The following is a 138967-nucleotide window of genomic DNA, read 5'->3' as shown; positions in this document are numbered from 1 at the left end:
ACGAGAGCCGCCTCTCCCAGAAGGTGACGGGTCTTTTCCACCTGGACGAAAGATGGGGGCGAATGTGAGGTGGGGAGAAGAGGGGAGGTTAGTCATGTAAAGTCTGTACTCTAAGAAAAAACTTTTTAGAATAGCACTTTGGTCTTTGAGTTGAAAAGTCATTTTTCCCTCAATGATATTAAACAGATTTATTTCTTTATGAATCTTTTAAGGCCCCACCTCCTGCAGCTGCTCCATCTTCTCCAGCTCCCACTGGTGCTCTAGGATGAGGCTATCTCCTCTGGGCCTCCAGCCGGCCAGGTTCTCCTCTCCACGCACATAAGCCACTGATGTGTCCAGGACCTTCCTCCTCCTCCTCTGCATCCCTGCTCAGGACATGAGCCCTCATTAGGATGAAGCTCTCCACAGAATTATGATAAAACAGCTGCCGTTCTTTAAACATGTTTCATGGCCGCTCACCTGGGCTTCCAGTGTCAGACATCTTACACAAGCTCAGCTCGTAGATCCCAGTCACTCGGTTGCTATAATGAAGCAGAAGTTTTGAACAAGGAAACTTTGTAACAGGGCAGATATCTTTGATTGTGAAACAGAGATGGCCACAGTGCAGCAGCCCAGATTTACCAGTCAGCAGTTTTGGAGTATCCAGTCCCAAAGAGGTTCTTGAGAGAACGGGGTGGGGAAATCTTGACACGATGACATCAAGAGACTTAAAAACACGTACAAACAGGTACAACACGGCGGAGCAGCGGCTGACCTCCAGATACGCAGATAAGGTCATGTAGATCTTCTCTCCGTAGGGAGTGACGCGGTTGAGCAGGAGGGAACCTTTTAAGGGTGTTTTTATTTGTGCTCCCTGGCCTGGAAATAAACGGTTTCCGATCAGACCTGCTTCATCTTTGTGCCCTTGGTATCTGACTCGCTTGCTCCCCCATGCATTTTAAAAGAATCCTTCTCTTCAGCATGAAGTTCTGGCTCAGCTTTAGTGTCTGCATTACATGTACACAAAGACAGAAACATTCAATGATAAAAACACACAGTGGAATAAAATTGTAAGACGTCATCAGTTGATGCAGTTTAAGGACACTTGTTGTTCTGTGCAGTCTCACCTGGAGCTCACGCTTCTAGTTCATGCCATCATGACCAAAGATTCTTCAATTAATAGTTTAAAGATGTCCATGAATGCACTGCTAACTGCTCTTCACCCTGATAAAAATCAACATGCATTTAGAATAAGAAACACTTTTACAAAACCAAAAGCTTCACTGTACTTAGTGATTTATACGTCTACAAAACAGGTTCAGTTTGTAACTGAGAGAGCGGCTCAGTGGCGCTGAATTATATTTCCAATAGAAACACAATTTCATATGTTGTAGTAACAACACACTGCCACAAGATGGCAGCCTAGGCCTACTTTACCATGCTGTTCCAGTACAAAAGAAAAAGTGACAGAGCCTTGAAAGAGTGACAGAGACACTTTTTATGAACTCATCTGTAATGTGTCACCTTTTCTGTAGGATGAAGAAGTGCTTCCCTTCTTTTAAAGTAAATACAGGCTTACAAAGATCCTCTAAACATGTTTCTGAAATAATCCTAAACACAATCATTAAATCAAAAATGCAAGAAACTATTTATTTAATCACTCTTCTTAACTTAATTCCTTAACTTAGTAAAAAAAAAAAAAAAATAGACAAGAACTTTTCTTCTGTCTCACCTCTGTCAGTTTTCATGCTGTTGCAAGAACAGGTGGAGGTGCAGGTGGAACTTTGACTTCAGTGTGGTTTGTATGTGCAGGCAGGAGTCTGACATCTCAGGACAGCAGAGGGTTGTCGAGCACGGTGACTCCTGCTGCGACGCCCCCGTCTGACTGTCCTGAGCTCTTGGTCCTCAGCAGATGGCCCACACACTCATTCATCACCATGTCTTTACCCTGCCTGTAAGAAAACCAAGAAAAGGCTAACATTAGAAACAGCCACCAACCAATCCCTTTTACTCCACCACCCAAAAACCAGTGAGAAACACTAGTTAGTATTAACTTGGAATCAAAGTGCACTAATCCCCAGGCTCCCAGCATAACATACAGTCCAACACAAACTCCACAAACTGTCTTGCTTCAGCTGACTTTCCTTCACCTTCTCTCCAAACAATCTGTTGTGCTCTTTTCAGCACAAAGCCACACTCCTGCTCACTGATCCTCACCTCTTTTTAACCTAGTCTCAGCAACTTTGTCCCATAGCTCGCACATCCTTTCCACCTCCATCTTTCTTCCCAGCCAACTGATACATACCTTTTCTCCTTCCTTAAAAGCCAGCCTAAGAAATACGAGTTCATAAACGCCACAGAGAAATAAATCAGAGGAATAAAATGCAAATGATATTGCTTACACTGAACAGCAACACCCAGGTGAGGATTATCTAATGCCAAATTTTCCAAACAATGAACAAACCGTGCCCTTTTTCTCACCATGTCTAGAGTGTAGAGGTCAGCCAATGTCGCTCGGATCTGCTGCACAGCTTGAGGCTGGTCTGGGAAGAATCTGTCCAGGACTCCAGGTCTGGGGAGCACTTGCTGAACCTTCTTGGTACCAGCCAGGTGAGCGCTGATATCTGGACACAAAGCCATAGAAAAAAAAAAGAAAAAAAATGCATCTATTAATCACCTGGATCACCTGTTGAGAAAGAAAAAAGAAAACAAGCAGAAGAGAACAAGAGTAATAGAATAAACAACATCACAATGATATATGGGAATATGACAGTAAATACTAAATATTAAACATTATTGTGCAGCACATAAGATCAACAGAACACAGTGTGCTTTGAGGTAGAGCTGAGAGCTGAGGAGAGTCCCAGATGAGGGCTCACTCAGCAGCCGCGGAGCAGAAGCCAGGGGGAGTTGCAGTGACGCGCCCGTGAGCTCCGCCGGCAGCCAGCCGTGCCTGAGTGACCGAGCCCCAGGCCGAGAGGCCGGGGGCACCCCCACCTCCGAAGTGGCCCGAGCGAGCCCCAGGCTCCAGGCCCCGATAAGCGGCCGCCAAGGAGTGAACCGGTGTGTACCTGGACGCGCATCCCCGGACACAAAGAACCACCAATGCACCGATGTCTGAGGGAGTCCGCCACTGGCAGGGGAAGTGGTGGTAGGGGGAGATAGGCCTCCAAACCTTGGAGGGCCTGAGATGTCCCCAGAGAGGTGGTGTCTGATACCCAACCTGACATATAGACACAGACATACAGGCACACACAGACACAAACATCCATTCCCACCCTCATGCTCTCATATGTACTTACTCCACACTCAACCAACGTGGAGACAGACATAAAGAGACGCTGTACACACGATCACACTCCCCAAGCGTACTCTACAAACCGGGTCTAGGTACCCTTGCCCCTGGAAGGGGGAACTGCACCCAGACCCAGGTAGTGTTACCCTTTTCCCTGCGGTGGGGAGAGGCAGACCACCCCAACTCCGCAGCAGCAGGGAGGCCCCACACTCCAGACCGCAGTCGGACGGCCAACTCCTCCTCCTAGCCCCCCCGCTCCAGCAGGCCGCAGAGAATGGGGGTGAGAGAAGACTCCAAACCTCCCTCAACCCGCTCATTGTAGTGTTGATGCATGTGTGTTCTAAGGTGCATTTAAAACCCAGGAGGGCATGGAGCTACCTGCCAGAGAGCAGCAGGTAAGCGCATAGTCCCTCCTGATAGCCCTCAATGTCTACGTGTATTTAAAATTGAGAGGTGGGCAACGACACCAGGGGTGGGGTGTACATGTATCGTGTATCCATGTATCCATGTATTGTGCCCACCCCCAAGATCCTATATGTATGTGTAATGAGAGTGTGAGTAATGTGAATGTCTAAGTTGTGGGATAAAATTGAGGCAGAGGCAGCCAGAAGGGGACAGAGGGGGGGTAGCCTCCTCTGCACCCTGGTGACACCCCCATACTCCGCGCCCCGCCAGGGAAAGGGGGCCCAGGCCCATCCAGACCGGGGCCCAGTGCAGCAGCGCCTCCCGGCCCCACAGAGCCCGGGACAGTCCACCCAACCCCACCACAGAGAAAACTGCACCCACCCCACCATCCACTCATCTTCCAGACTACATAAGACAATAGACGCCCAGGCTGAGATCTTCCTCCACCTCTCCTGTATCTCCCCCTCCTGCAGAGAGAGTTCCTGAAGAGCGGAAAGCTCCAGAGAGTTGCAGCATGGCCTGGAGGTGTCACTATCACAATCTGCGGGGAGTATGATCATTTGTTATGAAAAAAGAAGACCCAAATGCAGACTCACAGGCTGGCAAGGATAAACTAAAGGCAGCCTGTTTATTTTGGACGGAGAGAATGATATGAAATATCTGACAGGGAACTGAGAAACTCAGAAACCTATACTGGGGGATAACACTAGGAAACATGACCAGTGAAGCTGGGTGACGAAAGGAGAAGATTAAACAATAAACACACAGGACGGTCATTAGGGAAGAGGAGACGGCAGGGACAAATCAGGAGTAATGAGACAGTTACAGCAAAACTCAACATAACCAACAAAATAAAATAGGAAGCACGTGTTTTGATCGCTGGCTCCAGTCTGCATGCTGAAGCTTCCTTTGGTTACAAGATACAGAACCAACGTTAGTGTGAATGAGACTATGAGAATGTTATATAGCATTTGCTCCACTTTGAATTCAGTTTGAAGAAGTAAAGAGACAAACAAACTTAAAAGAGACCATAGGATTAAAAAAACACAGACACCGCAAAAGGACGAAACACGGGCAAGAAGCAAAGTAAACAGAAAAGGAAGCAAGGAAATAGAAAGATAAGATCCACATGAATAGAATAGACAAAATATGAGTGCTTCAAGCAAACTGTGCAGGAATAAAATATAAATAGCAAACAGCAGAAATAAATAACAAATGGGGGAAAATATGTAGGATGAACAGGAACAAAGACACTGGAGAACAAAGTGGTGAGGGTTACTCAGACCACCATTAACTGATTAAATACATGGGAACTGGCAAAGTGAGACGCGGTCACAGAGAGTGACAAGGTACAAGGCGCACAAAAAGAGGGACTGGCAAAATTAGACGTCTATCAGAAGTACAGAATACAGAGACAGACAGGCAGACAGTGAAACAAACATGGAGACAAAACCTGCTACACACAGAGACAACACTAACACGGCCTGAACATGAAAGGAAACAAATTTAGACCAGCAACTAAGAGGAAGCACTAATTTGGAAGGGAAATAATACCAGACATATGGTGCACTCTGAATATCACCAGTCTGTTGCAAAGCTAACAGAGAGACAGACAAGCATTCACACCTACAGCTAATTTAAAGATACCACTTCAGCGTCACAGCTGGGTCCTTCTCTGTGTTATAAACGACACAGAGAAGGCCCCAGCTGTGACGCCACAGTAGTTCATTTGTTGACTGATACATCGATGTAGTCTCTCAGGAACGAGGGCGAAATGCCAACGACCGCCTGTCTGTTTTCAGGGCTGTATTTGAAGCCATGCTCCAATCAGGCAAAGTTTTAAGTGTTGCACATTTCGATGGGTTTCTTTCAGCTGACATAGTTTCCATTTGGGTCATGTGGTGTTAGATACCCCAGCGTGTGGTCATAGGGTGAAGAGCCCGGACGATTAGTGGGATTTTAGGTGTGGTGTAAAAATGACGCTGCAACTTTAAAAACGTTGTTGCTTTAAGGATTAACGTACAACCATACTTGGGCTGAGTTTGACACTGGTTCTCTTCAGTAATTAAAATAGCTTTAACACATGATAAGATCAAATGTCAGCTACACTGTGACAGTCAAGGGGCCACACTCAGATATATTTATTCGCTTGTTCTCTTTGTGTGATAAGAGTTTCCATCTGAATTTAACCCCTGTGTGGGGCTGATCTTTCATTTCATTTTATTTCAAGCTCAGATTCTTTGCCTTTGGCACATTTTCTGTGACGAGACTTCAAACCATTCCCACCGTCCTTATTAATCAACATGGTGAAGTGATTCTTCGCAAGGTGATGGGATAGGAAGAGTTTCAGAAAATGAGGCCTTTTGTCTTTATTGGAGAGGTCAGTGCAGACAGGACGGATGGGGGGAAGGCGAGGGGGGAATGACACACAGGAAACGGTGTTGGTCAGACCCAAAGACAGGCGTGGGCAGTGAGGACTCTCACCTTCAGACTCACTGTCTAATCAGTCTGACAGTGAGTCTGAAGACAGAGCAACCCAACACACGTTACTATGTTCATCATCATCATCATTGTTTATTTATATAGCACTTTAAAAACACACAAGGCTGACCAAACTGCTGAACAATAGAAACATAATAGATACCATAAGAATAATAAATACGATACAATAATAAACATAGCGAAAAACAATAAAATACAAGTCAGTCAACCACTGAGTCAAAAGCCAGTGAATAAAAATGCTTTTTCAATCTGGATTTAAAAACCAGCACTGATGTCGATTGCCTAATGTGAAGAGGAAGATTATTCCAAAGCTTAGGAGCCACGATAGAGAACGCTCGGTCTCCTCTCAGTTTCAGCCGTGATTTGGGGACTGAGAGCAACAGCTGCTCAGCTGACCGGAGCGAACGAGTGGGGACATAGGGCTTCAGCAGGTGCCAGACCATTTAAAGATTTAAAAACCAATAAAAGAACTTGAAAATGAATCCTAAATTCAATTGGAAGCCAGTGCAGGGAGGCCAAGAGTGATGTTATCACTAAGCAGGACATTAAATCAAATTAATGAGACACCAAAACAAGAGCTGGAGCCCAAGACAGCCATGAAGTCACAGTGTACACAAATACACAAGAAACACAGAAACCAGCTGGGTGGATGTGGCTCGGGAACCTTCTGTTACCTTGAACGTCGGTGTTTTGAACGCTGGCTGCTCCAGTCTGCTTGTATTTGTCCAAGATTTCCCCTCATATCTTGGTTATGGTTATTTTTTCTTTTATTAAACTGATCACACTCCTGTTCATGAATAGAAAAAAACCCCATCAGTGTATTTTCACTTAAACAAGCAGCTGTTTTTTTTGCATTAAAGTTATATAAAAATGTAACAGTGCAAATTCCTCGCTGACAGTTTAACCAAAAGGCATTTCCAGTGGAAAGTAGCCGACATATCCTCAGCATAACCATGTATAATATCCACAAAACCTGAGAAGGTTGGAGAGAAGGTAGGCGAACTCTGCTGGGATCTGCGTTTAACAAAGTGTCTAAAGACGAAACAAAGAAATCTTTCTGTAAATGTTCAGATGCACAGACTGGACTGAAAAAGAGTGAAAAAGCAGCTAACGTCCAAAAATAAGAAAACTTTGAAAGAACTCCAAAAAAACCTGGAGAACTTTTGCTCAAAAAACAGTTTTGTTTTTTTTAAATTACAAGGCAATCTGACAAAATGTCATCAAATGAGACTCAAGACTTCTGCAGGTCTCTGCCATGACTCAATTTTTTTTTCTTAACGGCAGAAACAATTGTTCCTTTTTTACTTTGTTTCTATTTTCTCTTCTTGTTTTTATCTGTTGAACAACAAACAACATTCATGCTGATTCACATAATATCCTGTCTCTAATCTCTGGGATTTCCTCGTAGCTCTTTGATGCAAAGAACATCCATCAAACGCTCCAGCTTGTGCTCAACATCATCGTGAACGGTGAAGGTACTCTGACGAGAAAATACTCAGTCGACCTTTTGGTTGATTTGTTAAAGAACCCCAAAATAGCTGATTACCTAACAAGGTATGCAGATAATTCACAGCTCTTTTCCTGAATAGCTGCTTTAAAACTCTGCTGAAAGCCTTTGTCCATTTCCAGGTATCCCCACTTCTCGGCATGTGTGTCTCAAGTGTTAGGACTGCTGCATTGGAAAGACCCAGACCCTGCAGCCAAGGTGAGAGACGACAAATATGATAACCCACACCAGCTGTGCTTAACTCTGTAAGTTCCCAGTATTCCCTGAAACCATCACGTGTGACACAGTTTACATCAGACGTGATGCAGCTGACCTCAACACTGACCTTCTTGTGGTAACAGAGACTTAAAAAAATAATAATAAAGCAACAAAGTGGGTCGCTCTTTGACAGTAAATTCCAGTGCGGTCCGCTCCAATCTCCTCAGGCTGACTCTCTTCTAGGCTCTCCTGACTGTTCCCTTTACATGCTGATGATGTGTCTTGTAAATCTGGATCCCTTTCCAGCAGGACGCTCCTCTTTTTCAGACAGTACCTCAGCTGCTCTCTCTCCTGACAGTCAGCTGTCCACCTCTGCATGGCCAGTCGAGCCAGCGCCGGCATTTGAGGCAGAGCTCGGAGCAGAGCGGGCAGCCAGGCTGAGCACGGAGCAGAGGTTGAAGGTCGCAAACTGACATCCACGTCTTCCAGAGAGCCCAGACCTCCTGCTGCAAACAGACTGCACCAACCGTTGTCTCCCACCAAGCTGTTGTAGGATAGATCCAGTGCACGGAGTGAGGAGAGACAGCCCCGTCTGCACACGGCAGCTGCACAGAGGAAGAGGACCCATTGATAACTGATCACTTCACTTTACTGTTTTGTTCACAATGTTTCTGATGGAGACAAAAATAACACCGAATAGTTTCATTGTTTTGTTTTATACGACAGCTACAGATGCTGGCAGCATGAAATAAATGAAAGAAATATCAATTTCCTTCAGGCTTTACTTGTCTTAATATACATTTATGCAGCCTAATGATCCACTACAGACCAAAAAAGAAAAAGTATAATGTCATTGTGTGTTAGTTACCCAGATGTTGCATGTCATCAGTGGTGAGCTCGCAGCTGCAAAGACGGAGCTCGCTGACGACTGATGGCTGCAGAGCATCCAGCAGGAGCGCCAAGTGACCGCCAACCACTTTACACCAGGAAATATCCACCGTGCGCAGATAGGACACCGCCAGGGCTGATGCATAAACACAAAGTTTTCACCATTTCAGGCTAGAGGGTGGAAGAGGTATTCAGGGAGAATGACTTGAAGGAAAACTTCTATAAATAAACAAGTGTGTGTGTGTGTGTGTGTGTGTGTGTGTGTGTGTGTTACCCAGAGCAGTGAAGGACTCGTTGCTCATGTAGCAGCTGTTGAATGGCAGCCTCCTCATTTGTGTCGCAGGGAGGGCGGAGACCAGCAGGTGGACCACACCTCCCACTTCCTTATTGGATGACACATCAAGCTCGGTCAGTGCAGTGAGAGAGGGCAGCACCTGGACTGAAAAACAACGAGTCACATGACTGCTGCAGCGAGCATGCGATTAGTGTCCGGCGTGTGAGATTGGTAGCAACTGACTCAGAGCCTCTAGATCATCTCGCGTGAGGCAACACAGGTGGAGGTCGAGTCTCTCCAGGTGTGTGACGTGAGCCAGGTGAAAGGTGAGGCGGCTCAGTCCACCAGCTAGAAGCAGCTTTACAGTATATTAATCAGAACAATGCTGCTCTCTAATGTATCTTGGTAAAGCGCAGAAAAATCTAATGTTTTATATGATACAGTGTGATTTCAGTAACATATCATAATGGAGGCTTCAGCAAGTACTTACGAAGGAAATCTTTCCTCTGCTCTTCAGTTAGTTCATCAAATACCTCCCAAAACATCTGTATGGTGGGGTGGCGGTCATGATATCTCCAACCATAACTTGTGTTCTGAAAACAGTGAAAATGACTGTTATAATCATAGAGTTTGTAAGGTCAGGCATACACTATGTTGCCAAAAGTATTCCCTAACACATCCAAATCATTCAATTAATGTGTTCCAATCACTTCCATGGACACAGGTGTATTAAATCAAGCACCTAGGCATGCAGACTACTTCTACAAACATGTGTGAAAGGACGAGTCGCTCTCAGGAACTGAATGAATTCCAGCATGGTAATGTGATAGGATGCACCAGTGCAACAAGTCCAGTCATGAAATTTCCTCGCTATTAAATATTCCATAGTCAGCTGTTAGTGATATTATAACAAAGTGGAAGTAATTGGAAATGACAGCTAGTCAGCTGATGCTAAGGCTCATAGTGCACTTAAGTCACCAATATCTGCAGTCTGCTGTTGTTACAGATGTCCAAACTTCATTGGTTTCCATGGCTGAGCAGCTGCATCCCAGCCTTACACTGACAAACACAATGCAAAGCGTCAGATGGAGTGATTTAAGCATCTCAACACTGGACTCTAAAGCAGTGGAGATGTGTTTACTGGAGTGACGAATCACACTTCTCTGACTGGCAATCCGATGGATATGTCAAACATATTGATCCACAATTCTCTAACTCCTGTTTTAAGTATACCGGATCTCTCTTTAAAACACGAGTTTAAAACAACTGCAGGAACAACGTTTAAATATTTTAGTAGCTTTAAGCCTGTTCATTTTTCAGAGAAACTGCAGGTACCTTTAATACATATACTAATCTATACTAACGAAATACACTGATGAGTGTAGGGAGTGTGCTGAGGAGGTAGGAGTATTTGAGGGGCTGACGAATAAAGAAAATGAGATGAAGAGCAGGACTGTTATTGAATGAAGAAGATATGAACTGTCTCTAAGTTTTCTTGCAGTTTAATTTTAAAGGAGAGAGACAGAAAAAACACATCATTATTATTATTATTATTATTTTAAAAAGTCATAAAGGGATTGGCAAGTTACTTTCAGTGAGTCCCCAAGCAAAACATGGCTTAGTATTTGGGGTAGAGACCTTTGTTGCCAGTGGTAAGACTTTTCTTGGTATCAAGTGGAGTAGTCAGAGAGTGACGATGGGGAGAAAGAGTTTCCTGAGGCAGATGGACATCTGCGTCTAAAGGTCAAAGGTCACTCTTTCGAGGATGCCAATGTTCACATTTTGGACAGAGAGGACAGATGGTTTGAAAGAGGAGTGAAAGAAGCCATCTATGTCCACTGTGAGCGACCATCTTTGAACAGAGGCGGGGCTTACGACACCAACTCTCTGCCATCTATAATCCAGTTTTGAGATCCTTCCCAGACGCCTTAACGCCCACTCACATCCTGGGCCATCTGACCTCAGGAATTCGCATGATAAGGTGGGGCCAGGTTTCACAATGAACACACCCGAAACTCTGGCTGATTGGGACCCACACCCAGTTTCACACCTTGGCTCAGGCGATTAGAGGATCATCAGGGGGTCCTTTTGTCCCTCTGTGGGGGGATACTCCCTCTAGGTTTATATCTGGGACTCTCCACCATTTGACCTTAGAACTGAAGAAGCTTCTCGGATGAGAGGTGAAACGTCTTCAAGCAACTTAAAGAAGTCCAGACGCTTTTCTTTGCAAGCTCCTTTGACTACGATGACCTGGATGACTGAGAACCTTCACAGACAGTTTTTGGTTGATATTCTATCGCTCTCCATTAAATGAAACTAACATTAAAGAAATAACATGAATAATTGTTCTTTCTTTGTAACTGAGGAAACCTACAAATTCAGCAGTGATAATTATTTCCCCAACTGTACCTGAGCAGGTATGGAGATGTCACAAAGAGAAGGCAGTGGAGTTTTTCACCAGATTGTTTAACACAACCTCAGTGGCAGAAGAGTAAATGTCTTGTTTCATTCCTTTTTACTAGGGTACACTGAATGTTAACAAGCATCGGGCACAGAACGAGGCTTTCGTCAGGCCGAAGAACTTCTCAACCAAGAGCACAGGTGAAAACGCCTTACATTTTCAAAACAGGTGGAACAGACACATTAAACTTATATTTGCTAGACGTTTCTGATCTCTTCTCCCGACTTTGACCCCCCCCTATCCATCTTAGATCTGACTTGGGATGTGCTTGTGTATGGTCGAAAAAATCGAAACAGAGCGGTGCATGGGGACGAGGTTGTGGTGGAGTTGTTGCCCAAGAACGAGTGGAGAGGGAGGGACACAGCCCTGACTGATGGGGATGAAAAAACTGGAGAGGACAATGAGAGTACACCTCTGCCAACAGGTGGGAATGTTTGTACTCCATTCATTCACATTTGATTTATTTTTGTATTTAATGATATTTTGTGTATTATATTTTCTGTCTGATTTGCCTAAAATATGTTCAGGATATCTCACAAATAAGTAATGAAAACAATGAAGCATCTTGATCGAACCACATGAATGGTTCGATCCGTGGCTCCCCGAGTCTGCAAGCCGAGTATCTTTGGGAAAGATACTAACCCCAAGTTGCTCTCCGATGCATCCATTGGAGTATAGTGAGTGTGAATGTTGCTTAGTAAGCACTTAAACGCATAGAAGGAAGTGCTTGTGTGAATGGGGTGATTGGGTGAGAGTAGAAAAGAGCTGTATAAGAATTAGTCCATTCACCATTCTTGTTTATATCACCTGCATGAAGCAACATTATAAGAACATATTTGGGTGAAATAACATTTGGAAGCTATTTTCTGGACAGGCATTCACAATTAAACTTTTTTTAAAGTTGCTACTGATTTTTATTACAGTTCTGGTGTAATTTGGCACAACTGAACCTCTTCTCCATGGTTCCATTCGTCAGGGAATAGCTTCTTGACAGCCACATTTCCAGAGATTCAAATAACGATGAAGTTTCGTCGAACAACTCAAGGGCCAAATGCATCTCTCAGGTTCTGTGTCACGTCTTTGCTGGTTTTTCCTGCTTTTTAATGACATGGCAGATATTGTTCATCTTCTGTAGAATTTTTTTTACGTCTGACACCTTTTCTTTCGTCCAATACAAAAGAAAGTTTTAAGTCTAGGAGACACAAATGGCAGGGAACGCATCCTGAGCTTCCACTAACATACAGTTCCCTTTACCAAACACAACAGAACAGAGACAGACGGGGCCCCGTAAGTTTGCCAGTGTAACCTCGCAAATGACAAAAGAGAGAAAGAAAGAAAAACACTAATTAATTAAGCACACAACTCAGGGCCCAGTATTCAAAAGGCGAGGAACACTCCTGCAACTATACACGTGGACTCGCACAAATAATCAATAATCTTTTCAGCTGTGGCAGACCTAGAACAGGGAGGGATAGTTCAGGTGCAAAAATACTGTTTTAGCTTGTCACACTTTTAATTTGGCTAATGGGAACACCCTGTGTTTTTACATAAAAAATATGCAACACATAAAATACATTTTAATCTAACTGGAGGCAATTGACCATTGTTAACCCTTCTTATTGTTATTATTTTTACACACGAGGTCCTAAGGACAAAAAACTTCCCCCCCCTGCGGGCGGTCAATCCTTCAAGCTCAGGTCCTCTACCAGAGGCCTGGGAGCTTGAGGGTCCTGCGCAGCATCTCTGCTGTTCCCAGGACTGCGCTCTTCTGGACAGAGATCTCAGATGTTGTTCCCGGGATCTGCTGGAACCACTCGCCTAGCTTGGGAGTCACCGCACCGAGTGCTCAGGTTACCACGGGGACCACTGTTACTGTCACCTCCACATCTTCTCAAGCTCTTCTCTGAGCCCTTGGTACTCTAGCTTCTCATGTTCCTTCGTCCTGATGTTCCTGATGATTGCTAAATCTGTCACTACAGCCGTCTTCCTCTGCTTGTTCACCACCACTATGTCCGATTAGCCATCACCATTTTGTCCGTCTGTATCTGGAAGCCCCGAAGCATCTTAGCTCGGTCATTCTCCATCACACTAAGGGGCGTCTCCCGTTTTGACCTCGGGACTTCCAGGCCATACTCGGCACAGATATTCCCTTTATACTATGCCGGCCACTTGGTTATGGCGTTCCATGTATGTCTGCTAGCATCTTGCACCCTGTTGTTATGTGCTGGATTGTCTCAGGGGCATCTTTACGCTTGTATCTGGGGTCTTGACTGACTGGTCTGGTAGACCCCAGCCTCTATGGATCTTGTACTTATGGCTTCATGTGCTGCCATTATTAGTGCCTCTGTGCTCTATTTCAGTCCAGTCCAGCCACTGGTAGGATTTCTGGATGTGAGCTAGTTCTTTTATCTGTTGGTGGTACTGTGCAGGATCCTGTCCTTCCATGATGGTTCCTCTTCTTGCTCCTCTTTCTTGGGTTTCTGGTGCCTGAGGTATTCACTAAGCACACCTGAAGCCCCTACCAGTCAAAAGTGTGGACACGCCTTTTTTTTAGTGGTTTTTCTGTCATGGCCTGGTACTTCTACATAGTAGATTCTCACTGAAGGCATCAAAACTATGAATGAACACATATGTAATTATGTAGTACATATGTATATACCGGCTCCCCCCCAGTGCTGCGTTCTTTCTCCTCTGCTCTTCTCCCTGTACACCAACTGCTGCACCTCCACCCACCAGTCTGTCAAGCTAATCAAGTTTGCAGATGACACCACCGCTATTGGACTCATCTCGGACGGGGATGAGTCTGCCTACAGGAGGGAGGTTGAACGTCTGGTGTCCTGGTGCAGCCACAACAACCTGGTGCTGAATGCCCAGAAGACAGTGGAGATTATTGTGGGCTTCAGGAAGCACACAGCCCCACTCCCCCCCATCATCCTGACTGACACCCCCATCACCTCTGTGGACTCATTCCGCTTCCTGGGTACCACCATCACCCAGGACCTGAAGTGGGAGCCTCCGTCACCTCCGTCATAAAGAAGGCTCAGCAGAGGATGTGCTTCCTGAGGCAGCTGAAGAAATTCAACCTGCCAACACGGACGATGATGCAATTCTACATCGCAATCATCGAGTCCATCCTCACTTACTCCATAAATGTCTCTCTGTACTGATGTCTGACATTTAACCCCACAGGTCGTATTGTAGGGATCCTGCAGAGGAACTGGAGAGACTACGTGGTAACTTTCCCCACTAGGGATGGGATTCAGTCCCAGAGCAGGAATTCCCAGCGGATACTGACCATACCTTGGGACCAGCGTATTCCTAAAATCCGCATCAGTACTCAACAGGCTGAAGCTCTGCAGGTCTGACTTGACTTACATCTATAGGTTGATTTTATTTTCATGATGTACATTATGGCTTAGTCACATGAGTAAAAATAGGACGGCACCTGCCTTGTAACAAAGAAAAAACGCTGCTTTTCCAGTGATTGCAGTGAATATTTTGCATTCAGCGTTCAATTACAAGTAGTTACGGCAACCAACTGGTCGATCAAAGGTTGAGAATACAACACTGTCAACCTCTGGATGAACGCTTTCAAGGTGATTGCCTTGAAAAGCAGGACTCTATCTCCAGACCATCTTATCACCATTTGATTGGTGTTTTGCACCCTTTAAATAAAAGTAACTGACTGAGAGTAGTTGCAGAATTAGTCCCCGTCTTCCAAAGAAGCATTTCAAAGCCAACAATATTGCAAATTCATTGCACATAGCAACACCGATCTTGTTTGCGCTCCAGTCTCTAGTGTTACTATAGCATTATGCTTTTGTCTCATAGTGTGACCAGTGTTTACTAAGTGCTGTCTCATTTCTATCCCTGTCTTCTCATCCTCACCTAGGACCACAGAGTTGTGGTGCGCATTGATTCATGGGAAAGCACGTCATTCTATCCCAACGGCCATAGTGTACGGGTTTTGGGTCGAGCTGGAGAGCTTGAGACTGAGGTCCAGACCATCCTCCTAGAGAACTGCATCCATATTCTTCCTTTCTCAGACGCACAGGTGAGAGCACCTACGTTAGAGATAAATTCAAGTTTTTACATCTCTAAAAGGCAAATTCCACAAGCCTATATAGTATGTTTCACCTTTCGTATTTAGCTGTTGTGAACCCATCAGCAATTATTGTGAATATAAATATTATGATAAAATGTGATTTTTTTTGATGTCTATAAATTGCAATTAAACAGTTAAATTCAACCATAATTGACGCAAATGGTGGCAAATACCCATCTACACAGTTTGGAAATACTTTGGTGAGTAATTTGCTTCATCCTGTGTGATAAAACTTGCAGGATTCTAGTAAGTTAAGTAATTTCAGAAAATATGTTTTTGTTACTAATTCCCAGCTCTGGTTGTACTTTGGATGTAGGTTTTTGATTGTTAAGGATTAATAAGCTTCAGAATTGTCCAAAAACAGCTGGACATTATTAAAACATTATTACCAAATCACCAAGCAGTGAAAGAACCCTAGCAGCTCCATATACCAAAAGCTTGGGGAAAAAAAGAGTCTGGACTTTTTCTTGAAGATGTTTCACCTCTCATCTGAGAGGTTTCTTCAGTTCTAGGAGAAACTGGTGCAGAGTCCCAGATTTTAAGCCCTATGGGAGTGTCCCCCAGGAGAGATGGACCCCCTAATGATCCTCTACCTAATCACACGAGCCAAGGTGTGAAAATGGGTGTGGGTCACAATCAGCCAAGTATTCGGGTGAACCCACTGTGAATCCTAGCCCCAGCCTATCATGTGATTTCCTGAGGTCAGATGGCCCAGGATGTGAGTGGAAGCGTCTGGGAAGGGATCTCAAAACTGGATTATAGATGGCAGACAGTTGGTGTCGTAAGCCGCTGCCTCTGTTCAAAGATGGTCGCTCACAGTGGACATAGATGCCTCTTTTACTTCTCTTTCAAACTATGTCTTCTGACAGCTGAGTCTTGTCTCATTTTAAGAGCTTCCTTTACATGTGTGTGTTCCCTCTTTTTTCCTTCAGGCTTAGAGGGAACATGTTCTGCCCGGTGGTGTAGGGTCCTGATTACTCAAAGTTTGTGTTCCAGAGGGTGATGGGAGTCAAACAGGAGGTACTGGTCCGTGTGTGTGGGCTTCCAGTAAACTTCATGTTGAGGTTTCCGTTCTCTTTAATGCGCACGGCAAAGTCCAGGAATGGCATACTGTTATCCTTTGTGTCTTCCCTGGTGAACTTTGTTTTTATCCACAGCGTTGATGTAAACAGTGAAGGATTCTACTTCCTGGGTTTTGATTTTGACCCATGTGTCATCAACATATCTGTACCAGTGGTTAGGTACTGTCCCTTTAAAAGAGCCAACAGCCTTTCTTTCCACCAGTTACTCCTAGACCTGAAGAAGCTTCTGACAGGTGAAACGTCTTCAAGGAACTTATAGAAGTTTGGACGCTTTTCTTTCCAAGCTCCTTAGACTACGATGACCTGGATGACTGAGAACCTTCACAGACTTATATGACCAAAAGGTTTGCAAGTTGACAGCTCGGTCCATAATAACCCTTAATGTGGTCACCCTACTGTCAGCTTACTTGGCTAAGCTCTTTCAGGACATTGGCCACCTGCTTGATAAGGGCACCTGTATGCATTTTCCCCTTCTCAACCTCATACCAGTGATACTGAGTGGGGTGAGGGAGGAGTAGCTGTCTCTCATTTTTATAGATCCCATACTGGCCCATCAGGCCATTGATGGCAGAACTAGCTTTTCTGTTCCACTACTGGCCATGACCATTGCCTTTGAACATTGACTTGGCGTGATTTTTTTCTTCCACATCCCAAATGGTCAGCACTCTGGGCGTGGCACACGAGTGGCTGATTTAAAATGAAGCAGGTCTCTCTCTGAGAGTCATTGTGAACATTCAGAATGCTAGATCACTTTCTACATGCTCATTTTATGAAGTATTTGAGAGATTCCTTATCTATACTCTGTTTAGGGATGGGTATCGTTTAGGTTTTATCCGATACCGGTACTTTTGAAACTGTGCGGGTGCTTAAATGGTGCTCTAACCGTTGCTTCCTTCTCTCACCCCAACCGGTCGCAGCAGATGGCCCCGCCCCTCCCTGAGCCTGGTTCTGCTGGAGGTTTCTTCCTGTTAAACAGGAGTTTTTCCTTCCCACTGTTGCCAAAGTGCTGCTCATAGGGGGTCATATGATTGTTGGGTTTTTCTCTGTATCTATGAAGCGCCTTGAGGCGACTTTTGTTGTGATTTGGTGCTATATAAATAAAATTGAATTGAATTGCTTAAAGAATGGAGAACACAAACTTTGTCCAAAAACCTCTTATGTTTTTATTTTTAGCAGTCTCTTTTTTCTGCAAAATGATAACCAAGTTAGCCTTTTCTTTTGATACAACATACCTACTTTGTTTGGAACCGGTGAATAATGGAAAACATGTTTAGCTGTTTGTTTTTTTTGTAAAAAGATAACGGTGTTAGCTTTTTCTGCAGCCCTATCAAACAAGAAGACAGTCGCATGTAACTACGACGGTGTTTGCTAGTTCACCTTACATGCATTAATGTAATAACGTGGTTAGCCTACTCAACGTAAATTACACACGAACAACATTAAGCTCCTCATGCAGAGAAGAACGGTTGCTGCTGCATCATCATCCGTCTGCTACACTGGCAGGGCTAGGGGCCAGGACTCTCCTCTTCGGGTTTTTGGGGGATGTTGCTAACTCCAGGTCCAATAACAGGCAACCCACCCGCAGCAGATGTGCTCGGTGTGAAGTCTCGCAGCAAGCTATCAAATACGATGCATTTCTCTGCTTTTAAAAAAACGCCATTGCGTTGCCAGGTGTTTCATTGGATTCGAGGTGTTACTTCCTTTGCACAGTATCACAGTATCACCTTAAAGCACTTGTTGCTGCTGAGTTTGCATATTTTGCTGTGAAGTACAGCCAGACTTTTGACCGCTTTGCCTTGGACATTTAATCTGTAGCTCTGCTCTCAAAGAACATACGTACCTGGACCCGCCTACTATCCTCGGAAACGTAAAATGATTGGCTAGAATCCAAAGTGTATGACATCTCAAGAAAAAAAAAAGCCACCCGTATCCGGTATACCCGCACCCAATGTTCCCTCTAATTTTTCATGTGTCTGAGCGAACACAGAAACTCCCTGAGCGATCCCTTGGACCACTGTGAGCAACAGCAGACGTGTGCACTGTGGTGACGCCAGCATTGAATCCATGCAAGTTACATGGTTTATTAAAATAATAAAATTACAGCATTTACATTTATGTTAGACTACTTTTAATTAACTATTTTAGCCCACTTACAATGAAAATTTAAAAAAACAAAACAAAAAAATCTTGTTCATGACCTGTGTAGCATGTTAACACTATTGGAAGTAAAAATAACTTGAACTCCAATTTTGAAAACACAAGTTTCTTTTGTTTTTTTTTCATAAAGCTCTGACTTGTATTATGAGTCTGTGGTCTGGGAGAGAGTCTGTAACTCTGTCTGCAAAATACAGTAAATAATGACCAATGTTGGGTAATTAATTATATAGTTACTTCTTCAAAAAAGTAACTGAGTTATGCAAACAACAAAGTTTTTTGCAGCTGTTTACCTAAAAATGCAGCCAAGGCGTTTTTTTAAATAAACATTTTAAATTATTTAGAGAACAATCATCAAATTGCATCAAATCTGATGCCACACAAATTATTTGTGCCACTCCAAAAATAATTTCTGTCAACTATGAGATGAAGGAGAACAACAGCCTGATACCTGCAGGCCTGACAGCAGCAGATGTGTCACTGCTGTAACACCTGTAACACTCAGCAGTCGCCTCATTGTTCTGACACACACTAAACGTCGCCACGCCGCTTTGCTCGCTAAAACACCGGTGTCGGCACATAAGGACGCTGTCAGAGCCTGTCAACGACATTGATTAGCTGCGTATATACGAATGTGAATCGCATTACTGGCTGGATCCCATACGGGAGCAGCCAGTCACTGACTAACACTGCAAAACAGACTTGTTAAAGTATTGATTTTAATTTCAATTCAGGTTAGATTTTTTTTTTTTGTGCGCAACGCAGATTTTCTGTGCGCAGAGACCGTGCCAGCAGTGCGCAATTGTGCACACACACAGCTTCGAGGGAACATTGCCGGTACCCATTCCTAACTCTGTTCCACATGTTATGTTTCCTTCAGGATTAGCTAAATAAGAGAGGATTATTTTCCATTTATTAAACTGCATTTAGCTACTCTTTCGTATCACATTTACTTTGGGAATGCACCAATTGGTCCACATCCTGTTTATGCAGGGCCCACTTTTAAACGGTAAATTGCTGAAAATGTAGCCATATATAGCGCTTTTCTGTGTCTTGCACTCCTTTGCATAGATTGAAGCATCTGTGTGTTCCTGTTTTGTTGAGTGTATCTGTCTGTGTGGCTGTTGAAGGCTACTGAGAGTGTGACCTTCACAGTTCACCAGAGGACCATCTATTACATTTGTTAGGTTATGCGTTTTTGATATTATTGCATCCTCACTGGCACACTCAGTCCTTAGTGTGGGCTTACCCTGCTCCATACCTTGTTAAGGATAAAGAACTTACAACCTGGAAGTAGATTATATCTCCCATAGTGAGATACAGAGAATGGTTGCTTACCAGGGTAACTCTGGTTTTCTGAAACCCAGGTGATGTTTGGTTTTCACCTCCAAACAATCGCAGTCAGAGATCAGGTGAAAGAGGAAAGAGCAGAGAGCGTCAAAATAAAAGGGAAATTATGGGAGCAAACACCAGAGTTTAACAATTGTTCATCACTAAATACAGTACAGATATTTTAATAAGGAGAGGTTATTTGAAAGAATGAAATTGATTTACTGATGAACAGAATTTAAACAGGTGATTTGCCGTTAGACTCAGATGGCCTATCTCAGCGGAACAGAACCCCGTCTGTGAAAAGGATTAGAGCAGGAGCCCCGAGAGCCTGGAAGCTGGTGGTGGAATGGTTGAATGGAGCATGAGTGATGAGATGAGGCGTGTACAAGGAAGAATAACCGAGGACACAGCATGAATGCTGATTGGCCTGGAGAAGGTGATTGGACTAGACCACTTCAGGAACGCCTTTAGCCACACCTCACCAGGTGTAGACAATCGGCAGTTAAACCTAGGCAACACCTGAAGACAACTGCATTTCCACTGTAAGGAGTGTAAGGGTTGCAATGGGCTGTAACAAAGGACAAGCACAGATGAGTCCACTATCATAGACTGGAACATCATTCATAACTTTTTATGTTATAAAGGGGGTGGCAGTAGAGCTTCTGTGATTGGTCACATCAGAGAGTGCTTGGTTATCAGAGAGTTACCATAGTAACCAAAGGTTTTAAAGATTGCAATATAGCTATTGTTGTCCAGAGGGGCCGATGGTGCGATATGGCAGCCTCGCTTCTGTCAGTCTGCCCCAGGGCAGCTGTGGCTACAACTGTAGCTGCCTCCACCAGTGTGTGAATGTGAGAGTGAATGAATAGTGGCATTGTAAAGCGCTTTGGGTGCCTTGGAAAGCGCTATATAAATCCAATCCATTATTATTATTATTATTATTATCAAATCAACAAAATATTAAAGAATCATTAAATATGTGGAATAGTTCATTCTTTCCTTTTTTCATCAGTGGTTTACACACTGGCTTGCAGGCAAAATGTCACTGGTTCGATTGCAACCGGAGATACAAATCAGGGTTGTGCCTGGAAGGGCATCTGGTATAAAACTCTGCCGTATCAAAAGATGCTGAGCTATCAGGTGTGGTGACCCCTTGTGACAAGGGAGCAACTGAAAGTGAAACACTGTTTTGCTTTGTCTTTGTGTAAAGTGTCCTTGAGTGTTTTGAAAGGCGCTTAATAAAATGTATTATTATTATTATTATTATTAATGTTTTGTATAGAATCATAACAAAATGTGAAAAGTTCAAAAGACTATGCGGCTGTTTAGCTGTGCCTGTCCGTCTGCCATCAGCTGAGAGAGATGCCGGTCAACTCTCTGGAGAAGCCGTGGACGGTAGACCCCTCTGAGGTGGCAGAGCGGCGGGATCTTAGGGACAGTCGCCTGGTGTTCAGCATCGATCCACGCGGCTGTGAAGATGTAGACGACACGCTGTCTGTACACAAGCTCCCCAACAGAAGGCTGGAGCTGGGAGTTCACATTGCTGATGTCACTCACTTTGTCAAAGAGGGTTCGCTCACAGACTTGGAGGCACGTTCAAGGTGAGGAACTGGTTGGAGTGGTTGGGTAGAGTAGGTGGGATATAAAAGGATAAAAGAAAATTACAGCATCTTGCATAAGTGTTCAGAGGAACTTTCAGAAGTACAAAGAGGCAAGAAAGTTGTTGCCTGAATTAATGTTGCATCAGCAGCATGCCTTGTAGCGCAATTATAAATAACACAGAGGGCCACCTTAAATAAGGCTCGTGTCTGATGTGAAGCATTAAGCCTTAAATGTCTATCATTTAATCACATGTAGAAGGACTTCACAGGGTCCATGATGGCTTTGAAAGTATCACTGGCACCAGGAATTGAACCAATGGTCAGCACGTTGTTGGTTCAATCCCTGGTGCCTTCGGGCTTCATGTTAAAGTCACCTTGCACAAAATACTTAACCCCCAAATTTCCCTGGATGCATCCGTTAGTGTGAGTGTGCATGTGAGAGAAAATGCTTAAAGGTATAGACTAACGCGCTGTATGAATATGTGTGCGAATGGACGAATGCTGGTCGTGCTAAAAGGTGGTTGGGGTTCTCACAGTAGAGAACTGCTACACACAGAACACAGTGGTCCATGTTGTTACGAAGAACTTGTGCTCATTTTGAGTACGATGCCATTAACAGGACAGGGGAATGTTTCCGCTGTGGGAAAGCCTGAGTGATTTTCACTGTGGCCTTCATAAACATATATTACTACGGGACATGGCAGCCATACTTGTACACAACATTCAACCAGAAGGTCATGCAGCAAAAAAAGGAAAAATGAGTCCGCTTCCAACTAAATTAGTTTTATTCTACTGAGTGGTAGAAGTAAAGAACAGTGTGTCACACATCATTTGTTTTCAGATCCCCTTTGTACAGTTACGGGTGTCAGGAAAACACCGGAGGTCACATGATGGCATGTGACCTTGAGTACCTGATGTTAATGGTTTGTCTATAATTGGCTTTCAGTGCATCTTATTAATAAAGAGGATGATGATACAAGACAGTTGAACCACAGTAATAGAACAAGAAGATATTCATCTGTGTTTATGTCCAGATATATGCACATGTTCTGATTTATTTATTTATTTTGTGCTGTATTGTACAAATGAATAAAACTGAGTTTAAAATATCTGCAGTAAATGAAGTGAAGGTCGGGGCTGCAAAAGTAATGCTTGCACTTGATCTCCACAAATTTTCCTTCCTGGGAACATGCAGCGATGACACCATGTGACAGGGAAGCAGCCCAAAAAAATTTGTGTCACAGCTGAACGGCCGACAAATCTGCAGCAAATGCATTCTGCTGTCATCTCGGTGTAATCTCGCTATAATCCAAAATCTCTACGGAATTCTTTCAGCACCTTGTTGAGTCTTGGAAGTGAAGAAAGGAGTGTTCAGAAGGCAGAAGTGTCTAACCCAGTGCTAATAAAATGTATCTGATAAAGTGTAGTCTGCAGATAAATTAGTAAGAAGGTCCATGAAGTGCATGTCGTTTTTTAAAGGCAGCAGCAGCAGCAGCAGCAGCATGTACAGAAGATGATTGAGAGCCGAGTGAGGAGAGAAACTCCGTGTAGACTGTTAACAACGTGCACTTATAAAATAATACTGAAATCTTACTATATATTTTTTATGTTGTGATTTTTAATGTAGTTTTGGTCCTCTGCTTTCTCTCTGACTTACTCTAAAATTCCATTTTACATTTCATAGCTGTCCACAAAGCAGCGTGCAGATCACCCACCTGTCCAGCTCGCCTCCACACTTTAAAGAAGTAAATTAAAATCTCATGATTGTGGTTTGAAGCCTTAAATTCTATTTCAGAAAATGGGGAATATTTATTAAATCATAAGAAAAACATTTTGCTTATTTATTTCATCCTTCCTGACTTATTAATAAACAGAAGGATGAAAATGACAAAGGTGGAACAAACTCTGAATATTTAGTACTTATTTTCGAATTATGTCTCACTTTTGATTAGAAAGAAGATGATAAAGCTGCTGCTTTGATCTCATTGCCTTTTTATATTTATTATGTCACTTCTTAAGGGCTACAACCTACTACCTGGCAGACCGCAGGTACGACATGCTGCCTGCTATTCTCAGCGCAGACCTTTGCTCACTGCTGGGAGGTGCTGACAGGTTAGTAGACTTCCCATCACACGTTTCATTTTCATATGCTTAAAATGCATGCTAGTTGTGTAACTGACACTTTCAAATTCAGGTATGCAATGAGCGTGCTTTGGGAGCTTGACGCAGAATCCCTTGAAGTCCAAGAGGTCTGGTATGGTCGTACACTCATCCGCTCCTCCTATCAGCTCCACTACGAGCTGGCTCAGGCGCTCCTCAACGGAGAACAGGTTGAGGTAGCGGAACTGGCCAACCTGGGTCCTCAGGAAAAGGGTTCTAAGCTAGCTCAACTCACTGAGGCACTTGAGATGCTCACACATGTAGCCAGACATCTTCGGGCAAAGAGGGACAGAGGAGGAGCGCTGGAGCTGGAAGGAGTGGAGGTATGATTGGTTTCTTGTATCTTCATAGAGTATTTTGTGTGTTTTGGTAATGTGTGTACTTAACAGTAAGACTATATAAATAAAGACTGCAAACATTTAAGGTTCATGTTCTTAATTGAAAGCGTAAGCATGTTATAGCTGAGTGTCTAACCCTAACACATCGTCACTACTGACGTCTAACATACGACACAAAATGATTCAATGAATCTGAAGTGAATCAAACAAAGTAAACCGTGCACATAGCTTCAGTGGAGAGAAATCCATTCTGCACATTAAAAACTGGAACCACTATCTTTCTCGCACATTTCAGCTGCAGAAGATTCTCCCTTCTAAGCTTCTGTCTAAGTGAAAGTTTGACTTAACCTCTGTGTTTGGTCATTTTGTCAGATGACATCATGGTTAGAAAATTCAGTATCAGTCACCCCGAAACACTTCATACAGCCGAGGGGAGGAAATCAGGTCAAAAGACACCTGTGGAAAAGGGCCAGGGATTAATGATAACTAATGATTAAATGGAGATTGGTCTATAAACATGTAGTCAGTGATAATGATGACAAAGAGGTGATGATGATGTTCGGCGTCATCATGAGAATCCCCCAGCTGCCACGGTCTATTGCAGCATAACTAAGGGAGGATTCAGGGTCACCTGGTCCAGCCCTAACTATATGCTTTAGCAAAAAGGAAAGTTTGAAGCCTAATCTTAAAAGTAGAGATAGTGTCTGTCTCCTGAATCCAAACTGGAAGCTGGTTCCACAGAAGAGGGGCCTGAAAACTGAAGGCTCTGCCTCCCATTCTACTTTTAAATACTCTAGGAACAACAAGTAGGCCTGCAGAGCGAGAGCGAAGTGCTCTAATAGGGTGATATGGTACTACAAGGTCATTAAGATAAGATGGGGCCTGATTATTTAAGACCTTGTATGTGAGGAGCAGGATTTTGAATTCAATTCTGGATTTAACAGGAGAAATCTGCTCTCTCTTTCTAGTCCCTGTCAGGACTCTTGCTGCAGCATTTTGGATCAGCTGAAGGCTTTTCAGTGAGTTTTTTGGACATCCTGATAATAATGAATTACAGTCGTCCAGCCTGGAAGTAATAAATGGTAAATGCCCTGTATTTATATAGCGCTTTACTAGTCCCTAAGGACCCCAAAGCGCTTTACATATCCAGTCATCCACCCATTCACACACACATTCACACAATAAATGCATGAACTAGTTTTTCAGCGTCACTCTGAGACAGGATATTTCTAATTTTAGAGATGTTGCGCAAATGGAAGAACGCAGTCTTACATATTTGTTTAATATGTGCGTTGAAGGACATGTCCTGGTCAAAAATGACTCCAAGGTTCCTCACAGCGTTACTGGAGGCCAAGGTAATGCCATCCAGAGTAAGAATCTGGTTAGATACCATATTTCTAAACTTTTCAGGGACGAGTACAATAACCTCAGTTTGATCTGAATTAAGAAGCAGAAAGTTAGCGGCCATCCAGGTCTTTAAGTCTTTAAGACATTCCTGCAGTGTAACTCATTGGTGTGTGTTATCTGGCTTCATGGACAGATAGAGCTGGGTGTCATCTGCATAGCAGTGAAAAGTTATGCTATGTCTTCTAATGATGCTGCCTAGGGGAAACATGTATAATGTAAACAGAATTGGTCCTAGCACTGAACCCTGTGGAACTCTATAATTAACCTCAGTGTGTGAAGAGGACTCTCCATTTACATGCACAAATTGGAGTCTATTAGATAGATATGTCACAAACCAAACTGTACACTGGTAAACTGTTACAATAAAAAAGACCGTAATTTTCTTTACTCTTCTTTATTTATGTAACTTTTGTTTTCACTGGCAATTTAGTATTAGGTTAGGACAAAAAACAAATTAGGAAGGTTAAAGACAGAACATTACTAGATTGTGGTTTTAATTAAAATGTAGCCTTTGACAATGCTGAACACATGAGAAGCTACTTTAAGGCATATCACCCAATTTGTAATATTGCTAAACATTTCTTAAGGCAGACGAGTCATGCTGGCTGGGTCAGTGTCATTTTTGTTGTAATTGATGTCTGGTTTGTTCTGTTCCCTAGTGATGGGTAGGGATGGGTACCAGTATCCGGTGTTCTGACATAATCCTTGAAATAGTAATAACACAGTATCCTCAGCAAAGATGAATTAAACAAGTTTTATTTTAATGGAAGTTTACTTCAAGTCTTCAGATTTTTACTGTCTTTTATTTGATTACTTTAAAGTATATGATTACATTAGAGTAATTAAATAAAGACAGTTTTGATGGAGCTCCTGAGCCAGCCCAAGCTCTCTATGAAGACGAGGAAAAACTCCCCTGGGGGGGCCAGACTGACGGGAAGAAACCTCGGGAAAGCCCATTCAAAGAGAGATCCCCTTTCCTGGGATGGCTGGGGGGGGTTACAGGAATTCCAAAACACTGAAATTTAAAGTGGGCCAATTAAAAAAAATTATTTCCTGAAAAAAAGAAAGGTAATTCATACATCACACATAAATGATAACGTCTGAATTGTGTGTGTGTGTGTTTGTGTGTGTGTGTGATAGGCTTATCTCAGCCAAGTGTGATGCTGTAGCTCCTCCAGCGTCGGCCGCGTCTCCGGGACTTTGGTTAAACACGCGTCCAAGAAATCCCGGCAGTCTGGAAAGAAAGGAAAGAGAAAAAACATGAAGATGATAGTTCCAGTGGTCCAAGCCATCAGTCAGTCTTGAAGTGTGACGTTTTCTTACTTTTGGACAGATGTCTTTTGAATTTCAGGCGCTTTTTGAGGAAGCTCGTGGTGTTAAAGTCCCCGGCATGAAGCGCTTCGTACAGAACCACTCCCATTTGCCATACCGTGGTGGGTCCACACCTGTAGCAACTGCGCCCGTACCACTCGGGAGGGGAGTAAATTTCTGTACCTAATAAACAGACACAATTGCAATTTCTTCTAAAACAAAAGGCGAAAATTGTGACATCTGTGAAGAGCAAGAGCAGAATATGTTACCATAGAAGACGCGGTACTGCGACTGCTCCTTAACAAAGCAGCTCAGTCCAAAGTCGATGATACGAACACGCGGTACATCTGAGCCGGTCTCAATTAGAATGTTCTCACTCTTGATGTCCCGGTGAAAGATGTGTTTATCCTCCAGGTGCTTCGCAGCATCAACCAGCTGCTTCAGAATGACCTGGAAATAGAGCAGGGCGATATGACCAAAAATATTTATCACGATATACATTTGAAAAGTTGTGATAACGATATAACTGACGATATAACTGACACTAGACAAAATACTTTACAACGCCACAACTTTATTAGTGCAAAAAACCCCATAAATGTATTTTCACTTAAACAAGCAGCTGTTTTTTTATGTGCATTAAAGTTATATAAAAATGTAACAGTGCAAATGCAAATTCCTCGCTGACAGTTTAACCAAAAGGCATTTCCAGTGGAAATTGGCCGACATATCCTCAGCATAACCATGTAAAATATCCACAAAGCTTAAAAAGAGGTTATACACACACAATACGGTAATATCACGTTGAGGTGCAGTACGTATCACTCCGCGAGGCGCCTGCCTACGATAGCCGTAATGCTCCGACAATCCATCGAGCGGTGCGGCTTTGTAGCTTAGCAAAGTCGCCGTGTACATAAAATCGTTTTGAGGTCAGTAAACACAACCAGAATTCATACATAAGGCACACGGGATTATAAGGGGCACTGTCGAGTTTCAGAAAAATCAAAGGATTGATTTTAAGTGTGCCGTATTTTCCAAACAACACGGTAATAACGGCGGCCCGCTAGCATGCGCTACCAAAAATCGTGCTTTGTTGTGTATCTGACGGACGAAAGCTAAACCAGTTCCACACCACTAAAGTTGCAGCATTTTTACAAACCAGTTCTGGTTCATCCGTTTCATTCAACGATCCACTTTTGCTCTTCTCTTTCTGCGTCACCGCCATCTGCGTATGTAAACATAGGCACTGCGCATGCGCGTTTTACCTATTCTAGCGCGATATTTCATTTTCCTATCGTTGCCCAAAATTACACCGGTATTACCGTGAATGGTATGATATAGCCCAGCCCTACCTGGAAACGATGAAAAAGACAATAATCAATCAATGGGTTAATGTTTCTCTAATACTCTGTGCTTTGATTGAATGATGTACAGTCTAAGACTCTTCTAAGGCAAGTCAACTTGCCTTGGCCTTGTCCTCTGGCAAAAATCCTCCATTTTCTTCTATGTATTTATCCAGGTCCACAGCGGGGACAGGTCTCTCCATCACCAGGATCAGCTCTCTGCCAAAGTCAAACCACTCCAACAGAGACACTGGGGCTGATGTTTCCACTGATCCATCTGCTTCAGCTGCAAGCTTCAGCATGATGGCAACTTCCACTGACACATTCTTCCCGTTATCATCCTGAAATATTTCAACAAAGTGGATGATGAGGCACAGACGTTCCACAGGTGAACGCTGCATGCAATCCACTAATGTAAAAACAATTCAAGTCTTGCACATTTACCTTCACTTTGCAGTACACTTTCCCCTTTGGGATGTGTTTGATGGCCACCTAAAAGACACAGGGCATTGATGAGCATTTCCTCAGTATGACATCATTAAAGGTGTAAAACAGCATACATCTCAGCTTACGATATTATCCCTTATCTGCATTACTGCCTGTCTTACTACCACCATCTGAACACTTACTGGTAAATGATCCTTTATGCGGTAGCCAGCAAACACTGCTCCACAGCCTCCTTCTCCAAGCCGGTGCTCCTCCACGTATCTTGCTTGGAAGTCACCTAAACAGACAAACACAAATTGGGTTTTACTACAGCTGTCACACAAATTACTCTCTGCTGTACCCTAAATGTTCATTTTGCTCTTCACCTGAATATAAAAGCTAAGCTGCTTGCTACTTACGTTTCTGTTCAGCCACTGACTTTTTGGCAACGGTTTTGGTTTTGTCCTGGTCCACGTTCTTTTTCTTAGGTGGGTCCCTGGTGTCTCCCGCAGCTTTCCTTTTGCCAGCCTTTTTGTTTTTACTGCAGCTCTCTGAAATCTCTATGCTGCAGTCTGCAGATGTGGAAAACACCAAAAGCACATCAGCTTATTAGATAATAGACACAAATATCTCCCAAACACTAATATCTTCAAACTAGCAACCAGATGTACACTTAATCTACCCCTCACTCAACTAATTAGCCTACCTTTACCAGTGTCCAACCAGGAAGATGCCTGCCCCTTGTCACCGCTCACATGCTCAAGAAGTTTACGCTTTTTTGCTGTATTGGTTGTCCCCGCTTCATCTTGTTGGACCTTTCGCTTGACTCCCCCGACCACATGAGCATCTGAGCTGGTGGAAGGACCAGCCTGCTCAGTGACCCTCCTTCTTTTTATGGGGGTCGTTTTTTCAGGACTGGCCTTTCTTTTAGCCATCCTGCTCTTACAATCTATAAACAACAACAACACATTAGTGAAAAAGAGCGCTCGACATCAGGACTAGAAGGATTTTGATGTCATTGAATTTTAAATTAGTATTGCTTACAATATAATAACAAGTTTATCCTTTTGATAAAAAACACCAACACGAGTCCATATTAGGTCTACTAAGTCTAGATACTGATGACACTTGTTGCTCTGTTTTCACTGCTCAGTCCAAGAATAAACTTGTCACATTATTTTACCAAAAGACAAAGTGCCCCAGTAACCTTTCTTTGATTAGACATGTTGCACTCAGGTTAGTTTCAATCAAAACCAGGATTTAAATCCTCTAAAAATGAATCATTTTATACACAGAGCCTCAACATTGTTAGAAATGTACATTCTGTTATTTAGGGGATTTTATTTTTTACTTACTTTGATCTCCTGGATCTTTCTTATCTGCCTCAGTCGTAACTTTTCTTGTTTCCTTTTTCATCTTAATTTTTAAAATAGAAAATGTCACCTTAATGAGTGAATAGTCCTTCAAATGTCTGGATGCTTGACTTTTCTAACTAAGCTGTATAAGTCAGTTCTGTAAGTGAGCTTTAAAAGTAAACTCCGGAGTCTATGGCAACACAACATTAGAACCTTGCCTTTTAGTGACATCACTAAAAGGCAAGTAGTTTAAAGAAAAACACTCTGGCATTTCATATAATTCAGTAATTTCACATTAAACTTTCTTTCATTATCCTTTCATTATTTGTTTAAAGACTTGATGTGTGGATGCTACTATGAAGACTTCTAGTTGAGCAAACACTAATAAACACTGACTAGTTTATCTGAGATAAAATATAACACTTTTTTATTAAGTCAGTGTTAACTCTGTTTTTTTCTGTTAGGATCATTCAATAGTATCAGAAGAGAAAAGAAAAGTATGTTTTGTTTTGTTTTTTTTCTTCAAGATCTGTTCACATGTACTTAGCAAGAGTGAGTACACAGCGTTAAAAAATGGTACTTAGTGTAGTGAGGAAGGCGAAAAGCAAAGCGAGCATATGAAGGTAATATTGAAGAAGGCGCAGTTTTGAAGTGGTGAAAGGCAAAGGCATGAGTGCAAGCGTAATAAAAGGTAATAGGAGAGATGTCGAGCAGGCGGAGGACTTGGCTGGAGCAGGAAAAGGCAAAAGGGGAAACGCGAGTGCACGTCTGAAACTTCTTCACTGTCAGTGAATCCTAATTCTTAAGACTAACTAAGAAGAATAAATCTATGTATGAATGTCGTTTTGAGCACATCTCTTTCTACTGATCAATTCTTCCACCTAGTGGATAGATGATAGTATTGCAGCTTGTCTCGTCACCTGTTGTGTGTTTTGTGTGCTCCAGAACCTGCGTCCTGTTGGAGTACTGTACGTAAAACACACAAACACTGGAGTGAACACAGCTGCTGAACATCTCTATATTCATAACTTCTTCCTGTTATCTCATATCTGTCTCCCTTCATCTGTGTAGGAACGGTGTACAGATGTATGATTATGTCACTCCTGCTCCTCCACCTAACACCTCCACTCCAAACTAAGTTTGCTCTGCTGCTTTGGTTCACTGATCTGCAAGTATCTGTCATTTGTTTGCAGATGTCTGCAGGAATTATTGTAATGATCCATTAATGGTGCCTGATTTCATTCAGTTTTACAGCTTGTCTCGTGTTTTTGAACTGCTTCCCTCACAGTTGTACACAGTGCTAACATGTGCTCTTACTCTGTGTTTTATTCCTGAAGAAAAAGAAAGTGCCCAGCCCAGCAGGATGAAGATGGGCCATACGTCAAGAAGCCTCCAAATGCCTTCATGCTCTATCTCAAAGAGCAGAGGCCAAAGGTCATTGCTGAACTCAACATCCCTGGAAATGCAGCCGTAAATGCAGTGGTGGGACAGAGAGTAAGTGTGTAACTCTGCATACATTTATGCATCTGTTAATGTTGTCTGCTCATGTTTTTGCATGTGTCCCAGCTGTCCTGTAGTTATGTGTAGTAGCAGTGCTCACAGTGTGTTCTTATGATCTTCTGTCCACAGTGGAAGTCGCTTTCAAACGACCAGAAAGCCAGATATTTCAAGCAGGCTGAAACAGAAAGACAGAATCATGCCAAAGAGCATCCAGCCTGGTCGACCAAAGAAAACTATGTATGTCCAACAATAATTTCATTATAGACGATTGGACTGATTTCAATTGAATTAAACTGTTACTCCTGTTATTTCAACATCTGTCTTTGTGTAAATAAATGAAAAAACAAACAAAAGATGCTTCTGTCATAAGTTACAGCAGGATGAAACAACCTTCATGTAGTTCTTGTTTTTAACACTGCAAACCTTCTTTAGTTCTTTTGTTTCCTTTCATATTCAGCACACATCTGTCAGTGTCCACTAACTGTCAGGGAAAAGCCAGATAAAAACACTGTGGGGTCTTTTGGGACACGTGCTCGTTGGGTTTACTCATAGATATCAGAAATGATCTGTTCTGTATTCAAAGGATACACGAAGGACGTTTGTATTAAATGCAATATAGCGACTGATCATATGCTGCTTTCTTTGGGGGCTTTTCACCACCATGTTACACAAATCCAGTTTCTAACTGAAAAGAAAATCCTTCACCATTTTCTAATCAAATTCCCTGGTTTCCCATGTCAGAGATGTCATGGCTGAAAGGATCATCGCATATTGAGCTCAAAGCTAAACTCTTGTGTAGGGCCTCTTTCCATGTTGCACCATTCATTTTAAAAAGTCCTGGTAACAAGAGACAGAGGTGACTTGATGTATTACAGTTACTTCCCAATTTACAGAAATGATGTGACTTCTGACATTTTCCTAGCAGGAAATGTGCTACTGTGGGACACTGAAAGAATAAACAGCAAGGCACGTTTTGTTTTAATAACTTTTCTTTACTTCATTTGTATGAACTAGGTTTACCTTACAAAATCTTATACTGTATATAATGTTTTATGTTTAATTCATGTCAATGTCAGCTCGTGTTTACTCGGGTGAGCAGTACCGGCCCACAAAGAGAATGCTCTTGGTGGGTTTATGTCGGATGAAGAAGATGAAGTGATGGTCGGCAACAAACTCAGCGGGAATCGTTATAGAGCGGACTTCCATGTCAACCCCAGTGGCAGCAGCAGCCTCAGTTCCTTCTTCATTTACATCCACGAAAGCCTTGTGGACAACTTTGGACACTATCAGGTCATTTGCTGGAGACATTCCTAGTAGATGAAGAGCCCAGAAATCAGTTGTGTTTTTTTCTTTACCAGATGATGTTTTGCAGTTTTTGTGCTCTCAATATAACTGTATAATTGATTCAGTGTGTCTCATTGGTGCAATATTTCTCACCAGAGAAGTCTCTCTTGTAGATGTCAAAAGCGTTCTCCATTCCCATGTTGGTCAGGATTTTCTCCAAGTCATACTTCTCCTCCATCTTAAATTGAGGGAGCTTGACATCAACCTCGTTGGGGCTCATCATGTCTGGGCGAGTCCAGTCCACAAAGTTCTGATAGGTCAGCTCCTTCTCCAGCTGTGTGGATACAGTGTCACTAGCTTGTCTGATTGAAACTGGACATTAAAGTACTGGTAAGTGCATCTTACCTTTTCCAAGCCTGTGGTATCATCTTCTATGTCATTAGGCAGGAATATGAGCATGCTGAGGTCATTTCCTTTATACGGCATCTCAAGAATCTGTCCAGAAACATTGTTTTTATTTATTACTCCATCAAAGATGATCTGACTTCCTAATCTAGAAATTTAGGCTGATATTTGTAAAAGACAAGTTTTAGATCATGCTGGTGAAATCCTGTAATAAGCTGAAAGTGATGGATGTTACCTTGCAGTTGGCCTCAGGAATGGTCGCAAAAGGAAATTTACTTTTCTGCTGCATCATCTTCACCGGCTTAGTGTCGTTCTGAAAAATAGGGGAGACAAGAGAAATGTTTTTTGTGTTTAGTCTCAAAATGATCTCAAAAAGTTCTGTCATGGTTTTATTCCAGCCATTGAGTGGATTTGGATGTAGAGCACACGTCACAACACAATTTGTTCTTGTTAGCCGAAGTTTGTGTTGTGCTGTTGTTTGAGATTTATTTGAGAACTTATTGGATATTACATGAATAATAAACTGCATTGCATAACTGCATAAAGTTGGAAAGTGATCGTCCTAAAAGCACGATTTTATCCCCTCAGAGCTCCAGGCTTTATGTTCTCATTCAGCAAAGTCCACAGCTCGTTTGTAGTATGACAGATCAAAGTATAACTGCACCATCCTATGCTGCCTTTCTGCACTGTTACCTTGTTCAGTCGAAAATGCACATCAGCAGTCTTCTCCTCCTTAAACTGCGTGTTCCAGCTGCCCTTGAAGTAAATGGCATTCACGAGAACCAGCTTCGTCAGGCTACCCACTGCATCCTGGCTTAGCAAGTCCTTGATTTTATCTGGTAAAAAGAATTTATGAAAACTATTAACTATTACCAAAGATGCACTAGTTACTGTACAACATCTTCAGCTATAAAATCAGAAAACAGGGCAACAGCAAGATGGTTTTTATTTTAAAAAAAGGTGAAAAAGCTTTATGATCAGTATAACAGGGAACAAAAAACAAAAATTCAAGCGTAGGCTTGAAGCCACTGAGGTGGTTGTTAGCGGGGGTGACGCGATGCTTCTGGTATGCATGAATTAATTAAACAGTCCAATAACTCCAGCAGTACTTATCTTGTCCTTTTTGGTCTTTGTTCCAAACATTTTAAGATAAAAGCGCAGCGGTCACAAACGTTTTGCCTTCTTATGATTAACAACACACCTGACGCTGATTACGTGCGTCCACCTTAAATACCTTACATAAACCTACCATACAGGAACTTAAAAAGGTGGAATCCTCAGTGGTGCTTGGTGCCACACCCTCAGGGACTTTAATGTTATATAAAAACACTGACAGCTCAATATCTGCCTCAGTCACTCTCCCCGATCCAGCTGAGTCACCAATAGGAAAAATCTGCTTTTCACAGGAACTTGGTAACAGCAATAAGAGAATACGTAGTTTATTCCAAGAAGATATCGTCTCTCTCCCATATATAACATCTTATTGGAACCGATATGTTCCAGATATCAAGTGGAAGACAGTCTGGATGGTCCCCCATAAATATTTGATTGTAAATAAGGTGAAAGAAGTCTCATTTAAAATTCTACATAAATGTTATCCAGCCAGTCACTACATGGTCAAATTTAAAAGGGACATAAATACTAATTGTACTTTCTGTGGGGATCATCCAGAAACTGTGACGCATCTTTTTTGGTACTGTTCTTTTACACAGAGATTCTGGAAGGAATTTAGCAGGTTTGTTATTGTCCATATTTTAAGGGAGTTTTCTTTACGATGGGAAAATGTTTTATTCTGTTTGTTTAAGTTCCCCAAGAAGTATGAGAAATGTTTTTTATGATGAATTTGTTCATACTTTTAGCTACATTTTTTATCCATAAATGTAAGTTTACTAACAAAACACCATATTTCTGTCATTATTTTAAGGATGTGGAAATGTACATACAATCAATATCAGACTCCACCAACACAAAGGCTCTCAAAACAATACATGTATGTGTATTCTTATAATTGTTACCTTTTTCTTTTACTCTTGGCTTTTTGTGTTCATGTTCTGTTGTTTTGTATACTTCATCTGTTCGTATGTTGTATACTCATTGTTTGTTAAATAAAGTTTAAAAAAAAAAGAAAAAACTTAAAAAGGTTACCTCTAGCGGCAACATGAGGTATCAACCCAAAAATGGCTCCTACAAAAATAATGGGATTAAGATGTCTCATTTCCAGCAGGTGGCACCACAGTCCTATAACCCTCATAGAAAGTCCTTGTATCCTATTATTATAGATGGTAGATTTATAAATGGCCTGTATTTGTATCGCGCTTTTATAAAAACAATGAATGAATTTCCTGCTGCACTTAAGATAATATAAAGATATAGAATCAATAGCAGCCAATCCTAAATGGGCCTGAAAAATAAAAATATGTTAAAGACACAAGTGATCAAAGTAGAAGTACCCATCACATAATATAATAAGAATAGAAGAATTGGCCTGCTATTTACAGCAACATACTGCTGTGATGGTTTTATTAATAGCATGAAACCAAACAGTAAAACCCAGAGATAATGCTGCTTAATACTGAATAGAAATTAGACTGGAAGAACTGGAAACAGAAAATAATGTGGACGGTGGACAATCCGGTAATAATGTCTCAACTGAACACAACACAACTGATCCCCAAGGATTTACAGTGGAGATCATTTAAAGTTACATTATGCTTACCTTGTGTCTGCTTCTCCACCCAGCTGTTGATGTGGACCCTGGCCTCCTCTGCATTTCCTTTGAAGTCCACAGACTCGAGCTCAGCGTTGTAATGCTTTTTGGTGCCTTTTAAAAATTCCTGGAATTGTGAAAATAAGTCACTCGAAACAGATTCAACAAACTACGGAGACTTCAATCAAGTTCAGTCACTGTGTTAAAACATTTTCAGTCCTTTGGATGCAGTTGAAGCTTGAACTAACCAGTCAGCCTTTGTCTAATAAAAGATTAAAGCAAATAGCTTGTTGGATGCCAATTTAAGTAGCCAGCATAGAAAAATACACAGATTGTGGGTAAGCTGGTTTGTAACGTTTCGGTTCAGATGGCAGCAGTTTTTGCTGACAAATGTAAGTTTTAGTATTTCTAAGTATTAATAAATTACTGTTTTACTTCTTTATATATTTCTTTATACTATTTGCAAATATTTTAAAAGTTTAATCTGCTGTGATGACTGGAACACAAAGGAGAGAAATGGTGCCTTGTCTCTTGTTATGAACTGTAAATAGCTAAGTGCTTAGAGCAGCTGGTCCTAGCACACTTCAAATCCTGTCTCCCCCCCACCCTGGACCCCCACCAATTTGCATACCGCCAGAACAGGAGCACAGAGGATGCAGTCTCCATCGCACTGCACTCTGTCCTCTCACACCTGGACAACAACAACACCTACGCCAGAATGCTGTTTATAGACTTCAGTTCAGCATTCAATACAATCCACCCCTCACAACTCATCAGGAAACTGACAGACCTGGGCATCAGTTCCCTCATCTGCAAATGGTTACTGGACTTCCTGACCAACCGCCCCCAACATGTCCGGCTGGATAACCGCTGCTCATCTACCATCACAATGAACACCGGTGTACCACAAGGTTGTGTGATGAGCCCTTTCCTCTACTCCCTCTTCACCCACGACTGCAGACCTGCTGATGGTTCCAACACCATCATTAAGTTTGCAGATGACACCACGGTGATTGGCCTCATCAGTGACAACGATGAGGCCGCCTACAGGGAGGAGGTGGATCGTCTGGCTGAGTGGTGCGACACAAACAACCTGCTGCTTAACACCGAGAAGACCAAGGAGCTCATCGTGGACTACAGGAGGAATGCTGACCCACATCCACCCATCCACATTAAGGGGACGGCTGTGGAGCGTGTGAGCAGCTTCAAGTTCCTGGGAGTCCACATCTCCGAGGATCTCACCTGGACGACCAACTGCTCCAAGCTGGTCAAGAAGGCTCACCAGCGCCTCTTCTTCTTGAGGACTCTGAGGAAGAACCACCTGTCCTCAGACATCCTGGTGAACTTCTATCGCTGCACCATCGAGAGCATCCTGACCAACTGTATAACAGTCTGGTACGGGAACTGCTCTGCCTCGGACCGGAAGGCGTTGCAGAGGGTCGTGAAAACTGCCCAGCGCATCGCCGGAGCACCACTTCCTGCCATAAAGGACATCTACAGGAAGCGGTGTCTGAAAAGGGCTGGGAAAATCATCAAAGACCCCAGTCACCCATCACATGGACTCTTCACCCTCCTGCCCTCTGGGAGGCGCCACAGGAGCCTCCGGACTAAGACCACCAGGTACCGGAACAGCTACTTCCCCACAGCTGTCAGACTCCTGAACTCTGCCTCCTGACATCTGACCCACGTTAAACTCATGCACTGAACATACACACCCCCACAATGGACAACTGTACCCTCAAACACACAATAATAACATGGAGTGAACCACCACTCACAACCACTAGCACTTTATATAGCCTCTGTAGAAACTATCTACACCCTCACTTATCTTAACTGCACTACTGTATAGCTCTGTGTAAATAATCATTCTGTACATTCAATAATCTTTAATCCTACAACTGTTTACAACTTGCATAGTTGCCGGGGATTCCCATGATGCATTGAGTTTTTCCTTTCCAGTCACCTTTCTCACTCACTATGCATTAATAGACCTCTCTGCATTGAATCATATCTGTTATTAACCTCTGTCTCTCTTCCACAGCATGTCTTTATCCTGTTTTCCTTCTCTCACCCCAACTGGTCGCAGCAGATGGTCCCGCCCCTCCCTGAGCCTGGTTCTGCTGGAGGTTTCTTCCTGTTAAAGGGGAGTTTTTACTTCCCACTGTCGCCAAAGTGCTTGCTCATAGGGGGTCATATGATTGTTGGGTTTTTCTCTGTATCTATGAAGCGCCTTGAGGTGACTTTTGTTGTGATTTGGCGCTATATAAATAAAATTGAATTGAATTGAATTATCTGAAGAAGAAGCAGAGTTGGTTTGTTTCCAGCTGAAATCATCCAGGCTCAGGAATTTGAATCGATCCACATCATTTCTGCTTGAACTAGAGAACATGAGTGTCGACTTACATTTGGTCTGTGAGACACATGTCATAGTGACAGTATTTGGGTTAATATGGCATTACTCACCCTGGTCGCATTTCTTCAATATCAGGCACCAAGTTCAGGAACTCGTTCTTTTGCAGCCCGCGCAAGGTAGGAGGTCTCCAGAGTGGGAACCATCGGGAAGTTTTCACAGTCTGAGCAGGAGGGACTGGAGGCACGTGAGCTGTTCTCAGGGGTCCTTTAACACAAATCACACCAAGTTAGAATCAAATAGATAACCTGTCAATAACCGTTTGCAGATCGAGGTCAATGTTCCTAAAAATATGTTTACTTCTGGCCCATGGAGCCACAGCGCGAGTCCGAGAGAGAGGGGCAGGTAGAGGAAGGGGTGAGGGTGGCACTGCTGAAGCTCGTCACGGATGGATCACGTCCGATCGGTGAGATGAGAGAAAGCTGAAGTGAAACAACAGCAGGATGAGGTAGACGTCAATATAGGAACTCCCTGATGTGACACAGAAAGGCTATTTTTTTATTTCTTTGTATTATTTCTCACCTTGCAGTCACTGATGCTGTTCACCAGCTGCTTGTATTCAGTATTGAAGGTGTGTGTCAGACGGCGCAGGCACTACAACACAACAGGAACAAGACCGAGCAGAGAAGGAAGAAGGCAGCAACAAGAACGCCCACTAAGCCCACGTTTTTCTCACCTTGGTGGCCAGCTCCTTCTCACGCTTTCAAAGGTGGTGCTGGAGATCTGCGAGGAGACGGAGGTGGATGTGGACAGAGTGCCGGAGCTCACGCTGGGGGACAGAGACTCACTCAGGGACTTGGTGGTGGGAGCTGTTCCCACGGGAGCCGCCTCTCCCAGAAGGTGACGGGTCTTTTCCACCTGGACGAAAGATGGGGGCGAATGTGAGGTGGGGAGAAGAGGGGAGGTTAGTCATGTAAAGTCTGTACTCTAAGAAAAAACTTTTTAGAATAGCACTTTGGTCTTTGAGCTGAAAAGTCATTTTTCCCTCTACGATATTAAACAGATTTATTTCTTTATGAATCTTTTAAGGCCCCACCTCCTGCAGCTGCTCCATCTTCTCCAGCTCCCACTGGTGCTCTAGGATGAGGCTATCTCCTCTGGGCCTCCAGCCGGCCAGGTTCTCCTCTCCACGCACATAAGCCACTGATGTGTCCAGGACCTTCCTCCTCCTCCTCTGCATCCCTGCTCAGGACATGAGCCCTCATTAGGATGAAGCTCTCCACAGAATTATGATAAAACAGCTGCCGTTCTTTAAACATGTTTCATGGCCGCTCACCTGAGCTTCCAGTGTCAGACATCTTACACAAGCTCAGCTCGTAGATCCCAGTCACTCGGTTGTTATAATGAAGCAGAAGTTTTGAACAAGGAAACTTTGTAACGAAATGCCAACGACCGCCTGTCTGTTTTCAGGGCTGTATTTGAAGCCATGCTCCAATCAGGCAAAGTTTTAAGTGTTGCACATTTCGATGGGTTTCTTTCAGCTGACATAGTTTCCATTTGGGTCATGTGGTGTTAGATACCCCAGCGTGTGGTCATAGGGTGAAGAGCCCGGACGATTAGTGGGATTTTAGGTGTGGTGTAAAAATGACGCTGCAACTTTAAAAACGTTGTTGCTTTAAGGATTAACGTACAACCATACTTGGGCTGAGTTTGACACTGGTTCTCTTCAGTAATTAAAATAGCTTTAACACATGATAAGATCAAATGTCAGCTACACTGTGACAGTCGAGGGGCCACACTCAGATATATTTATTTGCTTGTTCTCTTTGTGTGATAAGAGTTTCCATCTGAATTTAACCCCTGTGTGGGGCTGATCTTTCATTTCATTTTATTTCAAGCTCAGATTCTTTGCCTTTGGCACATTTTCTGTGACGAGACTTCAAACCATTCCCACCGTCCTTATTAATCAACATGGTGAAGTGATTCTTCGCAAGGTGATGGGATAGGAAGAGTTTCAGAAAATGAGGCCTTTTGTCTTTATTGGAGAGGTCAGTGCAGACAGGACGGATGGGGGGAAGGCGAGGGGGGAATGACACACAGGAAACGGTGTTGGTCAGACCCAAAGACAGGCGTGGGCAGTGAGGACTCTCACCTTCAGACTCACTGTCTAATCAGTCTGACAGTGAGTCTGAAGACAGAGCAACCCAACACACGTTACTATGTTCATCATCATCATCATTGTTTATTTATATAGCACTTTAAAAACACACAAGGCTGACCAAACTGCTGAACAATAGAAACATAATAGATACCATAAGAATAATAAATACGATACAATAATAAACATAGCGAAAAACAATAAAATACAAGTCAGTCAACCACTGAGTCAAAAGCCAGTGAATAAAAATGCTTTTTCAATCTGGATTTAAAAACCAGCACTGATGTCGATTGCCTAATGTGAAGAGGAAGATTATTCCAAAGCTTAGGAGCCACGATAGAGAACGCTCGGTCTCCTCTCAGTTTCAGCCGTGATTTGGGGACTGAGAGCAACAGCTGCTCAGCTGACCGGAGCGAACGAGTGGGGACATAGGGCTTCAGCAGGTGCCAGACCATTTAAAGATTTAAAAACCAATAAAAGAACTTGAAAATGAATCCTAAATTCAATTGGAAGCCAGTGCAGGGAGGCCAAGAGTGATGTTATCACTAAGCAGGACATTAAATCAAATTAATGAGACACCAAAACAAGAGCTGGAGCCCAAGACAGCCATGAAGTCACAGTGTACACAAATACACAAGAAACACAGAAACCAGCTGGGTGGATGTGGCTCGGGAACCTTCTGTTACCTTGAACGTCGGTGTTTTGAACGCTGGCTGCTCCAGTCTGCTTGTATTTGTCCAAGATTTCCCCTCATATCTTGGTTATGGTTATTTTTTCTTTTATTAAACTGATCACACTCCTGTTCATGAATAGAAAAAAACCCCATCAGTGTATTTTCACTTAAACAAGCAGCTGTTTTTTTTGCATTAAAGTTATATAAAAATGTAACAGTGCAAATTCCTCGCTGACAGTTTAACCAAAAGGCATTTCCAGTGGAAAGTAGCCGACATATCCTCAGCATAACCATGTATAATATCCACAAAACCTGAGAAGGTTGGAGAGAAGGTAGGCGAACTCTGCTGGGATCTGCGTTTAACAAAGTGTCTAAAGACGAAACAAAGAAATCTTTCTGTAAATGTTCAGATGCACAGACTGGACTGAAAAAGAGTGAAAAAGCAGCTAACGTCCAAAAATAAGAAAACTTTGAAAGAACTCCAAAAAAACCTGGAGAACTTTTGCTCAAAAAACAGTTTTGTTTTTTTTAAATTACAAGGCAATCTGACAAAATGTCATCAAATGAGACTCAAGACTTCTGCAGGTCTCTGCCATGACTCAATTTTTTTTTCTTAACGGCAGAAACAATTGTTCCTTTTTTACTTTGTTTCTATTTTCTCTTCTTGTTTTTATCTGTTGAACAACAAACAACATTCATGCTGATTCACATAATATCCTGTCTCTAATCTCTGGGATTTCCTCGTAGCTCTTTGATGCAAAGAACATCCATCAAACGCTCCAGCTTGTGCTCAACATCATCGTGAACGGTGAAGGTACTCTGACGAGAAAATACTCAGTCGACCTTTTGGTTGATTTGTTAAAGAACCCCAAAATAGCTGATTACCTAACAAGGTATGCAGATAATTCACAGCTCTTTTCCTGAATAGCTGCTTTAAAACTCTGCTGAAAGCCTTTGTCCATTTCCAGGTATCCCCACTTCTCGGCATGTGTGTCTCAAGTGTTAGGAGTGCTGCATTGGAAAGACCCAGACCCTGCAGCCAAGGTGAGAGACGACAAATATGATAACCCACACCAGCTGTGCTTAACTCTGTAAGTTCCCAGTATTCCCTGAAACCATCACGTGTGACACAGTTTACATCAGACGTGATGCAGCTGACGTCAACACTGACCTTCTTGTGGTAACAGAGACTTAAAAAAATAATAATAAAGCAACAAAGTGGGTCGCTCTTTGACAGTAAATTCCAGTGCGGTCCGCTCCAATCTCCTCAGGCTGACTCTCTTCTAGGCTCTCCTGACTGTTCCCTTTACATGCTGATGATGTGTCTTGTAAATCTGGATCCCTTTCCAGCAGGACGCTCCTCTTTTTCAGACAGTACCTGAGCTGCTCTCTCTCCTGACAGTCAGCTGTCCACCTCTGCATGGCCAGTCGAGCCAGCGCCGGCATTTGAGGCAGAGCTCGGAGCAGAGCGGGCAGCCAGGCTGAGCACGGAGCAGAGGTTGAAGGTCGCAAACTGACATCCACGTCTTCCAGAGAGCCCAGACCTCCTGCTGCAAACAGACTGCACCAACCGTTGTCTCCCACCAAGCTGTTGTAGGACAGATCCAGTGCACGGAGTGAGGAGAGACAGCCCCGTCTGCACACGGCAGCTGCACAGAGGAAGAGGACCCATTGATAACTGATCACTTTATGCCTGTTCACTTTACTGTTTTGTTCACAATGTTTCTGATGGAGACAAAAATAACACCGAATACTTTCATTGTTTTGTTTTATACGACAGCTACAGATGCTGGCAGCATGAAATAAATGAAAGAAATATCAATTTCCTTCAGGCTTTACTTGTCTTAATATACATTTATGCAGCCTAATGATCCACTACAGACCAAAAAAGAAAAAGTATAATGTCATTGTGTGTTAGTTACCCAGATGTTGCATGTCATCAGTGGTGAGCTCGCAGCTGCAAAGACGGAGCTCGCTGACGACTGATGGCTGCAGAGCATCCAGCAGGAGCGCCAAGTGACCGCCAACCACTTTACACCAGGAAATATCCACCGTGCGCAGATAGGACACCGCCAGGGCTGATGCATAAACACAAAGTTTTCACCATTTCAGGCTAGAGGGTGGAAGAGGTATTCGGGGAGAATGACTTGAAGGAAAACTTCTATAAATAAACAAGTGTGTGTGTGTGTGTGTGTGTGTGTGTGTGTGTTACCCAGAGCAGTGAAGGACTCGTTGCTCATGTAGCAGCTGTTGAATGGCAGCCTCCTCATTTGTGTCGCAGGGAGGGCGGAGACCAGCAGGTGGACCACACCTCCCACTTCCTTATTGGATGACACATCAAGCTCGGTCAGTGCAGTGAGAGAGGGCAGCACCTGGACTGAAAAACAACGAGTCACATGACTGCTGCAGCGAGCATGCGATTAGTGTCCGGCGTGTGAGATTGGTAGCAACTGACTCAGAGCCTCTAGATCATCTCGCGTGAGGCAACACAGGTGGAGGTCGAGTCTCTCCAGGTGTGTGACGTGAGCCAGGTGAAAGGTGAGGCGGCTCAGTCCACCAGCTAGAAGCAGCTTTACAGTATATTAATCAGAACAATGCTGCTCTCTAATGTATCTTGGTAAAGCGCAGAAAAATCTAATGTTTTATATGATACAGTGTGATTTCAGTAACATATCATAATGGAGGCTTCAGCAAGTACTTACGAAGGAAATCTTTCCTCTGCTCTTCAGTTAGTTCATCAAATACCTCCCAAAACATCTGTATGGTGGGGTGGCGGTCATGATATCTCCAACCATAACTTGTGTTCTGAAAACAGTGAAAATGACTGTTATAATCATAGAGTTTGTAAGGTCAGGCATACACTATGTTGCCAAAAGTATTCCCTAACACATCCAAATCATTCAATTAATGTGTTCCAATCACTTCCATGGACACAGGTGTATTAAATCAAGCACCTAGGCATGCAGACTACTTCTACAAACATGTGTGAAAGGACGAGTCGCTCTCAGGAACTGAATGAATTCCAGCATGGTAATGTGATAGGATGCACCAGTGCAACAAGTCCAGTCATGAAATTTCCTCGCTATTAAATATTCCATAGTCAGCTGTTAGTGATATTATAACAAAGTGGAAGTAATTGGAAATGACAGCTAGTCAGCTGATGCTAAGGCTCATAGTGCACTTAAGTCACCAATATCTGCAGTCTGCTGTTGTTACAGATGTCCAAACTTCATTGGTTTCCATGGCTGAGCAGCTGCATCCCAGCCTTACACTGACAAACACAATGCAAAGCGTCAGATGGAGTGATTTAAGCATCTCAACACTGGACTCTAAAGCAGTGGAGATGTGTTTACTGGAGTGACGAATCACACTTCTCTGACTGGCAATCCGATGGATGTGTCAGGGTTTGGTGGTTGCCAGAAGTACTTGTCTGACTGCACTGTGCCAAGTGTAAAGTGTGGGCATGTGTGCACATGGCTGGGCACCAGTGCACAATACAAGGTCCATAAAGACATGGATGAGTGAGTTTGGTGTAGAAGAACTGGACTAGCCTGCACAGAGTCCTGACCTCAACCTGATAGAACATCTTTGGGATGAATTAGAGCAGCAACTGTGAGCCAGGCCTTCTCCTCCAACGTCAGTGTCTGACACCATAAATGCACCTCTGGAAGAATAGTCAAAAAATTCCCATAAACACACCTAAACCTTGTGGAAAGCTTTCCCAGAAGAGTGGAAGCAGTTATAGCTGCGAAGGGTGGGCTGACTATTATATTATACTATCATACAAAAGTCTGGATTAAGACTGAGATGTGACTCAAGGTCATATTTGTGTTAAAGCAGCCGACTGAATGCTTTTGACAGTATGCAGTACACAGTTATTGTGCTACAGGACAGCTGTGAAACTACAGCCTGTGTCTGTTTGGCTGACTCTACCTGTTTGAACTTTTCCCAGTCATGCACGTCCTGGCCGACCAGCACTCCCTGCAGCTCCTCTGGTCGAAACAGCCTCACCAAATCCTGCTCACACACCAGGAAGAAGCCTCGCTTGAACTCCTGGAACAGATTCTCCACTGATGTGTTGAAGGCATGATTCACATAGGCCTCCACAAACTCCTTCCTGTTTAGGAGGGAAAATGTTAAATTAGCAAACATTTCACAGAGACAAAGGTGCTGCAGATGAACCTCACAAACACTTCATGTTTTATATTTACCTCATATTAAGACCTACTAAGGACCTGATTGTTTTTAATTATGTCCTGATACATAAAACCTGAGAGCTCACATAACTGCATATGCTCAGAATAGACAGCACACATGGATACAAATTACTGCCTTGCAGCAGCAATCTTCAGACCATCACTATGAGCTCCATACAAGGTTACACTGTTCCTGTTATTAACAGCAGGGGGCACTATCAGCCACAGACTGGGAGCCAGATATGCTCTGCTGGTGCCTCATTGTTACAGAGGAAAGACTCTATAGTGAGAAACAGCTGAGGGGGAAACACTGATCTGGAAACGTCTGAGTGTTACAGAGGATATACATAGCACTGTGGTTCAGTGTCACACAATCACAAACAAATACAGCAAAGTACTAAAAAGGGTGTTGCCTCCAAAGATTGCTTTTACTGGTTTGGAGCTTAGGAGGCTTAATAACAACAGGCATGAATGAAGACAGATCAGAACAGCTGTTTGATCACAGCATCCAGTACCAACACAATCATCCACACTCAAGAGCCTGTTGGCTTCAGAGTCAGCAGCTGAATGTCTAAAATATCAAATGTCATTTTTGGTCCATCAGCTACAGCATGAACTGCTTAAAGTGAGAAGCAGCCTGAAGCCCGACAGATTCATCTTTCCAGACTGAAAATATCTCAGAGTGAACCGAGTGGTGCGTTTTCAGGGTGATCTCACAAAGTCAAATCCCTTTAATGATGTTCTGTCCTGTCTTCCTCTATCAAAAGCACACAAACACTATAAAACATTGTTTCGGTGCTTTGGGGTTTTGTTTTCTACACAGAGGTATAGCACGACTAGACCCTAAAGGCAGGCTGCTCACCTACAACCAGCTCACGAACATCTTTCCAATGGAGCTCGCTGCCTTTCTCGTGGATGAGGGTCACTGTGATCCTCCGCTGGATCCCCTGCAGCAAACATAACAGGAGCTCAGGATCACAGTGAGCACAGCTAGAGCAACATTACGCTTTAAAAGAAGATATTCAACTGTGTACAAAGGAAGCAGTTACCACTGTGTGAGTAATAAGGAAACAACATGTGCACCAATCCTGTACCTGGTGCAGCAGGTAGGTACCATGACAGGGCAGGCCTCCACTGTGATCCACGATGGCTGGGATGTACCTGTGCATGGAGGGAGGAGGTGACACAACATCCCAACTTATAATATTCTTCCTGGAGATCATTTTTATGGTTCCTTTAAAGCTTGTGCGTGAATATAACACTCCAGATGGATACTCACTCTCCAGTGGGCTCCAGCTCGCTGATCTCAAACCAGACCAGCAGGTCGTACTTGCTGACACACTGACCCAGGTTGGATTTGGTGATGGTGTTCAACTTGGAGGCTGCAACTGGCACACACACACACACACACGCACACACACACACACACACACACACACACACACACTCAACGTTAACAAGTGGGAATTTTTCTGGATTTAAGAGAAGATGAATAAAAGTGAGCAGTATTTACTACATGCTTTGGGTGACTAAATGGAGGATGGATAGGTGACATGAAAACACTACTGACCCTTTATACTGAGCCAATAGCTCACACACTTCTATTAAATCTGTCTAAAGAGCCAGTAATCACAGAGGATAGATACTGGAAGAAAACTGAAATGTTAGGAGGAACTAAATCACACATTACAACACCAGTGGCAGCACCCTGCTGTCTCACACATCGGGATCACGGTCCTGTTGAAGCGGGATAATTGCTAAAGCTCACAGTTGCATTCCTCTATACTCAATATGATGGAAAAAACTATTTTAACAAACAATTAAAAAATGAACAAGTAAAAGATCTACTATAGCCAAAAGAAGACCATTTACAGACTATAGCCCTGTGAACAAGTATTTGCCTCCTTTCTCATTTCCTATCTTATTCCATATTTGTCACACTTACACCTTTCACATCAATACATTTATAACATTAGACAACAATGTCTAATATTCAACGGCAGTTTTCAAGGGCAAAACGCTATCCAAACATACTTGGTCCTATATGAAAAAGTAATCACACAGAAAACCTGATACCTTGTGTGTCACCTCTGACACCAACAACTGCAGCAAGCGTTTGGTGCTAGAGGTCACATTTGGACTCTGGACCTCTGTGGAGTGTGCACATGATCTCATTACTGTCTAAAAATCCAAGGAGTGCTGAATCATTGAAAAATACACAGTAACAGGTGTGTAGCATCGCTAACTAGGTAGCAACAAGCCTCTAACACAGTGTGTATGCTAGCGGCTAATCTAGCAAACAAATGAACAGAGTGCTTTTAGCTGTTGCACAAGGATAAGATGATAAACTGTGTGTCTTTTTTATAATGACCTGCTTCAATTTACCTTAATCCAAGGAGTGCTCAGTGTGGGTAAATCTGCCATGAGCAGATAAAGTGGATGAGTGGGACTAGGTAGGTGTGCCGAAAACAGGCAACAAAGCTGACGCTGAAGAGTGTGCTGAGAACATAGTGGCGCCGCCAGCAGGTTTCCGGCTAGCAGGAAGACTTTGCAGTAACACCTCCAACATTGGCAGTCCCATTTTGTGAAAGCCAATAAAAAAATAGCTAGGTTTCCATGTGTCATTTGTGTGGAACAATGCTGCACAACAAGCTAAATAGATTTAAAAAAACGAAAAAAATTGTTGAACAACAGAAGATAAATGTCCTTTTTTTCTATTTCCAACTGGCCGGCTGTGTGGTGCGCAGCCTTAAGAGGCCAGCATTCAGACCCCAGAGTTTAACGGCCAAGTTCGAGTCTCTGACGGTCGGTCTGCTATAGCGGGGTAGGCCGAGCGAAAGACGAAGCTCCGGGCTCCTCCTTTTTTTCGTTTCTCTTTTTTTCATTCACATTTATTTACATTTATTTACATTTATTTAGATATCAAGCTGCAAGTAAAAGCTCAGGGAAACACTTTTAAGGCGCCCTTTAAGGTACCCTATATATGTCCTTTCACATCTTATCACTTCATACAGTGCTATGGACCAGTCTACACCTGCTACTTTCTGCACAAGCTTTTATCACACAAGACCCGCTGTTTACAGGTAAGAAACACAGTGTCAGTAATGTTAAAGTGGCTGTGTGGAGTAGCACAACCACTCCTAATATAACACTTTTCACATGCATTTCTACATATTACAGTGTCTTTTACCGTCTTTATGGTGCTAGCTTAAAGTCATGCTGTAAATGTTAGCTTGTAGTCAAACATATTCCGACCATGTTAGGACAGAAATATTGGCTTCTATCATGACTAGTTAACAGAGATGTTAACAGCCCACGCGTTACTGTAATCCGATTACTTTTTTCAAGTAACGTGACACACTGTTTACAGCAACACTGTTTACAGCAACAATACTGCACAACAAGCTAAATAGATTTAAAAAAAACGAAAAAAATTGTTGAACAACAGAAGATAAATGTCCTTTTTTTCTATTTTCTTCTGGCCGGCTGTGTGGTGCGCAGCGTTAAGAGGCCAGCATTCAGACCCCAGAGTTTAACGGCCAAGTTCGAGTCTCTGACGGTCCGTCTGCTATAGCGGGGTAGGCCGAGCGAAAGACGAAGCTCCGGGCTCCTCCTTTTTCCAGCTTTTTTTTTTTTTTTTCATTCACATTTACACTGAAGCTGTGTTCACATTCATCCTTTAATCATGACAAAACGTGAGGAATCACACTGAGGTGAGACCTTGACAACAGACAAATCAGAAGCCGACACCAATGATAAGAAAGAAATTCATTTACAGACACGTGAAAAAGCAGTTTAAGGTTCTAGATCTGGATGATTACAACACATCATTATTTATTTAAAGCAACCCAAAATGCACAAATGACTATAACCAAGTACATCCTGTGATTCAGCAGCTGATGGAACCAACTTTAGCAGCAAAAACTTGAGTTAATCATTTTTCATTAGTGTTTCACAGCCAGAGATGGGCAGTAATGCGGGGTAAAGCGTTACTGTAATCCAATTACTTTTTTCAATTAACGAGTAATGTAAGGGGATTACTATTGCAAAAAAGGTAATTAGATTACTGTTACTTTCCCGTAAGCACGCTGCGTTACTGCGTTACTGAAAAATTTTTGGCCAGAGTGCCTCATGACAATAACAGCTGTGTGCAGATCAAGAATGGATAATCTATGGAGGAGTGCAGAGAGAGTATGACCGTGCAGCGTTTAAAGCGTGGAAGTACTGAGCTTACTTTGAGTTTGATTCCGTAAAAAGTGACAAAAACTTTTAGAAACTTCTTTTTACAGCGAAAAAACCCTTAACTTCAGAGCAAGCACCGAGTACGCTACTACGGGATTGGAAATTCACAGAGAGACTCGCGGATTCTTCCACAAATTTCTTCTAGTCAGGATGTTGCATATAATTTAATTTTTGCTTGATGCATAAAGTAAAAAGATTCAAACTAATAAAACAAGTTTTAAAAACAGACTTTTCCATTTGATTACATTTTGTATGATGGATGATGCAGAAAAAGTAGAATTGGGCTGAAAGATCTATTGCTTTATTACCTATTCAGGTCATAAATCATGTTTTTAAAAAGTAACTAAGTAATTAATTACTTTTGAAAATAAGTAATCAGTAAAGTAAGGGGATTACTTTTTAGGGGAAGTAATCAGTAATTAGTTACTGATTACTTTTATTCAAGTAACTTGGCCAACACTGCTAGTTAAGTTAGTACCATAGTTAATACAGTTACGGGTAACATGATAGTGCTAACCCATAACCCTGAACTCTGTAATACTGTAAATGATGAGTGATTTAAGTTAACACTAAACATTCAACAGTGTCTCCTGAACATTTATAATCAGGTGTGAGTCTGGCTGCATTGACTTTTGAAGATGCAAATTTAGCATGATGGCTGATGGTGCTGTGTAAGCTTCTACTTACCTTCTACACTGTGTTTAACACACATTTCAGAATAGCAAAGAGGAGCACTGTTGCTTCATCCTTAATACTTTAGAGGAGAACTGGACTGCAGATCAAAAGGTCCTTAATAGCTTTTTGTCCTCCCCGACCCTCAAAGCCAAACCAGCCATGAGAGCTGATGGGACAGGATTTGTAAAAGTGACATTATCAGAAAGAAAGGGGAGCAAGAATACTTGATATTTGCATTCTTTAGAGAAAAGTATTTGAAAAGGCTGTCTGCTGTTTTGGATTGATGTCGTTCTCCGGAGGCTCAAAGAAGTAGGGCAGTGTCACGGTCCTTTTGGCAGCAGAAAGCTGCTGAGTGCTGGAAAGAAGCACGGCCACACCAGCTGAAATGTCTCACTGACACAGAAGCTGTTGGCCATCCTCTGTGTTGCCACTGTCTTCACCCTGCTGTTATTAAGTGTCAATAACATACATTTCTATGGAGCTAAGCTTGATGAGCGATGCCTTGTTGGCTGACATTTATGTCTTTGAGCGTGTGAGAAGTTTAATAATTATAAAACCACATGAGTTTGACAAATGTCCTTTTAACCGTCAGCTCATAGTGAAGCACACTGAGCCACCCGGAGCTATAATATCAAAATAGAAGCTGCTACCTTTGTCAAGAGTGGCTGGATCTGAGTGCATACTACTTTCAGTTATTCAAATTTTGCTGAATTTGTTCAAAGTCCTGTCTATGTGCAGAGAGTGTCTTCCAGAGGAATGGTTCTGTGGGGATTGTGATGTTCTACATCACGAACATCAGCCACTCCACAGCAGAGAAAGTGTTATTGATGTTTTTAAAGCCATTCCTCCAACCACATGTATTATTAGAGTGGACGGTCAAAATTGCACAAGATATTTCCTCATGAGATTTACTCAATTTTGGTTTTCATATGTGTCTACAGCCAGTTAGAAAGAATCTATTTAAGTGGTTTTCTCTTTCTTGGTAGCTCGCATTCTGCCAACAGTAAAGCTTTGAAACTGCTCCTGTGGGTTGCGTAAACTTCACAGTATCAGCAGGAAAAATCGTGATTTTAATCGACATTAATAGTAAACAGCAACCTGCTATTTAGGTTTCTGTGATGGATTTGAACATAGTGTGATGGAGCATGTTTTCTGCCCTTGCTGTACAATCAGAACATGGTATTGCTTTAACAGAAGTCATCTGTGAAGGCAGTGGTGTATTATTCATGTTGTTTCTTTTTCTTTTTGGTCCAAGGACGTTATGATGTGCACCAGGCGATACACAGATGTCAAACATGGCAGCAGCAGTGCAGCCCTGATTTAAAGGACCTGGTTAGGAGTGGATATTGGCCAGCATCTGTCAACATGTCTACTCTTTACACTTTAGACCTCTTGAGCTCCTTCCTGGAACTAAAAGTATTTTCTCCATGATTCTCCAGGGAAGCTTTTGCAAAACTGTTGGAGCGTGGTACTACAGTGGCTTGCAAAAGTATTCGGCCCCCTTGAACTTTTCCACATTTTGTCACATTACAGCCACAAACATGAATCAATTTTATTGGACTTCCACGTGAAAGACCAACACAAAGTGGTGCACACGTGAGAAGTGGAAGGAAAATCATACATGATTCCAAACATTTTTTACAAATAAATAACTGCAAAGTGGGGTGTGCGTAATTATTCAGCCCCCTGACTCAATACTTTGTAGAAGCACCTTTTGCTGCAGTTACAGCTGCCAGTCTTTTAGGGTCTGTCTCTACCAGCTTTGCACATCTAGAGACTGAAATCTTTGCCCATTCTTCTTTTCAAAACAGCTCCAGCTCAGTCAGATTAGATGGACAGCGTTTGTGAACAGCAGTTTCAGATCTTGCCACAGATCTGAGGGGGCGAATACTTTTGCAAGCAACTGCAAGTGTGGGGGAAGGCTGAGTGAAGTATTTCTTTGATATTGTTTTTCAATAAGCAGATGCAAATATTTACTCCTCTGTTATGTTTCTGTACATACAGACTGGGCGTGCCAAAAGCGATGCACTGCAGCACAGCTTTCTGGATGAGGAAGAGCAGCTGTGCTGTGATGTCAGCTTCAGCTGCCCAGCATGCACACCTGAAATGTTGGCGGTTTCAGTTGATGGTAACAGAAAGCTATATCACTTTCAGCAAAAAGAAAGGTGCTCATTGTTGATGTTCTTTGTGTTTGTGTTTTTATGCACATACTTAAAAAAGCCTTCCATGGTTAGACTTTATTGTTTCTCTGATGTTGCTCTGATGACCGTGACTTTTTTGATGCCGTTTTTTTGTTGAAACCAACTGTTGTCACCCTCTGCTGCTCAGTGTGCTGGCTGTTTTCTCGGGAATCTCAACCACAAGAAAGTTTATACGAACGAAGCTAAAAAACCTGTGACAGTTTGTGAAACGTCATTAGCAGCAGTGAAATAAGTTAGTTAGTGAAATGATAGAGGCTATTTTATGCTGGAAAAATTCTTCCAGCACAAAGTGGCCCAATAAACGGAATTTTTTAATACAGAAATACATCTAATGATAAAAAGCAGAGAATTCATTGTCTGTTTTCCATTGCAGAGCTGGGATGCTCGTCTCCTCATGGAGCGCTCTCGAGCTGTGAAGTGTCCAGATATCAGCGCTCACCTGGCTGGTACCAAGAAGGTTCAGCAAGTGCTCCCCAGACCTGGAGTCCTGGACAGATTCTTCCCAGACCAGCCTCAAGCTGTGCAGCAGATCCGAGCGACATTGGCTGACCTCTACACTCTAGACATGGTGAGACAAAGGGCACGGTTTGTTCATTGTTTGGAAAATTTGGCATTAGATAATCCTCACCTGGGTGTTGCTGTTCAGTGTGAGCAATATCATTTGCATTTTATTCCTCTGATTTATTTCTCTGTGGTTGCGCTGGTCTACAGGGTCCAGAGAGGGACAAAACAGTATCAGTGGCCTTGTCAGCAGCAGAACGGTTTGTCTTGAAGTCTCAGCGAGAAGGAGGAGGTACAGCGGGCGGGGGGATAGAAGCGTCTTTAAAAATGTTGAAAACTTCTGTTTGTTGCTCACCATTTGTTAAACTAGGGAAGTTTAAGCAGTGCATGTGTGGATCTGCACACATACATGACTGCCTGCTGTTTTGCATTACTGTGTATCTACTGTGATTCATGCATGCTGTACTGTGACTGAGATAATAGTGTATATGAGACACACTTGACAACAACATTGATCAGGATGTGAAAAAGCTACCAGATACAAGTTGTCAGCAGGTTATGGCTGACTAACCACCCTGCCTTACATCACTCTGGGCTAATACTGTAAAAAGCAATCATTAGTTTTCTTTGTAATATCAGATCATTTGTTTTGATAAATACAAAGTCCAGTATCAGGGTTCATATGAGCTATTTTAGCAGTAATTTTACACTCCACTATGATAGTGTTTAGCTGTTACTCATGTTAGCAAGGAAGCTCGGGTTTGTAATTCATTCTTAATTTAGCCACGCTGCATGAATTTGGATGATACGATTTTTGAAAATGGCAGTTTCATTTATGGGGCGTTTATAAAATGGTATTTCTTAGGCTGGCTTTTAAGGAAGGAGAAAAGGTATGTATCAGTTGGCTGGGAAGAAAGATGGAGGTGGAAAGGATGTGCGAGCTATGGGACAAAGTTGCTGAGACTAGGTTAAAAAGAGGTGAGGATCAGTGAGCAGGAGTGTGGCTTTGTGCTGAAAAGAGCACAACAGATTGTTTGGAGAGAAGGTGAAGGAAAGTCAGCTGAAGCAAGACAGTTTGTGGAGTTTGTGTTGGACTGTATGTTATGCTGGGAGCCTGGGGATTAGTGCACTTTGATTCCAAGTTAATACTAGCTAGTGTTTCTCACTGGTTTTTGGGTGGTGGAGTAAAAGGGATTGGTTGGTGGCTGTTTCTAATGTTAGCCTTTTCTTGGTTTTCTTACAGGCAGGGTAAAGACATGGTGATGAATGAGTGTGTGGGCCGTCTGCTGAGGACCAAGAGCTCAGGACAGTCAGACGGGGGCGTCGCAGCAGGAGTCACCGTGCTCGACAACCCTCTGCTGTCCTGAGATGTCAGACTCCTGCCTGCACATACAAACCACACTGAAGTCAAAGTTCCACCTGCACCTCCACCTGTTCTTGCAACAGCATGAAAACTGACAGAGGTGAGACAGCAGAAAAGTTCTTGTCTATTTTATTATTTTTTTTACTAAGTTAAGGAATTAAGTTAAGAAGAGTGATTAAATAAATAGTTTCTTGCATTTTTGATTTAGTGATTGTGTTTAGGATTATTTCAGAAACATGTTTAGAGGATCTTTGTAAGCCTGTATTTACTTTAAAAGAAGGGAAGCACTTCTTCATCCTACAGAAAAGGTGACACATTACAGATGAGTTCATAAAAAGTGTCTCTGTCACTCTTTCAAGGCTCTGTCACTTTTTCTTTTGTACTGGAACAGCATGGTAAAGTAGGCCTAGGCTGCCATCTTGTGGCAGTGTGTTGTTACTACAACATATGAAATTGTGTTTCTATTGGAAATATAATTCAGCACCACTGAGCCGCTCTCTCAGTTACAAACTGAACCTGTTTTGTAGACGTATAAATCACTAAGTACAGTGAAGCTTTTGGTTTTGTAAAAGTGTTTCTTATTCTAAATGCATGTTGATTTTTATCAGGGTGAAGAGCAGTTAGCAGTGCATTCATGGACATCTTAAACTATTATTTGAAGAATCTTTGGTCATGATGGCATGAACTAGAAGCGTGAGCTCCAGGTGAGACTGCACAGAACAACAAGTGTCCTTAAACTGCATCAACTGATGACGTCTTACAATTTTATTCCACTGTGTGTTTTTATCATTGAATGTTTCTGTCTTTGTGTACATGTAACGCAGACACTAAAGCTGAGCCAGAACTTCATGCTGAAGAGAAGGATTCTTTTAAAATGCATGGGGGAGCAAGCGAGTCAGATACCAAGGGCACAAAGATGAAGCAGGTCTGATCGGAAACCGTTTATTTCCAGGCCAGGGAGCACAAATAAAAACACCCTTAAAAGGTTCCCTCCTGCTCAACGGCGTCACTCCCTACGGAGAGAAGATCTACATGACCTTATCTGCGTATCTGGAGGTCAGCCGCTGCTCCGCCGTGTTGTACCTGTTTGTACGTGTTTTTAAGTCTCTTGATGTCATCGTGTCTAACACACACCCTTTATCTCCTCTCTGCAGCTGGACCATTGCATCCAGCCTGCCATTATCACCAAAGACATCTGCACGGTCTTTTACTCCCGAGACGCCAAGATTTCCCCACCCCATTCTCTCAAGAACCTCTTTGGGACTGGATACTCCAAAACTCCTGACTGGTAAATCTGGGCTGCTGCACTGTGGCCATCTCTGTTTCACAATCAAAGATATCTGCCCTGTTACAAAGTTTCCTTGTTCAAAACTTCTGCTTCATTATAGCAACCGAGTGACTGGGATCTACGAGCTGAGCTTGTGTAAGATGTCTGACACTGGAAGCTCAGGTGAGCGGCCATGAAACATGTTTAAAGAACGGCAGCTGTTTTATCATAATTCTGTGGAGAGCTTCATCCTAATGAGGGCTCATGTCCTGAGCAGGGATGCAGAGGAGGAGGAGGAAGGTGCTGGACACATCAGTGGCTTATGTGCGTGGAGAGGAGAACCTGGCCGGCTGGAGGCCCAGAGGAGATAGCCTCATCCTAGAGCACCAGTGGGAGCTGGAGAAGATGGAGCAGCTGCAGGAGGTGGGGCCTTAAAAGATTCATAAAGAAATAAATCTGTTTAATATCGTAGAGGGAAAAATGACTTTTCAACTCAAAGACCAAAGTGCTATTCTAAAAAGTTTTTTCTTAGAGTACAGACTTTACATGACTAACCTCCCCTCTTCTCCCCACCTCACATTCGCCCCCATCTTTCGTCCAGGTGGAAAAGACCCGTCACCTTCTGGGAGTGGCGGCTCCCGTGGGAACAGCTCCCACCACCAAGTCCCTGAGTGAGTCTCTGTCCCCCAGCGTGAGCTCCGGCACTCTGTCCACGTCCACCTCCGTCTCCTCGCAGATCTCCAGCACCACCTTTGAAAGCGTGAGAAGGAGCTGGCCACCAAGGTGAGAAAAACGTGGGCTTAGTGGGCGTTCTTGTTGCTGCCTTCTTCCTTCTCTGCTCGGAGCTGATCGGTCTTGTTCCTGTTGTGTTGTAGTGCCTGCGCCTTCTGACACACACCTTCAATACTGAATACAAGCAGCTGGTGAACAGCATCAGTGACTGCAAGGTGAGAAATAATACAAAGAAATTAAAAAATAGCCTTTCTGTGTCACATCAGGGAGTTCCTATATTGACGTCTACCTCATCCTGCTGTTGTTTCACTTCAGCTTTCTCTCATCTCACCGATCGGACGTGATCCATCCGTGACGAGCTTCAGCAGTGCCACCCTCACCCCTTCCTCTACCTGCCCCTCTCTCTCGGACTCGCGCTGTGGCTCCATGGGCCAGAAGTAAACATATTTTTAGGAACATTGACCTCGATCTGCAAACGGTTATTGACAGGTTATCTATTTGATTCTAACTTGGTGTGATTTGTGTTAAAGGACCCCTGAGAACAGCTCACGTGCCTCCAGTCCCTCCTGCTCAGACTGTGAAAACTTCCCGATGGTTCCCACTCTGGAGACCTCCTACCTTGCGCGGGCTGCAAAGAACGAGTTCCTGAACTTGGTGCCTGATATTGAAGAAATGCGACCAGGGTGAGTAATGCCATATTAACCCAAATACTGTCACTATGACATGTGTCTCACAGACCAAATGTAAGTCGACACTCATGTTCTCTAGTTCAAGCAGAAGTGATGTGGATCGATTCAAATTCCTGAGCCTGGATGATTTCAGCTGGAAACAAACCAACTCTGCTTCTTCCTCAGATAATTCAATTCAATTCAATTTTATTTATATAGCGCCAAATCACAACAAAAGTCACCTCAAGGCGCTTCATAGATACAGAGAAAAACCCAACAATCATATGACCCCCTATGAGCAAGCACTTTGGCGACAGTGGGAAGGAAAAACTCCCTTTTAACAGGAAGAAACCTCCAGCAGAACCAGGCTCAGGGAGGGGCGGGGCCATCTTCTGTGACCGGTTGGGGTGAGAGAAGGAAGACAGGATAAAAGACCTGCTGTGCAAGAGAGACAGAGGTTAATAACAGATATGATTCAATGCAGAGACGTCTATTAACTCATACTGAGTGAGAAAGGAGACTGGAAAGGAAAAACTCAATGCATCATGGGAATCCCCGGCAGGCTACATCTATTGCAGCATAACTAAGGGAGGATTCAGGGTCACCTGGTCCAGCCCTAAATATATACTTTACCAAAGAGGAAAGTTTTAAGCCTAATCTTGAAATCTTGTCTTCTGAATCCAAACTGGAAGCTGGTTCCACAGAAGAGGGGCCTGAAAACTGAATGTGTTCACTGACCGGTGTTGCCAGCTTTGGTGGCTCGTCTCCCGCTCGAAGAGGACCAAAAAGAGAACAATACAGTGTTCAGCTGCCTGGCTGTGCTCTACACACACAGCCCTGCTCTGGTACAGTAAAAACCACATTTACATTTGTTTACATTTCCAATGTAGAGGATGAGTTTAGATCACTGTGGTCCAAGCTTGTCGTCAGTTATAGAAACTGGATGTTGCACAGGAAAGTGTGTTTCCTTACATTTATTTTGTGTTGACAGAAGTCTTTGATTCATATTGATTATTAAAGCGGGCTTTAACCTGTGGAGAAACACGTGTGCTCTTGCTCCTTCAAACGGTTTTCTTCAGAGATTTCTCACTGTTTGTACACATGCTGAGTGGCTAGTTTTGAAAACACTTACTTTACCTTTACTACTCTGCTCAGAAATGCAACCTGTGACCTTACACAGCCCAAAAACTTATCCTAAAACATAAATTAACAAGGACAGAAGCTTTTTACAAATGCTTCAACAGTGTAATTCTAACAAGGTATGCAATACATCTAATGTCAGTTCAGAGGTATGAAGTGATGACACTTTGACATCACTGAATAAAAGCAGTCTTGTCATAATAAGCTTTGCTGTGGACAGTTGGCGCGTTAAACTTTTTCTTATAAATAAAAAAGGTAATCAGATGTTAAGTTTGTTCAGTTTTAGTTGTTCTCATCGTGTTGCTCCTCAGATCTCCCGTTGTCCCTGAGCCTGACTAAAGCTCGGCAGCTTGTTTTCAGGGCATGGCAATGCAGATATGAGCTAAATGTGACACAGCAAAGAAAAATCAGAATCAAGAAACCCTGAGCTGACTTTCATGGCTGCAGACGTGACATTAAGAGCCTCACAGATCAAAAAAGTATGGGATTTAAACTGCTTCTAGACCTGCACACGTCTGTTTCCAGGGCAGGATACCCATATGGAAAAGATATATATAAATCTTATAAAGTTTGTATCTGTCTTGTGTGAAACTTGTATGAAAAGCATATAAGTGTGAAAACAGATATAAGATCCCTTGAAAAATTATATAATGAAACTTGTATGTTTTGGATACTTACTAAAACAATGTATGAAAGTAATGCGAAAGTGGCCACTTTCATGAGTAAATCATGTAAGCCTTATATGATTTACTCATGAAAGTGGCCACTTTCATGCCCAGTAATCAGTAATTACAAGTTTTTACTATTTCTTTTCCGTATGGGTATCCATTCCAGTGCAGCAGAAGGAGCGGTCAGTGTGGACCTCGGTGCTGTACAGGACCTCCTGGAGCTGCTTGTCTCCTGGCATCTGGGCTTTCACTCGTATCTGAAGGACAAAATAGGAAAATCAAGTTGCTCTCACTGTCACCTGATTTCCACAGACTGCCATCTGACCACATCCCTGCAGTTGGATCCCACCGCCGTACCTCTAGGATGGGTCTTCTTGGTGTCAACCCAAACCACCCTCTCCTTCAGCTCTGAGCTGAATATATACACATGATTGCTTCTTAAAAAACAAACAAAAACAAAAAAACGTCCCCACACGGAGTGAGACTCAGTCTTGGATGCCCAGATCAGCCAGTGTGGTGTCCAAGAAAGGGAAGGGTTGGTTTGCCAAGTTGGGCTGTACCTCGATGGGCAGTGTCACCAACATGGGAATATCCTGCTCCGGTCTGACGCGCAACATCTTGTTGTGGGACCCCGGGAGCTTCCTGTCTGCCGATCCGCCTCTTCGTCGGCCTGCTCCACAGTCGCCGCCTCCTCCAGAGAGCGTTTTGTGTCGTCTGCTGCCAGCTTGACTTGCTGATCTTTATCTCAGGAGGCAGTGGGTTTTTACCCTCTCCCCCTTTGATCCTGTGCGTTATCGTTTAAAACTCGCTATCTGCATCTTTTGGCTCCAGCACGTCTTTATTGTTAGAGTTGTTGCTTGCTGTGTTCTTCTGCGGGGTGCTGATGATTCATTGTTCTGCTTCTTCTGATGGTAAACGCCTCTGGAAAGCCTGAATATGTGAGCGCGTCTGATTCATACAGAGTTCTGCTCTGCCCCCCCGGACTGATATATGCAGCCAGTGTGAATGTGTGTTATGTATCACTCACATGTTAGGTTCATTAGACTGACACAAGGGTGATGCACGGATGTTGGTGTTTTTAGGGCCAAGTGTGAAAGTGGAAGAAAGACAAATTCTTTTGAAATGTTAAAAGAATGTTGGAAATTTGATCAGAATACAGTAAAAATGAAAGAAACAGATATTTTTCTCAGATCATTGTGTTAAATTGTCATAATCGCCGTGTTCTCTTTAAGACTATCAGCTCTACTCTAAACAACCCTGAAAGCCTCTGCTGACACATGTCATCAGTTCCTTTCTTTCTTTGTAAACAAGGTCGAGTCTGTCAGGTCAGCAATAGTACTTCCTACAGATGACCCATCAGTGTTTATTCCATGACTGTAAACATGTTTCCATTTGTCACTTCAGTCTTTACTCTGAAATACAGGAAATGACATCATGGCTCAAAATCTTTGTCGTTCAAACAATTCTTTATTTAACAATATTTTAACTTTATTTAACAAAATACATTCAATAAAAACTTAAACAACAGAAAACTGATTTTTAATCCAACCACTGAAAAAAAAAGGTAACGACTGAACACAAACAGAAGAACAATTTATAAAGATTAAAATGGAACTACAGGAAGTTTGATTCACAGCCTCATTTGAACTTTAACTTAAACTTAAGGAGAGCCGACCTGAGCTCTGTGGAGCCTGATCTCCAGGGTTTTAAGTTGGACTCTGAAACCAGAGGATGTTTCTCTCTCTTCAGATTCACTCTGATCCTGTGATGGGAACGATTTCAGCCCTGCGTGATCGCGCTGATGTTTGCACAGAGCAGATGATGAAGTGAATGTTTTGGCACAGTGGTAACAGTGAAACAGTTTATTAGTAACGTGGGATCGTTTGTGTGCAGAGTATGAACTGAGATTACTGAAGCTCTTGTCACACTGCTCACAGCTGTAGTTTCCTTCCATGTGTGTACGTTCATGCTCGTTACGATTACTTGAACGTGAGAAGCTTTTGTCACAGTGTCTGCACTTGTATGGTTTCGCTCCTGTGTGGACTCGTTTGTGTGTTTTAAGCTGACCTGCAGTGGTGAAGGATGACCCACACTGATCACAGAGGTGCTTTTTGACCCCACTGTGAAAGAGTTCATGTCGTTTTAACTTAGCTGATGTGGGGAAGCTTCTCCCACATTCTTTGCAGTATTTCAGTTTGTCTCCAGTGTGTTTACGTTGATGTATTTTTAGGCTGGCTTGCAGACTGAAAGTTTTTCCACAGATGTCACAACGAAAGTCTTTCCCACCACCACAGCGATGACAGGGTTGAGAAGTGGATCCATCTGTGTCGCTCTGCTTCTAAACAAAGACACAAAGACAGTGTAAGTCAGTCCTTCAACACTTTTATCCTGAAAGTCGCCTGAAATAAAGAGCATCTCTGCAGACGTCCAATTACATTTTACTGTTTCAATTAACACACTCAGTTTACTGGGCTACAATAACTACAATACTACCACCATAATACTACAGCAATACTTATTTAATATTACAGTAACATCTGACTTACACTTAAATGAAATGAAAACCTGAATAATGGCTCAGAGCTACTCTTCGGTGCAGTAGAAGTGCTAACATGCTAACACAATTTAATGAGCAGACTTGTTCCAAACAGTCAGACTGAACTTACAAGAATAAAATAAAAATACAAACCTCACAGTAACTGCACTTGTAGAGTCTCTTTCTGGTGTGGATCTGTTGGTGTTGTCTCAGGTACTGTGGAGTTTTAAAAGTCTTCTCACACAGGTCACATTGATAAGGTCTCTCCTCAGTGTGGGTAAACATGTGGCGTTGTAACTGTGCGTCTGTTGTAAAGTATTTACCACACTGATCACACCAGTACACATCTTCTCCGGAGTGAATGCGTAGGTGTATATTTCGGTACCCTAGCCGGCTGAAGGTTTTTCCACAGATGTCACAGCTGTATGCCTTAACTCCAGAGTGGGTAACTAGATGACTCTGTAAGTGGCTACTGTGAGTAAAAGCTCTGCCACACTGATCACAGCTGTAAGCTTTAACTCCACTGTGGACGACTTGGTGTGTTTTCAGGGAATTCTTCCAGGAAAACGACTTTCCACACAAGTCACAGCTGAACGGTCTCTCTCCAGTGTGGATGAGCTGATGTTGTTTTAGTTTAAACTTCCAGGTAAAATCCTTCCCACACTCGTCACAGGTGTTTTTTTTCTCTCTCTTTCTTCTGTGAGGTTTGTCGGCCTCCTGAGAGCGCTGACTTCTCGGTCCACGTTGGTCCTGCAGTGACAGAGATACAAACAGAGGCAGTGAGTGAAATGCAGTCATTAAACAAACTGAAGCTTCAAACTCCCTCCATTAACACTAGTTTTAAACCTGAAGGTGGAGTGTGGCACCAAACACCACCAGAACCTGAACGACTGCAGGTGCTGATAAGTTGCGGTCGCGGTATTTCAACATCTAGTTAGCAATACAGAAGACGAGCGAGAATAAATGGAGTAATATTTTTTATGTGGCAGGTAATTTCAAATGCAGCGATTCTATCAGCCCAACAAACATCAGTAAACACACAAACTGTTTGTGTGCAGTTTGTCTCACAATGTGATGTAAAGACTGCAGTAAAATCCTCTGCAGGTTAGTGCAGGATAAGCAGGCAAGTTTACTGTAATGTGATGGATTTAAGTAAAGAACAGTGTGTGACTGGTGCACAGTGACTGTGGTGCTCATGTCAGAGTTAGATTACATCAAGTGTAGCAGAGATTAACTTAAACTTAAGCTCATGATGCTGACATTCATTCACTGAGCTCCACCCACATACCAACAGTTTAGTGTCTAATATAAAGACAGTGTACTGTCAGTGTAGAGAAAGGAAATCAGCCAGGACAACTCGTGAAACATCTGCTGACATCTGGTTGAATTCACAGAGAGCAGCAGGTCAGCTGATCACAGCCTGCACATTAAAAAAATCTACTGGAGCTCTCAATAGAAATGATTGTGAGCTGTGACCCTTTTCCCCACACTGAGCCACTACAGCTGATTTTAGGGTTGAATCCTGCTGAATCCCACTTTAACATCTTCCTGCTCATTTTGATGTTTAGAGGCAACGTCACCGTCTAAGATGTAGGCATTGTATACATTGTATACATTATTTCTACATTACATTAATATTGCACAAGGTTCATTTAGTTTAGCATAAAATATATATATCAGTACTTCAGCTTTTAATGGAGTATTTCTTAACACTAGTATCTGTCACCTTCTGTGTTGAGCTCATTGTTTTCTCTGCAGTGGCTGAGCTGAGTCCAAGTAGCTGAAATTTCCTCTGCTGCTCCGTCAGACTCTTCTCCTCCTCCTGATCAGCTGGGACACAAAACAGAACTTTGTTAAGCTCCACACTGCACTGAAGAGTCAAAGTGTCTCATATGTTCATCTGAGAACACACAGAACACATTTTAGCTTCCCTGGGTGGACAACTTGTTTGAAACAAACACAAAAGGTTTGAGCACCGATACCAAATTCAGCAGTATGGCACACCAGTACCAGGAGAGCAATTCCTCTTTAAAATATGCCCTGGCCAAGAAAAAACCCGACAATATACGTGTGCCGTGAGAAATGATAGATAGATAGATAGATAGATAGATAGATAGATAAATTTTATCTATCTATCTATCTATTTCAAACATGCAAATATAATTGAAATAACAACAGAAAAAAATAAAAATAACAAAACTTAAAAATCATCAAGTTTTCATGTAAATATCTATGTCTACAGAATGTGTGTGCTCGAAAAGGAGTAGGATGAAGTTTTCTTGTTCCTACCCCCTTATTTCAAATTTCATTGCTTACAAATCCATATCCAGGATTCAACATTATTTGATCATATATTTAACTATGTACAAGTCTAACACATTGAACATACACAAATAAAACCATTTTCAGCACATAAACCAGAACAACAACAAACTACATTTTTTACATAAACTAATCACTCTGTTTATAACAGCCGCTTAATCTCTGAGTTTATTTTCTATCTATGTGACAAAAACCTTAATGAAGACTTAAGGTTGGGTTACTCCGGCCTTGATTTATAAAAAATGAGGACACAATGAGACAACTCAGTCACTGAGAGGAAGATTTCCTATATTCATGCAATTTATTATTTTTGAACAATCCTGTGAATTTTTGTATTGATGTACTTGTCTTGATTTCATCTGTATATCCGAGTGGGTGTAGAAATCTGAGCCATCATCTGAGTAAGCCTCATCACAACTTTGCGCTGATAAAGGCAGCTGTGTTTTAGCCTGGAACACATTTATTTTTACATTTCTCATAAATGTATTTCATTATAGCACTTTTACCGCCAACATGTTGGGTCTTTTGGAGCCGGAAGTGACCTTATATGGAAGAAGGGTGGCGCTAGCTAGCTTAGTTAGCAAGCTGCATTCATAAGCTGTGCAGGTGCCACAGAGATGCTAAGTAGCCTTAATAACAGGCTAATAAAACAACAGAAACTCTGATTACAATGAGCTCATTTAAAAGCTTTCTTCTAATAAATTCTTTTCTTCTCTGTGTTTCACAACCTTTTGCTGATATCTTTCTGTAAATTAGTTTAAAGCAGCTTGAGTCAATTTAGTCAGATTTTTTTTTCCAACTTGTTCACAAAAACTTGAGAAGAGACACCGAGGAGAGCAACAGAAAGCCTCATTCAGGAGCTAAACTCAAGATTAACTAGACTCGGATTAATATTAGCTCGGTGCTTACCTTTAAATCAGTCTTGACAATAATCGGAGGGAAAAACGCCATAAAGCGGGAACTCGGCTTCTTCTTCTTCTGCTCTTGTATTTTTTGGCGGTTAAAGCTTTAAGGCGCATTACCGCCACCTGCTGGACTGGACTTTTCATGTCCCAAACATTATCAATTGGGCACAAATTTGTTGGAGTTTCTGTTAATAAAAAAGATGGAATTCAAGGATCTTGTTATTTGGTTTGTTTGTTTTCACCATTTACTCTACAATTTTCTGCCAGTGTATAGCAAACCCCACAGCTCAAATCAATGAAGAATTTAGTATTTTTAACATATTGCTTAAACTGGAACCAGCAGCTATATAGGCCTAATTTTTAATCCAAACATGTGATAGAGGTTTACCACCAGGAGAAGCAGACTGTAAATAAAAGACTGTGCTACTGAAAACTGTTAGTCTGACTTTGGATTGTAAATATGTTTCCATTTGTCACTTCTGTATTTGTATATGGCTCAAACTATTTGTTATGAAAGCAAAACAAACAAACTGATGTTGTATAAATTGATTCAGGATTATTTACTTCGAGTCCAGAAATCATAGCTGTCTCATCAGATCCAGTTGTGACATTAGCTATAGTTTCCGCGGAGGGTACTTGGTTCTGTATGACAGCACAGCTTTTAGGTTGAATTCAAGCGCTTGAGTACAGCCTGATAATTAGAGGCCTGCAAACTGTTTGCTGATGAACTTTGGAAGTAAAAGTACAGACAGCTATAGAAGACACAGGACACGAGATGGGTTCATTATTTCTTTTGAGTTCCATGTAACAATCCGTAACTCTGTAATTAATGAATGTGCCATTTAATCTTGGCTGCAGCCAAGATTAAATGGCACATTCATTAAATGGCTAAAATGGGTTGGCTGCCGTTCAGCATTTAGCACAAGTCAGCTTTTGATCAGAAAGTTTTCTGGTTTGATCCCTGGCTGCTCCAGTCTGCAGGCGAAATATCCTTGGACAAGATTGTAATCCCAAGCTGCTTTCTGATGCATCCATTGGAGTGTGAATGCTTTATAGAGTTTGTGAAACAGTTGTACGTGTGGTCAGATTGTTTTGTATTTGTGTGTGGATTGAAGCACATGTCTGAGAGCACATCAATCACTGCACATATTTTTTAAAATCTTAGTTTAAATAAAGTTTTTGATTATTTATTATAAAAAAGAGATGATATATATATAATGCAGTGGGCACTCCACCAGCTAACATGTCAGTTAATTTGACACATTGATTTATTTATCATTTCTTTTTCTCTCTCAGCTTTTCAGCTCCATATTTTTTGCCATTTCTTCCACACTCAACTCTGTTCTACAAGGTGAGCCCACAGTTAATGTAGGAGAGGGCAGGTGGCATTAAGAGATTTGATTGGGCAATCTAGGGCCCAGTTAGTTCTTCCTTTTGGTGAAAGCTGGGCTCTTCAGTTCAGCATGGCACAGCTCCAAAGATTCTGCAACATCAAACCCTCTGTCTGCTAATGTTACATCACCTGGGCTGAGGCAGTCCAGGTAATTGCAACAGTTTCTTGAAATTAGTTAATTCAGATATAAACAGAGTGACAGTTTACAGATTCAAACATGTCTCAGAGAAAACAGAAAAAAAACAGTAAAGCCCAACTCTCCTCTTTGTGATCAGGAAGACAAAATTCAACTTCCTGATCAAGTAGACAAATCATTCAACCAGCTTCTAGAAAAGGAAGATATTCAAAAGTTGAAAGAAATGGAACTCCTAGACAGGGAAGAAACTTTGAGCTCCAAGCAAAGCTTGATAAAGCACTAGAAAAACTAGTGCTGAAGGACAAAAAGAATCAGGAGCTGCAAGTAAAGCTTGATGAAAGACCGCACACAAATGAAGAGTTTCTTCAAGAAAAAAGGCTACAGGAGATAAAACAGAAGGAAATGGATTTCAAGCTCCAGGACCTGGAGAAACACAACAAAGGCTTGCAAATCAAGCTTAATGAAGCTCTGCAAAAAATGAAAGAACTCCTCCAAGAAAAACAACAACAGGACATGAAGCAGTGCAAACTCCAAGGCATGGAGGAAAAATACAAAGCGCTTCAGGTAAAGCTTGATAAAACACTGAACAAAAATAAAGAGTTGCTTCAAGAACAAAAGCAACAAGAAATTAAACAGAAACAAACGGACTGCAAGCTTGAAGACGTGCAGGAAAAATACACAGCGCTGAAAATGAAACTTGATAAAGCACTGCAAAGAAATAAAGATTTCCTTCAAGAGAAAGAACAGCAAGACATGAAACAGAAACATCTGGATTGCAAACTTCAGAACATCGAGAAACACAACGAAGGCTCGCAAGTAATGCTTGATGAAGCTCTGCAAAAGAATAAAGAAATCCTTGAAGAGAAAGAAAAACTGGACCAGAGAGACACGCAGTGCCAACTCCAAGGTGTGCAGGAACAATACGGAGCGCTGCAGGTAAAGCTTGATGAAACACTGCACAAATATCAAGAGCTGCTTCAAGACCAAGAACAACAGGAAATAAAGCAGAAAGAAGACAAAGAAATTCTCCAGGACTTTGAGAGGAAAAACCAAAACCTGCAAGAACTTTATAACAAACTGAACTACAAAACACCTGAACTGGAAGAGGAAAAGGAAAAACTGCAAAACCAATGCTCAGAGATGCAGAGTAAGCTCAATGACATGCTGAGAAAAAACACAGAAGTCGAGGAACTTTCAGACAACGTGAAGTGCAAAAACACTGAGATACAGGTGCTAAAGCAACAACTAGAGAAAACAAACGAAGACCTGCAGTGTTCACTTCAAGAAATCGAGAGCAGAAGTCAGCAGTTGGAAGACACACACAACAAATTACAACAGAGTTATACAGAGCTGCACGAGGCAAAGCTAATGCAGGAGGCAACATCTAAAGAAATGAAAGAAAGGCTCGAAGACAAACAAGCCAAATTAGAAGAAGTGGAGAAAACATGCAAGAGACTTGAGCAGGAGAATGCAGAAACAATCGATCAGTTGAGAACCCTCATCCTAGAGAAAAAAGTGCTCGTGGAAAAGCTCATGGAAAAGAAGAAAAAACGCTTCTGCTTCTTCTGGAGGAGGGACACTCCTGCTTTTTCTACTTTTTCTACTGCTAATGTCACCTCGTCTTCCTCCACCTCTGTTCCATCTTAATTTTCACCTCTCCTCTCTCTTTCTCTCCCTTTCTCTCCTGACACCTCTCCCTCCCCTGTCTCCCTTTAACTCCTATCACCTGTCCCATCTCCCCCCCCCCCCCCCCCCCTCTCTCTTTTCACCCTCACCCACCAACCAGTCCCGACAGTTGACTGCCCCCTCTAGAGCCTGGTTCTGTCATAGGTTTCTTCCTTTAAAGGGAGTTTTTCCTATCCACTGTCGCACCTAGTGCTTGCTCAGAGGGGATTGTTGGGGTTTTCTCTCCTCTATCTCTTTCCTCCTTTCTATCCCTTTCCTTTACCTTCTTCTTTAAAACCCCTCCCCCCTTTCTATTTCCTCAATAATTTAATAATAAACACAATTGGCAAAATTTTAAAAAGTCAGATCAATGTCTTCATTCAAGAATGAATTGTCTTTGTCACGGGGTCATGTGTATTTTGTGTTTTCCTCGGGCTGGTGATCCTTGCAGTTGTTGAGCCCAAGAGTCCAGATTTTTAGTGTTTTAATCACATTTAGTGTTACATTTTAGATCACAACAAAAGGATATCCACAATTTAGGATTCAGGCATTTGTCTTTTTCAATATCATAATCATTCTATGATTGAGTCGGTTACAGAAGCAGCAGTTAGCAGCAATAACTTCAATTCATCAACATTTGCAAGCATTTCTTTATACACAGCATTTCTGTCAGGTTGAGGTCTGGACTTCCATGCAGTAGATTTGCTGCTGTGCTTGGGCTCATTATCCTGTTGCATGGCCTAATTTAGGAGAAGCTTTAGCTGTTGGACAGACGGCCTCACATTTGACTCTAGAAAACTTTGGCATACAGAGGAGTTCGTGGACTGCAAGGTGCTTATTGCTTGTGTCTGCAGAACAAGCTCAAATCACCACAATTGAACCAGCGTACTTGACAGTGGATTTGAGGTGTTTGTGCTGTGTTTGATTTTTGCTGAAGTTACTGCTGTGCATTATGACCAAACCTCCACTTTAGTCTCATCTTTTAAAAATATGTTGCTCCAGAAGCTTTCAAGGGCAAATTTGCAAACCTCAACTGAGTTGTTGTGTTCTCTTTAGAGACAAGAAGCTTTCTCCTGGCGGCCCTTCCAGACCAACCATACTTGTTTTGTCTTTTTCTAATTAAACTGTCTTGAACATTAACATGCTGTTTAAGGCCTGTAGAGGCTCAGATGCAGCTCTTGGGTATTGTGCAGTTTCTGTGAGCACTGAACAGTCTTTGTGGTGGATCTGAATGCTCCAGACTAGCAAACTTGCTCATGGTCAGTTAATCAAGTGCATAGAGCCCTGTGATGAATTTTCACATTTACTCTGTGAATCTTCATTCTTCTAGCTAGTCTTTACTCTTCTAGAAGCTTTCTTTGCTCAGACGTCTGCAGCATTGAATCTATGTCTTCTCCACTGCTATTCCAAACAAGGTGCTGATGCAGGGGTCATTAGCACAGTAAGATTTAAGTGCACAAAATGTTCACATCATAATAGTAATAATAATTAGAGGAGAGTATTATGTAGTCCAAGAAGTGTGTGGCGAAGTTTTCAGTGCGGAGGAGGGAACCATGGTGTTCAGGAGCCAAACTGCTTTGGGGGAAAATGCTATTGCACAATCTTGCCGACCTGCTCCTGATGACGCAGTCGTCTTCTGGAGGGAAGTGTGGTAAACAGTTGATGGGAAGGGTGATGCGGGTCAGCCATGATGCTAGTGGCTTTCCCAGTGAGGTGTAAATATCCTGTAGACTGGGTAGAGAGCTGCCAATAACACGCTGTGCGGTCCACACAATCCTCTGGAGGGCTCTGCGATTGGACGCATGACAGTTTTCATACCAGACTGTGATGCAGCGGGTTAGGATGCTCTGCATGGTACCTCTGTAGAAAGTATTAAAGATGGGTTTGGGGATGTGCACCTTCTTCAGTCGTCTCTTAAAATGCAGTCGCTGCTGAGCTCTTTTAGTCACTGATTTGATGTTGCTGGTCCAGGACAGGTCCGGGGGCGGATCTAGAGAAATTTTTCCAGGCTGGCATGGAAATCAAATGGGGTGGCAAAATCAAAGCCTTGTTTTAAAGACATATGCAGGTGTTACATATGATTAATATACATTAAGCATATGTTTCATATAAATATGGTCTATAACTTAATTATTTTCTATAGCCCACATAATTAAACATTTCAGTTACATAAAATGTGTGTACTGTATAGCCTGTATAATAAATAAATATGTAACCAATAAGTATAAAATCCAGAAAGCTACACAACACTGGGCGGGGGCTCATTTCCAAACACAAGTCTAACTTAAGTTTCATACTGTTTTTGTTAGAAAAAAATCAAATTGTACTGACTGCTACTACTGCCAGAAAGCTGCACTGTCACAAACAATTATTGAAACCTCATTTTTCATGATTTGTTGGGTCAATATTCTGAGGTCCAAAATATAATTGGCCATTTTTGGCTGCTTTTGATTGTTGTTGTTTTTTTTACCTTGTCTTTCTTGGTATCATTCTTTTCAGCACAACCTCACACGTCCAAATTTACAGTTATTAAAACAACTGGTCTGAAATCACACAAACACATAAAACCCTAGTAGTAGTTATATTTTCTCTTTACTATAAAAACCACAGACATGTTTAGTAAATTATTTTCATAACTTGAAATGCAAATATAAGTGGTAATTTTTTTTAAAATTAATATTAAACAAAAATTTTGTAAATAATAAAGTTATATACAACTATTCATCTAAAAATGCAGGCAATGCATCTGGGGTTCTTATTTTTATTTTTTTGCACAGCCATTTTAAAAATACTACAACAATCAGGTGTCACAATAAGACGCCCCACAAATTATTTGTGCCAGTAAAAAAAAAAAATGTCAACCACAAGACAGAGAAGAACATCACAGGGAGAAACCCTGCAGGCCTGACAGCAGGTGTATCGCTCATTCTGTTTTCCACCTGGAGACAGTGTTCACACGGCATTCTGCCTGTGTAACTTGTGTAACTACACAAGTTAACACAATTCAATTCAATTCAATTTTATTTATATAGCGCCAAATCACAACAAAAGTCGCCTCAAGGCGCTTCATAGATACAGAGAAAAACCCAACAATCATATGACCCCCTATGAGCAAGCACTTGGGCGACAGTGGGAAGGAAAAACTCCCTTTTAACAGGAAGAAACCTCCAGCTGAACCAGGCTCAGGGAGGGGCGGGGCCATCTGCTGCGACCGGTTGGGGTGAGAGAAGGAAAACAGGATAAAAGACATGCTGTGGAAGAGAGACAGAGGTTAATAACAGATATGATTCAATGCAGAGAGGTCTATTAACTCATACTGAGTGAGAAAGGTGACTGGAAAGGAAAAACTCAATGCATCATGGGAATCCCCGGCAGCCTACATCTATTGCAGCATAACTAAGGGAGGATTCAAGGTCACCTGGTCCAGCCCTAAATATATACTTTACCAAAGAGGAAAGTTTTAAGCCTAATCTTGAAAGTAGAGATAGTGTCTGTCTCCCGAATCCAAACTGGAAGCTGGTTCCACAGAAGAGGGGCTGTAGTCGCAAATTTTGAAGCCATCCTGATAATCTTCTTCCACCAACGATGTGGAGATCCAACCCTTTTAGATCCAATTAAAATCAAGACACTCAAAAAGATGCTCTGTAAAAGAGTAGAAAAAATAGATACAGACATGTGCTGCATGAAAGACGTTAGGGAAGGTTAGTTAGCTGGAGAGCGAGTTAGGCAGGAGAACTCTCAGCAGCATTAACTGCCCTGTTACTGCACCACCTTAATAAACCATGGTGAAGCAAAATGTCTTGTGCTTAAGACTCTACATGAAAGTTAAAATATATATGTTCAGTGCACATAGATATATAGTGTATAGTTATACATATCACACAAAAATCCACCACATTTCCCCTTGTGGTACCTGGAGGTACCACCTAAAAAGACCCAATGACTAAAGAAGAACAAAAATCGTGAAAACGAATGCGTGCGCTGTTTTTTTGCTAACATACTTTAAAGCAAGCTCTAAATAGAATATAAGAATTTGTATAAAGATCCCACACAGTTGTTGCTCTATTGAATAAACCCCAGAAACCTCATAGTCATCAACATAACATTCTTCCAACGCTTCATTTCTCTTAGTCAATTAATTTAAGACTAATTGATTCCTCTTCATTTGCAAATCATACTACACAGTATCCTTATCAGAATACTCAAGAAACTTAAAACTAGCCTAATTACAGTAAAATGAAAGTGAGGCATGAAACACATCAGCAGAGACACATAATACATACACGGATTACACAGCACCATATGTGACATTAAAAATAATACAATAAAACAATTAATTCCCAATTTTGGATTTCATCTTGGTCAGGTTCAACTTCTTTTTCTGAACAACTTCTCAGTGTGGGCTTTGAAATGTTCTTTGACCATCACTTCATCTTCTTCATCTGACATAAACCCACCAAGAGCATTCTCTTTGTGGGCCGGTACTGCTCACCCGAGTAAACACGAGCTGACATTGACATGAATTAAACATAAAACATTATATACAGTATAAGATTTTGTAAGGTAAACCTAGTTCATACAAATGAAGTAAAGAAAAGTTATTAAAACAAAACGTGCCTTGCTGTTTATTCTTTCAGTGTCCCACAGTAGCACATTTCCTGCTAGGAAAATGTCAGAAGTCACATCATTTCTGTAAATTGGGAAGTAACTGTAATACATCAAGTCACCTCTGTCTCTTGTTACCAGGACTTTTTAAAATGAATGGTGCAACATGGAAAGAGGCCCTACACAAAAGTTTAGCTTTGAGCTCAATATGCGATGATCCTTTCAGCCATGACATCTCTGACATGGGAAACCAGGGAATTTGATTAGAAAATGGTGAAGGATTTTCTTTTCAGTTAGAAACTGGATTTGTGTAACATGTTGGTGAAAAGCCCCCAAAGAAAGCAGCATATGATCAGTCGCTATATTGCATTTAATACAAACGTCCTTCGTGTATCCTTTGAATACAGAACAGATCATTTCTGATATCTATGAGTAAACCCAACGAGCACGTGTCCCAAAAGACCCCACAGTGTTTTTATCTGGCTTTTCCCTGACAGTTAGTGGACACTGACAGATGTGTGCTGAATATGAAAGGAAACAAAAGAACTAAAGAAGGTTTGCAGTGTTAAAAACAAGAACTACATGAAGGTTGTTTCATCCTGCTGTAACTTATGACAGAAGCATCTTTTGTTTGTTTTTTCATTTATTTACACAAAGACAGATGTTGAAATAACAGGAGTAACAGTTTAATTCAATTGAAATCAGTCCAATCGTCTATAATGAAATTATTGTTGGACATACATAGTTTTCTTTGGTCGACCAGGCTGGATGCTCTTTGGCATGATTCTGTCTTTCTGTTTCAGCCTGCTTGAAATATCTGGCTTTCTGGTCGTTTGAAAGCGACTTCCACTGTGGACAGAAGATCATAAGAACACACTGTGAGCACTGCTACTACACATAACTACAGGACAGCTGGGACACATGCAAAAACATGAGCAGACAACATTAACAGATGCATAAATGTATGCAGAGTTACACACTTACTCTCTGTCCCACCACTGCATTTACGGCTGCATTTTCAGGGATGTTGAGTTCAGCAATGACCTTTGGCCTCTGCTCTTTGAGATAGAGCATGAAGGCATTTGGAGGCTTCTTGACGTATGGCCCATCTTCATCCTGCTGGGCTGGGCACTTTCTTTTTCTTCAGGAATAAAACACAGAGTAAGAGCACATGTTAGCACTGTGTACAACTGTGAGGGAAGCAGTTCAAAAACACGAGACAAGCTGTAAAACTGAATGAAATCAGGCACCATTAATGGATCATTACAATAATTCCTGCAGACATCTGCAAACAAATGACAGATACTTGCAGATCAGTGAACCAAAGCAGCAGAGCAAACTTAGTTTGGAGTGGAGGTGTTAGGTGGAGGAGCAGGAGTGACATACTCATACATCTGTACACCGTTCCTACACAGATGAAGGGAGACAGATATGAGATAACAGGAAGAAGTTATGAATATAGAGATGTTCAGCAGCTGTGTTCACTCCAGTGTTTGTGTGTTTTACGTACAGTACTCCAACAGGACGCAGGTTCTGGAGCACACAAAACACACAACAGGTGACGAGACAAGCTGCAATACTATCATCTATCCACTAGGTGGAAGAATTGATCAGTAGAAAGAGGAGATGTGCTCAAAACGACATTCATACATAGATTTATTCTTCTTAGTTAGTCTTAAGAATTAGGATTCACTGACAGTGAAGAAGTTTCAGACGTGCACTCGCGTTTCCCCTTTTGCCTTTTCCTGCTCCAGCCAAGTCCTCCGCCTGCTCGACATCTCTCCTATTACCTTTTATTACGCTTGCACTCATGCCTTTGCCTTTCACCACTTCAAAACTGCGCCTTCTTCAATATTACCTTCATATGCTCGCTTTGCTTTTCGCCTTCCTCACTACACTAAGTACCATTTTTTAACGCTGTGTACTCACTCTTGCTAAGTACATGTGAACAGATCTTGAAGAAAAAAAACAAAACAAAACATACTTTTCTTTTCTCTTCTGATACTATTGAATGATCCTAACAGAAAAAAACAGAGTTAACACTGACTTAATAAAAAAGTGTTATATTTTATCTCAGATAAACTAGTCAGTGTTTATTAGTGTTTGCTCAACTAGAAGTCTTCATAGTAGCATCCACACATCAAGTCTTTAAACAAATAATGAAAGGATAATGAAAGAAAGTTTAATGTGAAATTACTGAATTATATGAAATGCCAGAGTGTTTTTCTTTAAACTACTTGCCTTTTAGTGATGTCACTAAAAGGCAAGGTTCTAATGTTGTGTTGCCATAGACTCCGGAGTTTACTTTTAAAGCTCACTTACAGAACTGACTTATACAGCTTAGTTAGAAAAGTCAAGCATCCAGACATTTGAAGGACTATTCACTCATTAAGGTGACATTTTCTATTTTAAAAATTAAGATGAAAAAGGAAACAAGAAAAGTTACGACTGAGGCAGATAAGAAAGATCCAGGAGATCAAAGTAAGTAAAAAATAAAATCCCCTAAATAACAGAATGTACATTTCTAACAATGTTGAGGCTCTGTGTATAAAATGATTCATTTTTAGAGGATTTAAATCCTGGTTTTGATTGAAACTAACCTGAGTGCAACATGTCTAATCAAAGAAAGGTTACTGGGGCACTTTGTCTTTTGGTAAAATAATGTGACAAGTTTATTCTTGGACTGAGCAGTGAAAACAGAGCAACAAGTGTCATCAGTATCTAGACTTAGTAGACCTAGTATGGTGTTGGTGTGTTTTTTATCAAAAGGATAAACTTGTTATTATATTGTAAGCAATACTAATTTAAAATTCAATGACATCAAAATCCTTCTAGTCCTGATGTCGAGCGCTCTTTTTCACTAATGTGTTGTTGTTGTTTATAGATTGTAAGAGCAGGATGGCTAAAAGAAAGGCCAGTCCTGAAAAAACGACCCCCATAAAAAGAAGGAGGGTCACTGAGCAGGCTGGTCCTTCCACCAGCTCAGATGCTCATGTGGTCGGGGGAGTCAAGCGAAAGGTCCAACAAGATGAAGCGGGGACAACCAATACAGCAAAAAAGCGTAAACTTCTTGAGCATGTGAGCGGTGACAAGGGGCAGGCATCTTCCTGGTTGGACACTGGTAAAGGTAGGCTAATTAGTTGAGTGAGGGGTAGATTAAGTGTACATCTGGTTGCTAGTTTGAAGATATTAGTGTTTGGGAGATATTTGTGTCTATTATCTAATAAGCTGATGTGCTTTTGGTGTTTTCCACATCTGCAGACTGCAGCATAGAGATTTCAGAGAGCTGCAGTAAAAACAAAAAGGCTGGCAAAAGGAAAGCTGCGGGAGACACCAGGGACCCACCTAAGAAAAAGAACGTGGACCAGGACAAAACCAAAACCGTTGCCAAAAAGTCAGTGGCTGAACAGAAACGTAAGTAGCAAGCAGCTTAGCTTTTATATTCAGGTGAAGAGCAAAATGAACATTTAGGGTACAGCAGAGAGTAATTTGTGTGACAGCTGTAGTAAAACCCAATTTGTGTTTGTCTGTTTAGGTGACTTCCAAGCAAGATACGTGGAGGAGCACCGGCTTGGAGAAGGAGGCTGTGGAGCAGTGTTTGCTGGCTACCGCATAAAGGATCATTTACCAGTAAGTGTTCAGATGGTGGTAGTAAGACAGGCAGTAATGCAGATAAGGGATAATATCGTAAGCTGAGATGTATGCTGTTTTACACCTTTAATGATGTCATACTGAGGAAATGCTCATCAATGCCCTGTGTCTTTTAGGTGGCCATCAAACACATCCCAAAGGGGAAAGTGTACTGCAAAGTGAAGGTAAATGTGCAAGACTTGAATTGTTTTTACATTAGTGGATTGCATGCAGCGTTCACCTGTGGAACGTCTGTGCCTCATCATCCACTTTGTTGAAATATTTCAGGATGATAACGGGAAGAATGTGTCAGTGGAAGTTGCCATCATGCTGAAGCTTGCAGCTGAAGCAGATGGATCAGTGGAAACATCAGCCCCAGTGTCTCTGTTGGAGTGGTTTGACTTTGGCAGAGAGCTGATCCTGGTGATGGAGAGACCTGTCCCCGCTGTGGACCTGGATAAATACATAGAAGAAAATGGAGGATTTTTGCCAGAGGACAAGGCCAAGGCAAGTTGACTTGCCTTAGAAGAGTCTTAGACTGTACATCATTCAATCAAAGCACAGAGTATTAGAGAAACATTAACCCATTGATTGATTATTGTCTTTTTCATCGTTTCCAGGTAGGGCTGGGCTATATCATACCATTCACGGTAATACCGGTGTAATTTTGGGCAACGATAGGAAAATGAAATATCGCGCTAGAATAGGTAAAACGCGCATGCGCAGTGCCTATGTTTACATACGCAGATGGCGGTGACGCAGAAAGAGAAGAGCAAAAGTGGATCGTTGAATGAAACGGATGAACCAGAACTGGTTTGTAAAAATGCTGCAACTTTAGTGGTGTGGAACTGGTTTAGCTTTCGTCCGTCAGATACACAACAAAGCACGATTTTTGGTAGCGCATGCTAGCGGGCCGCCGTTATTACCGTGTTGTTTGGAAAATACGGCACACTTAAAATCAATCCTTTGATTTTTCTGAAACTCGACAGTGCCCCTTATAATCCCGTGTGCCTTATGTATGAATTCTGGTTGTGTTTACTGACCTCAAAACGATTTTATGTACACGGCGACTTTGCTAAGCTACAAAGCCGCACCGCTCGATGGATTGTCGGAGCATTACGGCTATCGTAGGCAGGCGCCTCGCGGAGTGATACGTACTGCACCTCAACGTGATATTACCGTATTGTGTGTGTATAACCTCTTTTTAAGCTTTGTGGATATTTTACATGGTTATGCTGAGGATATGTCGGCCAATTTCCACTGGAAATGCCTTTTGGTTAAACTGTCAGCGAGGAATTTGCATTTGCACTGTTACATTTTTATATAACTTTAATGCACATAAAAAAACAGCTGCTTGTTTAAGTGAAAATACATTTATGGGGTTTTTTGCACTAATAAAGTTGTGGCGTTGTAAAGTATTTTGTCTAGTGTCAGTTATATCGTCAGTTATATCGTTATCACAACTTTTCAAATGTATATCGTGATAAATATTTTTGGTCATATCGCCCTGCTCTATTTCCAGGTCATTCTGAAGCAGCTGGTTGATGCTGCGAAGCACCTGGAGGATAAACACATCTTTCACCGGGACATCAAGAGTGAGAACATTCTAATTGAGACCGGCTCAGATGTACCGCGTGTTCGTATCATCGACTTTGGACTGAGCTGCTTTGTTAAGGAGCAGTCGCAGTACCGCGTCTTCTATGGTAACATATTCTGCTCTTGCTCTTCACAGATGTCACAATTTTCGCCTTTTGTTTTAGAAGAAATTGCAATTGTGTCTGTTTATTAGGTACAGAAATTTACTCCCCTCCCGAGTGGTACGGGCGCAGTTGCTACAGGTGTGGACCCACCACGGTATGGCAAATGGGAGTGGTTCTGTACGAAGCGCTTCATGCCGGGGACTTTAACACCACGAGCTTCCTCAAAAAGCGCCTGAAATTCAAAAGACATATGTCCAAAAGTAAGAAAACGTCACACTTCAAGACTGACTGATGGCTTGGACCACTGGAACTATCATCTTCATGTTTTTTCTCTTTCCTTTCTTTCCAGACTGCCGGGATTTCTTGGACGCGTGTTTAACCAAAGTCCCGGAGACGCGGCCGACGCTGGAGGAGCTACAGCATCACACTTGGCTGAGATAAGCCTATCACACACACACACAAACACACACAATTCAGACGTTATCATTTATGTGTGATGTATGAATTACCTTTCTTTTTTTCAGGAAATAATTTTTTTTAATTGGCCCACTTTAAATTTCAGTGTTTTGGAATTCCTGTAACCCCCCCCAGCCATCCCAGGAAAGGGGATCTCTCTTTGAATGGGCTTTCCCGAGGTTTCTTCCCGTCAGTCTGGCCCCCCCAGGGGAGTTTTTCCTCGTCTTCATAGAGAGCTTGGGCTGGCTCAGGAGCTCCATCAAAACTGTCTTTATTTAATTACTCTAATGTAATCATATACTTTAAAGTAATCAAATAAAAGACAGTAAAAATCTGAAGACTTGAAGTAAACTTCCATTAAAATAAAACTTGTTTAATTCATCTTTGCTGAGGATACTGTGTTATTACTATTTCAAGGATTATGTCAGAACACCGGATACTGGTACCCATCCCTACCCATCACTAGGGAACAGAACAAACCAGACATCAATTACAACAAAAATGACACTGACCCAGCCAGCATGACTCGTCTGCCTTAAGAAATGTTTAGCAATATTACAAATTGGGTGATATGCCTTAAAGTAGCTTCTCATGTGTTCAGCATTGTCAAAGGCTACATTTTAATTAAAACCACAATCTAGTAATGTTCTGTCTTTAACCTTCCTAATTTGTTTTTTGTCCTAACCTAATACTAAATTGCCAGTGAAAACAAAAGTTACATAAATAAAGAAGAGTAAAGAAAATTACGGTCTTTTTTATTGTAACAGTTTACCAGTGTACAGTTTGGTTTGTGACATATCTATCTAATAGACTCCAATTTGTGCATGTAAATGGAGAGTCCTCTTCACACACTGAGGTTAATTATGGAGTTCCACAGGGTTCAGTGCTAGGACCAATTCTGTTTACATTATACATGTTTCCCCTAGGCAGCATCATTAGAAGACATAGCATAAATTTTCACTGCTATGCAGATGACACCCAGCTCTATCTGTCCATGAAGCCAGATAACACACACCAATGAGTTACACTGCAGGAATGTCTTAAAGACTTAAAGACCTGGATGGCCGCTAACTTTCTGCTTCTTAATTCAGATCAAACTGAGGTTATTGTACTCGTCCCTGAAAAGTTTAGAAATATGGTATCTAACCAGATTCTTACTCTGGATGGCATTACCTTGGCCTCCAGTAACGCTGTGAGGAACCTTGGAGTCATTTTTGACCAGGACATGTCCTTCAACGCACATATTAAACAAATATGTAAGACTGCGTTCTTCCATTTGCGCAACATCTCTAAAATTAGAAATATCCTGTCTCAGAGTGACGCTGAAAAACTAGTTCATGCATTTATTGTGTGAATGTGTGTGTGAATGGGTGGATGACTGGATATGTAAAGCGCTTTGGGGTCCTTAGGGACTAGTAAAGCGCTATATAAATACAGGGCATTTACCATTTATTACTTCCAGGCTGGACGACTGTAATTCATTATTATCAGGATGTCCAAAAAACTCACTGAAAAGCCTTCAGCTAATCCAAAATGCTGCAGCAAGAGTCCTGACAGGGACTAGAAAGAGAGAGCAGATTTCTCCTGTTAAATCCAGAATTGAATTCAAAATCCTGCTCCTCACATACAAGGTCTTAAATAATCAGGCCCCATCTTATCTTAATGACCTTGTAGTACCATATCACCCTATTAGAGCACTTCGCTCTCGCTCTGCAGGCCTACTTGTTGTTCCTAGAGTATTTAAAAGTAGAATGGGAGGGAGAGCCTTCAGTTTTCAGGCCCCTCTTCTGTGGAACCAGCTTCCAGTTTGGATTCAGGAGACAGACACTATCTCTACTTTTAAGATTAGGCTTAAAACTTTCCTTTTTGCTAAAGCATATAGTTAGGGCTGGACCAGGTGACCCTGAATCCTCCCTTAGTTATGCTGCAATAGACGTAGAGTTACACACTTACTCTCTGTCCCACCACTGCATTTACGGCTGCATTTCCAGGGATGTTGAGTTCAGCAATGACCTTTGGCCTCTGCTCTTTGAGATAGAGCATGAAGGCATTTGGCGGCTTCTTGACGTATGGCCCATCTTCATCCTGCTGGGCTGGGCACTTTCTTTTTCTTCAGGAATAAAACACAGAGTAAGAGCACATGTTAGCACTGTGTACAACTGTGAGGGAAGCAGTTCAAAAACACGAGACAAGCTGTAAAACTGAATGAAATCAGGCACCATTAATGGATCATTACAATAATTCCTGCAGACATCTGCAAACAAATGACAGATACTTGCAGATCAGTGAACCAAAGCAGCCGAGCAAACTTAGTTTGGAGTGGAGGTGTTAGGTGGAGGAGCAGGAGTGACATACTCATACATCTGTACACCGTTCCTACACAGATGAAGGGAGACATATGAGATAACAGGAAGAAGTTATGAATATAGAGATGTTCAGCAGCTGTGTTCACTCCAGTGTTTGTGTGTTTTACGTACAGTACTCCAACAGGACGCAGGTTCTGGAGCACACAAAACACACAACAGGTGACGAGACAAGCTGCAATACTATCATCTATCCACTAGGTGGAAGAATTGATCAGTAGAAAGAGGAGATGTGCTCAAAACGACATTCATACATAGATTTATTCTTCTTAGTTAGTCTTAAGAATTAGGATTCACTGACAGTGAAGAAGTTTCAGACGTGCACTCGCGTTTCCCCTTTTGCCTTTTCCTGCTCCAGCCAAGTCCTCCGCCTGCTCGACATCTCTCCTATTACCTTTTATTACGCTTGCACTCATGCCTTTGCCTTTCACCACTTCAAAACTGCGCCTTCTTCAATATTACCTTCATATGCTCGCTTTGCTTTTCGCCTTCCTCACTACACTAAGTACCATTTTTTAACGCTGTGTACTCACTCTTGCTGAGTACATGTGAACAGATCTTGAAGAAAAAAAACAAAACAAAACATACTTTTCTTTTCTCTTCTGATACTATTGAATGATCCTAACAGAAAAAAACAGAGTTAACACTGACTTAATAAAAAAGTGTTATATTTTATCTCAGATAAACTAGTCAGTGTTTATTAGTGTTTGCTCAACTAGAAGTCTTCATAGTAGCATCCACACATCAAGTCTTTAAACAAATAATGAAAGGATAATGAAAGAAAGTTTAATGTGAAATTACTGAATTATATGAAATGCCAGAGTGTTTTTCTTTAAACTACTTGCCTTTTAGTGATGTCACTAAAAGGCAAGGTTCTAATGTTGTGTTGCCATAGACTCCGGAGTTTACTTTTAAAGCTCACTTACAGAACTGACTTATACAGCTTAGTTAGAAAAGTCAAGCATCCAGACATTTGAAGGACTATTCACTCATTAAGGTGACATTTTCTATTTTAAAAATTAAGATGAAAAAGGAAACAAGAAAAGTTACGACTGAGGCAGATAAGAAAGATCCAGGAGATCAAAGTAAGTAAAAAATAAAATCCCCTAAATAACAGAATGTACATTTCTAACAATGTTGAGGCTCTGTGTATAAAATGATTCATTTTTAGAGGATTTAAATCCTGGTTTTGATTGAAACTAACCTGAGTGCAACATGTCTAATCAAAGAAAGGTTACTGGGGCACTTTGTCTTTTGGTAAAATAATGTGACAAGTTTATTCTTGGACTGAGCAGTGAAAACAGAGCAACAAGTGTCATCAGTATCTAGACTTAGTAGACCTGGTATGGACTCGTGTTGGTGTTTTTTATCAAAAGGATAAACTTGTTATTATATTGTAAGCAATACTAATTTAAAATTCAATGACATCAAAATCCTTCTAGTCCTGATGTCGAGCGCTCTTTTTCACTAATGTGTTGTTGTTGTTTATAGATTGTAAGAGCAGGATGGCTAAAAGAAAGGCCAGTCCTGAAAAAACGACCCCCATAAAAAGAAGGAGGGTCACTGAGCAGGCTGGTCCTTCCACCAGCTCAGATGCTCATGTGGTCGGGGGAGTCAAGCGAAAGGTCCAACAAGATGAAGCGGGGACAACCAATACAGCAAAAAAGCGTAAACTTCTTGAGCATGTGAGCGGTGACAAGGGGCAGGCATCTTCCTGGTTGGACACTGGTAAAGGTAGGCTAATTAGTTGAGTGAGGGGTAGATTAAGTGTACATCTGGTTGCTAGTTTGAAGATATTAGTGTTTGGGAGATATTTGTGTCTATTATCTAATAAGCTGATGTGCTTTTGGTGTTTTCCACATCTGCAGACTGCAGCATAGAGATTTCAGAGAGCTGCAGTAAAAACAAAAAGGCTGGCAAAAGGAAAGCTGCGGGAGACACCAGGGACCCACCTAAGAAAAAGAACGTGGACCAGGACAAAACCAAAACCGTTGCCAAAAAGTCAGTGGCTGAACAGAAACGTAAGTAGCAAGCAGCTTAGCTTTTATATTCAGGTGAAGAGCAAAATGAACATTTAGGGTACAGCAGAGAGTAATTTGTGTGACAGCTGTAGTAAAACCCAATTTGTGTTTGTCTGTTTAGGTGACTTCCAAGCAAGATACGTGGAGGAGCACCGGCTTGGAGAAGGAGGCTGTGGAGCAGTGTTTGCTGGCTACCGCATAAAGGATCATTTACCAGTAAGTGTTCAGATGGTGGTAGTAAGACAGGCAGTAATGCAGATAAGGGATAATATCGTAAGCTGAGATGTATGCTGTTTTACACCTTTAATGATGTCATACTGAGGAAATGCTCATCAATGCCCTGTGTCTTTTAGGTGGCCATCAAACACATCCCAAAGGGGAAAGTGTACTGCAAAGTGAAGGTAAATGTGCAAGACTTGAATTGTTTTTACATTAGTGGATTGCATGCAGCGTTCACCTGTGGAACGTCTGTGCCTCATCATCCACTTTGTTGAAATATTTCAGGATGATAACGGGAAGAATGTGTCAGTGGAAGTTGCCATCATGCTGAAGCTTGCAGCTGAAGCAGATGGATCAGTGGAAACATCAGCCCCAGTGTCTCTGTTGGAGTGGTTTGACTTTGGCAGAGAGCTGATCCTGGTGATGGAGAGACCTGTCCCCGCTGTGGACCTGGATAAATACATAGAAGAAAATGGAGGATTTTTGCCAGAGGACAAGGCCAAGGCAAGTTGACTTGCCTTAGAAGAGTCTTAGACTGTACATCATTCAATCAAAGCACAGAGTATTAGAGAAACATTAACCCATTGATTGATTATTGTCTTTTTCATCGTTTCCAGGTAGGGCTGGGCTATATCATACCATTCACGGTAATACCGGTGTAATTTTGGGCAACGATAGGAAAATGAAATATCGCGCTAGAATAGGTAAAACGCGCATGCGCAGTGCCTATGTTTACATACGCAGATGGCGGTGACGCAGAAAGAGAAGAGCAAAAGTGGATCGTTGAATGAAACGGATGAACCAGAACTGGTTTGTAAAAATGCTGCAACTTTAGTGGTGTGGAACTGGTTTAGCTTTCGTCCGTCAGATACACAACAAAGCACGATTTTTGGTAGCGCATGCTAGCGGGCCGCCGTTATTACCGTGTTGTTTGGAAAATACGGCACACTTAAAATCAATCCTTTGATTTTTCTGAAACTCGACAGTGCCCCTTATAATCCCGTGTGCCTTATGTATGAATTCTGGTTGTGTTTACTGACCTCAAAACGATTTTATGTACACGGCGACTTTGCTAAGCTACAAAGCCGCACCGCTCGATGGATTGTCGGAGCATTACGGCTATCGTAGGCAGGCGCCTCGCGGAGTGATACGTACTGCACCTCAACGTGATATTACCGTATTGTGTGTGTATAACCTCTTTTTAAGCTTTGTGGATATTTTACATGGTTATGCTGAGGATATGTCGGCCAATTTCCACTGGAAATGCCTTTTGGTTAAACTGTCAGCGAGGAATTTGCATTTGCACTGTTACATTTTTATATAACTTTAATGCACATAAAAAAACAGCTGCTTGTTTAAGTGAAAATACATTTATGGGGTTTTTTGCACTAATAAAGTTGTGGCGTTGTAAAGTATTTTGTCTAGTGTCAGTTATATCGTCAGTTATATCGTTATCACAACTTTTCAAATGTATATCGTGATAAATATTTTTGGTCATATCGCCCTGCTCTATTTCCAGGTCATTCTGAAGCAGCTGGTTGATGCTGCGAAGCACCTGGAGGATAAACACATCTTTCACCGGGACATCAAGAGTGAGAACATTCTAATTGAGACCGGCTCAGATGTACCGCGTGTTCGTATCATCGACTTTGGACTGAGCTGCTTTGTTAAGGAGCAGTCGCAGTACCGCGTCTTCTATGGTAACATATTCTGCTCTTGCTCTTCACAGATGTCACAATTTTCGCCTTTTGTTTTAGAAGAAATTGCAATTGTGTCTGTTTATTAGGTACAGAAATTTACTCCCCTCCCGAGTGGTACGGGCGCAGTTGCTACAGGTGTGGACCCACCACGGTATGGCAAATGGGAGTGGTTCTGTACGAAGCGCTTCATGCCGGGGACTTTAACACCACGAGCTTCCTCAAAAAGCGCCTGAAATTCAAAAGACATATGTCCAAAAGTAAGAAAACGTCACACTTCAAGACTGACTGATGGCTTGGACCACTGGAACTATCATCTTCATGTTTTTTCTCTTTCCTTTCTTTCCAGACTGCCGGGATTTCTTGGACGCGTGTTTAACCAAAGTCCCGGAGACGCGGCCGACGCTGGAGGAGCTACAGCATCACACTTGGCTGAGATAAGCCTATCACACACACACACAAACACACACAATTCAGACGTTATCATTTATGTGTGATGTATGAATTACCTTTCTTTTTTTCAGGAAATAATTTTTTTTAATTGGCCCACTTTAAATTTCAGTGTTTTGGAATTCCTGTAACCCCCCCCAGCCATCCCAGGAAAGGGGATCTCTCTTTGAATGGGCTTTCCCGAGGTTTCTTCCCGTCAGTCTGGCCCCCCCAGGGGAGTTTTTCCTCGTCTTCATAGAGAGCTTGGGCTGGCTCAGGAGCTCCATCAAAACTGTCTTTATTTAATTACTCTAATGTAATCATATACTTTAAAGTAATCAAATAAAAGACAGTAAAAATCTGAAGACTTGAAGTAAACTTCCATTAAAATAAAACTTGTTTAATTCATCTTTGCTGAGGATACTGTGTTATTACTATTTCAAGGATTATGTCAGAACACCGGATACTGGTACCCATCCCTACCCATCACTAGGGAACAGAACAAACCAGACATCAATTACAACAAAAATGACACTGACCCAGCCAGCATGACTCGTCTGCCTTAAGAAATGTTTAGCAATATTACAAATTGGGTGATATGCCTTAAAGTAGCTTCTCATGTGTTCAGCATTGTCAAAGGCTACATTTTAATTAAAACCACAATCTAGTAATGTTCTGTCTTTAACCTTCCTAATTTGTTTTTTGTCCTAACCTAATACTAAATTGCCAGTGAAAACAAAAGTTACATAAATAAAGAAGAGTAAAGAAAATTACGGTCTTTTTTATTGTAACAGTTTACCAGTGTACAGTTTGGTTTGTGACATATCTATCTAATAGACTCCAATTTGTGCATGTAAATGGAGAGTCCTCTTCACACACTGAGGTTAATTATGGAGTTCCACAGGGTTCAGTGCTAGGACCAATTCTGTTTACATTATACATGTTTCCCCTAGGCAGCATCATTAGAAGACATAGCATAAATTTTCACTGCTATGCAGATGACACCCAGCTCTATCTGTCCATGAAGCCAGATAACACACACCAATGAGTTACACTGCAGGAATGTCTTAAAGACTTAAAGACCTGGATGGCCGCTAACTTTCTGCTTCTTAATTCAGATCAAACTGAGGTTATTGTACTCGTCCCTGAAAAGTTTAGAAATATGGTATCTAACCAGATTCTTACTCTGGATGGCATTACCTTGGCCTCCAGTAACGCTGTGAGGAACCTTGGAGTCATTTTTGACCAGGACATGTCCTTCAACGCACATATTAAACAAATATGTAAGACTGCGTTCTTCCATTTGCGCAACATCTCTAAAATTAGAAATATCCTGTCTCAGAGTGACGCTGAAAAACTAGTTCATGCATTTATTGTGTGAATGTGTGTGTGAATGGGTGGATGACTGGATATGTAAAGCGCTTTGGGGTCCTTAGGGACTAGTAAAGCGCTATATAAATACAGGGCATTTACCATTTATTACTTCCAGGCTGGACGACTGTAATTCATTATTATCAGGATGTCCAAAAAACTCACTGAAAAGCCTTCAGCTGATCCAAAATGCTGCAGCAAGAGTCCTGACAGGGACTAGAAAGAGAGAGCAGATTTCTCCTGTTAAATCCAGAATTGAATTCAAAATCCTGCTCCTCACATACAAGGTCTTAAATAATCAGGCCCCATCTTATCTTAATGACCTTGTAGTACCATATCACCCTATTAGAGCACTTCGCTCTCGCTCTGCAGGCCTACTTGTTGTTCCTAGAGTATTTAAAAGTAGAATGGGAGGGAGAGCCTTCAGTTTTCAGGCCCCTCTTCTGTGGAACCAGCTTCCAGTTTGGATTCAGGAGACAGACACTATCTCTACTTTTAAGATTAGGCTTAAAACTTTCCTTTTTGCTAAAGCATATAGTTAGGGCTGGACCAGGTGACCCTGAATCCTCCCTTAGTTATGCTGCAATAGACGTAGAGTTACACACTTACTCTCTGTCCCACCACTGCATTTACGGCTGCATTTCCAGGGATGTTGAGTTCAGCAATGACCTTTGGCCTCTGCTCTTTGAGATAGAGCATGAAGGCATTTGGCGGCTTCTTGACGTATGGCCCATCTTCATCCTGCTGGGCTGGGCACTTTCTTTTTCTTCAGGAATAAAACACAGAGTAAGAGCACATGTTAGCACTGTGTACAACTGTGAGGGAAGCAGTTCAAAAACACGAGACAAGCTGTAAAACTGAATGAAATCAGGCACCATTAATGGATCATTACAATAATTCCTGCAGACATCTGCAAACAAATGACAGATACTTGCAGATCAGTGAACCAAAGCAGCCGAGCAAACTTAGTTTGGAGTGGAGGTGTTAGGTGGAGGAGCAGGAGTGACATACTCATACATCTGTACACCGTTCCTACACAGATGAAGGGAGACAGATATGAGATAACAGGAAGAAGTTATGAATATAGAGATGTTCAGCAGCTGTGTTCACTCCAGTGTTTGTGTGTTTTACGTACAGTACTCCAACAGGACGCAGGTTCTGGAGCACACAAAACACACAACAGGTGACGAGACAAGCTGCAATACTATCATCTATCCACTAGGTGGAAGAATTGATCAGTAGAAAGAGGAGATGTGCTCAAAACGACATTCATACATAGATTTATTCTTCTTAGTTAGTCTTAAGAATTAGGATTCACTGACAGTGAAGAAGTTTCAGACGTGCACTCGCGTTTCCCCTTTTGCCTTTTCCTGCTCCAGCCAAGTCCTCCGCCTGCTCGACATCTCTCCTATTACCTTTTATTACGCTTGCACTCATGCCTTTGCCTTTCACCACTTCAAAACTGCGCCTTCTTCAATATTACCTTCATATGCTCTCTTTGCTTTTCGCCTTCCTCACTACACTAAGTACCATTTTTTAACGCTGTGTACTCACTCTTGCTAAAGTACATGTGAACAGATCTTGAAGAAAAAAAACAAAACAAAACATACTTTTCTTTTCTCTTCTGATACTATTGAATGATCCTAACAGAAAAAAACAGAGTTAACACTGACTTAATAAAAAAGTGTTATATTTTATCTCAGATAAACTAGTCAGTGTTTATTAGTGTTTGCTCAACTAGAAGTCTTCATAGTAGCATCCACACATCAAGTCTTTAAACAAATAATGAAAGGATAATGAAAGAAAGTTTAATGTGAAATTACTGAATTATATGAAATGCCAGAGTGTTTTTCTTTAAACTACTTGGGACACTGCCTTTTAGTGATGTCACTAAAAGGCAAGGTTCTAATGTTGTGTTGCCATAGACTCCGGAGTTTACTTTTAAAGCTCACTTACAGAACTGACTTATACAGCTTAGTTAGAAAAGTCAAGCATCCAGACATTTGAAGGACTATTCACTCATTAAGGTGACATTTTCTATTTTAAAAATTAAGATGAAAAAGGAAACAAGAAAAGTTACGACTGAGGCAGATAAGAAAGATCCAGGAGATCAAAGTAAGTAAAAAATAAAATCCCCTAAATAACAGAATGTACATTTCTAACAATGTTGAGGCTCTGTGTATAAAATGATTCATTTTTAGAGGATTTAAATCCTGGTTTTGATTGAAACTAACCTGAGTGCAACATGTCTAATCAAAGAAAGGTTACTGGGGCACTTTGTCTTTTGGTAAAATAATGTGACAAGTTTATTCTTGGACTGAGCAGTGAAAACAGAGCAACAAGTGTCATCAGTATCTAGACTTAGTAGACCTAATATGGACTCGGTGTGTTTTTTATCAAAAGGATAAACTTGTTATTATATTGTAAGCAATACTAATTTAAAATTCAATGACATCAAAATCCTTCTAGTCCTGATGTCGAGCGCTCTTTTTCACTAATGTGTTGTTGTTGTTTATAGATTGTAAGAGCAGGATGGCTAAAAGAAAGGCCAGTCCTGAAAAAACGACCCCCATAAAAAGAAGGAGGGTCACTGAGCAGGCTGGTCCTTCCACCAGCTCAGATGCTCATGTGGTCGGGGGAGTCAAGCGAAAGGTCCAACAAGATGAAGCGGGGACAACCAATACAGCAAAAAAGCGTAAACTTCTTGAGCATGTGAGCGGTGACAAGGGGCAGGCATCTTCCTGGTTGGACACTGGTAAAGGTAGGCTAATTAGTTGAGTGAGGGGTAGATTAAGTGTACATCTGGTTGCTAGTTTGAAGATATTAGTGTTTGGGAGATATTTGTGTCTATTATCTAATAAGCTGACGTGCTTTTGGTGTTTTCCACATCTGCAGACTGCAGCATAGAGATTTCAGAGAGCTGCAGTAAAAACAAAAAGGCTGGCAAAAGGAAAGCTGCGGGAGACACCAGGGACCCACCTAAGAAAAAGAACGTGGACCAGGACAAAACCAAAACCGTTGCCAAAAAGTCAGTGGCTGAACAGAAACGTAAGTAGCAAGCAGCTTAGCTTTTATATTCAGGTGAAGAGCAAAATGAACATTTAGGGTACAGCAGAGAGTAATTTGTGTGACAGCTGTAGTAAAACCCAATTTGTGTTTGTCTGTTTAGGTGACTTCCAAGCAAGATACGTGGAGGAGCACCGGCTTGGAGAAGGAGGCTGTGGAGCAGTGTTTGCTGGCTACCGCATAAAGGATCATTTACCAGTAAGTGTTCAGATGGTGGTAGTAAGACAGGCAGTAATGCAGATAAGGGATAATATCGTAAGCTGAGATGTATGCTGTTTTACACCTTTAATGATGTCATACTGAGGAAATGCTCATCAATGCCCTGTGTCTTTTAGGTGGCCATCAAACACATCCCAAAGGGGAAAGTGTACTGCAAAGTGAAGGTAAATGTGCAAGACTTGAATTGTTTTTACATTAGTGGATTGCATGCAGCGTTCACCTGTGGAACGTCTGTGCCTCATCATCCACTTTGTTGAAATATTTCAGGATGATAACGGGAAGAATGTGTCAGTGGAAGTTGCCATCATGCTGAAGCTTGCAGCTGAAGCAGATGGATCAGTGGAAACATCAGCCCCAGTGTCTCTGTTGGAGTGGTTTGACTTTGGCAGAGAGCTGATCCTGGTGATGGAGAGACCTGTCCCCGCTGTGGACCTGGATAAATACATAGAAGAAAATGGAGGATTTTTGCCAGAGGACAAGGCCAAGGCAAGTTGACTTGCCTTAGAAGAGTCTTAGACTGTACATCATTCAATCAAAGCACAGAGTATTAGAGAAACATTAACCCATTGATTGATTATTGTCTTTTTCATCGTTTCCAGGTAGGGCTGGGCTATATCATACCATTCACGGTAATACCGGTGTAATTTTGGGCAACGATAGGAAAATGAAATATCGCGCTAGAATAGGTAAAACGCGCATGCGCAGTGCCTATGTTTACATACGCAGATGGCGGTGACGCAGAAAGAGAAGAGCAAAAGTGGATCGTTGAATGAAACGGATGAACCAGAACTGGTTTGTAAAAATGCTGCAACTTTAGTGGTGTGGAACTGGTTTAGCTTTCGTCCGTCAGATACACAACAAAGCACGATTTTTGGTAGCGCATGCTAGCGGGCCGCCGTTATTACCGTGTTGTTTGGAAAATACGGCACACTTAAAATCAATCCTTTGATTTTTCTGAAACTCGACAGTGCCCCTTATAATCCCGTGTGCCTTATGTATGAATTCTGGTTGTGTTTACTGACCTCAAAACGATTTTATGTACACGGCGACTTTGCTAAGCTACAAAGCCGCACCGCTCGATGGATTGTCGGAGCATTACGGCTATCGTAGGCAGGCGCCTCGCGGAGTGATACGTACTGCACCTCAACGTGATATTACCGTATTGTGTGTGTATAACCTCTTTTTAAGCTTTGTGGATATTTTACATGGTTATGCTGAGGATATGTCGGCCAATTTCCACTGGAAATGCCTTTTGGTTAAACTGTCAGCGAGGAATTTGCATTTGCACTGTTACATTTTTATATAACTTTAATGCACATAAAAAAACAGCTGCTTGTTTAAGTGAAAATACATTTATGGGGTTTTTTGCACTAATAAAGTTGTGGCGTTGTAAAGTATTTTGTCTAGTGTCAGTTATATCGTCAGTTATATCGTTATCACAACTTTTCAAATGTATATCGTGATAAATATTTTTGGTCATATCGCCCTGCTCTATTTCCAGGTCATTCTGAAGCAGCTGGTTGATGCTGCGAAGCACCTGGAGGATAAACACATCTTTCACCGGGACATCAAGAGTGAGAACATTCTAATTGAGACCGGCTCAGATGTACCGCGTGTTCGTATCATCGACTTTGGACTGAGCTGCTTTGTTAAGGAGCAGTCGCAGTACCGCGTCTTCTATGGTAACATATTCTGCTCTTGCTCTTCACAGATGTCACAATTTTCGCCTTTTGTTTTAGAAGAAATTGCAATTGTGTCTGTTTATTAGGTACAGAAATTTACTCCCCTCCCGAGTGGTACGGGCGCAGTTGCTACAGGTGTGGACCCACCACGGTATGGCAAATGGGAGTGGTTCTGTACGAAGCGCTTCATGCCGGGGACTTTAACACCACGAGCTTCCTCAAAAAGCGCCTGAAATTCAAAAGACATCTGTCCAAAAGTAAGAAAACGTCACACTTCAAGACTGACTGATGGCTTGGACCACTGGAACTATCATCTTCATGTTTTTTCTCTTTCCTTTCTTTCCAGACTGCCGGGATTTCTTGGACGCGTGTTTAACCAAAGTCCCGGAGACGCGGCCGACGCTGGAGGAGCTACAGCATCACACTTGGCTGAGATAAGCCTATCACACACACACACAAACACACACAATTCAGACGTTATCATTTATGTGTGATGTATGAATTACCTTTCTTTTTTTCAGGAAATAATTTTTTTTAATTGGCCCACTTTAAATTTCAGTGTTTTGGAATTCCTGTAACCCCCCCCAGCCATCCCAGGAAAGGGGATCTCTCTTTGAATGGGCTTTCCCGAGGTTTCTTCCCGTCAGTCTGGCCCCCCCAGGGGAGTTTTTCCTCGTCTTCATAGAGAGCTTGGGCTGGCTCAGGAGCTCCATCAAAACTGTCTTTATTTAATTACTCTAATGTAATCATATACTTTAAAGTAATCAAATAAAAGACAGTAAAAATCTGAAGACTTGAAGTAAACTTCCATTAAAATAAAACTTGTTTAAACATGAAGCTCTCTCTGAGCAGCGCCGAGACAAGCTCCTGCAGGTGGTAGATGAGCTCAAAGGACGGCAGTCTGAGAGAGATACTGTGCAGAAAGAACAAGAGAAGAACTCTGCACTCCAGAGGAGCTACGACTCCATTGTCTCCCAGGAGCACGCTAAAACACAAAAACTGAATCGACTGACCTCCGAAAATCAGGACCTGTCTTCTGAAAACCAGACCCTGCGAGACGAAGTTGAGTTTCTCAAAAATGAGAGGGAGCTTATGCAAAACGATCTCGATGAAGAGAAAGCGGCTCGCAGAGAACTTGAGGAAGCTGTTAAGAAAGAGAAATCTCGGTTTTCTAAAGAATATAAAAAGTTAGAAATGAAAGTGGAGAGCACTTCTAAATTCAAAAAGGAGTAAATTGGTTTGTCTTTTTGTCTGTTTTGTAAACTGAAGTTTCTCATTTTGGGGGCAGTTAGTAGGTGGACTCTATTCCCCACAGTAGGTCCCACTTACACAGGCCTGGAGACGTATCAGCAACCATGTGACATTCAGTGCAGTTTAAGATGCCTTACAAACAAGATTGTTGTATGTAAGGGAGGGTGGGGCATGAGAACGAGAACAGCTTGTAGAAATCGGGGGTGATACATAGATAAGAACTGGAAGGGTCAAGTTTGGAGGCGTGGCCCAGCTCCTGAAATTCTGATATTTTATCTCCGAATGTTACTTGGGAGCACGAATATGTGGCTCTAAACACTCAGCATGAGGACTGAGTAAACAGGACAATGTTTGGAGTGGTAAGAAAAGCTACATGTTGGACTCAAACTTAAAATAATCAATGCGTTGACAACAATAGCACAAGTTTAAGGATTGTTTTTAAGGGGGGGCAAAACGAATAGTACTGTAGTTTTATTTATTTTTAACCTTATTTTCTAGATTTTTCTCTAGTATGTAGGATTTAACATGGAAACGAAATCCTCTACAGTATATTCTGCATGCTTACTGGGTCATTTTAATAGTGTAATACATATAAATTCATTAACTTGGTAAAAGCATGCTATCTCAGCGATGCATGGCCTTTTCAAAATAGTAAAAGTCAGCTCCACATTCAGATGATGTTCAGGACAAGGTGAGACAAGCTTCTTTTGCCATGAAAACACAGTAAACAGCTCTGCAGTCTGTCCACTGCCTGTCAAAGCACAGAAATCTCACTCAGGAAGGCAGACGGACAGAAAGCTGTAATTTCTTGTGTTATCAAGCAGATGCAGACTGACAGAGCAGCTATTGGATAAGCTGCCCCTGGCGAGGCATTTTGAGCTGCGCAGCAGGTGCCTGGAGGCACAACAGCAGAAGTTATGTCAAATATGTAAACAATTGGCAGGCAGAGTTAGAAGAGTCAGAGCGATGCTGGTCTTTGCAGCCTACAACTGAGGCCACAAAAACTCTCCTCCAGACTCAGAGAAAATCAATGTGAGACGGTCATCTCCACCCCTAGCACAACACGAATACCCTGAACTCATCTCCAACTGTTTTGTATGCAGGGAGCTTGTTTATTGCAAAATATTGGAAAACTCCCACACGGAGTCCAATAAATTAGAGTAAAAGAATAAACCTACACAAAAACAATGGCTAATAGGAGGAAGGTGAAGGAGAAAAGCAACGAGAAGGTCAAACGTTCAATCTTGTTACCAAAGATAAAAGTAGCCCAAAACTTTATACACGAATAAATTTACCTAATTTCAACAGTTGGATACTTTGAACAGAAACTTATGTTTCTGAAGTTCTTTCATAAACGGGAAAGCTTTTAAGACCCCGGCAATAATCAGAAACTGCAGGCACCACATTGTTCTTTTTAATCTACACAAGCAGATTTTTGAGCTTTTTGAAAAGGGTCAGCTTGCACAACACTGGCTCCTCCTATTCAGAAGTCTGTAGTAATCCTGAGTTCGGACTTTCTCTGCCCTGGGTCCACGTTGACTAGTTTCTGCGTTTAAAAAAAACAAACTATAAGCTAGTAAATGCTAGTAAAGCAACATGATTGGCCCATATGTTTCAGAATTTAGCTGTTGATTGGCTCTTTGGAGTCTATTAGATTTACCGCCATGGTTCTCTCTTGCAAAAGTCATCACCCAACATCACCCACTTTTCCCACTGCGTCTCAGTGTGAAGAACTCATCAATACCTGGTCCCAGAATAAAGCAGACAGACTGAAATCAGAAGAGTGCACCCGTGTGGTGTAAGGGGAAAAGTTAATAGGCTGGTCTGAGTTTATAATCATATAAATTACATCTGTGGGCAACCCCCGGCTGCCTGCACAGAGGAACAAAACCACTCCTCATCTGCCGATGCCTCTAGCCAAACACGACAACTTTAAACATTAAAATAACTCTCAAGCAAAGATATGAGTAACCAGCAGCCGGGTTTAAAGAATATAAAGCAGAAGCACACCTCAGAGCGAAGCGCTGGATGTTAGCCAATACCCAGCAGAACCACAAGAGCAAAGCTCATCATAAACTTCTTTTAAACTTTTTTTTTAGAACAGCCTAACCTTCAATTGGCAGCACAGCAGGAGACAGCAGCTCATCTTTGCTAGTGACCCTGCATCGCGCTCTTTCATCGCCATTATCAAACACAAAGCCAGGATCTTCTATGCATTATTGATGAGACACATCTTCTTAGCTACTTCTCAAACAACAGAGGATGCGCAGCAACTCCTACCGATAATACCTCGTACCGCCTATCCTCGAATACACACACACAGGTAAGAGCTTCAAACGTCAGTCACACCAACCTGCTCAAGTCTCCAGTGAATAATGCACGAGCTAAGACCCATTAAGCCATATAAACACAACAGATTCTGTGAACAGTAGGGACGGAGATTTAAAGCGGTGCTAGGCAAGAGGTAGGAGAGTACAAAAGGAGTTGGTGTACCTACCGCATGCAGCGCTCCTTCATAGATACAAGCTCCTGGGGTGACATAGAAGGAAGAGAGGGAGAGATACAGAAAAAAAACACACCATTAGTATCAGAGTTCAGTCTGAATCATACCTGTGAGAGGATCCTGCAGATGGTTAAACAGCAAACGAGCTGTATGAAGGATAATCAATCAGTTCCCCTGTTAAGATGCAGGTTTATAAAGTTCTTAGTGCGATGACAAGCTCTGAAAGAGATCAGGACATGTCTGCAACACAGAGACTCGAGCCCAGTGGGATAATAATACAAAAACAAGCTTATAAATATTAAAGTTTCATGTTTGTAATTGACTAACATACAGTTTTGACCAAACAGTTACACAGCAATGCACCACTTTGCTGTAGTTATGCTTCTAAAAAGGTTTGGAAATATGTAAACAGAGCTGGGATTTATTGAACTCCTAATAACTATGATACACTGCAGAAATGAGAGGGGGTAGCTGAGGCTGACAGGTTGGGTTCCTATTACACTGTAATCAGGTAATCAATGTTATTCACCTGCCCTGTGAGTGGTTTGATACTTATGGCTAATCAGCATGTTTAAAGACATAATCTCATGTGTGGATCGCCAAGCAGCCGTATCAGTAGAGACCACACTCGAGTTTTTATTCATCGCATTAACGTTCTAGATTTTAAAAAAATCTATTTCACTGATTATTATGAACAGAACAATGAAATGACTGTTATAATGACTGTTATTGTCATATTTTATACATCTATTATGTTATTAGACCAGCTGAGTCACTTAAAATTTCCCACCAAAAATGGAAAATTTTATAATTCCCTAAAGCAGGGGTGTAAAACTCTTTTTATTTCATGGGCCACATGCAGCTCAATTTAATCTTGAATGGGCCAGACTAGTGAAACGCTCCTTTCTGTCACTGTAAAGAAGTAAAACTACACATTTAAAATTAATGAGATGTCTTAATATAAGAAAAAGAAGTTTCAGTTTTTCTACATGTTGAAGAAATGTTGTAGTAAATAAAAAAGAGGAAATAGTTGTTGTCTTTTTCAATCTGGACCCAAGACAGGAACTTTTCTGTCATTTAATTATTTATCTGTCACTTAATTACTTTTGTGAACGGCAGCAGAAAAAGTCTTAATCAGGAGAAAAAGCTGTAAAACTTATTAAAACATAGTTAAAAATCCCAAATCTATCCCGTCCACATATTCCAAAGCTATCGAATGGGCCAGATTAGTCTTTGCCAAAGCATTTCTGGGCCCCAGGCCTTATGTTTGACAACCCTGCCTTAAAGCAACCAAAAGTGGCCTTTGGCCTTCTTCATATCTAAGACCAGAATACAGACAGACTTAAAAAATAAACCGTAAAATCTTTGCACTAATAAAATCAGGGTGAAAAGGCCATCGTCTGACTGATGAATAATGTGTCGAATGTTTTTAAATTGGCAGCAGGTATGTGTAAGTTTAATATTTCTGGTCGAGGTTGGTCTGTGAGTAAGCGAGAGAAATGTGAGAAATGCCCAGTCTATGACAGAAAACAATCCTTGAGACTAAAAAAGCCTGGAAAGACTAGAAATTGCTTGCGAGGTTGAAAACTGGAACCTGAATAGAGGAACCAGGGGAGTATTTACACTGGGGAGAGTGATTAACTGATTGGACACGGGTCCAGAACTATGACATTATGTGAAAACAGCCGAGTATCTAAAGAACCTCTATTCATCCACACTGCTTTTATCTGCAGTACCTTTACACCAGCTATAACCTTTCTCACTTCTTGGCTGCAAGCCAATCAGAATCCAGTAATGCATCTTCTTTGCTTTTTTCTGTCTCATTAATCTTACCTTTGAATTGGGAAGTTTGACTGTCTTGAGACAACCTGTGAAGTGCAGAGCAAAAGAAAAACAAAAAAATAATTATAAAATAGAAAATATCTTCACATTGAGAAATCTTTCATACAGATCTTTGGGGATTTCTTACGGATTCTCTCTGGACGCAGTTGCTCTTGTATCCGCTCCCAAAATGTTGGGTGGGTAACAGCGACCGGATGATCCTTTTTGAGTTTTTATGTTCTTCTGAGTTTTTACGTGTTTTGGAGTTTTTACGTGTTTTGGAGTTTGTACATGTTTTTACATGTTTTGGAGTTTGTACGTGTTTTGGAGTTTGTACGTGTTTTTACGTGTTTTGGAGTTTGTACGTGTTTTTACGTGTTTTGGAGTTTGTACGTGTTTTTACGTGTTTTGGAGTTTGTACATGCTTCAGAGTTAGTACGTGATTTGAAGTTTGTATGTGCTTTGTCTCTAGGGGCCACTGTAAATATACTTTTATTTATTCACTCCACATAAAATGTAATAAATAAATCATATAATACAAAAATCAACTATTCACATTTCAACTTTTAACTATTTAAATTTTCAGCTTTTTCCTTTTACAAATTTAAAGTGAAACAACACAAAACACTGCAAACCACAACACAATTAAATATAAATTAAAATATTAAACCCTGGAGATCAGGCTCCACAGAGTTCAGGTCGGCTCTCCTTAAAGATCTAATGAGGCTATGAATCAAACTGTTCCTGTAGTTCAATGTTAATCTTTATAAATTGTTCTTCTGTAGTGTTTGTGTTCAGTGGTTACCTTTTTTTTCAGTGGTTGGATTAAAAATCAGTTTTCTGTTGTTCAAGTTTTCATTGAATGTATTTTGTTAAATAAAGTTAAAATATTGTTAAATAAAGAATTGTTTGAACGACAAAGATTTTGAGCCATGATGTCATTTTCTGTATTTCAGAGTAAAGACTGAAGTGACGAATGGAAACATGTTTACAGTCATGGAATAAACACTGATGGGTCATCTGTAGGAAGTTCTATTGCTGACCTGACAGACTCGACCTTGTTTACAAAGAAAGAAAGGAACTGATGACATGTGTCAGCAGAGGCTTTCAGGGTTGTTTAGAGTAGAGCTGATAGTCTTAAAGAACACGGGGATTTTGACAATTTAACACAATGATCTGAGAAAAATATCTGTTTCTCTCATTTTCACCGTATTCTGATCAAATTTCCAACGTTCTTTTAACATTTCAAAATAATTTGTCTTTCTTCCACTTTCACACTTGGCCCTAAAAACACCAACATCCGTGCATCACCCTTGTGTCAGTCTAATGAACCTAACATGTGAGTGATACATAACACACATCCACACTGGCTGCATATATGAGCCCGGGGGGGCAGAGCAGAACTCTGTATGAATCAGACGCGCTCACATATTCAGGCTTTCCAGAGGCGTTTACCATCAGAAGAAGCAGAACAATGAATCATCAGCACCCCGCAGAAGAACACAGCAAGCAACAACTCTAACAATAAAGACGTGCTGGAGCCAAAAGATGCAGATAGCGAGTTTTAAACGATAACGCACAGGACCAAAGGGGGAGAGGGTAAAAACCCACTGCCTCCTGAGATAAAGATCAGCAAGTCAAGCTGGTACTCGCAAACTATAAAAATTTGATTATACTTAAAAATATGCAAAAACTAATTTAGTGGAATTTTTACCTGCTCAAGAATGCATTAAACATGCACTATTTAATTGAAAAGAACAAAATTTGTGTACTTTTAGAAAGGATTATTAAATATTTGGGGATACTAGCCATAAAGAGGGTCTCGTACATTTACGGGCATCTACCGTAATTTCCTGGATTTAATGGTTTAAAAGTTTAATAGGTCTTTGAAGTTGATAATAAAATTGAGTCCATTACTAGTAAAAAAGAATATAAAAAAGAGCAAAAAAATGCTTCATATATAATAATTGTTTTAAACTTAAGCTTTGTAATTGTAGCAGATTTCATTATGTCTGTAATTTTTTATTTAGCCCCACAGTAGTAAAAGCCATAAATGGGAGTTACATTTATTAGTATTTTACACAGCATTCAGCTATAGTAACATGTTCTGCATTTTCCTACTTCACCATCTGATCTGAACAGCTGCACTCTCTTAATTAATTAATGGAACAGCACAGTATCTAAGAGATCAGACAGTGTTTGAGCTAAAGACGCTGTGTGTTTCTTTTGGGGGCTTTTTGCACACTGATCCACCACCGTTTTCCTATAGTACAATGCATATCTGGTAACATTACCGTAAACGTGACCAGTAGGTTCACGTTCAGATCAGAAAACCGTTTCAGCTGCAGGCATCTACTCCTGTAATTTAAACAATCACCTCATACGCCTCATGTTTTACACCCCTATAAGGTGAGCTTGCTACACTGCACATGAATATTTCGTAACATGGTATGACTAGCTCATGTTCAGACATTTAAGATACCGTTCAGCCATTTTGTTTACTGGGTAGTGCATAATGGCCGAGTTAGCTGAGCAGGAATCCACTAAAGCCAAAAAAATAATATAAATTTTTTTAATTACAAAAACCTTATAGGAAAACCTAAGAAACAGTTGCAGAAGCACAGAAAAAAAAACTGCCGTGAACGTTATAGTGTGTAAATTCAAAAACTGTAAAAAATAATACTGCTGTGAACTCAGTTTTCTAACACCAGGTGTGAACATCTACAGTCTTTAAGCACTGGTAAAGATCTAAAAATAAAAGCAGTCAATAACGTAACATTAAACACTAAATTAGTTTGATGGTGTTGACTGCAGCAGCTCAATGTTAATCAGCTGATGGTGATGGAAGCAGATGAGCGTTTTTCATCATGGTTGTTAGTGATGTGTTGGTCAAAACGAAATGGCTCTTAGCGCCGACAATTTTGAAGTGAATGACACAAACGTGGGTTGTTTTTTTCTCACCCTCTCTCTCTCTCTCTCGCACTTTTTTTCGGCTTCACTCCGCAGGCGAGCCTTGTGCTTTGCACTGGGAAGAGGGAGAGGGGCGGTAGTTACACTCGTAGTAGCACAGGAACAGATCAGGAGGGAGAGAGAGAGAAAGAGAGCCAGGGACAACAATGTCACATTAGAAAGGTATAGTAATCATCCACAACTATTTTCAATTGCGGATGATAAAGGATTCAGAAAGTTTATTCATGCAGGCCCATATGACAGAGAATATGCATCTTCTTTTTGTTTTCATATTTTACTTTATATTTGTGTTGTGGTTTGCAGTGTTTTGTGTTGTTTCACTTTAAATTTGTTTAAAAGGAAAAATCTGAAAATTTAAATAGTTAAAAGTTGAAATGTAAATAGTTGTTTTTTGTATTATATGATTTATTTATTACATTTTATGTGGAGTGAATAAATAAAAGTATATTTATGGTGCCCGCTAGAGACAAAGCACGTAGAAACCCCAAAACACGTAAAAACTCCATAGCACGTACAAACTCCAAAGCACGTACAAAACACAACAGAAGTGCTCCAGGATGCTAGGCACAGTGCTGAGCTTTTGTTACCTAGTGACTACACAAGCCAGGAAGTACCAACGACCGGATTTGGTGTGTGGTAATAACAGGTAAATGAACAATTTTTGGAATTTTTTATGAATATATATGAGTGCTTGTGTATAAATACACAAACAATACACATATGATTTCAATTGTGTAAATTAAGTGATCTAGATAGCTCTGTTTTGGAAGTTCAGTTAATGCTAGAAATGGGTTTTGGAGTTTGTACATGCTTTGTCTCTAGGGGCCACCATATATATTTATATACAAACATATATAAATAAAACCACGTTTCTTTTTTTACATTAGTAATTCCTTTTGTGCATAATTTTATATTGTTGTTAATAATAAATTAATTAAAGCAACAAAACAAGCTGAAGAGCCGGTTGGGAGCCGAAAGAGCCGGCTTTCTAAAAAGAGACGAAAATCCCATCACTAGTTGTGTAATATGCTGATCAAAAATGAACTGAGTTGTTTCGTATTCTATAGAAATTGTACATCTAATTAATAACAAGGTTTTCTGCTGATGTTATTAATTAAAAATTTATTGTTTTATTTTTAAGCAACAACTTTTTAGCATGCAATCAGTCCATGCTGTACAGGACAGATTTGTAAACTGTGCATACAAAAATAGACTATTTTACAAAATTGCTCTTTCAACAGATTTTTTTTGTTGTAGGTGCACTGTCACAACTAGAAATGTGGGGGGAAGTCCTCAAAATTGAAGGCAGAACAGGAAAATACATGGAAATAACAATTTTCCTTTAAGCATATCAGTAAAGGTCGATCCGGATACTTGATAACTGTTGGTATAGGTATGACATGAATTTGAATCTCCATTATCACAGGTTTTAATTGGGAGGCAACATGCAGATATACAGGAGGACTATAAACAGCAATTCCTATTGCATACAACTGTTTTAGAAAATATCAACAACACTGTTAATTTATCACTTGCTGGTCTATAGACTTTACAGTGTGGATGGATGGAAAATCCATCTGGCTACACTCTGGCTGAATTGGTGCTGCAAACAACTCTGCACTCGGCTTTCCAGGCTGTGTGTGGATTTATACTTACACATCCAAATTTTGACCCTATTTTTCTTCCTTTCAGCTGATTGGTCAATTTCATGTCAATCACCAATTAAACAATCCAATCAGAGAACATCTCCAGAAGCTGATTCTGTTCATCTGGACGTAGCATTTTCAGTGGGAGAAAATGCTGCAGATGAACAGAATCAACTTTTGGAGATTTACTTACCTGGATGATTGAGCATGCATCAAGACAATCAGAGATAGGTTTGGCTGTTGGAGGGCTGCATTACGGAGCTTCAGGTCCTGGAAGAATAAATTCCCTTTTATATACCAGACCAACCAGCATTTTTCTTCATTAGCACAAAGGAAAACAGTCTGTGCGTGTCAGAGTTCAGTGGTTTTTGTGTCACAGGGCTTATAATATGTGTAAAAATCTGGCCAGGGACCATCACATCACACTGCTATCATATTTTTCTGTTGCTATCATGTTTCTGTTCTGAGATGTTATTACTTTTATGACAGATGTAACGAGAAATCTTCCAGAAAGTTAAATTTTTTATTCTAATCAAATATTTGATTCTGATAACAGATAAAGATTTTTTTTTACTTTTGTTCTGCTATTTCATAGTTTATACAAATTTTGGCCAATTCCTATTTATTTTAACCCTTTAGCCCCCAAAAAGTCGCCAGCGACAGGTTTTTCCAAACCTGAGCTCTGCCAGGGGCCCAACACGCCTGGACTTTTAGAAGAAAAGAGATGTCCGAAAATAAACCACAGGGTCAAATACTTGATTTTGTTCAGTGTTTTAGAGTTATTAATTTGAATTGACTAATTTAAAAATTTTATTCATGTACATTTTGATTGCCTTTAGTAAAAATGGCAAAATTTCAATTTCTTTTTTTTTTCTGTTATTAATCCTTGATTACATTCATATAGTATACAGTAGAGGAAAAAACCTACCAGACCTACCAGTTATACTGGGTAAAATTATTGGGGATAAAGGGTTAAGGAACCGCAATTAATTTTTTTAGTTTAGCTTGTGTTTACTACCATTTTTTTTTTTTTTTTATCGCCACACAGTAAACATTAAGTAATATGTAAAGCGTCCATTTATCCTCCATTCCGGTCCATTATCTTAAGCTTAGGCTGCTGCCCCTCGACCCAATCCGGTACTAAGTAGAGAGGCCCAGACTTCGCTCTTTCCAGGCACTTGGCCCAGCTCTTCCGGGGGAATCCCAAGGCATTCCCAGGCCAGCCAAAAAACATAGTCCCTCCAGCATGTCCTGGGTGTTCTGGGTCTCTTCCTGGTGGGACGTGCCCAAAACACCTCACCAGGGAGGCATCCTAACCAGATGCCAGTATCTAATCTGTCCTTTTTGTATGTTCCCCTCAGGTTCCCATGGTAGCAGATACAGGGGAAACAAGTGTAGACGATGCCACAAGAAGGATGATGAAATTCCTCATATCACCTGAGCTGGCTGTGGAGTACAACATGCTTGGCCGACATGGGGAAAAAAAGTTCAGAGATTTGCGTCTTTTTAATGTTGTGTATGGTAAGTTAGTTTCACTTGAGACATTTGAACTTTAGAAAACTAAACTTTTTTAATAAAGTGTTTGAAAGTGTAACTGAGATTGGTTATCATGCAATTTGTATATATTTTTTGAGGCAATAAAGTGAAATAAACATTGTTCTTTGCAAGTCATCACCAAATGAAGTAAGCTAAGATTAACTTTACTTTGGCTTGCCCATTTTTCTTCTTCTTCATTTGCAGAGGCACTGAAGAATTATTTAACATCAAAAGTCAACTTGCAAGAAGCAGAGAAGGCTCTGTCCAAGTGGTTCACTGGAGCTAAAGACAGAGGAGGACCGGGGGCTGCAAGGGTACAAAATAGACTTACGGCTCTGTAAAAAACCAAAAAAAGAAACCCTGCTGATTCAAGATAAGCTTTTGAGTTTTCCATCTGACTTTTTCCCCATGTTGCTACAGTTCCAAATATCTAAGGAATTTTTCTGTAGTTTGACATTTCTAGTTTTTAAACGTTTACGCACTTTGGAATACAGTGTTGTTGGACAAAATAAATGTGAAAAATGTTGTTTTGTGTACCTTCGTGATTTTTGAAGTGGTTTTATTTACAAACTAGATTTTGTTTGCGGTCAGCTTGAATATATTTGGTGTCTTTGTGTCACAGAACCCGTATTAGCCGTCTGAAAAACTGATTTTGTGACTGTTTTACTACATGGGGCCCACTCAGTGCCAGAACTTAGTCAATTCAAACTAGAAGTAAGATGCAAATACAGAACCTCCTGCTAATGCCATTCCAACTTTTTAGCTCATGTTTTCCTCATGTTGTACCCACTAAGAACTTGAAAAATGGGGCCTAGGTGGGTTTCAATGTACTTTGCCCAGTTGGGGTCCATTTAGTTCCCAGATTTTACCAATATAACACCAAAATGGGCTTATAAAACGGGGCCATTATGGAACCCGTGGACAATCCCACTTAAAACCCACTTTGTAGCCTATATGGTAACCACATGGTACCCACAAGAAACTTGAAAGATGGGGCCTAGGTTGGTTTCTGTGTACTTTGCCCAGTTGGGATCCATTTAGTTCCCAGATTTTACCAATATAACACCGAGATGGGCTTATAAAATGGGGCCATTATGGAACCCGCGGACAATCCCACTTAAAACCCACTTTGTAGCCTATGTGGTACCCACATGGTACCCACAAAAACTTGAAAGATGGGGCCCGGGTGGGTTTCTCTGTACTTTTCCCAGTTGGGGCGTTTTAGTTCCCAGATTTTCCTAACATAACACCTATATGTGCATTTAATATGGGGCCATTACGGAACCCGCGGACAATCCTATATGGGGCCCATTTTTCAGCCCATTTCCAAATCATATGGGCCCCACATATAAATGTTGGCTGGGTACTGCCTTTAAAGCAGCAGCTGATGACTAAATTGTCATCAGTGGAAATATGTCTATACATAAGTCTATTTGTCTTTCTCTGCATTACGTTAAAGTGAATAGTTTTGGGATCCTCAACTTTATATTAATGTTGACAGAGCAGTTACAGTTCTTAAAGTTACAGCAAGAACACAAAGTCGCATGACTGCTATTTCTTTTCTCGTTTTCAGGCTTGTTTTCAGGCACTATCAGGCTCTGAAACACAATGGTTTGTTCTCCCACGTCGCAGTCATCTGTGTTGGAACTCTGCATGCAGCACAGAAAGGAGCAAAAAAAGTCAACCTACAAATGAGAAAAATCGACTTATGCAACATGGTGTCTTGGATAGTTTGGCTGCTTCCTCTATGAAAACTTGAGCGATCATTTGGTCTACAATTGGCTGATTTAAGTCCAAGGCTTGCAGAACTGATTCTGCATCTTCAAACTCTTTGCAGAAGGCTTTGAAAATCATCTTGTGGCATTTTTGGATGTTTTTTAAGGGAATTTCCTCACATTTATCCTTGACTTTAGCCCAGATTCTATTGGTAAGTTTCTTGTAGATGGTTTCAATTTTTTCCCCACTGATGATTTCGCCTGATTTTCTTACCACTCACTTAACCAGTTTTTCCATACAGATTTCGAACCAAATTCTGTGTACATTTCTGTTTTCTTCCTCATCTATTAGGATTCCCGGATCACTCCTACCTGCTTGATTGGTCATTGTTTTTCAATATGCGTCTCTTTGCTCTGTCTTAGTTAAAGATAGCTTTGAAAATTGTTTAGTGATACAGAGAGAGGGGGTATATTTAAGAACTCTGTCCTTGTCAACGACTTAGTTTCGCTACAATTACTTTGGAAATCCGTTTTCAGAAAGCTTTCAGGGTCCCGCTGTTTCACCCTTATTTATGGACTCGAGTGGAGGTCACGTGCTGCAAGATCAAAGGCACGTACTGTGACATCAAAGCAGAAAGGAACTGAGCTGTGTGACGTCATGCCGCGAGCGTTCACCTACATGCACGTGCACACAAGTGAGCGATCACTAATAAATCACAGACGCATCAACAGTGTTTTAGCTTCAGCGCCGGCGTTGGAAGTCGGTGTTGTCAAACTTTCAATCGTACCTGCAGCCAGTTCTTTGAAGCTCTCAAATGGGTTGAATGGCGGCTGTTTTCCACCATCATCGCAGAGCATTCCTCCAGCAGGTCCAACGCCTGATTCAACAAAACCCGCGACTCCGACAGCTGTGCTCCGAAGCAGTTTGCTAATGTGATGCTAACTAGCTAATGTGATGGCTAACTAGCTAATGTGATGCTAACTAGCTAATGTGATGGCTAACTAGCTAAAGAATCCTAACAATATGAGGTACTTAAAAAACAAAGGGGACGAAGAAGGAGGAGAAGTGGAGACAGCGATCTGACTGATTGGTTCATCTGAGGCTCTCAGTGGTTCCCTGTCTCAGCGAGATTCACAACACTTCTTGCAACAAACTCCCGTAACCATGGTTACAGGAGGACGCTGTTTGTGGCAGTCATTATCATAGTATAACGTCACAAAGAGACGTTAATAAATATTAATTCATGCAATTTACACACATTTTTTATTTTACTATTGAGGTGTATAATGGTTTAATATGGCACGACACTGTTGGGTCTGTGTTTCCACAAACCCCGCTAATTCTAGAGACTTATTCATCATGAAGAAAACAAGACAGTCGATCGATCCATTACTTGCGCAAGGGAGGCCTCGTCTGTGTCCAGCACGACAATGACCCCGATGATGGCCTCCTCTCGCTGCCTTTTATTGACAAACTTCAAACAATAGTTTACAAAACACCTCCCCTTGCAACCCCCTTTGGTTACAAAGACAAGGCACTGTATGTAAATGTATATGTGTGAACTTCTGTAAGAGTGTGTGTGTGTGTGTGTGTGTGTGTGTGTGTGTGTGAGACCTGCTGACCAAAGGGTCATAAACCCAGGAAGCTTACATCAAAAGAAACAGATCTTTCAGATAGGATGTATCTACAATAAAACCTCCCCCAGCACAGAGTGGCTGGAGAGGTGATCAGGATCAAAGGGATAGCTTTGATCCTACTGCTTAAACTAAGACTATACAAATTTAAGAAACACAATGGCAACATTCAACAATTAGACTTAACAGACACCCTCGCTGATGTTGATGCCTAGGAATCTGAAGCAGCTGACTCTGTCCACCTCTGCTACTGCTGCTCTCCTGTAACCCACGATGAGCTCCTTGGTTTTGCTGATGTTAAGCACCAGGTTGTTGTCACGGCACCGTGATGTCACGCCTCTCACCTCTGTCCTGCATGACGTCTCATCTCCATCAGAAATGCAGTCAATGAGGAGATTAGACTTTACTGATCGACGGCAGGAAAATTTGTGCGTTACCTCAGCTCAGGTAGAGATAGCAGAAGAAAATCCAAAAATAGAAATAAAATATAAACAACTACAAAATAAATAAGATAATACACTATAAACAACAGTAGCATACACAGTATGTGACTATGGACAGAGTGTTGTGGAAATGCAAGTCTCAGATCAACACAGCCCTGCCCTCCAGCACTATCCACAGCAACCCCTCAACAGCAACATTGTACCCATCAGGTAAAACATCGGCTGTATGTACAACAGTAGCATACACAAAATGTTGAAGAACGTTGAATTCACTGAAGGTTTTAAAAATAATGCTGTAATCAGTTTAGTTACAGTTGCAGTGTTGTCTTCTGCCACAGCAGCAGACGACAACACTGGTTGAGTAAGTGGGAGTGGGTGTTTTCAGACACAGAAGAACAATTTCAGATTAATCAAATGAAAATTTATACAATCAGCTTTCCAAATGTGAATATGTTTCAGTTGTCTGTGAGTAGGAACTCAACTCTAATAAACTATAAGTTTAGTTAACTATAAAAATAGTATGCTTGTTTGCAAAACTTGATGTGTTTCTGCATCTTGACAGAGTTTCTCTTAGTTTGTGGTCGAGAGTCCCCCAAATGTAAGCATCAAACCAGGGGCCCATTCTTCGTATGTCACTTACTACATCCAAGATCAAATGACACATCCAAGACCAAACCATCGCGCTAACCGTGAGCTCGCTAATCCGGTTCCCCGAACACACCTGCTGTTGACGATCAGTACAGCTGGATGAAGTAATGTGAGATCACTGGGTGTCGTAAAAGGGGCTATGCATCGATAGTAGAAACATTGATCGGCAAACCCTCTGATTGGTCAGCGAAAATGTCGAAGGAGCGCGCTCGGTATTTTTCGGCAGCAGAGCAAGAACTCTTGAGTGAGGGATTTCAGGAGTTTCAGAGTTTAATCAGAACGCAAGGGAACACTGCAAAGGCTGCAAAAGCAAGGAGAGAGGGCTGGCAGAAAGTTGCTGACAAATCAAACTCGTAAGTAATTTAATAATAACAATAATAATGGATTGGATTTATATAGCGCTTTTCAAGGCACCCAAAGCGCTTTACAATGCCACTATTCAGTCACTCTCACATTCACACACTGGTGGAGGCAGCTACGGTTGTAGCCACAGCTGCCCTGGGGCAGACTGACAGAAGCCAGGCTGCCATATCGCGCCATCGGCCCCTCTGGCCAACACCAGTAGGCGGTAGGGTAAATTTATTATATTACACTATATTATCCAATATTATATTACATTATATTATAATATGTTATATTATATCCCCTTTCACATTAGAGCCACAACAGGACCCACTAGAACATGGGAACAAGTAAAAGTGAAATATAAGAATATTCTACAGAATGGTAATATTTATCACTTATACTGCTTTTCGTCTCTTGGAAAGAGACCCTGAAATAATCTGTTTGTTTGTTCATAACAGCAACCAAGAAAAGGGCAGAGCACAAAAAGACAGGTGGTGGTCCTGCACCCCCTCGTCAACAAGTTGGTTAGGTGAATAATACCCTCACGGGAATATATATCTCTCTATGAGCACACTGTCGCGCTGAGCTAAAGGATCCTGTCTATCCCGCAATATACGCTGGATTCTGAGGACTCTCCTTATCAATCTTGCACCTTCCGCAATGGGCTGCTCGCGTAAACGGACAGGACATGGCTGCGACAGACTTCCCAAATCCACCTTCGCTTTTATAGCCGTGGTCTCCCATCTTGATTACACGAAGTAATTTACAATTACTACTCTGAAATATGAATTACATCTGTAATAATCACATACATGTAATAGAATGATTAATGGTACATTTCCCTTTTTTAGGAAATGACCTGTATGTATCTGTGTGAAATCAATAAATGGATCAAGTGCTGCATTATCTTTAGTTACATTGGTGTTATTTATTTATGCTGAAACAGTGGTGGAATATCGCTGTTGCTTTCGTATACATGAAGCGGACATACCTGCGTGGCCGCGATCTAATCCTGTTTACATAAAGTAAACCTGCTCCCGAAATCGCCAACAATCTAATCCAGCTAACGTACTTAGCGAGGTACGAAGAACAGGCCCCAGAGCTAGAATTTGGCTGCTTAATAATAATAATAATAATAATAATAATAATGGATTGGATTTATATAGCGCTTTTCAAGGCACCCAAAGCGCTTTACAATACCACTATTCATTCACTCTCACACACTGGTGGAGGCAGCTACAGTTGTAGCCACAGCTGCCCTGGGGCAGACTGACAGAGGCGAGGCTGCCATATCGCGCCATCCGGCCCCTCTGGCCAACACCAGTAGGCAAGTAGGGTAAAGTGTCTTGCCCAAGGACACAACGACCAGGACAGAGAGCCCAGGGATCGAACTGGCGACCTTCCGGTTAGCAGATGCGATTTCCAACCCCCTGAGCCACGGTCGCCCCCAGCTTAATCTTTATTTCACTTCCTGGATGCTGTTTCTGTTTTTCATCAGGGTCGTTCTCATGCTTTCTATTCTGATGTAAAGTAACTGGAGGAAAGCAGCTCCCCAGAACAACGATTTGTCTCCAGACATTGGCCACCTCCACCATAGCAGATAACCAGGAGTGCTCCAAGGATCAGGAAACACTGGGGACTTGAAAAAAATGCTAAAATTATTTCAGAGTAAAGTTCATATAAAATGACAAACACTGTGTGCTTCCTAGTCAGTGAGGTTTAAATTTGATCCCTCTTTGTTTATTGTATGTTGTATGTTTATTATTAAACATACTTGACCAATGTACGGTGCAGTTAAATGACATATCAGACAAAAAAACATTGAATCAACACGAATCACTTATTTATATTGGTTATTATCAGTAATAATGGAAAAATAAAGGTGTGTTTGGTGTCACAGGTGATTGGCAGTCAGAGATGAGTCTGACAAAGAAGCAGAAAAACATTTCAATGAGCCATGAATAAAATCCGTTCTTTAAAAAGGATTTTAAAAAAAGCATCTTTGAAAGTGTATTTAAACTGTTCCTTCCACTAGACGTGCATGTAACTACAGATGCATGTAACTAGAGTAACATGTAACTAGAGGTGCATGTAACTAGAGGTGCATGTAACTACAGATGCATGTATATCAAATCTTACATTGTAATGTTAAAACCAAAACCTTTTCCTAACACAGAATGTATTTTAAGTGGTAGTGCTAGTCTTTTAAGCAGAAGCATATTAAAAGCAGTCATACCAAATACTGACTTTCAAGCTTTTTAAAATTGTATAAGCTTGGTTTTTAGTCTTTATACTATATTGCATGCATGTTCCCATGTTATAATAAATTAATCTTAGGTTCCTCTTGTTCCGTAACTCACGGCTTTTGTCACTACAGGAGCAAAGGGGTGTAACCCAGCTGATACCTCGGTGCTCTGATGACACCAACAGAAGTCACTCAGCCCCCGTAAACAGAGAAACCACACAGTTTATCCCTGTGGAAAGAAAATTACCACCATGAAGCAGCCAAAAAGACGACAACAAAGTTACAGTGGGGACAGACCCTTTAGCTGTGATCAGTGTGGGAAGTCTTTTAATCAAATTAGTCACTTAAAAACACATCAGCTCATCCATGCTGGAGTTAGACCACTCAGCTGTGGCGAGTGTGGAAAGTCTCAGACTGTGACAAGCGAATCCCCTACACGACCACATAGTTCGCTCTTTCTAACAGTTCTTTATCCGGTTGCTCGTTCGTACAATACTCGGTTGCTTTTCAGCTGCAACCCCACACGCAACAACAACCTCAGGTCCCGACAAGTCCAAGTGCAGAATGATAAAGTTCATGAGATTAAAAAGCAAATTAATTCCACTGTCCTTCATAAACTGAAGACCTGATTGCGCTTTTCTTCCCTAGTGCTCTTTTGAAATCTCTCTGTGATGATTTGTAATTTGAGATCAGATAACTCAGGCTTTCTGCTCCCTACTCCTCAGGCTGACTCTCTTCTAGGCTCTCCTGACTGTTCCCTTTACATGCTGATGATGTGTCTTGTAAATCTGGATCCCTTTCCAGCAGGACGCTCCTCTTTTTCAGACAGTACCTCAGCTGCTCTCTCTCCTGACAGTCAGCTGTCCACCTCTGCATGGCCAGTCGAGCCAGCGCCGGCATTTGAGGCAGAGCTCGGAGCAGAGCGGGCAGCCAGGCTGAGCACGGAGCAGAGGTTGAAGGTCGCAAACTGACATCCACGTCTTCCAGAGAGCCCAGACCTCCTGCTGCAAACAGACTGCACCAACCGTTGTCTCCCACCAAGCTGTTGTAGGACAGATCCAGTGCACGGAGTGAGGAGAGACAGCCCCGTCTGCACACGGCAGCTGCACAGAGGAAGAGGACCCATTGATAACTGATCACTTTATGCCTGTTCACTTTACTGTTTTGTTCACAATGTTTCTGATGGAGACAAAAATAACACCGAATAGTTTCATTGTTTTGTTTTATACGACAGCTACAGATGCTGGCAGCATGAAATAAATGAAAGAAATATCAATTTCCTTCAGGCTTTACTTGTCTTAATATACATTTATGCAGCCTAATGATCCACTACAGACCAAAAAAGAAAAAGTATAATGTCATTGTGTGTTAGTTACCCAGATGTTGCATGTCATCAGTGGTGAGCTCGCAGCTGCAAAGACGGAGCTCGCTGACGACTGATGGCTGCAGAGCATCCAGCAGGAGCGCCAAGTGACCGCCAACCACTTTACACCAGGAAATATCCACCGTGCGCAGATAGGACACCGCCAGGGCTGATGCATAAACACAAAGTTTTCACCATTTCAGGCTAGAGGGTGGAAGAGGTATTCGGGGAGAATGACTTGAAGGAAAACTTCTATAAATAAACAAGTGTGTGTGTGTGTGTGTGTGTGTGTGTGTTACCCAGAGCAGTGAAGGACTTGTTGCTCATGTAGCAGCTGTTGAATGGCAGCCGCCTCATTTGTGTCACAGGGAGGGCGGAGACCAGCAGGTGGACCACACCTCCCACTTCCTTATTGGATGACACATCAAGCTCGGTCAGTGCAGTGAGAGAGGGCAGCACCTGGACTGAAAAACAACGAGTCACATGACTGCTGCAGCGAGCATGCGATTAGTGTCCGGCGTGTGAGATTGGTAGCAACTGACTCAGAGCCTCTAGATCATCTCGCGTGAGGCAACACAGGTGGAGGTCGAGTCTCTCCAGGTGTGTGACGTGAGCCAGGTGAAAGGTGAGGCGGCTCAGTCCACCAGCTAGAAGTTTGTTACAGGACAGGTGCAGCTCTCCCACAGAGGGGAGGCAACGGAGTGAACCACCTGCAGGACAACCAGAGGTGTGGGTGTTTTTTAATTTACCCCTCCGAGACTCTTATAGGACATAAAACAAAAGTAGCAATAAAAAGGAAAAATCCAGAGATCTTTGTACCGAGAGCATCAAGGCTGTCAGGCGTTAGACCGCAGGCCTGCAGTCGAAGCGTGGTGAGGGAGGTGGCGTGAGAGAGAGAGCTGACCAATTCCCTGAAGCCACCAGTGTCCACTTCCTGTGTGAGCTGAGCATTACAAGAGACGTCCAGCACACAGAGTCTGGGCAGTGTAGCCACCATTCCCCCTGAGAGATTTATGAACAGAAAAACCTCTTCCATACACATGTATCAACGAAGAGACAGCAAAAAAACAGATAAGAACATAATAAAACACCAACTGACAGCCCTGTTAAAATGGATCCAAACTGCTGCTCCTTATGTTCTCTTCTATAATATAACTATACTATACATCTAACTAATAATGAGGTCGGTGTAGGCAAACTAATCTTCAGCCCGCTTTAGACACTCAGATTCAGTCTTTTTACCCTTGAGCCTTTATCATCTCACAGAGAGAGGATATTCCTTATATGGTCATCGTTGCCTCATAAAGTAAACAGAGTTCAGATAAATTAGCTAAAGCTATCCTCTCAAGACAGAATTTTTTTCTGTGAGTTAGTTTGAAATTTCTCTGTGAGCCAGTAAATCAAAATGAATGATCAAAGCTGTAAAACTGAGGGCTTATGCGCAGTGGATGAACCAATCCACCCATCAACTCGTTCCAGGAGATTTCCATCTCTTCCACCTGGGGGAGGAACTGCAGCAACGTTGCTGAGAAGAAACGGCAAGAAAAACATCTGTCTGCCTTTCTGCCAGCTGACGTCTTACAACGAAGTCACATTACTTTATTCAGACTTAATTTTAGATGCTCCGCCTCTTGAAATGAAGCTGCATCAACTAACTGTCTGCTGGGCTCCGTTGTGTTTGTGCCTTTGGGAGTATTTTTAATGCAGTTATCTGACAGATACCATGTCTGTCTTGTGTGACAGGTATGTGCGTTTTTGTACCAAGCTCCAGCAGCTCTGTAGCCGTCAGATCACAGTGAGCCAAACTGAGGCTCTTGCTGTCGGCTTTCTTCCCGAGTCTCTTCAGGAAAACACACACTCGACCCCAGCCGACGTCCCGCTCACTCTCTGCTGACGCTGCAAAGCCTGAAACACACGATACACACCCACAGGGCTTAGCATGTCACTGTAAACAGATTTTCCACAGTAACCTCTATTTTCTTGAGCTCTGTATTTTGTTTCTGAACCTCTGATTTTACGCACCTTTTTAAAAAAAAAATAAAATAAAGCTTCTAGTCCTCTCATCAGATGTTGTTACAGTCTGGCCCCAGATCTAAGAATAATGAAGTCAACACAGCAGTGTTAAAAACTGCTGGTTTGGGGACTCCAGTGAACCACAGTGGAAGAGTTGGAAGAGACATGAATCTTCCCAGCAGTGGCCAGACTACTGAAATTACTCCAAGAGCACATCAAGGACTCATCTAGGATGTCACAAAAGAACTGCAGGCATCACTTAAGGTCAGAGTTCACGATTCAACAATAAGAAAGTGACTGCTGACCAACAAAACATCTGGATGATCCCCAGACTGACCAGATGTAACAGGTTTAAGTCCAGTTACATCAGGTTTAAAACGAATACAACTTTTCAATCAAACATGGAGGTAGTGTGATGGGTTGGGGCTGCGTTGCTGCTTCAGGTCCTGGACGACTTGATGTAAATGAACCATGAATTCTGATCTGTACCAGAAAATCCTGAAGGAGAATGTCCGACCATCAGTTCATACACTGAAGCTCAAGATCACTTGGGTTATACAGCTGGATGATGAGCCCACCTGAGAATTTCTCAAAAAACAGAATGAAAGTTTTGGACTGGCTTTGGAGTCCAGACTAAAGTCCAATGGAGATGCTGTTTATGCTGAAAAACCCTCCAATGTGACAGAATTCACACAATTCTGCGAAAAGGAGTGGGGCCAAAATTCCTCCCCAGTGATGTGTAACATTTGTTTTTATTTATTATTGATGCATGAACCTTCCCCCCCAAGGTTGGCACAACCAGTTTTGAGGCTTAAGGGGCGATGACTTTCACACAGGGCCAGGTCGGTTTGGGTAGCTTTTTCTCTTTATCAATGAAACCATCATTTGAAAACTGTGTTTTGTATTTTCTTGGATTAACTTTGACAAATATTAGAATTTGTTTGTTGATTTGAAACATGTGCATGTGGGAAATACTGAAACAAAATGCAAACTTGAATGAAAACGTGCTAACATTTTTTACACAATTCAAAGCATCTTGAATCAAGCAGAGCATCGGCACGTTCTGGTTGTTCGCGCTCACCTCGTATTCGTTCTTGTTGCGCATGTGTTTGATGATGTAGTTCGCTCCGTCCACAGCTGGCTTCATTTCAGAGTACAGCTGATCCGTCACACCTCCATCATCCTGGGATTTCACCACTACACACACACAAACACACGCCTCGATTTAAACATCCTCTCTGCAGGTTTTACTGCAGAGTCCACTGATCACGTATACGACCAAACAGCTGGCCCCAGCAGCATCAGACTCCAACACAAAGATGCAAAACTACGTGTAATACTGATGTGCTAAAGCCTGGTGACGAAGGCCACATCACTACATCTGATTCTGATTTCCTGTCACAATAACGCAGCATCTTATAAACACACTCAGGTGACGGTGCGTACATGCTGCATGGGTGACTCGAGTGGTGAAGCCGTGTCTCTCCGATTGTTTCTCAAACATCAGCTCGCTGCGAGACTTGACGGTGTAGTACTCGTCCGCTTTGGCGATGTAACCCACTGAACTCGATCGTCGCGGCAACGCTCCATCCCACGCTGGCTCTGCCTCCGCAGGGTGGGACATGAACAAGAGCCGAGGCAACCGTTCGAGGAAAAACTGGACGTGGATAGAAACGTGTTTATTTAAATAAAACTCAGAAAGTTTTATATTTAATACATTACTATTGCTGTATGGCACTATTACAGTACTACACTGCAGTGTGTCTGAAAGCTGACACTTCAAGTTGGCATATATTGGACAAACAAAAGTAAATCAAATATAAACAAGTGAATTTTAATGCCATAAATATTCTAAAAAAATGTAGTCATTGAATTAATGCTCAAATACACATAAATACATATATGTAGTATTTAATTCTGTAGTTATGTACCTTGATATTGATTCTCCTATTTTTGCTTTTGAATTAATTTTACTTTATTATTTTATTTTCAGCTGTGCTGCCTCAGCACTGTCAGTGTGAATCAGTGAATACACATCAATAAGCAGCAATGCATTAAAATAAGCTGGGAAAATATTGTGAGAGAAAGATGCAAAGCAAATACAAAAATTCTGCAGCTCGGGTCACAACTCGCACTCCGTTAAGAGCTCATATTACCCCAGTTCTTCAGCAGCTTCACTGGTTGCCCATAGAGGCCAGAATAAATGTTAAAATCTTACTTCTTACATACAGGTTTATCCATAAATCTGCTCCTTCATATTTGTGTGACCTGCTCCATATCACCTTCTCAGATCATCATCTGCTATTCATCTTACTGCTCCATCCTCACACCTTAGTACTCTGGGGAACAGAGCTTTCAGTCGCTCTGCTCCTCGGCTCTGGAAGTCTCTTCCTCCTCCTTCCTCCTATTGACTCCCTCTCCGTATTTAAGTCACGGCTCAAAACACATCTGTTTAAACTGGCTTATTCGCTTTAATGCTGATTTTATCTGTTGTCAAGCTCTGTTTTGTAATTTTAACTTATTTTATGTATTTTATGACTACTGTTCCTTTTATAAATTTTTGGTTTTTGTAAGGTGACCTTGGGTTTCTGAAAGGCGCCCTCAAATAAAATGCATTATTATTATTATAAATAAGTTCTAAATAAATAAATCAGTAAGTAAATAAATAAGTTTTTAAAACGTGCAACAGATATTTAAAATAAATGCACAGAAATATTCTTTGGCTGCTGCTTAAAATGTGTAATATGTTTGTGCATTGAATGGTATATTTTATAAATTCATTTCACCTGGACAGGATGTACATCACATGTTGTAGGCTTCATGTGTGTGTGTGTGTGTGTGTGTGTGTGTGTGTGTGTGTGTGTGTGTGTGTGTGTGTGTGTGTGTGCAGGTTGAGGACGACCACACAGTTTAAAACGACCACAGTAACCAGTACGACTGTATTTATTTTTCCCCTCTTTGATCTATTATTTCTTTCTTTTTTAAATTAAATATACACATTATTTTCTCAATTTTCATTTCTTGTTATTTGTCAGCGAGTGTTTACAGACTGGGAATTTTAAAAAACAGCAGTCCATATTTGGAGAGTCTTCACCCCAAACAGGAAAACTGTAATTCTGGGCATCAGACTGGCTCCAAAGCAAACAGCTGTGCTACACTTTACTGAACAAATGATGCGCTTCCAGTATGCAGACTCTTTCTCCAAGTTCTCATTATTACTTCAGTCCCGTTTGAAGGCTTCTGTCCTGCAGTCCATTCCTCTCATGACTCTCTCCTTTGAGGCTACAATTCCCAACTGTTGGACATCACAAGAGAGATACTCTCATACGGTTTATGACAAAATTTGATCCGATTTGATTGATGGCCCTAATCATGACCTTTTGACCTCCCCCCTCCCCCCCGGAAGTGTGTAATTTGATCCCCTAAGCGTGACGAATTGCATCCGGAGAAGGGAGGGGCAAACCCCCGGAAGCGCGGCACCTGTTGTTGGGAAAAAAAAGAAAAAAGTTTTTAGAGGGAGGGAGGGTCTGCGGCATGGGAGGAGAATAAAAGCAGAGAGGAGGAGTCCGTCACAATTTCTAAGGCACAGACACAAGATGGATCCTTTCATTCTGCAGCCCAGCAGCGCCCCTGTGTACTTGGACGCGAAGAAATCTGCTCCCCCCTAAAGAAGGCTTTGAATATGACATATTCAAATACAGCATATTTACTATGGAAGGCCTCGATCCGGACCTTATGACCCTACCGGAAATACTCCGGAAGTGTCTAGTCATTTTCAGACCTGATGCATCATGTTCCCTAAGCATGAGGGGAGGGGTATGGTTGCTGGGGGGAGATCAGAGAGGGTTCCTGAAGCACAGCGGTGATGCAGCAGTTGATTTTGTGCTGTATAGAGAGACAGAGCGGCGGTTAGTTTTCCGCAAACTCATAGTTTGAATTCTGTTTCGATATTATGACAATTTTCTCTGTATTTATTTATTTAATTTTATTTTTTTTACAATAGCGGATGTAATTTTACTTTCACAAGCTGCACCGGCGCTTGTAATGGGAAAAAAGAGTGACTTCCTATTGCCTGTAGAGAACCGTTTCTTTCAATAGTATTTTATTTTCCTATAATACAGACTCAGTGAAAAAAAAAAAACCTTTAAGATGATCAGCCTAGCAACAAATTGCATTTTTAGGCTACACCATAGCTTGTGATGAAAAGAAGAACTTTCTATCCGCTTGTAACCTACAGGCTGCCTACCCCGTATGTGTAAAAATGAATAAATACCCCTTAGTGAATACTACTTTTCCTTTTGAGAGTCCCTTTTACAAGGGACTGAAAAACAAACCATAATTGCCGTGACAGGCGATCTTGTTTCACACACCGCGGGTCAAGGAGGAGTGAGACAGCAGATATCAGTTTTTTCTCAATGCTTATAACGCGCCCCCCCAAAAAAATATTATTATTATTAAAACATCTATATGAGGTAGGTTTTGCGCAGCCTGCTCCTTGTCAGACCAAAGTAGAGAGTTTTTTTCTTCATTACTTTTACAATGGGTTTTCTCAATAGACAGAAAATGAAAATGAGGAGTCAACAGCTGATATTATCATTGCTTGTAACCCAGTAAATAATTTCGTACATCTCCCCATAAAATAAGCCTTAGTGGAAAAAAGCTCATATTCGAATAAGATTATTAAAGCACCCCCCTCTGTGGGAAAGAGTTTTTTTCTCAGAGTCGACCATGAGGCGAGTTTTGTCAACAGCAAGAACAAGGGCAGACAACTGTTGCCCATAAAGTAAAACAAATATCCGCCTCTAAGTCGTATTTTACCGTTGCAGAATGTGGAAAACAGACAGCCCTCACAGGAGGCACCCAGGGGCCCACCTCACACACCATAGTTAAAATATTTAAATTTCAACTAAATTTGTAGTAATGATCGGATTTCCTCACTTATCTACACCACACTCCTTGTCCTTGATTTCTTATCGTTTCTTATCGTTCCTCTGTCCCTTAATAGAAACCACATATATAGAAACTATCCTCCCTTTCAGTTGTCTTTTGCACTTCCATGTCGCAAAGCAGTTACTGTAGGTTATTTTCTGCTTATGCATTAATGTAATTAATTAACTTATTTATCCTTAAGTAAGGTAATGACTTGAGTTCTAATGCTTTTTGTCTCTTGAGTTAGCTGTCAATGTGGGATTTTTTTCCCCTTTTGTTCAGTTAAAGCTGCCTTTCATTCTTCAACACAGCTTAAACTCTAATAGGTAAGCTTTCTTGTAATTTCTTAGTTCTGCAGGCTTCTTGAAAGACATCCGAGACTCTTCTTTGGATGCTGGCTGCCTTTTGTTTTGTTTTCTGTCAAGATGATCCCACACTGCTTCGATTATCTTGAGGTTCGAACCCTGGAGAGATCAATCCATGACTGATGCGTTGTTTCATCCAGGCATACTTTGACTACATTGGCAGTATGTTTGCGATCATTGTCGTACTGAAAAATGAAGTTGAAGCCAATCAGACACTACGTGGTATTACATGGTCGATCAAAATCTGGTGGAACTTTTCTACATTCATAATTTGATTAATTTGGATAAGAGCTCCAACAACACTGGCTGAAATCCATCCTCAAAGCACGGTAGAGTATCCACGCTGTGTTAAAGACGGCTATAGACATTCACTGTTGTATCTCTCTTCGGACCTCTTCCATGCATATTTCAAATTTGGATTCATTACTCCATAAGACATATTACAGCTGATTTCTTTTTCCAGTCAATTTCTTGTGTAATTTGGCACACCTCAGCCTTATTTTTCTCTGTTCTCCTTCCTTAAGAATGGCTTATTAACAGCCACCCTTCCAACTCAGATAACTTTTGATGAGGTTTCATGAAATGTTTACAGCACTCGAGTTACTCGCCACGGCCATCCTAAATGCTAAGAACACTAAACTTTAATTCTAAATTACGTAATTAACGTTAACCAGAAAAAACAAGCCAAAGTCGAAATGTTGCTGAGCTGACCTGTGGTATGCTATGTCTTCTAAAGCACGTATAATGTAAACAGAACTGGTCTTTGCACAGAAGCCTGTGGAGCTTCATAATTAACCTCAGTGTGTGAAGAGGACTCTCCATTTAATAATAGCTGTAATAAAATGTTCTGGCCGACGGTGTTAAACGCTGCACTTGGGTCTAGCAGGGAAGATTTCAACTTTTCAATATGAATGAAGGCTGAAAACTGATTAGATTAATGTCTGATGATCTTTTCCGTGCTTCTTCAAGTTTGTAACACCAAACATATTAAAGGATGATATAAGGTTCACAGGAAGAGTTTAATTAGACACACATTTACTATTTTCTTTATACTCTTTCTTTCTTGACATGTTTAATATGATTACTATCAGAGGAGAAAATGAACCTTGTGTAGTCTAAAAACTTTTTTATTTAATCAAACTGTAATGTTGTTGAACTCTGACGGACGTGTCTTTTAATCTTGTCAACAAATCCTTAATCACCTAAATCTGCCATTTATCATCTTGTAAAATGTTCCCTCTGCTTCTGTTGCACATCTCCCCCCGACACTCTCTGCTTCACCAGCCCTGTGCAGCTGGTTCAACCCCTGCCTGCCTCCTTAAACTGGGGTGTTTAAATCTCTTTACCTCTGTTGTGAACTTCACACAAAGTTTGTGGTAACAAAATCAAACTGACGAGGATCTCGTTTGAAAAACACACACACACTCACGAGACAAAATAAAAACAGACTGCTCAAAGCAAAAGCAGAGCCCTCACAGCTGGTAGTACAAAACACAGCGACAACATGCGTATTAGATACCCTCAGTGCCAAAAGCATAAATATGAAAAAGTGTGATCACCAAGAATATCCTAAAAATGGCATTGAGGTGCGTGTTACAGTAAAAAAAAAAAAAAGTAGCCAAATTTTCATCTGAAAATGTTGAATTTTAGTAAAAACAATGCTCTGTAGTTTGATACTGTCGTTACAGACAAAGCAGATGTTTAAAGCCTTCGGACGCTCATTTGAAACGCACACATTCTCCTTATCAGCTGGAAACATTAAAGCCGTAAAATGACTTTTTCAAACGGATAAAAACTATTGAACAGCAGCAATGTTGAGCCTGTTCCAAAATTTGAATGTACATGTGTTGAAGGTGCGGGTCTTGTTGAATTATTAAACATACTTTCTTTAATTTTTCGAGCCACAAAAACAACAACTTTTAATTTTCTTCTGCTTGAGTATTGGCCTCGGGTAGCTCTACTTATCATTGCTCAGTCAGTTGTCTGTTTGTGCTACTTTTTTTCAAGGAGCACTGGATTATTGGTAAGGGTGACTTTATGTGTTTAGCTACTTAAGTGGAAGTACTGCGGAAAGTTTTACCTTACATACATAGATCTACCAGTACAGCTTCTGAGGTATCTGTTTACAAAATGTTATAATCTATTCAAAGGTTCTTTGCAACTTTACATTGATAAACATTATCCTTAACACATTTGGCCCACATAAAGTACTATGGCCATCACACGGTCATTTAGAATTGTTTAAATAACTCGTGTCTTAAGTCCTTCCATCAAACAGAAAATAATAAAAAAAAAAGACATGGTTCACTTTTACATCACAAAATGTTAGAAATATAAGCCGTAAAAATCTAGTGTGTGTGAGGCTGTGTAAGTAAAGCTTGCCCTTCACACCCACGTGTAATAAACCATTTGTTGGGGGTTGTGGATTTGACACCTCAGCATTGTGAAAGTGGGGAAACATGTTTCTGACTGTGCATAAGATTCCTCCTTACAACTTAGAATCTCAGTTCTAAATGAAATTCAGATGTTTTTTTAAGTATGGCTAATGTATTATTTGACTTCTAAGGCACACACACACACACACACACACACACACACACACACACACACACACACACACACACACACACACACACACACACACACACAAGAACAACACAGAGAAGAAGAAGAGGGGGTAGTTTTACTACACATCATAAAAACGCAATCATTCATCTTCCAACTGTATCTTTCTGTTCTGGCTTTAGAATCATAGGTTGTTTACTGAACCGTACTTTGGGAGTCATACTGTTGTGATACTGGGGAAAAAAGGGTAAGGTTTAAACCATTACACACATAACTTGAAAAACCTAAAGAGTGTGTGAGACTGCTAGCTGTGTTGTTCAGCAATAAACTCATCTACAAATGTGTTAGTAAAGAGCGACTTGTACTTCTGTCCCATTAAGCAACGGTTTAACAAATTTCACTGCAAACTATAAAAGGAATCTGGATTTATATAGAACATAGTAGTGATGGATTAAGTGCAGGAAACACTAGTATAAGGTGTCTATTGAACAAATCTCCTTCAGCGTTCAAAATGACCAAAGTGAGGACCACAGGCGTTTCTCTCGGTTGGTTGTGTTTAGGGAAAAAGCAGCTAAATACACTGAGACTGCTCCGCATTGTTAGCGAGTTAACTCTGGATATCTGTAGGTTTTGTCAAACTTGGAGTGAACAAAAGCAGAAAAACAGTAAAAGATGCAGACGGTGAAAGTCTGGTTTATTTCATGAACACAATGAAACATTTTACAGTCCACAGAGCAAAGTAGCATACATGATAAATAGATACACATAACATGAGAAGTAAAACTCGTCGTCTTACCACATGTTATATTCTGTAAACTTAAAATAAACCACAGAAATTAGAGTTTAGTGTTTTAAGTCATCTATTAAAAAACATGAGTCAACATTACTGAAGTGACGCTTTAACGATGCGTCTTATCACCGTGTTTATGATGACATTCTTGTATTTTGCTCGTTTGTGTTGTTGTGTTTGCACATCTCTGTTGCTTGTGGGGCTCGCACACAAGAATTTCACTCGCATGTGCTGTGCCAGTGTGCCTGCACATGTGATGTGACAATAAAAAGTGATTTGATTTGATTTGATTTGATAAAACATGTTCTCTCGTTAGTAGATGTCAGCGCTGTCACTTGTCATGAAAATGTCCAGAGCCAGGGTTCCTCTTCAATTACCATTGATCGTTAATAGGGTCACAAAAGATTTGTCACATTATCCCCATAAACAAAATGCTTTTATAGAAATCATTGTGATACAAATATTTAGATTCTTGATTCACAATGTGCACGAACTCAAAATCTTTAGAGGTTCATATTTATAAAGTATCGCAAATAATACATTTATACCATTGTATGAGCTACACTTCTTGTAAAAAACTGATTGAAAAAAGCTCCTGTCGTGACCTTCCTTCTGTGAGGACACACACACACACACACAGAGAGAGAGGGGGAGATCATTAGGATTGGAGGCGTTTTTGGATTTTCACTTATTGTTGGCTTTACAGTCACATAAAATTCATTCCAATTTTTTTGCCTTTGCTTCAATTAAGGTGTTTCTTTAAATCTACAGCAGCTTCCTTTTCAAAAAGTTTACTGACATAGTAAGGAAGTAGCTAGGGAACTCAGTAAGTATGAGCAACAACAGCTTAGGGACTGTTTCTACAATAAAGAGGAATTCATCATCATCTGCAGTTCATCAAAAAAAAAAAAAAAAAGTGCCATTAAAAACAATTCAGCAGATCCTCAAAGTATGGATACAATCTGTTTTCAGCTGTAGAGGTACGCTTCATGTACTTATCAACATGCAGTTTAGAGGCTTGCATTAGAGTGCTTTGGTACTTGGGCCTCTTTTATTTAGCACGGTTATACCATTGTGTATTTAGCTATATAAATATGCTCAAGAGTCTATTGTATGTTTGTCATGCAATTAAAAATTCAAAAATATAATTTTTAAATCAGTAACTTTGCAAATTTAGAGGAAATGTTTTTGGATAACAAATGTGTCACATTTTCAACAGGGTTTGAATAATCAGCGTTAACACAGAGACATTTATGCGCTGGGTATAACAGACGTCCTTACCTTGGAGCAGAGAAACACGGTGTATTGTTGCTTTTCTCTATTGTATAGCAGCGCCCGACTGTCAGAAACGCTCTGTGCGGGTAGCAAAGTCGGATCCAACGCACATCCAGGAAAGAAAGGTCTCGCTGCAGCTAGGCTCTCAGGATAGTCAGGCTTTTATTTATATTTGCATTCTGGTGCGTTAAAGCAGCCTCTGTGTCCCGCTTGGATCCTCATTCCAAAAATTCAGATATTTAAATAAAATGGCGAATTGGTGAGAATTGATGAGGAGCCACTTAGATCCGTAAAATGAGGTTTGATTAAATTAAACTCTTATGAACAGCTATGAACTCTACCTCTCTGCTGATGTGTTCCAAACAAACGATGTTTTCTACACGTCCAAACTGTGTGCTAACTACCTCACACCACTGTGTCTGGGATCCGAAAAAATAAAAAGTTAAAACGCTATACCTTGCGGCAGTTGTGAAGTGCTGAGGAAACTACTGTGTGTCTGATGGGGTGTTTTTATATAGGTGGACTTGGTTTCAGTTGGCCTCTGACATGATAAGATAAAATAAAGGAAACTGTTTGTAATGGAACTACAGTGCTGGGATGCTCTTGATAAAGGGAGCCTCTTTTATTGTTTTATGACTTGTTTTGCTGACTGTTGGGGGCCTAACTGTAACCAACTCTGTCTAACTGTTGCAGAGTTAAGAATCTGTAGTTTTTAGAAGTAACACAAGAAAAGTTTATTTCTAAAGGAATACCTGTTGTTTGTGGTGCTCTATTTAAAACTATTAGTGTCATGAACCGAAGTTCAGCGCACAAGCTGGACCCAGAAGCAGAGCCAACACACACAGGAGTACGAGAAAATAAACTTTATTTTAACTGAAGGTGTCCCGGGAGGGTAGAAGGAAAACACGCGTGAAACTCGAGAAACCAAGGGACCGGGAGATGAGTCGCGCAGGAACGCCGAAAACGGGACTGTGGGAGGCTGCAACAGAAAAAGGACAAGAATTATTGGGGCGCGGGGAAATAGCAGCATATGTGGGGGAAGAGTATGAGTCTTACGGTGACAGCGGGGCCGTGGGAGCCGGAGGGAGGGGTCAGGGTCCGCGCTAAATTTGCAAAGTTACTGATTTAAAAATTATATTTTTGAATTTTTAATTGCATGACAAACATACAATAGACTCTTGAGCATATTTATATACACTCAACAAAAATATAAACGCAACACCTTTGTTACTGCTCCCATTCCCCATGGGATGGACGTAGAGACCTAAAATTCATTCCAGATACACAATATAACCATCCCTCCCAAACAGTGGTCACAAATCAGTCCAAATGTGTGGTAGTGGGCACATCTGCTATATTGAGATAATCCATCCCACCTCACAGGTGTGCCACATCAGGATGCTGATCTGACATCATGAGTAGTGCACAGGTGTACCTCAGACTGCCCAAAACAAAAGGCTGGGAGACACAGCACAAAACTGAAAACACTGACATAAGACACAGACCTTCAAAGTAAAACAGGAAACCCACAGACTGAACTCGGTACAGACAGAGAAAAGAGGGAACGCATGGGCAGACACTAAGCAGAGGGAGCACAGAACCAAAACCCTAAGAACTAAAAAGTCTAAACCCAAACATTTAATCAAAATAAACTGGAACACAAGATCACAATAATAATAAACACAAAACCCTGGGTCAAATGACCCAGAACCATGACAGAAAAGTACAATGGAAAATTACAATAAAATAATATGTTTCATTTATAAGCCAGTGGCACAACAACCCAGGTCCCTTGGCACGATTTACCCCAACCCCACCAAAAAAGGCATCATCCAGCAGTTTTGAGCTAACATCATGCTAGGTGTATAGACTCATAGTTTAGACACCAAAGCAAACATTTGTGAAATGTTTTTGAACGTAAATATGCTTAATTCTCATGCAATGAGGCTCTCCTCTTTGCAGGATGAATAAAATTCAGATCAATTCTATAAACTTCATTGATCCCGAAGGTTGGCCCCGAAGGAAATTGGGTTAAGGCTGCCTGCCTTATGCCAGCGCCATCTTACCCTTCCGACCATACATACATTACGCAAACATCACATGGGGAAGACAGGTCAGAGAGGTATAACAACGGAAAATGCACAACATGAGGAAAGACGAGGAGAGAAAAGAGCTCCCCCCAGAATAATACTCAATACGGGGGGGGGGGGGGGGGGTGTTTTGGTTAGTGCGAACAAACTGCATCCAGTTTTACAGTTGGTCTAATGTCCGTCACTGGTCACCAGGACTCTCAATTTCCATTTCAGAGCCATGAGCTTCTCCAAGATCTTAGATCCATATTGCGTTAAATAAACACAGTCTGAGTACAGAATTTACAACTTCTTCTTGACGAGAAACCTGGGCTTGGGAGAGCCCGATTGTCCTGCTGAGATGTTTGCTGCTGGATACTCGATGGTGGGTTGCGTCGTGTGTCTGGCGACACTCTCGATGGAGGACATTGCATGACATTTACCAATTCGGAACCACGATAACAGAGTTCTGGCTGATTGGAGCTGGTTCAGACCTGGCTTATTGAAGAACAAGAAGCGGATAAAGCTGTTCAAAATCCCATAAGGCTGGCCGACATGATAGACGATGGGTCTATCATCGGCTTCTCATCGTGAAGAAGTTGTCAATTTCGTTAAGGGACCAGTTGGTCAAATCCATAATTCTTCTTTAAATTTTTAGAGAACAAGTCTGGGAGACTCTCTGAGGGTTAGAGAGAGGCGAGACTATACAAAAGACATGAGAAGCCAAGCAGGAAAGATAAGGGAGAGGGAGAAGGAGAAAATGCGACCGCCTCCATCAAGAGCCAAGAAAGACTGAAAATCGTTGACTCTTCAAGAATGTGGGGTGACAGACCAATTTCTTCTATGGTTCCCTAGAAACAAGGGGTGGCACAACTTACCCATTGGCACTTTCCCCTTGTGGAGGAATTTTTCAATCATTCCTGAGCTTCCACAGATTTAAAGATATCATGTTCCAATTTTATGTTATTGTAAATACTAATAACAGCTTGAGATGATTTAATTTATGTGTCAGGTTCAGGTCAGGTTCAAGGTGACCTTTATTGTTAGTGCCAAAGGTTAAAGCTGACAATGAAAAAAAATTTCAAGAAACCATGTCAAGTACCGTACTTTCACGACCATAAGGCGCACTTAAAAGTCTTAGATTTTCTTCAAAAAGTACGGTGCGCCCTATAGTGCAGTGCGCCCTGTGTGTTGTAAGGAGGACGTAGTAGAGAACACCATGAGAACGCTAAAGGGTGAAGTGTGGGCGTTGATCGTATATACCGGACAATCGCACATACCTGTCTAAAAGGACAGGTATGTGCATTATGTGGAACATCGTTGTTTTAACAACCCTGAAAATGGCAAAGAGACACGCTTATGAAGCACAGTTTAAACTGAAGGCCATCAGCTATGCGGAGGAACATGGAAATCGAGCAGCCGCGAGAGAATTTAAGATTAACGAATCGATGGTTCGCAAATGGAGGAAGCTAGAAAACAAGCTCCGGCAGGTCAAGAAAACGCAGCTGAGTTTCCGCGGACATAAGGCGAGGTGGCCCGAGTTGGAGGAAAGACTCGAGCGGTGGATCATCGAGCAAAGAGCGAGCGGGAGAAGCGTTTCGACGGTCACCATTCGGCTAAAAGCAGTTTCACTAGCTGAAGAGATGAACATTGAACATTTCCAAGGAGGTCCGTCTTGGTGCTTTCGTTTTATGAAACGGTGCCATTTTTCCATCCGGACCAGGACTACGGTAGCGCAGCAACTTCCAGCGGATTATAAGGAAAAGCTGGCCATCTTCCGCTCCTACTGCAGCAAACACATCGGCGACAAACACATCCAGCCCAGCCACATCACAAACATGGACGAGGTCCCGCTCACTTTTGACATCCCGGTGAGTCACACTGTGGAGAAGAAGGGGACCAGCACGGTAGCGATACGCACAACGGGGTATGAAAAGTCTTCTTTTACTGTTGTGCTTGACTGCCATGCTAATGGACAGAAACTGCCGCCTATGGTGATTTTTAAGCGAAAGACTTTGCCTAAAGAGAAGTTTCCAGCAGGAATCATCATTAAGGCAAATGAAAAGGGCTGGATGGATGAGGAAATGATGAAAGAGTGGCTGAGGGAGGTGTATGTAAGGAGACCAGGTGGTTTTTTTCCACGCATCACCATCGCTCTTAATCTGTGACTCTATGCGTGCCCATCTCACAGCCGATGTGAAAAAACTAGTGAAACAAATGAACTGTGAGCTTGCTGTCATTCCGGGAGGCCTGACAAAGGAACTCCAACCGCTGGACATCGGTGTGAACCGCCCGTTCAAAGTAAGGCTGCGAGCGGCCTGGGAACGATGGATGACCGATGGAGACCACAGTTCCACCAAGAGTGGAAGGCAGCGCCGGGCGAGTTACGCCACAATTTGCCAATGGATTGTAGATGCTTGGGCTAACATGTCTGCTGGCACTGTTGTTCGAGCTTTCGCAAAAGCCGGCATCATTTCCGAGGAGCCGCACGGCACGGAAAGTGACTCTGACAGTGAAGAAAGTGAACCTGGCATGTTTGATGGAGATTTAGCGCAGCTGTTCAATTCAGACAGAGGATGAGGACTTCGATGGGTTTGATTGATGATAAAAATGTGAGTACCAAACTTTGTTTTGCTCCTGCTTTATTTTTAAATACGCACACTTGTATGCTTGTGTGTTGTTGATGATGACGATTACTGGTAATAAAAATGTGAGTACCGAACTCAGGTTTGCTTCCGCTTTATTTTTAAATACGCATACGGTACTTGTATACGCCCTATGATCCAGTGCGCCTTATGTGTGTGTTAAATACTGTAATGGCACACATAACTGAGACTGCGCCTTTTAGTACAGTGCGTCTTATGGTCGTGAAAATACGGTAATATATAAGGGGCACTGAGAGAGCTGTGCAACACAGTATTTATTTTTTCAATATGATGCCGTTCAACATCACAATGATGCCAATAGGTTTTGCAAAAACACACCTCGTGATCTTAAAATCTCAAGTTTCTACAGCTTATAGAAGTCACAGATTTCAGCCAATCCTCCTCCAATCCTGTGGGTAAAAATGATAAAAGACATCATTTTAATATATAGCACTTCAGTCATAGGTCACATGTCAGATGTTGGCTTTATAAAGCAGGCTAATGTCAGTATAAAGTAATAAAAGCATGCTGACGTTAGCATGTTGTGATAAAAACACCATAAAACATCTTTTACATAAGTTTTAGTATAGCCCTTGCTATGGACTTGCTAACAACTTTGTTTCTTCTGTACATCACACATGTTGGCCAAGCTAGTTAGCCAGAGAAAACTACTGTGTTATAATGATAAATCACTGAAGTTTGTTTATTTACTAATGCTAGTTGTAGTTCCACACACATCGCAGATCGTAACTGATCTCAGATCTGTGAAAGCAGAGCAAGGGCAGCATGACTTTACTGTGAAAGACCAGCAGTTTATCCATCATGTGAATGCCCAAACTACCAGGAAAAGCTGCTAGCCTCTGCAGTCACAAGATTGCAGTAATGTAAAGGATGGACACAGAAAGAACAGAAATTAAGTCAGTTATGTTGCTCAACATCACTAGCCACAAACGTCAGTATATACACACACTCATATTTACAAATACACAGCCAAGTAGTTTCACTGTGTAACTTTTAACCACTAGCTTCCACTTTCCTGGAGCCAAACCATCTTCTCTTTATTAACTTTGTCTGGGAAATCAAAACTGTTTGTCTTAACTTCTTTGCCCAGAGACAGAGACAACACGTTATCTAACCCTTTAAGAATTAAACATGGTGTTGTTTAAGTCATGAGTGTGTAAGATGACATTTACATTTACAAATAAAATATTAGAGCTTTGAGAGTTTTTACCCATCAAATGAATAAAACATGTCTCCAAGTCTCAAGAAGCCTGGAAGGAGAACAAACCTCTAAAATTATCTCAAACACACAGTATTCACAGGGTTTTTTTATGTAATATAACTGCTGAACATGTTTGTGGTGCTTTGACTGTAACTGGGCGAGCTAAATACAAGATTGCTATCTGTTAAAACCAGGCTGTAATAGGCAGCAAACTGTCAGCTAAAAAGAGTCATAGTCAGGCTTACTAATTATGATTTAGTGACAAAGAGTTTGTTGTGTTTCTGTGCATGACTAAATCCATTTAAACTTTTAAAACACTGAAATTTATCAAAATTAAAATAAAACAAGTGATCTTTTTAATCAGAGGAAAGTAAGGCAACCTTATTTCCAATTTAGGAGGCTGTGTAAAATTGAAATAAGCATAATGCCGTGAATCAAGTCATTCCAATACTATAGTTTTTGAAATGCATGAGTTGCATTACTATAGTTTCTCCAGTGAGCAGTGGCTGTAATCAAAACCAGAAAACCTCCAAAGACAAGCGCACAGGAGCCACTGATTAGCTGCCTGACTCATAAGTGTGCACATAGATACAAGGAAACAGTGGAAGACAAGGACAAACAGCAAGATGAGACAGATGGAGGAAATGAGAGGGAACGCAGAGGGAACTAAGCACTCCACAAATCATCAGTAAGGGAAACTAGCAAAAAATGTAGACTCAGCATTTTAAAGAATAAAATCGAGGAAAAAATTCACAGAGCCAAACTGAATATAAGAAAAATAAGACATCTAAACTTTAAAACACTCAAGGAACTAAACTAAGGTAACACACCTTAACTATAGTAAAGTAGAGGTTATAGTCCACACTGCTCACGGACCCCGAGTCCCCGGAACCGGGTCCGTGACACTTTTCATTTTTTAAGCGAACAAAAAGTCAAACTGTACATATGTTTTCACCAGGGGGAGTAGCAATAATAATGGCCAATTTATTTACCGTTTGCTATATTTATGTACTGTTTTAGTTTAGTCAATACATCTGCATTTTGTCATGACTGATCAGCCAGGAGGAAAAAACTGAAGGTTAACAAAATGCGAGCCGTTTGTTAGGCTAAATACCACAACAGAAAAACAAGGCAGAAAAACAGTTTTACACACAGGGCATTAAGTTCATTCAAGGAAATTGTGATGATTCTGGAAATGGCCTCATACAGGGAATTCCAACTTGTGGATGTTGGTACCATTAGTTTGCTGCGGCTGACTTCCTCCACCTGTTCAGAGGCTAATGTTGATCGACTTGTTCTAGTCCAAAGAGGAGAACATTTTGCAATGCTACTCCTATATACAGCCTTGGTGTCTGCACAGGAATTTAGACGTTTATCAACATCGAAATCTGAAATCAAGTTAATTGTGTGTGATGCACATCTGCAGTGTGGAGGGAGGCTAAACTGTGCATCACCAGATGCGGTTGAAAGAGCTTCTATGACATCAGTAAAGGTCAGTTCCTCGTCATCACCTTCTTCATTTCACCCCCATAAAACATTTATTATTTACATAGGTATACATGTGAACAAAGAATACTGTGTGTGTGTGTGTGTGTGTGTGTGTGTGTGTGTGTGTGTGTGTGTGTGTGTGTGTGTGTGTGAGGTCAAGGTGTGACCCTGTGAAGACTCCCCAAACGCTGGTGCCAGGAGCGGGTCCATCTGAACAAAAGGCTCTTATACTTAAACAGATATACGTGTGTTTGCTATACCATATATCAGCAAGAGAAGATACGACCTCTCCTAGGAGGTGTGATCTACGCCAGAACACTCTGTAGAGGGAGTGAACGCACTCCCCCTTCATGCTACACAGAGTTGTTACAGACCTCCTAGGATGAGACATTCTTTCAATCTACAAATGATTATACACCTCTAAGCATATATGGTTAAATATTTCTAAATACAAATGACAATAACAAAATCTAAACCCATCAGAATACATTTAAAGATAGCTATCAGCTATCTTTTTGTGATAGTTCACATAGGTCATATCAAGAAAAAAAATGTTCATTTCCACCTAATTTACTTACTTTGCAGTTCCCATATCCACGCATGCAAAATCACATAATTGCACTGTGAAACTTGCAACACACTAGCTTCTCCTTTCCTGCCACCAAACCACCTCCTGTCTGTCAAATGTCTGTGGAAAATCAAAACTATCTTTGATTTCTTTAAGAATTAGAAAATGTTGTTTGCTTTACTTATAAGTGGGTAGGATGACATTTGCAGATAAAATTTTGGGTTTTTACCTACCTAATGATTAAAAAAAGGGTCCAAATCTCAAGATGCTTTTTTTTTTCACTAGTGTCAATTTATTGATGCAGAATAATTGCTAGACAAGGCAAGCAGTGATTATGACTTTTAGTTTTTGACAAGACAAGCTGAAATAGTAGTAAAATATTTTGAAAACACTTCACTACACTTAAAAGTGTAAAAAGAAATGTTCCCCGTCAGTGTTCTATGGATCAGTGTTACTGCTGCAGATGATTAGAGCTCTATAGTCGTGTGTGAGATGTTCAGTTTTGCTTCCTTTGTCTGGTCAGCCAGGTTATGTTCCCTAACTGTGTTTCCCAGGTGTATCCGCTCTGTGCCAATTCCCTATTGCATATATATTGTCTGCGTCTCCCTCTGTTCTTTTCTCCCCCTTTGTGGAAGTAGTGTCTGTCTGTTTGTCTGTTTCTGCCCTGCTTAGTTTTTGTATTTTCCTTTTTCTTTTTTTCCAACATTAAAACTGTGATTTTTACATCTCTCATTTCCTCTCACTTGACCTTCCTGTCCCGTCTCCAGTTTGTTCAAAATATTGCTCCTCACAGACACCCCAAAAAGAGATCATATTACAGCTGTTTTAACTTCTCTCCAGTGGTTGCCAGTTAGTTTTACAATCACTTTCAAGTTTCTCCTGTTTGTCTACAAAACCCGTCATGGTTTGGCTGCTTTCTACATCTTTGGCCACTTGCAGCCCTGTTCAGCTTCCAGGTCCCTCTGATCAGCTGAGCAGATGCTTCTGACTGTTCTCTGCTCTGTATTTAAAGTCAAAGAGACCTGCATTCTTGTGGTTGTCCCTGACCAGTGGAAGAGCATTGCCCTCATAGTCAAATGTGCTCCCTCCACTGAGTCATTTAAAACTAGACTCAAAACGTATTTCCCGCTGGCATTTGAGTCTGTCTGATTTGTTCATGTGTTTGTGTCATGTGTATGTTTAGCACCTACTATGTATTTTACTTGTTTTTTAAATCTATTCTTGTTTCCTTCTTGTTTTGTTTTGTTCATTTTGCTTTTTGTACGGTGCCTGAAAAAGAGACTCGTCAAAATAAGCTTATGCGTTGGTTCTATAAGGAAGATCTGTAATCCATTATCTGCCTGCTTTCTTGGATGTTAGACCGTTACTTACAATTAAGCACTCAGATCCATATAAAAGGACATTTTTATATTTATTTTTAAGCCCAGACCTGGTAAATGTAGTGGAATTGTACAGCGCTTTGAGGGCCCCGAAAAGCGCTATATAAATGCAATCCATTATTATTATTATTAAATGTGTTGTTTGAGTGCTGCAGTTTCTTTTGGTGCTCTAAATTTCAGAGTTGTTCAGTATTAGTGCTCTGTTACTTCATGTAAGAAAAAAAAAAGAAATCAAAAGGAGAAGTGTTTCAGAAGGATAACCAGTGCAAAGTGCTTTTGTAAACCACAGGTTTTAGTTCAGTTTTCTGTCATCTGTTCTCATAAATGACACGAAGCAGCAGCCTTTCTTCTCAGTCATGGAGGGCAGAGAGAAGAGAGCGCTGCACTTCTTGATCTTCGGTAAAACAGATTTTCCATAATGTTTAATACTTTTCTTTATCACAGAGACAGTCTGGATAACTTTACAACTTTTCTTAAATTATTTTTAGACTGAATAACTTTATGTCTTGATAACATTCCATGGTTTAATTTTCCCATAGTTGTTTATCTCGTGGTCTCACCTTCACCTTCTGCAGGTCAGTCTGTTCTAACCTGTCATACTTGCATTTTTAATTTAAAGCCATTTTTGCAATATAGTTCATATTGTCTTTTTCCTCATAGGTCAGCTCAGATTAGCTGGAAATGGGTCCACTCGGTGCTCTGGAAGGGTTGAAATCTATAAGTCTTACTATAACTCCTACTCTTACTCTTACCGTTACACCTGGGGAACAGTGTGTGATGATGGCTGGGACTTAAAAGATGCTGAGGTGGTCTGTAGAGAGCTGAACTGTGGGATAGCACTGGAGGCTCTTGGGTCTGCTTACTTTGGTCAAGGTACAGGGACTATCATGCTTGATGATGTGGACTGTTCAGGAAGTGAAACTTCTCTAAATGATTGTCGTCACAGAGGACTTAGGACACACGACTGTAGCCATAGTGAAGACGCTGGTGTGGTCTGTTCAGGTAAGAAAACTGTTTCCAAAGTCTGCGGTGGTGTCACAACTGGGTTTTTTCATGTATTAGTTAAAACTTAGATTCTAGTTTGTTCTCATTCCATCATATTTAGCTTATCTTACTTTTTTAAAAAGCATCATTACAATGTGTGCACTCTAATTTAAAAACCTCCTTTAGCAGCAATAACCTGAAACATTCATAAGATAGAAGCAAGGTCAAAAAAGTTTCTGTCTAACCCCCTCAAGATATTGTGAGAAAAAGGAAATATGAGATGAGAGAATGAAAAGAGCAGTTAAAGTCTGTAAAATTAGTGCCAGTAACTAATCAGAGAAGTTTAAACCATCACCAGCCTGCTCTACACTGTTATAGCTCATGATCAGTTTCAGTGAGTGTTTATCTGATGTTTTTTCTTTATAATTTGACTTAATGGTCATTGATCATATGTCGAAGATGTCCAGGGAGAGAAACCAAGAGGTCGCAGTGTATTGGAGAAGAGAAGGAGGCAGTACATATTATTGTGGTATTCAGGAGAGAGCACACCTGCCTCATTTTTCTGTGTGTATACGAGAGGCTGGAGATAGTGTAACCATAACCAGCAGTGACAGTACTGCACATAACTGCCAGCAGACACTAAATCAGATACAGCATGAAAAAAAAAACAGTAGTCTGGTATTTAGCTGCAGAGATTTGTCATTTGCAGACACAAAACGGTATCAGCTAAGCCATTAGCCAATATCGTAGCCACTAATATTATCTGATCTGAACTCGACTGTGTCCTGTTTTATCTAATACTACATCTTTTTTTTTTTTTTTAGAAACCCCCCCTGAGCCCACCATCTCCTTGTACAGTAATGAGGTCACCTGGGGTCAGGACGTCAGAATCAATTGCTCAGTCTCAGATAAGTTCTCAGGTGGAACTTTTATCCTCCAGAAGACTTCAGGCTCATTCAGTCAGACTAAACCATCCTCTACAAGCTCTGTTACATTCAATCTTCAAAATGTGAACTTTGATCATGATGGACTGTACCAGTGTCAGTACATGAAAATAAGTCGAAGGTTCAGCTCTTCCCCTGTCAGACTCACTGGTAAGAAAAAAAATCCACTTTGCCAAGTTGTTTGTTTCATTCTCTTCTTTCAATAATAGAATCAGTAACCTGGTGAGATAATGCTTTGATATGTTGATATTTTTTCAGTGAGGTTTCCAAAACCTCGTATCTCCATTTGCCCTGTTGGTGAGGTGACCTGGGGTCAGACTGTTGAAATCACATGTTCAGTCTCAACTCAGGTTTTAGGTGGATCGTTCACTCTGAGTCAAATTCAGGGTTCATTCACGAGCAGTATTGGTCAAGTTACTTGAATAAAAGTAATCAGTAATTAATTACTGATTACTTCCCCAAAAAAGTAATCCCGTTACTTTACTGATTACTTATTTTCAAAAGTAATTAATTACTTAGTTACTTTTTAAAAACACGATTTACAACCTGAAGAGGTGATAAAGCGATAGATCTTTCAGCCCAATTCTACTTTTTCTGCATAATCCATCATACAAAATGTAATCAAATGGAAAAGTCTGTTTTTAAAACTTGTTTTACTAGTTTTAATCTTTTAACTTTATGCATCAAGCAAAAATGTAATTATATGCAACATTCACTGACTGGAAGAAATTTGTTTAATATTTAAACCTATTTTCTGCACATTCCAGCACATAAAATATTTTTTCTGTGTTTACACTCACTCTTTCAAATAGATGCAAGTAAAACACAGCAGAAAATAAATAACACCTAATTTCACCTGTCATTCTTCTTATTTTACGGCGCTGTTGTTCAATCGGGGAACGCTCTCTGTTGAGGAGAAAAGCATGAATTTCTTTGTATACGGATTATCCATTGTTTAAATGTCCCGGGCAGTCGAAAAGGAGGCAGAGCTGTTGAGAAATGCTAGGAGCTAACTGAAAGCTAACCGTATCATTCAAATATATTGAATGTTGCAATGTTGGCAAAGAGAGGAAGTGACGTAAGATTTGCGCATGCGGGGTACCGATCGGGTTTCCAGTACGGATCAGGTAGCGACAGTGTCCAAATTCATGGGCTGCATCCTCCTGAGGGCGCATTTGTAGACCGATTATGTCACAGCGATGCGCCGAAGGCTGTCCAAATCCAAATGCAGCCGACAAATGCGTCCTCCTTTTCCCCGAATTTGAAGGATGGGTCGGGTGTGTCCTTCGTGGCCCACCACATCCCAGAATTCATAGCGCAGCCCAGCCAATTCCAGTTTCCAACAATGGCGGCCGCTACTAAGTTTTAAAATTACTCTTATTAATCTTTCTGGGTCACAAAAAGAATATTCACAACATACTTCATACCGTGTACATTATAACATACCATAATAGACCCATTTCTGTAATATACTTACATATCTATATTATTGCTAATATATATTATAATATATCTATATCACTAAAGCACTTCTGGATGGATGCAAACTGCATTTCGTTGCCTTGTACCTGTGCATGTGCAATGACAATAAAGTTTAATTCTATTCTAATTCTATTCTAAAATAAACTTTTAACATATTTTCAGGCGAGAATGTAGCTGTGTAAACTTCAAATATCTGCTCAGTTTATCAAGATATCGCATATTTGCAAAAGTGCTTCAACATTTTCGGAGACGTCTCTTACCCACCAGCTCGATAGCTAGCCGGGAACTCGAGGGTCACTGAAGCCGCTGAGAATGGCACAACTCCCAGCACATCATTTTCAGATCACCGCGGTCTTTCACTACTCAGGTTAAACGTAATATATAAGTCACTTAGACAACCTAAAAATGTTCTTGTTTGGCTTTTTTCAGTGTTTTGTTTGTTCGTGAGTAAATCTGTTTGGCTGAGATTAAAGTTATTAGATTAAATTAGATAAAATAAAACTTTATTAATCCCTCGGGTGCGTTCCTCCTTGGTTTTCACACAGCTGAATAAACATCAAACAGAAAACTGATTAAACAGAAGTGTGAGATGGTCGAGAATTTACTCCAGTGTCCTGTTATATTTTAGATAACAAGGAGCAGACGGCCGAGTTTATTAAACTCCACCGAGACACCGAGGCTAGACCGTCCAATTCCACGGCTGTTTACTTCCGGCCTACCCGACCTCCTGAGGACCCGGCCCACGTAGTCCGCGAAGGCCGGGTCCTCAGGAGGATGCAGCCCATGAATTTGGACACGACCATGGTTTTAGTAACGCAGTAATGCAGCGTTCCTATGGGAAAGTAACGGTAATCTAATTACCGTTTTTGCAATAGTAATCCCTTACTTTACCCGTTACTTAAAAAAAGTAATCGGATTAAACCTCCAACACAAACTCTGCTACCTTTAATATTCCTAATGTGGATTTTGATAACGAGGGATTGTAGCAGTGTCAGTATAAGAAAAGAGGCTCATGTCGTGAATTCAGTTCCCCATTAAGTGATTTGGTCAGACTCTCTGTTGCTGGTTAAAAATAACACAAGTATGGAGTAACTCTTGGAACAAAGCCGATACGAATAACAGTGACGTAAAATAAGAGATTACTGCATTTTCATTTTTATCATTGGTCCTTTGATTTTTTTTAAAAAAAAACTGGAACAAAGTTACTGAAAGAGTTTTTCAATCGTAGCTTTAAACTTAGTTAATTGTTGTATATAAAAACAATGTATTAAAGACAAAAATGTTTACTTTATAGTTTTTAGTCACTTTATTTATCTGATATTTTTACTGCTTTCTTTATTTTTGGCCATTATCAAAAATGCTCTCAAAGCCCACTGTAGCAAGGAGCAATCGGACAGTATTAGAGGTTAGTTATTGGAGACTGTGGAGCGTTTAGCAATGAAAGAATCAAATTTAGAGTTTGCAAAGACCTAAAAGAGTGAATATTCATTCATTAAATCATAAGAAGCATAACAAAAAATGTTAATGCTGGTCCATAACTGCTAAATGTGTAAACAAGAAACTAAGTGTTGTGTTTGATTCTGCTTCCTTCTTAATCCTGGTACCTTTTATTCCCCAGTGAGACTGCAGACACCCAGCATCTCCCTGACCTCTCCTGGTGCAGGTCTGGTCTGGGGTCCTGAAGGTGCAGAGATCACCAGGGGTTACAGTTTTGTCTTCACCTGCTCCATTAACTCCAGTTTTTCCAGTGGACGTTTCATCCTCATCTTCTCTGACTCCAACATCCCAGACAGCAAGCCAGCAGTCAACAACGCAGCCTCCTTTAGTTTCCCTGTAGCTGAGTATGAACACCAAGGCAACTACAGCTGTGTGTATGAAGTCACAGTGTCCACACGGACATTGAGTTCTACTGCAACAGCACCCATTACTGTCATCATTAAATGTAAGTATACTATTGAATTTATGTATTAAAAATTAGAACAACATATTGTGCACACTGGCCACTCTATTCCCTATTTTTCCCTTATGGATTTTCTCTGTTTGAAAGTTTACCAAACAAACAATACCAAAAAAAAAAAAAAAATCGGGTCTTTTAATTTCAGTTATTTTTGATTTATTTCAAAAGCTTAGTTTTTTTTATTTTTAATAGTGGGAGACAGAATTAAATATTAGACATGGGCATGAACATTGTAAACTTGAGCTCTTTTAATTCCCGAAAAAAGTCTTTAAACTGCATTTCAATTTAAATCACAGAAAAAAAAAAGTCTCTGGACAAAATTGGGCAGACCTAAAAATAAAGTGCTTCAAGTACATTTTCAAAATGGTATTGGTTATTTGACCAGCTTCACCTTTAAACTCAGAGGAACCTTAGCCAAAATTATTTTGTACATTAGGCTAAAATAGTGTGATCATCAAACATTTTAGTGCAAAAATAACAAATCCTCTGGACTCACAGTACCGCCATGCTCATTTACTGTCCATCTCTTTCAGCCAGTTACTTAGACAAACTAGCCTGTTCACATTTTCAGAGCTCAAGGCAGCTCTCTTTTACTTTCCAAGAAGCTCAGTCAAAAACCTGTAGTATACAATTCAAAAAAGTAATAATTAATCTACACAATAACTGTCAACTATAGAGCTTTTTGAAGAAACAATAACAATAAGTAAAAAGAAAAGTTTTGTTTGCCTGCATTACATTGCAATTAGATGGTACAGCTCTTATCAAGGCTTCTGTCAGGTAGTCTTTTGAAATGAAATTTTCATTTTTCACATCAAGTTTTATTATTTAGTTAGTTTAAGTGAACTATAACAACTTTAGGGGAAATGAGAGGGTAAAGAGATAGTCTAGTATTTCTTTAAG

General features: G+C 41.3%; 16 protein-coding genes, 1 long non-coding RNA gene and 1 pseudogene across 44 annotated transcripts in view; 10 read left to right on the top strand and 8 right to left on the bottom strand.

Annotated features, from left to right (window-relative positions):
* Window positions 1-937, bottom strand: part of LOC147322590 (kinesin-like protein KIF1B) — a 3161-nt pseudogene extending 2224 nt beyond the window's left edge.
* Window positions 1-32250, top strand: part of LOC147322587 (transcription factor 7-like 1-B) — a 118348-nt gene extending 86098 nt beyond the window's left edge. The window contains exons 1-3 of one of the 5 annotated variants that reach the window (XR_015131112.1): window positions 25077-25300; window positions 28519-28730; window positions 31461-31597. Coding sequence is in view for 1 of the 5 variants with exons in the window: in XM_086307158.1 (XP_086163284.1) it covers window positions 31461-31617; window positions 31753-31887 (292 nt within the window). In the remaining 4 variants the exon portion in view is untranslated. The other 4 variants (XR_015131113.1, XR_015131114.1, XM_086307158.1 and 1 more) reach the window with 4 other exon arrangements.
* On the top strand, window positions 9657-24272 carry LOC147322589 (DIS3-like exonuclease 1). Its single transcript, XM_086305248.1, has 8 exons — window positions 9657-9680; window positions 11571-11649; window positions 11760-11933; window positions 14699-14868; window positions 15402-15563; window positions 21536-21783; window positions 23803-23895; window positions 23978-24272. Exons 1-8 carry the CDS (start codon window positions 9657-9659, stop codon window positions 24270-24272), a joined length of 1245 nt encoding a protein of 414 aa, XP_086161374.1.
* Window positions 26077-30340, bottom strand: LOC147322588 (serine/threonine-protein kinase pim-1-like). Its single transcript, XM_086307075.1, has 9 exons — window positions 30124-30340; window positions 29475-29717; window positions 29188-29340; window positions 28972-29066; window positions 28787-28834; window positions 28465-28683; window positions 27269-27449; window positions 27012-27182; window positions 26077-26922 (listed from the first exon to the last, which is right to left on the bottom strand). The coding sequence occupies exons 1-9, from the start codon at window positions 30182-30184 to the stop codon at window positions 26831-26833; spliced, it is 1263 nt and encodes a 420-aa protein (XP_086163201.1). The 5' UTR covers window positions 30185-30340; the 3' UTR covers window positions 26077-26830.
* A 334-nt stretch (window positions 32251-32584) lies between the features above and the next one.
* LOC147322586 (leukocyte elastase inhibitor-like) lies at window positions 32585-34140 on the bottom strand. The gene is made up of 5 exons (XM_086307120.1): window positions 34006-34140; window positions 33548-33625; window positions 33313-33402; window positions 33061-33241; window positions 32585-32933 (listed from the first exon to the last, which is right to left on the bottom strand). Exons 2-5 carry the CDS (start codon window positions 33602-33604, stop codon window positions 32707-32709), a joined length of 555 nt encoding a protein of 184 aa, XP_086163246.1. The 5' UTR covers window positions 33605-33625; window positions 34006-34140; the 3' UTR covers window positions 32585-32706.
* A 6454-nt stretch (window positions 34141-40594) lies between these two features.
* Window positions 40595-44041, bottom strand: LOC147322585 (leucine-rich repeat-containing protein 31-like; the record flags this gene model as incomplete). The annotated part of the gene is made up of 4 exons (XM_086305055.1): window positions 40595-42852; window positions 43126-43281; window positions 43416-43580; window positions 43906-44041. Coding segments are annotated over 4 exons (915 nt in total), but the record flags the coding sequence as incomplete, so codon positions are not given.
* On the bottom strand, window positions 44036-47123 carry LOC147322584 (kinesin-like protein KIF1B). The gene is made up of 6 exons (XM_086305054.1): window positions 47120-47123; window positions 46679-46787; window positions 46494-46560; window positions 46262-46346; window positions 45137-45320; window positions 44036-44867 (listed from the first exon to the last, which is right to left on the bottom strand). The coding sequence occupies exons 1-5, from the start codon at window positions 47121-47123 to the stop codon at window positions 45295-45297; spliced, it is 291 nt and encodes a 96-aa protein (XP_086161180.1). The 3' UTR covers window positions 44036-44867; window positions 45137-45294.
* Window positions 47124-47828: 705 nt separating this feature from the next.
* Window positions 47829-54878, top strand: LOC147322583 (glutathione synthetase-like). Of its 4 annotated transcripts, none has more exons than XM_086307122.1 (6): window positions 47829-48223; window positions 48414-48482; window positions 52321-52444; window positions 52891-53085; window positions 53229-53310; window positions 54262-54878. In XM_086307122.1, the coding sequence occupies exons 2-6, from the start codon at window positions 48418-48420 to the stop codon at window positions 54279-54281; spliced, it is 486 nt and encodes a 161-aa protein (XP_086163248.1). In that variant the 5' UTR covers window positions 47829-48223; window positions 48414-48417; the 3' UTR covers window positions 54282-54878. The 4 variants fall into 4 exon arrangements, with proteins under 4 accessions (XP_086163248.1, XP_086163250.1, XP_086163252.1 ...); XM_086307124.1 differs by having other exon boundaries at window positions 51572-52444; XM_086307126.1 differs by adding an exon at window positions 51572-51732 and having other exon boundaries at window positions 47829-48482.
* Window positions 54879-55213: 335 nt separating this feature from the next.
* LOC147322582 (kinesin-like protein KIF1B) lies at window positions 55214-56435 on the top strand. Its single transcript, XM_086307147.1, has 5 exons — window positions 55214-55437; window positions 55536-55669; window positions 55770-55831; window positions 55926-56071; window positions 56250-56435. The coding sequence occupies exons 1-5, from the start codon at window positions 55414-55416 to the stop codon at window positions 56433-56435; spliced, it is 552 nt and encodes a 183-aa protein (XP_086163273.1). The 5' UTR covers window positions 55214-55413.
* Window positions 56436-60202: 3767 nt separating this feature from the next.
* LOC147322581 (uncharacterized) lies at window positions 60203-64439 on the bottom strand. Of its 2 annotated transcripts, XM_086307073.1 has the most exons (3): window positions 63119-64439; window positions 61546-62142; window positions 60206-61194 (listed from the first exon to the last, which is right to left on the bottom strand). In XM_086307073.1, the coding sequence occupies exons 1-3, from the start codon at window positions 63134-63136 to the stop codon at window positions 60517-60519; spliced, it is 1293 nt and encodes a 430-aa protein (XP_086163199.1). In that variant the 5' UTR covers window positions 63137-64439; the 3' UTR covers window positions 60206-60516. The 2 variants fall into 2 exon arrangements, with proteins under 2 accessions (XP_086163198.1, XP_086163199.1); XM_086307072.1 differs by lacking the exon at window positions 63119-64439 and having other exon boundaries at window positions 60203-61194; window positions 61546-62383.
* A 1999-nt stretch (window positions 64440-66438) lies between these two features.
* LOC147322580 (uncharacterized) lies at window positions 66439-67795 on the top strand. Its single transcript, XM_086307087.1, has one exon. The coding sequence runs from the start codon at window positions 66551-66553 to the stop codon at window positions 67793-67795; it is 1245 nt and encodes a 414-aa protein (XP_086163213.1). The 5' UTR covers window positions 66439-66550.
* A 4974-nt stretch (window positions 67796-72769) lies between these two features.
* Window positions 72770-105853, bottom strand: LOC147322575 (transcription factor 7-like 1-B). Of its 20 annotated transcripts, none has more exons than XM_086307170.1 (11): window positions 105502-105853; window positions 96859-96893; window positions 95020-95051; window positions 89810-90021; window positions 86914-87070; window positions 83046-83257; window positions 80158-80314; window positions 76290-76501; window positions 73729-73825; window positions 73403-73559; window positions 72770-73267 (listed from the first exon to the last, which is right to left on the bottom strand). In XM_086307170.1, exons 8-11 carry the CDS (start codon window positions 76312-76314, stop codon window positions 73133-73135), a joined length of 414 nt encoding a protein of 137 aa, XP_086163296.1. In that variant the 5' UTR covers window positions 76315-76501; window positions 80158-80314; window positions 83046-83257; window positions 86914-87070; window positions 89810-90021; window positions 95020-95051; window positions 96859-96893; window positions 105502-105853; the 3' UTR covers window positions 72770-73132. The 20 variants fall into 20 exon arrangements, 19 of the variants coding, with proteins under 19 accessions (XP_086163296.1, XP_086163297.1, XP_086163289.1 ...); XM_086307171.1 differs by lacking the exon at window positions 105502-105853 and adding an exon at window positions 96995-97520; XM_086307163.1 differs by lacking the exons at window positions 95020-95051; window positions 96859-96893; window positions 105502-105853 and adding exons at window positions 84794-84947; window positions 86470-86520 and having other exon boundaries at window positions 89810-91551.
* Window positions 74682-78941, top strand: LOC147322579 (serine/threonine-protein kinase pim-1-like). Its single transcript, XM_086307085.1, has 9 exons — window positions 74682-74899; window positions 75303-75545; window positions 75680-75832; window positions 75954-76048; window positions 76186-76233; window positions 76337-76555; window positions 77571-77751; window positions 77838-78008; window positions 78098-78941. Exons 1-9 carry the CDS (start codon window positions 74839-74841, stop codon window positions 78187-78189), a joined length of 1263 nt encoding a protein of 420 aa, XP_086163211.1. The 5' UTR covers window positions 74682-74838; the 3' UTR covers window positions 78190-78941.
* LOC147322578 (serine/threonine-protein kinase pim-1-like) lies at window positions 81435-85697 on the top strand. The gene is made up of 9 exons (XM_086307084.1): window positions 81435-81652; window positions 82059-82301; window positions 82436-82588; window positions 82710-82804; window positions 82942-82989; window positions 83093-83311; window positions 84327-84507; window positions 84594-84764; window positions 84854-85697. The coding sequence occupies exons 1-9, from the start codon at window positions 81592-81594 to the stop codon at window positions 84943-84945; spliced, it is 1263 nt and encodes a 420-aa protein (XP_086163210.1). The 5' UTR covers window positions 81435-81591; the 3' UTR covers window positions 84946-85697.
* On the top strand, window positions 87926-92441 carry LOC147322577 (serine/threonine-protein kinase pim-1-like). Its single transcript, XM_086307076.1, has 9 exons — window positions 87926-88419; window positions 88823-89065; window positions 89200-89352; window positions 89474-89568; window positions 89706-89753; window positions 89857-90075; window positions 91091-91271; window positions 91358-91528; window positions 91618-92441. Exons 1-9 carry the CDS (start codon window positions 88359-88361, stop codon window positions 91707-91709), a joined length of 1263 nt encoding a protein of 420 aa, XP_086163202.1. The 5' UTR covers window positions 87926-88358; the 3' UTR covers window positions 91710-92441.
* LOC147322576 (uncharacterized) lies at window positions 99882-103498 on the top strand. Its single transcript, XR_015131108.1, has 3 exons — window positions 99882-99978; window positions 102824-102983; window positions 103203-103498. It is a non-coding gene; the product is annotated as an uncharacterized LOC147322576 (long non-coding RNA).
* A 4882-nt stretch (window positions 105854-110735) lies between the features above and the next one.
* Window positions 110736-115029, bottom strand: LOC147322574 (leucine-rich repeat-containing protein 31-like). Its single transcript, XM_086305052.1, has 8 exons — window positions 114852-115029; window positions 114453-114602; window positions 113154-113297; window positions 112212-112394; window positions 111935-112102; window positions 111692-111856; window positions 111406-111561; window positions 110736-111132 (listed from the first exon to the last, which is right to left on the bottom strand). Exons 1-8 carry the CDS (start codon window positions 115027-115029, stop codon window positions 110744-110746), a joined length of 1533 nt encoding a protein of 510 aa, XP_086161178.1. The 3' UTR covers window positions 110736-110743.
* An 18021-nt stretch (window positions 115030-133050) lies between these two features.
* LOC147322573 (uncharacterized) overlaps window positions 133051-138967 on the top strand; it is a 10350-nt gene continuing 4433 nt past the window's right edge. The window contains exons 1-5 of the mRNA XM_086307037.1: window positions 133051-133099; window positions 133240-133275; window positions 133361-133702; window positions 134509-134778; window positions 137729-138052. Of these exons, the coding sequence (XP_086163163.1) occupies window positions 133057-133099; window positions 133240-133275; window positions 133361-133702; window positions 134509-134778; window positions 137729-138052 (1015 nt within the window). The 5' untranslated portion in view covers window positions 133051-133056. The remainder of the gene's footprint in view (window positions 133100-133239; window positions 133276-133360; window positions 133703-134508; window positions 134779-137728; window positions 138053-138967) is intronic.

The sequence above is a fragment of the Aulonocara sp. 'chitande type north' Nkhata Bay genome, linkage group LG9 (assembly GCF_057382095.1).
Source record: "Aulonocara sp. 'chitande type north' Nkhata Bay isolate Kocher_YH1m ecotype deep benthic linkage group LG9, A_spYH_male_GT1.1, whole genome shotgun sequence".
NCBI lineage: Eukaryota > Metazoa > Chordata > Actinopteri > Cichliformes > Cichlidae > Aulonocara > Aulonocara sp. 'chitande type north' Nkhata Bay.
The sequence above is the reverse complement of the archived record's forward strand: the minus strand, read 5'-3'. Positions and strand labels throughout refer to the sequence as shown.

Coding starts and splice junctions, on each gene's coding strand:
- LOC147322583 (XM_086307122.1), top strand. CDS start 48,418: ATGGACCAGTCTACACCTGCTACTTTCTGCACAAGCTTTTATCACACA. Junction 48,483..52,320: donor ACAAGACCCGCTGTTTACAG/GTAAGAAACACA, acceptor CTGTACATACAG/ACTGGGCGTGCCAAAAGCGA. Junction 53,086..53,228: donor ACCTCTACACTCTAGACATG/GTGAGACAAAGG, acceptor GCTGGTCTACAG/GGTCCAGAGAGGGACAAAAC.
- LOC147322574 (XM_086305052.1), bottom strand. CDS start 115,029: ATGTCCCACCCTGCGGAGGCAGAGCCAGCGTGGGATGGAGCGTTGCCG. Junction 113,298..114,452: donor CCAGAACGTGCCGATGCTCT/GCTTGATTCAAG, acceptor CGTGTGTTTCAG/GCTTTGCAGCGTCAGCAGAG. Junction 112,395..113,153: donor TACAGAGCTGCTGGAGCTTG/GTACAAAAACGC, acceptor TAAATCTCTCAG/GGGGAATGGTGGCTACACTG.
- LOC147322577 (XM_086307076.1), top strand. CDS start 88,359: ATGAAAAAGGAAACAAGAAAAGTTACGACTGAGGCAGATAAGAAAGAT. Junction 89,353..89,473: donor GTCAGTGGCTGAACAGAAAC/GTAAGTAGCAAG, acceptor TTGTCTGTTTAG/GTGACTTCCAAGCAAGATAC. Junction 89,754..89,856: donor AAGTGTACTGCAAAGTGAAG/GTAAATGTGCAA, acceptor GAAATATTTCAG/GATGATAACGGGAAGAATGT.
- LOC147322580 (XM_086307087.1), top strand. CDS start 66,551: ATGGATTTCAAGCTCCAGGACCTGGAGAAACACAACAAAGGCTTGCAA.
- LOC147322586 (XM_086307120.1), bottom strand. CDS start 33,604: ATGATGCAGCAGAAAAGTAAATTTCCTTTTGCGACCATTCCTGAGGCC. Junction 33,403..33,547: donor TTCCTGAGGCCAACTGCAAG/GTAACATCCATC, acceptor GTTTCTGGACAG/ATTCTTGAGATGCCGTATAA. Junction 32,934..33,060: donor CTACAAGAGAGACTTCTCTG/GTGAGAAATATT, acceptor TTCATCTACTAG/GAATGTCTCCAGCAAATGAC.
- LOC147322579 (XM_086307085.1), top strand. CDS start 74,839: ATGAAAAAGGAAACAAGAAAAGTTACGACTGAGGCAGATAAGAAAGAT. Junction 75,833..75,953: donor GTCAGTGGCTGAACAGAAAC/GTAAGTAGCAAG, acceptor TTGTCTGTTTAG/GTGACTTCCAAGCAAGATAC. Junction 76,234..76,336: donor AAGTGTACTGCAAAGTGAAG/GTAAATGTGCAA, acceptor GAAATATTTCAG/GATGATAACGGGAAGAATGT.
- LOC147322575 (XM_086307170.1), bottom strand. CDS start 76,314: ATGATGAGGCACAGACGTTCCACAG. Junction 73,826..76,289: donor GAGGCACAGACGTTCCACAG/GTGAACGCTGCA, acceptor TCATCTGTGTAG/GAACGGTGTACAGATGTATG. Junction 73,268..73,402: donor ATGCAGTGGTGGGACAGAGA/GTAAGTGTGTAA, acceptor TTCTGTCCACAG/TGGAAGTCGCTTTCAAACGA.
- LOC147322578 (XM_086307084.1), top strand. CDS start 81,592: ATGAAAAAGGAAACAAGAAAAGTTACGACTGAGGCAGATAAGAAAGAT. Junction 81,653..82,058: donor GAAAGATCCAGGAGATCAAA/GTAAGTAAAAAA, acceptor TGTTGTTTATAG/ATTGTAAGAGCAGGATGGCT. Junction 84,508..84,593: donor GCAGTACCGCGTCTTCTATG/GTAACATATTCT, acceptor TCTGTTTATTAG/GTACAGAAATTTACTCCCCT.
- LOC147322581 (XM_086307072.1), bottom strand. CDS start 62,190: ATGACTGCATTTCACTCACTGCCTCTGTTTGTATCTCTGTCACTGCAG. Junction 61,195..61,545: donor ACAAGTGCAGTTACTGTGAG/GTTTGTATTTTT, acceptor GTCTTTGTTTAG/AAGCAGAGCGACACAGATGG.
- LOC147322582 (XM_086307147.1), top strand. CDS start 55,414: ATGACCTTATCTGCGTATCTGGAG. Junction 55,670..55,769: donor TACTCCAAAACTCCTGACTG/GTAAATCTGGGC, acceptor GCTTCATTATAG/CAACCGAGTGACTGGGATCT. Junction 56,072..56,249: donor AGATGGAGCAGCTGCAGGAG/GTGGGGCCTTAA, acceptor TCTTTCGTCCAG/GTGGAAAAGACCCGTCACCT.
- LOC147322584 (XM_086305054.1), bottom strand. Junction 46,561..46,678: donor GAGCTGGAGCCCACTGGAGA/GTGAGTATCCAT, acceptor CTCCATGCACAG/GTACATCCCAGCCATCGTGG. Junction 46,347..46,493: donor GTACCTACCTGCTGCACCAG/GTACAGGATTGG, acceptor TGTTTGCTGCAG/GGGATCCAGCGGAGGATCAC.
- LOC147322588 (XM_086307075.1), bottom strand. CDS start 30,184: ATGAAAAAGGAAACAAGAAAAGTTACGACTGAGGCAGATAAGAAAGAT. Junction 29,341..29,474: donor CTGGTTGGACACTGGTAAAG/GTAGGCTAATTA, acceptor CCACATCTGCAG/ACTGCAGCATAGAGATTTCA. Junction 27,450..28,464: donor TGCCAGAGGACAAGGCCAAG/GCAAGTTGACTT, acceptor CTCTATTTCCAG/GTCATTCTGAAGCAGCTGGT.
- LOC147322589 (XM_086305248.1), top strand. CDS start 9,657: ATGACTGTTATAATCATAGAGTTT. Junction 11,934..14,698: donor GAGTACACCTCTGCCAACAG/GTGGGAATGTTT, acceptor TTAACCCCACAG/GTCGTATTGTAGGGATCCTG. Junction 14,869..15,401: donor AACAGGCTGAAGCTCTGCAG/GTCTGACTTGAC, acceptor ATCCTCACCTAG/GACCACAGAGTTGTGGTGCG.